This window comes from Molothrus aeneus, chromosome 6 (assembly GCF_037042795.1).
Source record: "Molothrus aeneus isolate 106 chromosome 6, BPBGC_Maene_1.0, whole genome shotgun sequence".
In the NCBI taxonomy this organism is placed as follows: domain Eukaryota; kingdom Metazoa; phylum Chordata; class Aves; order Passeriformes; family Icteridae; genus Molothrus; species Molothrus aeneus.
In genome coordinates, this window is record NC_089651.1 from 45,428,464 (window position 1) to 45,533,263 (window position 104,800).

A 104,800-nucleotide genomic window follows, 5' to 3' on the forward strand; every position below is an offset into this window, starting at 1 on the left:
CTTCTGAGCATACTGTGGTTTTCTCCTTCTAGAAAAATAATGCACACACATGCCCATAAATACAGTTCAGTGATATTAAAATGATAGAAAGTGTTGAACAGTAACATAAATGCACTTTTTTATTAAATCGTTTTTTATATTTTGGGGAACTACATTTTCACAAAAATATACAAAAGAATTTCTTTTTACAAATATTTACATTCAATATCAGAAAACAATGATAGCTACATATTTTAAACTTAAATTTGACAAATATAGTCTTGAATTCCGAAACTTAACACTCCAGGAAAAGTATTTTTAATTTTTTTTAAATAAAGTACTCAAAGTTCATATTCAAATTTTAAAAAATCTTAATTAATGCAAAAATCTGACATTTAATTTATATATATATATATATATATATATATATATACTTTAAATAAACATACAACATTGTTACAGGAATTAGATGTTCATGGTGGAAACCAAAATGGAGTACACTTAAACCCATGATCCATATAATATATGACCTAGTTTAAAATACCTTTTTTTAATTTTTTTTTTCTTGTTAAAGCAAGAGGGATTATCTGACACACTCCATAATGAAACAACAAATCTGAACAGACAACTGCATTTTAAGCTTAAAGAACTACAGTAAAATATTTTTGTAAGGTGACCTGACAGGGGGCTGGAGAGGAGAGGAGAGGATGTGCTCTGGTGTTGCACAGAGCACTGCTGGAATGGGTTTCCAGATGAAAGACTGCAAAGAACATTATTTTTCTACAGAACTTCCCAATGCCTTCATTGGCTGTCCCTTGCAGAAATAGCTGCCACCATGAAGTTATTTTCCATGTGAGATGAGGAGACAAGAATTTGTAAGGGCAGCAGAAGACCAGGACCATCTCCATTGCTGCATTTCCACTGCTGTGCTGGGCTGTCACCAACCCACAGTGTTCAGTGTGAGAAAAGCTTTTCCTCTGCTAAAAACAGTGAACAAACCAAGCTACAAAGCTAAACCTGCATTTTGAAAAAAATTAAATAGTTCTAATGCATTTACTTAGTTTGTTACATTTTCAAGTTAGTTATCATTTTGGGCTGGAGTGTATTCTAATATGGAATTTTACATTAAAAATGCTTTAACTTGCTTCACAAATCAGTAATGCAGCTTTTCCATTACTTTATTCTGTATACCTATAACTGAACTAAAAAGCAGAAATTAAGCTAATTACCAAATACTGCTTAAAAAAATAATCAAGCTATTTTGCACCTGAAATCACAACACCAGGGTACATAGTAGCAAGAAAAGGAAAAACAGACCAGAAATGTGTGAAGTACTACCCAACAGCACCAACGTTTCACAAAAGTACAGGAAACCATTTTTATTTCATGCAATGTGTGTCTGTGTTCATGCCTGGAGTTCCTTTAGAAAGGATATTTACTGGATTCCAAAAGAATGCAGTGTCACACATGTCCTGGGTGCAACTGGTGGTTGAAAAAATCATGGTGTTATGGCAGTACCACTTCCAGCTCCATTGCATGGAGAGATCCATGGAATGGATCTAATGGATCCCCCCTTCTCCCCCATCTCAAGAATTTGCAATTAAGTTAATAGAAAATTAATTTTCAGCAACAGAATGCTTAGGATTGGCTTTAGTCATTACAAACAACCACCAGCAAATCTGTGGTTAAAGTTGGCCTTCTCAGCCACTACATTGGAAAAATAAACTTATTTGGTGGCTGGGAGGAGGGAGCTGGGACAGGGGCTTCTGTGGGAAGGAGGCAGAGTAGTAAGAGCCAAAGCTAATGAAGGAATAATGGAGAATATTACATAAACATGTCCTTTTTTACCCTAAAGGCTTACAATCCTGCAGAGGACTGAAACTAAAATACCCCTCTACTACAGCCCTTTTTCAGAACCCACCAATGCAACGCTTAGTTACAATAATTTACATTTTATTCTTATGGCCTCATCTTCTTCCTCAGCCCCATTGAGAGCAGCTGAAGGCAGCACCAGCTTTATGAGCACCACACACAGTGGGACAGTGGCAATTGTCCCTTCAGCTTAGAAAACTGCTAAAGCACAACTGGCCTTAATCCTCTGGTTTCACACACCCATTATGTGGGTGCCACTTAGTAGTTAAGTGGATACAACCTGCTTTCCTTTACAAACAGTGTGAGTCATACAGATCACATCACTGGAACATGACAATACTTTGGGGGATAGCATTAAAAAACAAACAACATTTGAAGTTTTGGTTTCTTTCTGTTTTTCAATAAGCTCTCACATGACATCAGTGCCCAAACTAAGCAAGATATGTGCTGCAAAGGGCAAAATCACTTTGTAGGGTCTTGAAGGTATCCCACAAACAGCAATAGAAACTAAGGAAATACCTATGATGGCTTCTGGAAGAGAAACCCAAACATACCAAGCAATAGGAACATCCTGCCTCTCATGTCCCAAACACAACTGCCCTCTTGCAAGCGGAGAAGGATCAGTCCTGCTATTCATGCACAAATTTTGTGTTTCTTACAAAGAGTTGCTACAAGTCCCGTTGTCTAACCAGCACCTATAGTGGGCTTGGATTGTTTTTTACATGAAGCTTACCATAATTATTTCCTTTTTTAGTAATGGTTTACTATGGGATAAAATAAAATTTTATGCTGATTTATTTCTCTGATAGATACCAATTTATATACTCAGATGTATTTGTTGGCTCTAATTACATTCACCGGACTAACTCTATATTTGAATGCCCATGGCATGGAACCACTGAAGGAAAATTTGGCTCAGGTAGGATCTGAACCACCCTCTGCAGATTCCTCTGGCTGTCACACCTTGAGTTAAATGTAGAGCCCACAGCCTTCATGTCTGTCATCTTAACTGTTGTGAATGCCTGGGAACTGAATCTAGAACTGCTGAACAGGAAAGAAATGAGAGGCAGTAATTGCAACAGCTTGGTTAAGAAGAGTTTTCTGAAGTATAATGTTTCTTTGGTTTAATATTTTTTTGTTTGAATAACGTTTCCAGAAGAGGCCTATTAAAACAATCCAGGTTTGGTTTAGGTAGAAAGATAAGTAGCCTTTTAAAACACATCCTTCAACTCTTTTGCCTGAGCTCTCAGTACTACAGAGCACTTCTGTCTTTATAGCACTTTCTTTGTTCCACTGTATCCACTGCAGCTGTGGGTAACCTGTGCTTTGCTTCTTCACCTCAGCTCTGAACAGGTGTCCCACAGGTATGGGAGTGGGAGTAGCTGCATCTTTCCCAAAAACAGAGCAACCAAAATTCCCTGCAGCCTTTCCCTGAGCACTCTGCTGCTCTCCAGTCCTTACACTTCCCAAGCAGCCACTGAATGCTTCCCACTTGAAACAAGATGTTTGCCACTCACCACCACCCATGTCACTTCTTTCATCTTTTGCCTTTGCCTATTTTTGAGTGCTCCTTTCTCTGCTTTCCTTTCTTCTGCCTTTTCTCCATGTTTGTTTACTGGTTTCCTGTTACTGCTTCTTCCACCCTATGTTCCATAATTCCAAAAAGCAGAGGAAATTAAAAGCATTATGGAAATTAGAAGAATTGCCTACCGTTGTCATGCTAAGACCTTATGCCTTTTGTTGTTTTGTTTTAAACAGAAGGGTGGAGAAGAGAACACACATTCCGTGCTTTTTTTCCACTTCCTTTCCAAAGAAGTAGTGAATGAGTTGGATTGCTGATTTCACACTTAACAAAAAAAACAGATCAAGGTATCAAGGTTGTGACGGGTTTACTGATAGTAAATTGAGAAAAGTATGATGAGTGTTCACCTGTTCTAGCATCAAATAGACTGAGAAAACCAACTAATACTTCTTAGATGCAAATGATTTTGGCAAGGAAGCCTATTGTGGCTTTTATGCATGTTAGACAATAATATGCATAATACAAACTAATACAAACTATTCTGTTTGTATTTCTAAAAGGAGATATATAGAGTTTAACTCTGAAGTCAAAGCTAAGTGAAGAGCAGAAGGCAGGACCAACAAAATAAATGGGCTTGGTGTAATCACCCAACAGTGAATGGCATGAAGAATGACAGCAGGCTTTGGCAAGCACATGGATCTATCCACATGAGGAGAAATCAAATGCTGCTAAAAATTTTAGAAAAACAGATCCGGTTGCAAGGAAGCATAAAAAACCACTCAGAACAAAAAAGCACACAAATGCAATGCAACTAGGGGTGTTTACATCACTGATGTGGCAATTCATTTTGTGATTTGCAGTCCTACTTCCCTTTCTTTAGGGTCTACAGGATGCTAGTCTTTGTCCAAAACATTGACAAGATGACATCTCTATAGCTTATGTTAACAGAATTATTTAAAAAAAACACTTTCAAGATTAAGGCTGGTCACTGACACTGATAATGAAACAGGGAACATGCCACGTTGCCCAATTAAATGCTGTAATTTGAAGCCAAGATCCTTTGCTGGTGACACTCTTACACCTTGCCCAGCACATCCAGCCCAGGCTGGGTGGGATCCTGAGGCAGGGGAGGTGCTGCATGGCCGTGCTCAGGGTGGCTCAGGGGCACTGGGTCTCTTGGCAAACTTTCCCTCAGCCCAAACAGTGGGGTCAGGTGCTTCAGGCAGCAGCTGAGAGAACTGGATCATGGTTTTAAACTAAGCCACTCCTGAATGCTATCAAAGTCCTGCTCTTGGTACTGAAGTCCTTTCTTTTGGCCTTGTTTTAGACTGAGGAGATGCCTCACCTGCTGGACCTGCTTTCTGATGGCACAAGTGCAGGTTAGCATTAACCTGACTGCACTATGGCAACTTTCAGTTCTAAATGTGTTTATTTTTTATATTTCCTTGCTCCTAGGAGCTGGATTTTCCTTATTCTCTTTTTTTTTTCTAATTATGTTTATTAGCTTTCAAGTGCATATTTATTTTATTAACTGAAATGTTATTTTTATTCAGTTCTCCAGTTAATTTCTTTTATTACCAAAAATATTGCTGACTAAAGATCCCAAAGATACATGTTTGCTGCTAACCAAAAAGACAAGCTACAGTAAAGAATCATCCACTGTAAGTTATTAAATTATACAAAGACCTTTTGCTTCCCCTTCCCTGGTGCAGAAGAGGTTTTCTCCAGCTTCAGGCAAAGCCCTCCTGCTCTCCATTCTCTCTGATGCTTCCAGATGAAAGGCTGTCACTGGTCCCTCCACATTCCAGCTTCTTCCCTGACCTATCCTACAGGGTTCTGTCCTCCTCTGACTTCTCTGTGGAGCATCCAGCCTCGAGCTCCAGTGCCTATCAGAACAGGCAGCCTGTTCCCATGTACACATGCTTCAAGCATGGGTGGCAACAATTAGCAAGTTACTACAGTAGCATTTAATGTAAACAGCAAATGAGGCACAGTAGCAAGCACCATCACAGGCAAAAAGACCAAAAACACCATAAAGCTGCCAGCTTGGGCCATGCTGCAGCCAGCTCTTCCCTTCAGCAGAGAATCACAGCTACATTATGCTCCAAACTGCGACTGAGCCTCTGCTCACTCTTCTCCTCACCATTTGTGATCATTCCCAGCTGGCTGCTCCCATTTTTACTTGGCAAACCACAGAGCAGTTTCACCAGGGAAAACACTGGCTACCAATACAGGCTGCAGGAGGAGGAGGAACAATGCTGGCAGTTTAGTTTTTAAAGAGCTCCCCAGCTTCCAGCTCCATGCCAGCCCTTTACAGCAGCAGTGAGGTTTGGAAGAGAGTGAAGAAGCAGGGAGACCTGGAGGCTGCAGCCCTCAGCCCCTTCCACCCCTTTCTGCTCATCCTTCAGCTCTGGTGTGGCTTTTGGGATTCCTCAGGGGAAAAGCACCAATGGACAAATTATCAGTGGAGAGGCACAGCATTCATGAAGGACATAGGGGGAGGGAGGAGAAGAGGATCAGTGACAGGGATTGGAGGAACAAACCCTCTTGATCCACATAGCTCCTTCACTGGGGGAAGGCCTACAGAAGAGCTCCCAGAGCCTAGGGTTTTGTGGGGAAAACTCAGAGACAGAAAAATCTGGACTTTGATCTGGCAGTCTGAGTAGGACAGACTATGAGTGAGCTCTTAAAAGTCATCCATCTTGATCCAACAAAAGGCAACTTTAAAGTAGAGGCAGGACAAATCTTACTTCAAGTCTGAAAGTCCTGCACAGATGTGTTTAATAAGGGATAGAATCACAGCCATAAAAGAGCACGCTGCAAAGAATTTCTCTAGTAAAGAGAAGACATAAACACCAGAGACTAATTTTCACATACAACAGACAGACAGGAAACAAGGTTATGAGATACATCAGGTCGAATCACAATTCTCATATGCAATTCCCCTAAACTCAAAAACATTACTGCCAAAATCTCCTTGTACACTCATGACCAAACCCTCAGAGTTTTTGCTCCTGTAGAATAGCAGCTGCATGACTGGCAAGACTTTGCTAAGAACCAGCATGCTGAGAAACCTGATAACTGTTTAGTTCATCAACTTCTTTAAAATAAATATTCACTATAGATTGATATATAAAATATATTAGCTAAGACAGTTGGGTAACTAGTTTTGTATAGCACATAACAAGGAGAGCACAAAAGTTTGGCTCTGTAACTTTTCTCCTCCTTCTCTTCTACCTGAAATCCCTCCCATTCCTTCTGTAACCAACATGCATACAAGATGATTACAAGAAGAAATGAGGTTTAATTCTTTTTCATCTGGCATAAGAAAATGCAAGAGATGAAAAAGACCAAACCCTCTTGACTGACCTAAACAAGTGCCACTGTCAAAGCAATGCTGGCTTACACAGAAAGAGAGCTTTCTGTGCACAGCAGAATGCCACAATGGAAGCAGTGCTGACAATTAGTGATTTTTGATCCCTGCTATATTGCATGAAAATTAACTATCTGTAATGTTTCTCTATGGCATGATTTAGACAAACAGCTGATGAAACCTTCCTCACTTGTACCCAAAACACAGCTTTGTTCAGGATTTTATTATCACTGAAATGTTTTTCCAACTCAGAATCTCAGTTACATTGCAGGATAGAATAAATGCTCGAGGTGACAGCAGGTCCATTCAAAGAAGCAGATGATTGGACATTTTTACAGTCAGAAGAGAAATCTGAATAGAGACATCTCCCAGCTAGTCCTAACTCTATTAAAAGTTCAAATGTATAAAATATAATGCTCAGAAAGTTCTCTCTGAATCTCCCCTATGATGCTGAGAAAATAAAATCAATTCATATTGCTCTGAAATTCTATTTTTGCCACTGCTGACATCCCAAACTTTATCGACAAAAAGACTACAAAATCCTCACCCTGGTCCTCATTTCCAGCAGAGAGGCTCACAGCCCAGTCAAGTAACACAGCAATAATCTCTCTTCCACTGAGAATACTTTTATTCACAAGGCAAAAATTGGAGTTAGACTTTTAGGTAGTGGGCAAGGCACTCGCAAAGTGAGCAAATCTATTTTTGCTCATAGAACTAATTTAATGTTTAAGTGCAACAAAAACACTAAATTAGCCATGAAGATCATGCATATCCAACGGCTTTCACCAGACATGACTGTGACCCAGGCCTCTAAATACAGAAATATTTCAGTCACAAGGAATCAACTCTATTATTTTCTGCTTCATCAGATATGATGTTTCCTTTTGACCAGCCATAGAAATATAATTTCTATTATAATAATTAAACATTTATTAAAATACTATATATTTAAGAGTTAATATATGGTCTCTCTCAGTAATAAAATATGGAATACTCTTTTTATCTATGCTATTTAGATCTCAAAACTTAAAGGAAAAACATTCATGCTGAAAATAGATCAATGTACAGCACTAGGTCAGAAATAGCATCTCTTGATTAAAACCCCAAGAACTTGCTGTGAAACTGTACATTGATTAACAATTCACTTTTTCCTTTCATCCACATATTTTGTTTTCAACATCTGGCAGTGAGTGGAATACAAACCCAGATTATCTGACACTGAAGCAAAACTAGCAGCCTCAGTGTGTCCATCCTTCTGGCAGACTCCAGGTCCTGTCTGTCAGAGACAGACTGCTCTGTGTCTTGGGTCATTTCTTACGCATGCAGGGCACAGCAGAATGTCACATTGCAATCCTGGGTGTTTCATGCCTGGTACTTCATGCAGTTTCCTCTTTGCAAGTCTCCATGTCTCTCTCAATGAGGCATATGCACACACTTCCAAACAAATAAGCTGTGTTTTCAAAAAGATATTAAATATGAGATATAGAAAACTACAGTGTTGTTAAAAGAAATGGCTGACACAGCTAAAATAAATTCCTATCAAAAGTATGATGTTCTGAATATTCACGTGAACATTTGAACTTATTAAATATTAGCTGTTCATATTAACATTTGGGATATTATTTTGTCACAAATACGTTTTTCTCTATGTATGAACAGGAAAGCAAGCACATGGACAAAAGGCTGAAGGCTGAACTTAGCCTTGCACTGCTGTGGACTGGCCATGTGCAGTGCTGTGCAGATTGTGGCAGCCACGGCAGGAACACCTACCTGCAGTCGTCCCCTCCAGCACTGACCACGTATCTGTCTCCACTTGTGAATCGAATATTCGTTAAGTGGGCAGAGTGACCTAAAAATCGTTTGTGTTTTGCCTGGAAAAAACCCCAAACAACAACAGAATGAGAGAGTCTAAATACTCTGTACCCTCCTAAATCAGAACAGGCATGAAGTTTTCATCTACCTTTTTATTGCACCACATACTTATAATGTTCAAAAGTTTTACAGTTTATCATATGTGAAAGATCTCCTGAAGGAGAACTACTATTGAGCTGCAATGCAGATTAAGTTGTCAGCCAATAAGAGAGCAATTGCAAATTGGAAAGAATGCTCAAGCTAACAAAAAAATATTAAATACATCTTGTCACATGACTAACTTCCAAGGTTTGTGTAAAATTCCTGACACTGAACACCAATTATTTTCATTGCAATTGTGTGAGCAGTGTACCCTGGGCAGTCTCAAATCCTGAAAATTAACAGTGAAAACAAATTTAAAAACCATTATAAATTAAAATTATAAAAAGCAGTGAAACAATTTAACAGCGTTAGTGAAAAATCTGTAAACTCTTCATCCATGAAGATCCACAGATGGGACTAAAATCACCCTCTATCTTCCTCATCTATCAAATGGATCAGAGATGTGGAAATTACTACGGGCTTTGAGATTTTTCATTAGGCAGGCACTATGCTAAAGCAGACTGGCAGACAATATCAACACCTTCAAGAGGTTATAGCAAGAGCTTCTGCACAAAATGGTGGGGAAACTCTGATGTGGAGCATGCCATGAGACTATGGAGATAAGGAGGTACTAAAAAGCTACAAATTTAGAGAAGAAAATATTTCCATCATATGTCTTCTAGAGAAACAAGACAAGATCCTAATATCAACAGTACTTGTTGTAACCATGCAAAAACAAGTTCTTACAAATTTTTCAGGACATGGAAAGTCAAACAGTTTGACCATGCCAAAATCATCGCCTGTTACGAGATTGATTCCCGAGTGAGAGACACAAGCACAGTTCACATCAGCTTTTTCAGCATGCCTGGACCAGATTCCAATTACTTCATCCCCAAGGACACTGAAATAGAAGACCAAGAAATTACTTTGAAAACCACTGCAAAAACAAGAGTCTGGTATAGAAATCAGATCTCATATTCTAGCTGGTTCTATAAAAATGCAATGTTTACATTTTATTTTCACACATGCATACCTTACATAGCTTTTATTCTGTAATTAATTTTGGAATCATTCCATAATTGCCCCCAGTGTACTGAAGGAATCTGCTCTGTGCTGCCTTTTGCTGTGCTGCATTTAGGGGAAGCTGCTGCCAGAGCAGATCGGTGTGTTAAAAGAAAATATCTGACTGAAGGGATTAAATAGACTTTTAAATAGTAGGTGCTTCTCCTGGAAGTTCCAGGTGTTCTAACAGGTGTGAATACATGAATCATTTACCTTGTCCAAGTAGCCCATGTTATTCTGTCAATCACAGCCTGGTCCACAAGCTGCTTTCCTGAAGGCACTTCATACACTTGCCTTTTGTAAGACCCCGTAGAGACCTTTGAGTTGACCACAGAAAATTTACAATACATTAACTTGCTTCAAAAGATGAAAATATAATTCCAGAGGGCTTTGAAAAGCATTTTTGTGACAGTTACTTTTTACTCCATAGAGTAACAGCTATCAAGAAAACTTAGTCAATGAGTTGAAAATTCTCAAAAATCTATACAAGCATAAAGCAATAGTGAGAAAGCATGAGAGGTCTTAACATTTAAATGTCTAATTAGTAAAAAATAACTGAAACAACTCACATTCTGCGTGTATGTGTTAGTGCATTAGTATATACAAATAAAGCAAAATAAATTTCTATCATTAAAACTGACACAAAGGTGTTCCTCTTGGGCTAATATTGATTTGATAATGAGAGTAAATATTGATTTGCTAATGAAAGAAGCTTATTTCTCCTTTCAGATGCAAATAAAATATAGAAAGCATATTATATTTACTTTATGTTTATTTTAAGAAATGTCTTCAGCCCTCCTATAGTTGGCAGTTTCAACACCATGACTTTGGTGCTGCTCCACAAAGTCTAGCACTAAAAAGACCTATAATGCCATCATGCTGGTCAGAGAGACAAAGAATTTATAGATCCCCAGGCCCTGCAGAATGACAGACTGTAGTCCTTTCTCTTGTAAGATAGCCCATCAGCATCAGAGGTAAAAAAGCAGGGAGGCACATCACAGGAGGTCTGAAATCTCTCTCTCATTTCTTTGCTTATTTTCTGTATTTGATCTCCTGGAAAACTGTTCAAAACTAAAGGCATCCACTTACCACTACAACAAGTAAGTCTGATGTCAGCAATATACTCCAACACTTAGCTACAAAACTTAGAAGCTGTCAAAGGAGAATACTTGCAGAGTATCTGTCACAGGTATGTTTCCCATTCAGTACCTTGAACCATTAATGACTGATACCTGGAGATAAGAGCTATCAGCAGAGAAGTCCATCTGGATCACAAAACTTGGGATATCCTTGCAATAGCTGATTCGATTTAGTGTGGGACCCAGAGTCAGATCATAAAAATCCACTGCATTCTCACTGGAGCCAACTGCCAGGTAACGAGAATCTGGGCTAAACCTGTACAGATAAAAGGGTTTCATGAGAACAGGCTGGCACTTACAACAGATTATAATATTTGAGAAGTGCAGAAATTTGCATTTCAAGTGTCTGCTATCCAGAACTAGAGGGATGCAGAGTATTCAGTCTGCTAAGCAAAATAACTTTTGAAATTAAAGTTTTCGGGAATGCATATCCAGCAGAAAGTAGCAATAATTTTGGTACAGATTACACATATAAGTGAACTGGTAACATCTCTTGAATAACTCTGTTCATGATCTGATTTCATGACCCCCTCATGGTCTAACAACTTGTGGCATCCCCCCTGATGACACTCTGACTCCCTTATGCTATACTTACAAGGTTAAAAAATGGAAAACTGAAGTGCTCCAACTGAAGCGAAGCCAGAACTTCTAGATGAAATGTACTGCATAAAAAGATGTAAATCCAACCTTTTGTTTCCCCAATGTATCTTTGCACACTGGTTTCTTTCTTCCAGTTTTTTTTCTAGTCTTGAAACTCAGTAGCTTCCTGAGCTGAACAAATCCCTCACAGCCACTTCTGTGTTACTGGGGAAGTCTCTTTATTTCTCTTCTCTCTGAAACATACCTTGGGACAGCTTTCCAACTCCAGCAAACCCCTGACTCCTAGCAGAGCTCTTCTGCAAGGTCTCTCTTTGCTTATATTTGCTCTCCAAAACCTTCCTTAGCTGATTATAACCAATTTATCTCATACAAGAACCAGCCTGTTCCTCCACGCAGGAAACAGAAGCAGAATTTTACTTCTAACTCCTGTCTAACAAACACAACAAGGTGCAAACTGACAGACTGGCATTTCCATCATCTCCACAATCCAGTCTTTATCTCTAAGTGTCTGATCTCATTTTACCTCCTAGGAGTCCCTTCCCTCAAGCATGTGGATCCCACCACACCCTCACAGTGTCACTGGCAAACCTGCTGAGGGACTCCATCCCCCTGTCCCTGCTGCCACCAAGATGTCCAACAGTGCCCACCACCCCTGGGGAACACCACTCCTCACTGGGGTCCACACCCCTTGTTGTTTTGACTGATGCTATCTCTTATCTCCATGTACCTCCTCCTCTTTCTTTTTTATTCCTGGTATAATCCCACAAACTCCACAATTCACTCATTGATTCCAGCTCTCTGAAATATCATTGCAATGTTTCCCAGAACACAGAGTTGTATTTTTAAAAAGCAAAATATTAGAGATTTCTAGCATACTACAATAGACCAGCAATAACATTTTCTGACCTGATATCTTGAATTGCTGATCTTCTGTCCCTTTTCTTCCCCCAAATTTTTAGAGAGGTGACAAGCAGGATAATAAATTCTCCATTTTTCATGCCAATAGCTACCATATCACCTTCTGGGCTGTAACAAACAGTACGAGCTGCATGTCCTAAGCTGACTTTGTTCAGCATCTTCTGTGAAGAAATAAAAACCCAGAATAGTAACTGTTACTATTTGTCCATATTTTAAAAGCATCTTATGCTAATAGCTTGTTAACATGCTAACAGCATTACATGGGTTATTTTCAGAGTACAATAAAAAACAAGTTTCAAGTCTGCAACACCATCACAAGCCTATTTTTTTTTCTCTAAACAAGTATTCTCTAACACCTACCTTTTCAGCAATATCCCAGAGTCTTACTGTGCCATCTTCTGCAGCAGAAAGGAAAAAGTCTCTGGATGGATGTGTTGCTAGGCCCCAGATGGGTCCATCCATATGACCATTAATTAGAATGTTACATGCAGCATTTTTCTCTCCAACTTCAATTATTTCAGCATTTCTTGTCCCAACAAGAATTTTGCCCTTAAACAATAGTGAAAGAATTATCTCTGATAAAATACATTAACCTCTCATGATGAACAGTAATTAAAATATCATGAAGAGCTACAGTCCTGTCAAGAAAGTTTGCTTAAGTCATATTATCAAATAATCAAAGAAAATTTATTTTTTAAACTCCTCTGAGTTATTAAAGTACAAAGCTCTGTAGATAGCATGATGCTGGCTGAGTTACTGCTTGTCATTTGATATTTGATATCAAAGTGTGAAAGAAAATAGAAAATTAATCCTTAATTAGTCTTCAATAAAAATATATATGTAATATTATCCTAAGAAAGACTGAGGTCTCACAAAGTAGATGTTTTTCTGCCACAATACCAGTTGTAGACACCTTCTAGCTTAGCCTTTCATTTCAAATACTAGCTAGAAGAGAAAGCAGAACTAATCTATGTGATATTCAGAAATCAACCCCAAATGATGAGCTGTATTTTCTAGCCAGGCAGCTTTGTTTACCTTGCCCCTGCAAACAGAGCGAACGCAGTCTGTCATTTGTCCTGTCTCTAGTCTGAAGGCACGACATCGTTTCAGCTCCTGGTCCCACAGCTTGACTGCTCCTCCTTCCTTTGAACTGTGAAGACATCAGGAAGAACCATGAGTACAACAGCTGCCACAAAAAGGACAATTCATGGATGAAAGAACAATATTATTTAATGTACTGCACTACAAATGAGGCATTTTAGTATGTTTTAAATTGTTAAAAGATTCTGTTTGCCTGAGCAGTTGATATTAACATGCTGAGCTTCACAGCCCAGCAAGACAAACTGATTCCAAGTCCTCCCTGTTCTACTTTACAGAACAAGTTGAAAGATGGGTGCTGCTGAGCTTAGTCTGAATGAGCAGCTCTGAGGGAATCTGTCTTGTCAGAAGAACAGTTAAGCAGGCAAACCACCATCTTAATAGTCAGACAGGCAGAGATTTTCAAATTAGAGTTGAGAGAAACAGAAAAGGTATGTATTTTACTTCTGTGAAATAAATGACAGATTATTTTCATTTCTGTGAAAATGTCACTATTTTCACTGCTGTAAAATAACTTACACAGATACAGCAGAAAAACCACACAACTAATAGTTATTAATTATGCAAACACTAAGTATTTCCCTCCCACTTGCAAAAAAATCCCCTGGTATTTCAGAATAGAACACATTGAAAAAAATGTTTCTAAAAAACAGATAATGTTTATTGAAACAGGGATAAATCTGGCATCTCTAGTTGAGCTGGGACATGTCTGATCTGTCTTCAATCTCCCCTAACAGCAACAAAAAAACAATGTTCCACAATATCGAGCTGCCTGTGTTACAGCTTTGATTACTGAATAATCTTACAGAGAACTTCAGAATGTTTAATCACAATTACTGATTTGTACTATTATTATTATTATTATTATTATTAATAATAATAATAATAATAATAATAATAATAATAATAATAATAATAATAATAATAATAATGATAATAATAACGATAATTAATTATAAATTGATACTCCTTGCAATAATATATTCTTTGCTTCCCACTAGCACTGTTTTGACATATGATTGATCATTATACTCAGCAAGAAGATTTTACCAAAACAAGGCTGGTGAGCTGCAACTAAGGCAGAAAAAAGCATACAGTCTTCCTAAATGAAAATTTGTTTTTCATACTGTCAATACTGCATTTTCCCACAGGAGATGAATTCTGGGTTCTTATTGTTATTCAATACTATTTGTTTCAGGTCAAATACCAATGATTAAAAGCCTCTGAAGCTAAGTGGTGGAGAGAACACCCTCCAAATAAAATCACGACAACATTAATAAATAGTAGAAGGAAATATTTCAGGCACAGAAGTAAATAAGTTTTCAGTTCGGTCTGAAAATATAAGTGGCCTGTGTCCTGCCAAATGTGGCACTATCATGTCATCAGATGGACTGTATTACAGCTGAAGCATTTTCTGATCACTAGGAAGGCATCAAAAAAATTAAAATGCTTAAGGAGACATTTTGCTTGCAACCCCAGGATCTTGCAGTACAGCAACAAAGAATCTTGCAGTACCTTAGATTTGAGAGAAGACAGCTTGCCTCTGCCGTCATAACTAAGCAGTTCTTTCCTTTGAAAGAAGTTATGCATCATATTGCTATAAAAATTATGATTCATATATTCAATCCCAACTGTGCAAATCCCTTGGCTTAACAACCTCAGGACATCTTCAGTGAAAGAAATAACCCACAAGGACTAGGTAACTTTTTGGTGCTTAAAGCTAAATGGGTGTTGGAGCTAGAAAATCAATAAGAAAATCTAGAAAATCTAACCATTCTATGATTCTAAATTTCAGACTAAATGCTTTCTCTTATAATAAATGGGGGAAATAGCTAGTTGAAGCTCATATGGGATTACCTCCACTTTGGATGTGGGTGACTGCTGTTTTCTTAATACTTACCAGGAATCTGAAAGGGACTACTCTTCTACCTTTAATGTCCCAAACAGTGTCGATGGGATGAATCCAAACCACTTTTAAAGAGAAAACATGCATGCAGAAAAAAAAGAAAAAAGAAGACTCACGGCCTTTCTTTGCCTCCTGTAACAATCAAGCCATCCCTTAGTGTGGTGTACATGGTGAACACAGGTCCATTGTGAGCCTTGGCCACAATTCGTATCAACACATGATCCTTCCAAACACAAACATCTCCACTGATAGTACCTGTAAATGTCAAGTTGTTCTGAAAAGGGGAAAAACATACTCATCATCTGATTCTGAGTAAGGTAGGAAGAAAAACATTCAGAAATAAACACCATTTGCATTTAGAGGCTAAATTGCTTTTGTTTGCTGCTGCAGAAGAGGAAACTGTGGAGCTGAACAAGCTTCTTCTGAGACAAAATCAAGAAGAGAACTCCCAGAGCTGCTCCCTACAGAAATATGGAAAACACCCAAGGTTTGGCTTTATTCACTTTGCACAGCTTTTCACAAAACCCCTGGAAGCTCTGCATCCTCAAGCCTCACACCAAACTTCAGGCCACACAGCATACAGCCTGATTCTCACACTAAGAACCTGTCTCTTCCTAAGAAAGTTTACAGAGGTTTCCCAAACCTCTGACTAATGCCTGGGTTGGGCACCAATAACAGTTAGCATTTGGAAAATATCTTAGTGTTTTGTAAGACCTTCATATAAATCAGAGAGACACCACTGTGTAAAAGAGATACTGTAGCAAAAAAAAGGCAACCACAGCCCAGTTAGAGTTTCAAAAATCAAAATTAGCGTAACTTGACTCTGGACCAAACAGTCAGATGGTCAAACAGGACAGAAATACAGACAATCAAAGCAGAGGACCAGTTCACAAAAGGAATCTGTGCCTTTCTGCCCAGCTGAAGATATGAGTACTGCTCATGCAGAGCAACTCCAGACCCAGCAGTGCTGTGGAACTTAGCAAGATGGCCTGCACATGTCCAAAAACCCCCAAAGCAAAAGAAACCCCTAATGCAGTTGCCTTACAGCATCTGACATTAATGAATGCCCCAGGACAGAGCGCTGCTCTCTGATCACCCATGAGCAGTACCACAATACAAATGACAAAACCATCACTTTCAGGTGGGCATAAAATCAGCCTCATTTCTACTGTTTGGTTCTTGCACTCTAGACTCAGTTTTGTTTTGGATTAAGTAACAGTTAAAGTAGTTTGTTATCAGTTCAAGGCATCTGTGTTTTTTTTCCAGAAAACATACAAACCCATAGTCTTTTCTACTATAAAGAAAGCTGATACTAGTTCTAACTAGCAGGTAAGTATTAGTAATGTTAAACTGAGTTTAGTAAAATAATTTATACACTCATTAACCAGGTTATAAAAGTCTCACTGAACTGAATAAAGGCAGAAGGGTAAAAAAAGTTTGGTTTCATGCATTCTCAGGTGGTTTGTTGAAGTACGTACCGCTCCAAAAGCTACAGACAGCATCGTCTGCATGCGGGCATCTTCTATGGAGCTCAGCAGCCCTTTTTTACTGAGGAGAGCTCTTCCAGCCAGTGTCCAGAACCTTACATGTTTTACTCCCACAGAAACAAACTGTGTATCTGAATCTGGCCTGAATTCTGCTACAAATATACGCTGGTTATGACCAGCTCGGCTGGCAATTTTGGCACCTGGCAGAAAGAAAATGGACATTTTGACTTTGCTGAGAAAAAGACATATTTCTGGTTAAAAATATTAAAATAATTTTGACCCATATGAAGATTCCTCAGTTGGGATCCTTAGCTGCCATTCTGAATGTGCATCAACCCTTAAGATGAACACAGGCATGTTCTGACCACACATCCTTCATCCTAGCTAAGATTGTATAAGATGGACACTGCATCCATCCCCACAGGATCTCAGACAAGCTATGAAAGATCATTTGTTATTAACTTAATAGCTGATATTTAAAATTCTGAGAGTCACTAGTTATCAACAGCAATCCCCAAAGAGAGAGGAGAGACTCAGAGAATCAGATCCATAATCTGGGCATGCCTTTGTCAGGCAGAAAGGAGACAAGGAAAGGAGCTCAAATCTCTTTAGCCTAAATCAGAAATACAGATCAAAGCTGATCTGAAAACATGTAGCATAGCTTAGGGCAACAATTATATAAGATGCATAGAGGAGTTATCCTGGCACCCTATTTCTGCAATTTGCAACTTTTGGGAATAATTTCAGGAGTATGACAACCTAGTCAGTAATCAGACTTTAGAGAAGAATAAAATAGTAATAATAATAATAATAATAATAATAATAATAATAATAATAATAATAATAATAATAATAATAATAATAATAATGATGATGATGACAGTTTTTAAGAAAAGAAATCCCTACATTATTCTTACTGGAAATCAGTGAACTAGCTTGACCTTTACACAATAGTTTCAAAGGAGATATATTCAGCAGTCACTAGAATGGGTAAACAAATCTATTTTAGATCTCGTTGTACAGAGCATAGTGCACAGCATTTATTTAATAATTTTTAATCAGCTGATGCTTTAAAGTTACACTTGCTCTTGACTCGAGCCAACATATCTCTAACAATGTAAACACCCTCTGCAAAACCAGTCTCTTTCCTACCTTCCTGCCACTTCCAAATGGTAATGGTGTGTTCAGGATCCAGCCCTACGGACAGCAGCAGTTTGCCAGTGGCACTGAAACTGACGGAGCAAACGCCCTTGGAATGGTAGCACCGCAGCACCGACAGCGTCTGCTTGTTCATTGCATCCCACACGTGAATAGAAGGAGCTGTAGCTACACAAATAGAAAAACATACCATTAGTAGTCATTTTGAAAATGTGTAATGATTTCCTTATTGAAGCAGTTAATGCTTTTTTATAAGACCAAATTGCTGTGATCAGATGGGGGAAAATAAAGGAAAGAAAAGAGATTTTGGCCTCCATTTGGAAAACAATTTATGACAAACAGGATCATTAGGTAGGATGAACAAGCTGGCCACATTACATTACCGGAGGTGTTAATTTGTTACTTAACTTGCTATGGGACCTGTGTAGCACAGCAGAAGTTTTAAAAGCAAGAGCTGTCGTCTCCTGTTTTGCTCTTATTAAAACATAGACCAGCATGCTAACTCAAAAACCTTCATAAATAAAGCTGCTCATCAAGAATGTAACCTCTCCATGGGGCTTTTGGACAACTGATGGCTACAGAGAAATCAGTTTACAGTGCAGGGCCAAAATCTCCTTTCTACAAAATGGCCACCTGTCTGAAAGGCTTGTCCTCTTAGGAGAGCATGAGCCAAATTGTCAGCTCGCTTACCGACATAGAACTACGGTATTGCATGTGCATTGTTTAGACTGCAAGCTCTCTGCAGGAAAAAATGTCTTTCCATGCTACTAACGTATGTGATTATCTCTAACATGATGACAGCTGTTTTTTCCCCAAATGCAATGCCTGCTCAAAAGATCTTGCCATCCATATATAGTTTACAATCTCTGAGCAGCATCTAAGGCATTTCCAGCACAGTAAGATTCTCAAAATTCTTCACTTCTGATCTCTAATAAATTTGACTGCAGAGTCCTAAGGTTACTGGCTTTTGTCACAGATCCAGACTCACACAAACTAAATTCTCTTTCAGGTTCATGCTTCATGTTTCTAATAGATAAATCTAGGCCCTCAAAGGCATGCATGTGATGGGAAACAGTAGGCACAGGGACTTAGGCAAAATTTCAGCCACATGAAACTCAGTTTTTGAGCACAATTCCACAGCTGTTCTGAAACAGTCTTTAGAACATACTTCCTCATTTCTTTTATTTCCCAATTGAATTTCCTCTCATGTCAGCAACAAGATGTTAGCATTACCTTTTGAGAGGTACCACAGCAGGATCATTTAATGGCTATGCCATTAAAACAGAAAGGGCAGGAGTTGAAGCAACTAGCACTTCCCAAGAATTGTCAGCAAACTCTTTGCTGTTCTTATGGGAAACTGAGGGAAGGGAAAGTTTTATTATGGCTCTGAACTGTTTTTCACTCTTCAGCCCTCCTCTTGGTAAAGTTCTGCATTACCCTTGAATAGTGCACATGCTCTATAACCTTGGCCAAAAGTTTTCTTTTGGGTGGCAAACAGAATCTCTCCCCTAGTTTTCCTGAATAAGAACTGACAAAATCATTCAGAGCAAGATCTGCAAGACAGAGAACATGAACTCTGAGGTCCTTCCATGTGATGGAGTCCTTCTGAAAGTCTCTGTCCTGAAACTGAATCCTGCCTGTATACTCAACGCTTTCACAAGAGAGATGTTCTAAGCCATCATCTCCTTCTGGGAGCAGTTAGATAAAGCTAGCGTGGGCTGGCAGGACAGAAAAAATCTTTAGTAAGGTGGACCAAATCTACACCAAATCATTAGGAAACTTTAATTGCCATTCCAGCCTAGTACAAACATTACTGCTACAAGAACACCTGCGTCACTGTAGAAGACTGAAAATCTGAAACAGAAAAGCAAAAATTGTTGGCAAGGATGCCAAAAGCCATCAATAAATTTTAAGTAAAACTATTCAACTTTCTAATGAAAGCAGGCAGCAGCTTGGATTCCAGACTAATGGTTCCAGAAAGAAGAAAAAATTCAAGAGTGCTCGTTTCAGGCAGCATCAACAGAATTTGGTAATATACACAAGCTCAAACTGAAGTTGCAGTAGGAGGAAGGCACGTGAGACAGGGAAAGTGTCCAGCCACTCTATACAGTACTATAGATGTTCTTCCATATAAATATCCATATCATCATTGCTTTTTTATAATACAGGCTAGAAGTGTGGGAAAAGGTACCTATACTCTTCCTGCCATCCTTAGAGCAAGCACCATTTGCCATATTTAAGAGAAGTCAACACACATTAAAGATGTCAATGTACATTTGTTCTTACAGAACAAGCTTTAGATCCACATGAAGATTATTACACTTTCTATTACACATGACCACATTTATGCATCTCTGAAGATTCTTCACAAGACAATTATGGCTACTCAACAATGAACTCATTCGCACATGATGGTGATGAGTTTTTGCAATTACAGTTGAAAAAAAAATATTAATAAAAAATATCTCAGTCAAGACCGTCAAAATGTCAAAGACCCAAAATGATAGAGGAAAAATTAAACTGACATCATAAAAAGCATTTTGGATCAATGGTAATAAACTGCATGACAATTGTACATAAATGTGAAAGGTGATTTGTTTTTTCACTCAGTCACCTAGGCCTCCTCAGTAGAATTTACTTTAGAAATGCATGTTTAAAATTACATTCAATTGAAGGACTAAACCAAATGTTGTCAGCCCCAATATGCCTACAAAACTGGCAAGCATACCCAGGAACGCTACAGCAGCAGTATGTATTAGAACTCACTAATCACTAAGCAGCACAAAGGGAATATGCTTCAACAAGAGTAGTTTTTAAGTGTGTTCTAGCATTTGTAATTTTTCTATATTTACAGTATGCTGAGCTGTTTTGACTTCTATTCAGTGCTGACAGTAATATGACTGATACACGGGGTTTAATAAACTAAAAATGAATTCACATCACTTATGCCTCTATAAAGCTGCAGATGGCTACCAGATAGACTAACTATACCTGAAGATGTTAAAATTTTGTTTCCCTTACCTGACATATCTGCTGAGTCTCCTGTAATGGAAAAGCAGCAGAAAAATAATTAGATCAGAAATAAGATAAGTGCTAAAGAAAATATATGCCACATTCAGTGTAATTTCTTAACACACACCTTGATGTCATCTTTTTGCATTGCAGCAGCACCAGTACTGCTGTTAAAGATGAGTAATTACTGATAAAAGGAGGTCACATCAGAAATAAATCATAGATTGAATATATTGAATATCTTTTGATTTCTATTTCAAACTACAACACAAAAATCTAGTTTTGGTGTATGTTAGGTCGCTCTCAGCCAAAATAAATGAAAAACATATTTTTTCATGTCATTGATATTTTTAAAAAATAAGTGAGAAAAAATGTTAAGAAGTAGTATGTGAGTACCTGAAGATTCAATAAATCTTTTTAAATCATGATGGTGACACAATTTGTGCCAACCATATGAGTAGGAAAAGTAGCAGCAGTTCTTTATAGAGTATATACACTCCTCAACATCCCTTCAAAATCAGAAAATAAGTGCTGTTTTAAGATATCTCACTTCCAGCTTATTTTTAATTTTTGGCTTAAAAGTATATGTCATTTCTAAGTGTCACCTGCCTCTGATTGGTATGCCTTAATCCACATTACAAAACAGTTAATAATTGTCCTACTGCTAATTGATGTAGAAATGATTATGAAAATTAAAAAAGGATTAAGTCCTGTATTTTGTCTCAGGTAAGATGAACACTGTAGAAGAAAAATTTTCACATTCCTCCACTACAGAAAGGCAAACAGGGACAGATTAAGAAATATGATGAAAAAGCAAATTCTTAAAGGCAATAAAAGGTTTGTAATTCTGTAAATGTTCAAACCATAGACAAATATCTGATGATGATTTTTTCCATTTAAATAATCTCCATTAAAAATTTGTTTTAAATGATGTGAGGCAAGAAACTCACCAGGAAAGAAAGCTATTTTAGCTAAGAGGCTACTACTATCAATGAGTCAATTTTAATGAGACAGGCATCTAAAAATCCAAAAGACACAGGAAAGCAAGTAATAAACTCTGCAGAACTGATTTTATTTATATAAAACTTCTAAAACAAACCTAAAGGAAATAAAAAGTTATTTTGGCTGAAATCAAATAAGGGGTTTTTTTTTGTATTCTATGCCCTGAAGAAAATAATGTGGGTTTGAATCTGCTGAGAACCAATGGAAGATACGAAAACTACAACCAGATTGTAGGGCTACAAAAATCACTTCTACAAAATCTAGAAACAGCAATTTCTACCAGCTATGCCAATGCAAAATGTGGGGGGCTTTTTTCTTTTTTTTTTTTTAACCTGATTAGTTCATAGACCTTTATGCCACTATGAAATATATATACATTTTCCCCCTATATCTTAGTTTATCTGTAGGGAACCCCATTAGGGTTTTGGTTCTGCCTTTAAGATTACAACTATAACATAACAAGTAGGTATTATAAAACTATCTGATGAGGTAAAACCTAATAAGACTGACATGTATTTTAAGAAATGAAGGTTAGCTCTATTCAGCTTCTTTGGAAGGGCAGTGACTCTTCAGAAGGTCTAACACAATAGTTCAATATCAGTCTAACACTGATAGTTCAATACAACCAGACTAATTTAATGGGGCTTAAGATTTCTGAAAAAATAGTTTTGATAATACTCCAAGCAAAAGATAAGTTTAATCTTTCATGCCTCAATATTTTTTGTCAACTTTATTCAATTACACTCAAAGGAACATATAAAGAGGACAGGTAACTGAGTAACACTCATACAAACGGAGATAGCATAATCAAATATTTTATGATTTATCATGAATTTACAAGGTCCTGATTGCATGCTGTTAATTCTTTTTACAAAAATACAAACATACCTACTTGGCCAGTTGCCACTATGTTGGTAAACTTGGGGTGCTGATTCACAGTGAGGCACAAAATATCATCATTGTGTTCCTGGTAAAATGACTGAGAGCCTAAAAGTAAGAAAAAAAATAAATCAAACCCTAGTTCAACTTTAATTAAAACATTTATACACACATAGACGTCGCCAATGTTTGAAAATTTCATAGTATTTGTTAGAAAACATCATTATGGTCATGTTGCATTTTGAAGCTTAAGACCAGAAAAAAGAAACTCCACATTATTTATCTGAACTTCAACACACAGCCCTCAGTAACTCCAGACATTTTCCTCAAGTTTTGCACATGAAGTTGCTTAAATATCTCCAAATGGCATTGTGTACTTTTTTAAAGGTCCAAGTTATCTAAACTAACTGGGTTATTGTGAAAGAATATACATGATACAGATGACTGAAAAGTAAACCAAATCAAAATGTTAACTTGTTCTTAGAAAAAAAAAAATTACAATTATTCATTACATTACAGAATTAATTACAATTCTGTAATGTAAATAACAATTACATTGTTATTTAATTACATTGTTATTTAATTGTAATTACAATTCTGTAATGTAAATAACAATTACATTGTTCAGCTCTTTTCGTTTCCGTGATCATTTCAACGCACAAATTTCAGAAAGCTAATACCAAAAAAACCAAATCTTTCCTTCCTTAAAGCTCAGCCTCCAGGAGCATTTCAGTACACTCGTTTGTTTATATAGCTATTATGAATATTCTCTACAGACTGAAATTTTAGGAACAAATAATATTTTTTTCACATACTTTTACAATACTTAAAGGATATTAATTACTTTATAAACTGTAACTCCATGAGTGTGAAGAAACCTTTTCCCTCCAGTGGGTTTTCTCCTACCTGTTGCCACATTATACAAGATGCCAACAGATGCAGTGTGATAAATTACATCAGCACCATCATTCAAATAGTGCACGTTGTTTCTGCAGTCCTTGCCTCGGTACCCAAATACCAGCTCCAAAATTAGGTCCTAAAAGAGATATTCACATCAGTAGATTTACCAAACCTTAAAGCAGTTATGAATTTCTTAAAGCAGTTATGAATTTCACATTCTTCGGTAGGATTTAATTTTTTTAATTATCTCCTTATGAAGTAAGTGACATTCAAAGCAACAGAAACTGGGCTGGTGCCTTCCCTGTCAGTTTACAGAGCTGCTCATTCTTGTCACACACAGCTGTGTCACCCTTTTCACCTCTCAGGGGGATGCTGCAGAATGTGCATAGAGTACACACAGACATATATATAGATACACTGAAAGAGATACTCATACACATGAACATAAATAAATAAAATGCAGTGAAAAATAAAGTTCTTTTAATGCAGAAGACACTAAGAAACAAATAATGACAAACACTGGTCCACAATTTAATTGCAGCCAGCATCTAGAAACCCAAATTACAGCTTAAAACTTCTAGAGTGCTGATGTCTAAAAGCTGTTTACTATGCTACAATATTTTGCAGAATCAACAATACTTGGGTTGGTAAAGAATGGTAAATTTTCCAAGGTTAGATGAAATTTTCACTTCAGATTAATCAAAAATTGGTATGTTTATTTGCAATTGCCATGTAATGAAAAAACAGGTGCTGAAGCCAAACTCATCATTAATAGAATTTTTTAAATTATTCTTAAAACTCTTATAATGATGAATTTAAATGGAAGTTTTAAAATAAATTCTAAGAAGATTGGAATTAAAAAAATAGTTAGTTTTATTAGCAACAATATTTATTTAATAATATTTATTACTTAGTTTTATTAGCAACAATACACCCTTTAACAATCCAGTTATCTATACAAAGCATCCTGCTTTCTACAGCCAGTTCTAAGGTTTCATGATTACTAAGAATTGAGTTATACTCCATTTCATTAGCAAGAAAAAGAAAAATAGTCTTGTTTTTATTCACAAGAAAAAAATTTCTCCCACTTTTTCTACTCTTTACCTACTATTCAGTATTTCCACCTTTGCTATATTTAGAATAAAACAATCATTTAACATGTTCATAGGTGTGTTAGTTTCTGGCTAAACAAAATCCTAAAGGAAGAAAAGCCGCATTGTTCTTACCTCTATGGGTCTCTTTTTTTTCCCCACATTATTTGTCTGCAGTTTCTCCGGCTGTGGCAATGCCCTACTAACTGGAGGTCTGAAACAAAGAACTGTGAATAAGAGAAGGCTGTCCGTCACCCATTCCATGCTAACAGTAACCTTCCAACCTGCCAAGGCTTGGGAAACCTTACAGCCTGTCCTACTCAACTCATGCTCATCTTCAAAATAAATACCTCTGTCAAAGGAGAGGGACAAAACCTAAAAATCCTTTGTTGAACATGCTAAGTTCTCTAATTCTTCAACAATCCATGGGGTTAATGCAAAATCTTGTTTTAAAATGACTGAGCACTTTTAAAATCTTCTTTGCTTTTTCAAGCTATGTTTTTAAGGTACTTTCATTTTCTCTGCAGCAATTTTACTGAAGAGAGGCTTACCTGATTAATCTAATAATGCCTGTTCCCACATGCCTTCAGCAGACCCCTCAGTTTTCCTGTTTTTGTAATAGTTTGTAAAGAACTCCAGATACACCTGCCCATCCACTCCTACATCAACTGAAATGTGATATTGATCAAAGCTTATGTGAAAGAAAACCAAGACCATGCAAACGCAGGAGTAACAGCCACAACCTATGTTCCACTGTTCTGAATAGCCCAGATTTAATTAGGAACTCTCAATTAGATATGTTGAACAAATATCCATAACATCTCTCACATTGCATTCAACTGTACCTATACAAAGAAATACAAACAAATAAGCTTTATTTATTGAATATTCACAATTATTCCTAGAAATTTGCAGGAGCATTGATTATTGATTCCATAGATACAGCATTTGTGGCTGTCGTAACAGTCCTTTAAGCTTGATCTTTAAGAGGAACAATTCATTTTACAATAAATTCTATGTATAAATTCAGTGATATCCAGATTATTTATCCAGTAGGCAGTGTGATATACTAATATCAAACATGAAGCAACAGGTTGCTTTCATATTCCTTTTTAGTGTGAAGTACTTCTAATTTCATCTCTGCTCTTGAGTGATGACTTTGATTCAAAATAATGACTGTATTTTCTCAGAATGATAGAACATGATTTGTTTGTACACTGTGTAGTTTGAAGGACAGGTGAAAAGCATTTTTTCAGTTATTCAAATAAAATATGATTTTCTTGGATTTATTTTTTCATTGTTCCTGCCTAACTTTAGAACAAAAGAGATCACTCCAGGATGCTTCAAAAGACTTTATGTTTTCAATATCTCATTTGTCATGGACAATTCTGCAACAGTCTAATTACTATTCCTCTAGAAATTACCAAAACACATCATACAAAGCCCTTCTTTCACTTGTCAGCCTCATATTTGACACAGAGGACTCAAACCTCATCTCTCTCCTCTTCTCCTATCCTGGCCCTAATTAACTTCTGTCCCTGAAACACAGAGGGAAAAGTGAGTTGTAGGTGGAAAAATGGAGAAAAATTAAATATAGCAGAAGAATATATTTGAAGTTTGGTGAAAGCAGTAAAAACTGAAAGGACATGATTCTTACAGAGGTTTACTTTACTGGAACTGAATATTTCTCTGCTGCTTGGTTCTAAAATGTGGCATTTTTTAAACATTTGCTGTCTGTAAATCCCTTGTGTTAGAAAGGGAGAAGAGATAAAACAATCTCACATTTTACAACTGCTTGAGAAGACCATCTATACTTAAAGGCTCTACAAATACAAATAAACACAGGTTGATGTCATCCTTAAGTAAATAAAGTGAAGGTACATTGGTCAGGAAAACCTGAGAACTTTCACTCAGCTGCATTGTCTCACAAGTCACCTAAACAATTTCTCCAAGTATCTGTCCAGGAAAGGCTAATTCTGTATTGATCCAGAGCAGTGGAACTCTAATGCAAATTACAAGCACGTATGGACTCTCTTCCCAATTAAGTTTCAAGATAACAACTTCAGGATTTAAAAATTTCAGGAATGCTGAAGGATATGAGAATACATTTTCCAAGTCATTTTTTGAATGTGTGAGAGCTGAAAATATTTTTAATTTGCTGTGTAATGTGCAGCAAAGTGACTAATGGCATATACAACACAGAGTGGTCATATACCTGTATGCATAACTTGCTGCATGCTCAAAAACTGCGTGGAAAAGATGGAAAAGAGAGCATGTTCACACATGTTGGGGTGAATTCATATATGGATAGGGTCAGTTTTAGCATGGGGAAAGAGAATTCCAGCCATCTATCATAAGGGAAATAAATACCTCAATATTGCCACTTTATTTTCAAAAATTAAAGCTATTTGGTATATGTATTTTAATGTTTCTTGTTATGAAAACATAAATATCAAGTACAAGCATTTTGAAGTAGTTTCTGAAACAAAAATTTACCTTGTTCACAGTTTTAGACATAGCTTAAATATTACTACCCATTTTTGCAGGATGTATTTCATTCCATATTTTCCTCATTGTTACTGAGTATCTAAAGTTACTAACAGAACAAGGAATGATTTTCTGTTATATAGCATATGTAAATTACCACCAATTCTTTTAGTTCTGTGGTAATTTATAACAGTGTGATTTACAATATTTATTTCTGTTTTAAAAATACAAGTATTATTTTGGGCACTATTTGATAGAGCAAATTACAGTAGTTGGTACAAAAGAAAAAAAGTCCCTTCCTGTGTGGAGCACCAAAATTGCACTTCATACTTAGGGGGACTTGCAGAGAACTTAGCAATTGATTTTGCACTACTCTTCAGCATGAAGCATCTTGCTCTGCCCTCCCCAAAAGGTGTTGGGAAGCATAAAGTACACAGTGAATTTTAAGAGTAAGGAGGACTTCCTTCCATTTACTCTTGGCAAGTTCTTCAAAGTCATTTGTGAAACTTCACACAGGTCTGGTTTCCATTAGAAGATAATGAAGGCTGGTAGTTTTTAAGTACTGCTTCTGGACAAAAAATTACTTATAATTATTTCATGTGCTCTGTGAGCAGTAAGAGCCATTTTAAACTCACTAATGCAGATACAGGGAATCTGATGCTCAAATAATTCAGTAACATATAAACCTTGGCACATCAGGTGAGACTGTCAAATCATCACATACAAAACAACTGTCCACTAGGGGGCTGGAAAAAGTGCTAATCTTTGTATTTATTACTGAAGAATACTACTTGTGAAACACTGGAAAGTGATAGTTCATGGAGTTGGGAGTTTTCATATTGTAAAACAGCATCTAGCTCATTGTACGAAACAGAACTACAATGCATATATATAAATTTCAGATTTTTCATACAGCAATATTCTGAGGAGTGACAGGTGCATGATATGGCACCCAACATGACAGATGGCTTTTTAAGGAGAATGGGAGGTGGCAGTAAAAGATGGATTAGATAGGAAAATAAAAGCATTACCTGGAACCTCTTTTCAGCAGCAGACGGGAAAGAGAAAAGGATTACTTATACAAGTTTGGCTAAAAGTTAGGTGCCAGTGAATTATTCGTATAGATAATTATTGCTGACTTCCTGGTTTGTATACTCCTTTTTACAAGGGGATGAGTCACTTCATAGACTATATAAATCTATTATTTTTATAAAACTCCCATTCACTTAAATGGGAATTATGAACGTGTGTTGGCATGAGAATATAATTCTTTGGGAGAACTCTGCTGTAAATAGAGAAAAAAAGCAGAAGCAGAAAAAAAAAACCCCTCTGAACTATACCAAGTGCTCAGAGTCAGCAAACACAACACCTGAATAACTCAAAGAAAGGCTGTGCAGGTTTAACTTCCTGAAATAAGCTGATGGATGGAACAGTCAACTCGTTATTAAAGACAGATGTCCAAGTTTAGTCACAAAAATACATTAATTTATACTAAAGTAAAATTATCTCAGCTAACCAGAATGTGTGGGGTTCTGAGCACTACTATATGTAGTATTTTTTCATGACTATTTAATTCAGTTTATGTTAATTGAAGATACTTTGCACTGGATAGGTTTCCTCAGTCATGTATGATGGAATACTCCTATTATTTGGCTAGCCAAAACCCCTCATTAATAATTAAAGCATGTGGGCATGCACAGATTATTTCCTAATACCTGTAGGGTATACATGGGCGCTTTACATGAGTTTGATTAGCTAGTACACTTCCACTGGTTTGAGAAGCTCTTTTTTTAAGAGCCACTAAACAACTTCACTAGGTGAACACTAGGTAGTTTTTCTCACTTATAAGTTAAGCAAAATAATTTAAGGAATAATTTAGGAAAAAAAAAATATTGAAAATTAAGAACACAACGTTAACAACTCATCAGTTTACAGACTGATTTTTTCCCATACAGAAAACAATGGATTTTACTGGATGTCTTCTACTTACTTTTAACTTTATTTTTCAGTACAAGACTGATGCACTAGTTATTCACATAGGAAACAGCTAAACCTTTCCCACAATAAAATCCAAATGTAGCTTGAACAGGCTTTGCAGTCAATAGCATGCAATTCTTCAAATTAAAATACCTCCAGATATTTTTCACAGTAAAACAGTGAAAAATTGTAACTGAAATTCCTGGTTATTTAATTTTGAGATCTCTTGGTACAGCCATTTGTCTGTAAGGTACATTAATCACAGCACTGCCCCTCTCACAACCACAAATAGCCAGCTTCAGGCAGTATAAGAACAGAGTAAGAATGGAGCATTATTCTCCAGAGGCATCTCCCAACCTTCAGTGCTGTGCAATTCAGGGAGTAGCAGAGTCAGAAGCATTTTCAAAATCAACCACGATAGACTTTTTTCTGAGTAATTTACCTAGCACAAAAACATACTAGGAAAGAACTCTTAGTAAAGGATAGAAACAGTTTTCAAATGTGTTTTGTGCTGCTGAGTATCCATAATGTTATTTCACAACCAAATTAGACACACAGCACACATCTTTTCACATAAAAATATTACCTATAAACATTATTATTCAGAAATGATAAATAATTCAAATTACCAACCTAAGTGCTGCCTCACAGCAGTGCCATTTTGTATTTCCAGCAGAAGTTGAAATAAGTACTGCAATTTCAATGATATAGCATGGTAATTTCCCTGCTAGAGAATACTATATCATTAGCAGAGCTGGCATTTAACACTGCAAGCAAACCTTAGACCAACTGAATCTGAAAGAAATCTGGAGTTCCAGTCATGGAGGCAGCTCAGTCTGCAAGTCTGAAGGGTGGAAGGCTACAAGTCTGAAGGATTTGTTGTGCTGCCATAATTTAACAGCATGTTTTTGCATGTGCACATACTGTAAACAGAGCAGGTGCAGAAGTTCATAGCCTATGCAGGCACCTACACCAGAGACTGCTGCATGAGCAGGAGGTGGACCCAGCAGCTCAGACCCTCAAGCAGCACAGGTGCATTGGCAAAATGCTGCAGCCAAGGCAGCAGTGGTCCCTGCCCCCCTGAAGCTCCATCAGCTCCAGCAGGGTGCTGCTCACAGAGTGCAATGTGCTCACTGCACTGCTCCAGCCTGACCTCTACGTGTGTACTGCAGACACCCACAAACACCTGGGCAAGATCTCTGGCTCAGACAGGGAAGTCAAGCTGTTCCTTAGCCCCCCCAAAGTATTGAGGAAAGGAGGATGAGCTTTGATCACCTCCTCCCAGAACACTCCAGTGTTCACTCACGTCAGCTCAGAGTGAGAGCTGCACTTGTGTTTTGTCCCTTAACCCTTTTGTACCTATTAACATGCTACTATTTAATAGTAAAGAGGTAAATCCCTCACTTCTGTTGCAAATTGTAACTACTTTTCCAAGCAGCTGAAGTTATTAAAATCCATTTAGTCCTGGACTTCATGTACATGAACTTACCTTACTACCCCCTGCCTTCATAGGAAGCAAAAATAGAGAGTAATAAAAATAAAATAAAAATTAGTATCTATGACAGTAGACTAAAACATTTCTAAAACATTTACCAATCTTATACAATATTAACATCAGAACAGAAGTCAAAATACATACAGTAACCACAGTCTGGTTTTATTCTTCCCAAAAAATGTCTTAGAAGCTTTAGGGCCCCAAACTTTTCAACAGTGCAGGTAATGGAATTTTTTCGTTATCTTTTTTTATTCTGAATCACAATTTAATTACCTTACTACAGAATTAATTCTCTTAGTAATTTATCTGAAACTGAAAAACACAATTCACTCAGCTTCCAGAAACAGCTTTTGAAAGGAACACAAGAGTCTTACAGTTCCATTAAAAAGAAAAAAAATCTTTAATCAAAGCTTTCATGCCATGCACATTATTTCTTTTTGATTTCCACATCAAGTACAGCTAATTAAAAAAGAGAAAGACCATTTCTCATAAATTGAAGACAGGGAACCACAGCTTTATACACTCTCTCTTACAGCAACACAACTTAAAAACAAAAGATGATATGAAACTCCCACCAAAGTCACAATGCATTTCTCAACAAGGGTATCACAGACCTGCCCAGCTTCACTGTGGAAAGAGGCTTGAGCATTACCACAGAACTCCTCACATTCCTATATGTATTGGAATTCCTTGCCTATATGTATTATGCAAAACTTCCTACCCTTCCATTTCCCCAGATCCTCACAGCCCTGTTGTACCCCACTGTTTTCCCCACTTCCCCATTCTGTATTAGGGGAAGTGGGGAAATATATATATATAAATATATCTTCCCCAAATGCTGTATTAGGAATTCCTCCTTCCTTTTCCCTCACATAGACTGTCCACATCAACTTAGTGGACAACAAACAACTTTCAGCTCAGCTGCAGATTCTAGAACAGATCATGTTCTAGATGTTATAAATCGTTTCTGTTATTTTGCATCTACTTTATTTTCGGGGTTTATTTTAATCTACTCCCCATCCTATTCTCTTCTAAAGCATATAACAGTGAACCAAGATCTAAAACTAACGCTGCCAAGCAACCAACTCTATTTTCCAAGATGCATCAACAAAAACTGCAGAACCACTGTGGACAGAATTTTTCAAAGAAAACTAGAAATTATGTAGAGACTGAAGCAATGCAAGGAGCAATTAGAGCTGAATTCATCAGAGCAGTTTGTTGGCAGAACCAAAAACCTGAGAGCTGTCCTTCACAAAAACAATTGTACAGGCTCATGCCTATAATGCCATCACTAACTACCAGTCAGTATTTCAGTTTCAGAAAAAACATATTATTAAACACCAGCAAATAACTCAATCATCTCAAGGAACTCCCCAAACATAAAAATATGCATACATAGTTTTTAGTTTTTTGTGCTCTCTGAAAATAAGTACAGCCTAGTCCTTTGGGTCACCTTTTTTTCTTTAAAGAGGTATTTAGATTCTTTTTATACATATCCTTTTAAGTTAAGAATCATATATTTCAATATAATTTTGTTCTACTATTGTCTTTTCAAGTTGATTTCTTGGCTAGAATTGTAATTTAGTAATTACCTTTCATCTAAAGTTGGCTCCTTTTGTTGCAGATGAGGCTTAATTCCAAACATTGGTCTAATGTTTGTTGATAAGGCTTTGATGGTGTAATTAATTTCATTTTCCCTTGTCACATCACTGTCATAACCTAACAAAACCAGAGGGAAGAATATCAAACCAAAATAAGGTACAAGAACAACCATTTAATCTTAATTTGTGCAGATTTCAACAATGTATTAGATTACAAAAACAATTATAGCATGGATTATTAGTAACATAAATACACAGTAGAAAGAAAGTCGCTGGGAATCATGAACATTGTTAATAAAACAAATTCAAAGAAAAAGAATTCCCTACAACATCTTTGTGGAAAAAAAATTATTAATGAGTCAAGGGACTTTAAAAGCTCCATTTCTGCTTGGTTGGCCTTAACTACAACCACTAACAAAGAACCTCACTACCTGGCATCTGCTCTTAAAACCTGTAAGATTCAGTGCCTGGTTGTTCTCAATTTCAGGATCCATCCACTACCATGAAATCTACAGGTCTGCCCAAGGTTCCTACACAATGCTTAGGGCCAGCAAGGCACATCAAGATGTTGTTTACTATAGTAAAATAAACATGTTGGAAAAGCTAAGCTGTGACAGGGCTGTTACTTACTCTCTATTATTTTGTTTTTTCAAAGATCAAAACTACCAATGCCAACAATGTGATGGTGAATACTTCTTAACTCTAACTGAAATGAATAGGACCTGACCTAGAGAAACTTCTGTGGATAAAGATGTCAATGTCTTTTCTTGTAAATCTTCACACACCTCGCTCTCTTTTAGAGTACTTTTGAACCCACAGCTTAAGAGGGTTCTGTGTAAAGCAGCAGAGCCTTGGGGAGATTATAGGGCTAAGATATTCTAACAAGTCTCAAGCAGAGGCTGAACAGAAAGTCTGAAGATTGCAATTTTTGACTAAGAAAGTTAAAGGCTGACATCCTCCCATGGGCAATTAAATTACTTTGTGTATTCTTCAGTACTTTTAAGAAGAAATACAGTGATTAAAATTCTTTTCCAATGAATGTTTAATATGTCTTTAATATTTAATGTATTTCTTTGGTCATTTAGCATGTTTTAGTGACAGCTGAAGTTAATTCATTACACAGAACTATTTAACGAGTAGCAGTGATAGTTTAAAAATTCCTGAACACTGAGGAATTGACAAGGAGGAGAAAATACACTTGGGAGAAAACAAGTCTGGAGGCCATAAACCCTTGGAATTATAACATGAAAAAGAAAACATAAGTATGGAAAGACCAGCAGAAGTTAATGCTAGAAAATAGAATTAACACTTTATAACTACTGATATTGTGACCTTGAAATAGGTACATAAACATCAGTCTACTTCAGTGTCCTATGCTTCCATGTTATGGAAGCAGATGCTACAACATCAAGATAACTATGATCTCACATCATACAGATTTCAAGAATTAGTGACCAAATTCCAACCGTGATGATTTTAAACATAGATTTTTGGGTAGCTATGTATAATTGATACTTAATATTTTTCATTTAGAAGATATCAAGAGTCTCTTTATGTACTCAGACTCAAAGCAGTAACTCAAACTCTTCATTATCATTTTCTCCACAGCAGTTTATCAGTCCTTTCCCCAAAACCAAATTTCATTTAACATTTTTGAAGAGTATTTGCTACTTAAGATAGAAACAATCCATAAATTATTTCTAAATTTTCAGTTTTCCATTAATAAAGTCTTCTTGAAATAGCATAATCCAGTTACTTGTATGAATTCTTACTGACCTCCATCTTCTTCAGAATCTAGATCAGACTCCTCACTGTCACACTGCCTGCTGTCCCGATGTCCTTCCACCTCATAAGTCCACAGCATCAGGGAGGTGTCAGCTCCCCCAACAGTGACCAACAAACTGTCATCGTAGGTCCAACGCACATTTGTCACATGGGTGCTGTGAGCAACATACCTCTTAAATTTTCCAAACTTTCCCTGACAAGGAGAAAAAGAAGGCAAAGATCAAATTTACCCAGTCTGCTAGAAAAAACTGAAATTGCCAGCACAATGACATCACCTAACTTCTTTACAGTTCATGCTTCAGCTGTTATGTATTTCATATGATTTTAACACACAATTTGCCACGTGTGCCTCCTATAGCAACTTCATTACATGTTAACTTTATCTTCATATCAAGCATGAAAGAGTTAGTCTATAAACAGATTCCAGCAATAAACACTGGATCATTTTTTCTAAGAAAGACAATAATCTAACTGAGTTGGAATAAAATTCACATAGAATATTTTGAGTCAGTACTTGTGCACTGTTACCATCCTCAGCATGGTAACGTCAAAATTGAAGACATGTTTACCACCAAACATATAGGAAAACTAGAGGTACTTGAAGAGCAGTAAAAATACAGTGTGCTTCTGGAATGGCTTTTCTATGATGTGTGATTAAATACTATTAAAGGTCTTCATCTTAGAAAAAAAATACTAATATTGGACAGAGTCAAGGTCCTTAAAATCAAGAATGCAATGTAGGTGAAAAATACAAGTTCCTTGTCTTCCAAAGCATTCTCATTCTTAAAGTTGTTCCTATTCATTTGCCACAGTCAGCAGCAGGACACTGCATGAGATGGCTCTACAGTCTGACCTGGAATGATCATTCTTACACATTGGAAGTTTAATGCACTGCAAACTGCAATGTAATACTAAATGCTTTCTTTGATCAAAATGAGAACAATATAAAAGCATTACTTTCTTCTGAGTGACGAATTTTCACAGTTTTGAAAAGGCAGATTTGTTAATAAATACTTTCCATAAACAGCTGAAAAATACTTACTTTAGCAGGGTATCGAAACAGTTTCACAAATCCAAAATCATCTCCTGTGGCTAATACTTTACTATCACTAGTGAGGCATGAAGCAGTTACATCTGTGACTTCACCAATTATTGGCCAGATCCCTTCACAGCAAGAGCCCAAAACACTTGTCCATGATGCCCAGCCAATCTTTTCCACCTACAAAACCAACACATTTGAGACAGAGAATATTTCTTTGGCATTTTTCTTCCATATCCAATTTCAAGAACAATTCCTTGCACTGAAAGATATTTCACATCTAAAAGGTATATTTTAATATATTAATCATTTATCTTATTACCATCCAGAATTTCATTTGAGACCTGTAATTTTACCTCTATGAACTTTCAATTCCAAAACTTAAAGTAGTATTTTGAAAATTTTTACCTTAGCTGCCCTTTCAGGCTAAAGGAAACAAATTATGTTTTCCAACACTGCCTTTCAATACCATGGAAAATATAATTTGGAAATTATACATTTTTGCTCTCTGCCCTATGACAATGCTCTCTATCTGAGAAAACAAAAGAAGTACAGTATACTACTCTTGCCTATATGTATTATGTAAACTGTATTTCATTGTTCTATAAAGACAAGCATGAGGTTTTCCACAGCAAGGTTAGGGTTAAGTAATCTGCAATAGGTTTTCATAGGTGTTCAGGCACCAGAAGAGGCACACAGAAGACTAGTGAGATTTTCATTACTAAATCAGCCAAATGTCTGTTTCTTAATAGAAGAGAAAAATGTGAAATCCTCTACATTTTATATTACTTTAAAAGTTTAAAATTACAGTTTTATACATCATTCCCTCTTATGGCTGCATTATAACTCTAATTTGAAAACAAGTGAAGAAGGCAGTACAGTTCCTCACCTCCAAACTTGGGATAGTCTGTTTTTTCCCCCGAGGGGCTTCAAAAAACAGCTGCTCTTTAGCACCAGTGTTGACTTGCAAAAGTTTTCCTATAAAACATATGATATAGATATTGTATGTTAACATAGAAGATTCCATTTTACAGAAGGAAAAAAGAGAGGTTGGTTTGAATTTTTTATTGCTAACAGCATTGCATCAATTATTTGTTTCTATGGGAAAAAACTGCATACATAAATAATGGATCTGGAAGTATGGTCTTCTAAAGAAATCTAAGTCCTTTGACCCCTTAAATTCACAACCCTTTCTCCTTTCTTTGAAAATTGTACTAATGCATCACTTTTCTCTCCTTATTATGGCTGTCCCATCAGATGGTAGACAAAAAGTACTGGGTGTAATTCAAAGCTTGCTTATGATTACTGGCTGTTGATGCTGTTGGGATGGAGAAGCACAGATGTTGCCTGGCCAGCAGCTGATCCCAAGCAGCTGACTTCTTTACACCTTTATACAACTTCATTTCTGAGGGGAATTCTCACCAATGTTTCTGTCCTCTTCCTTTTCAAAGTCCTCAAAGGAAGCTAACTTACAACACTCTTTCAAAATCAATCAGACTGTTTCAGAAGTTATTATGTAGAGGAATAAGAACATGAACAAATAGATCACCCAATTGCACAGCCTTGCTTTTTAATGAAGCAGGACTAAATTTAGTATTTTCATTAATCATATATTAATAACCTGGAACACAGGAAATCCAGTTTTTCTGCTATGTGTGACAAGGATGTGTATTCCTGAGCTGCACATACAACCCCATTGTACAGTATATTATTAAAGGAGTAGAAACATAGAATCATAGAATGTTTGGGGTTGGACGGGACCTTAGAGACCATCTAGTTCCACCCCCTGCCACTAGACCAGGTTGCTCAGAGACCCATCCAGCCTGGCCTTGACTACCTTCAGGGGTGGGGCATCCACAACCTCTCTGAGCAGCCATTTCCAGTGCCTCAGCACACTTACAGTAACGAATTTCTTCCTAATATCTAGTCTAAACATACCCTCCTTCAGCTTAAGGCCCTTCTCCCTTGTTCTAAGTGCCCTTGTGAAGTCAAATGATAAACAGGAAAGATTTTTAAAAAATCCAAACAAACCAATCTATAGAGACAAACCATTTTACTTCAAATTGCACAACTTCTAAATATGTATGTGGCAGTAAAAATCATGGGTTTAATATTTATTCAGATGCTGTGAGAGCATACTCATAAGCTGAAAAATCAAATCTGCCAGTGATACCACAAATCCATACTATACATGTACTTAATTAGTCTATAATGTAATCAGTCTTCCAGTACATGTTTACAATGAATGATTCTTACCTCTTATGTCCCAGTCCATGTGTGTGATATAGCTGGAGGCTCCCTTGCAGATTCCTACTCTTTTACTGCTCATTACATTGTAAATATCTACAAAGTTGTCACAGGATGCCACAGCTAAGTACTTTCCAGCCCCTAAAACACATCAGTAAACACAAAATATTTTCAAAAAATTTTAGTGCTCTTCATATTAAACACAAGTAAAATCTGGAATTTAGCCATATGCAACTTTGAAGTCTTCGACATCAGCTTACTAATCTACACATATTCTCTGACAAACTGATTTCATATCACATAATCAGCATGAAACATAAAACTATGTATCATTACATTTTCAAACAGTAAAAACCATTTGCTGAAATTTTAAGTATTTATGGTTCAGACAATTTAATTCAGACAATGATAAGCCTTAGGGAACCAGAAAGTAATGTTGTAGGGGAATTGGTATCAGTATTTGCATCAAATTTCTCCAACAGATGAGAATTTTAATTAAAGTAGGCTATGCATTTTGAGTCCCTAAAATATGAGCTATAATGTTGGGAAAAATACCTAGTCTCACTGAGAGTGCTAAAGGGGGAAAAATAAGAAAAAAAAAGTTGCAAGATGTTTTTGACACATCAGTTTCAAGTATTCTTATTAGATAAGACTAACATCAGTGATGTGCCAAACTTATGCAGGTCATAAAGAGTAATCCTAGGGAGCTGCTGAATATTCACAATTTCAAACTGGCTGTTGTACTCAGGAGGTTACTATAGGTAAATCTATTCCAATAATCTCATCCTTAAACAAGCAACACAGGACTTCACATCGTGGTCTTATTTTTTAAAATGTTAGTATTAGTTTTACTGACCTATTTTTTACATCAAAAAATACTACAAATCTTCACTACTTTTATCTCTTAAATGTGATAAATCTTACTTGAACAACCTTGGTAATAAAATTTTCATTTAAAAAAGAAATCACTCACCAGGAGAAAATCTGATTTCTGAAATAACATCTTTCCTGTGCTGGAAAGAGACCAAATCCTCCAGGGTATCTGCATTAACTATCAAAAAACTTCCATCATTGAGACCAACAGCTAATGCTTTTCCATCAGGAGAAAAGCAGCAACATCTGCCTCCTATGAGAAATAAAGAAATTGCATTCAGATACATTTACAGTGCATTATCCTTCTTTCAGATCTATCTTTCCATTAGTAAAGGAAAGCTATTCTTATCCTAGAAAACTTCCAAGGAAGTTTTCCAGATGCTGCCAACATAATTTCCAAGCTGTGACAGCATACGAACAGGTACACAGGCCCAGAATGTTAGAATTTGCATATTAATTGATATCTGTTCTACATTAGTAATACAGATTAATCACTGTTGTCTGTATATTTCTAACTTGATCTCCTTCCTTGTATCTGGTGCTGCTGTTTGTTACGATTTGCTCTGATAAGGAGCTGGAAAAGACCCTCTGGATTCACAGAACTCAGTCATTTGCCCTCACAAACAATAAGACACTAAGTCACAGAATCCCTCCAAGAAACATGCCAGTGTTGTTTGAAAAACAGTTTCATTTCCAATTTAGGTTTATGTATGGTCAACCTATATAGATTTATTTTCATGCCAGAATTTTCTGTTAACATACATATTTTCCCCTACTACTTGTTCACCTGAATAAACTGTAGACAGCAATGTTTTACTTAGATGGCTTCATTACAAGGTTTTGCATTCATTATCCTGTGGTTCCTTCCTCCATTCTCAACTTTTAGTTTAATTGTATTCAGCTGAACACAGATGAGAAATGCACATCAAAAATATCCTGATTTTTGTCTTGTAATTTACATGAATACTGCTTTATATCTTGGGGAAAATACCTCACTATCACATGTCATTGTCACCCTGCATTCAACAACATCCTGAGCCTTCTGCTCTTTGAGTTACTCCTGACCTACACAGACATTTTTCTTACAGTCACTGGATCTGCCTTTTATCATTAACAAGTTTTATTTCAATTCCATTACTCAGTCTGCAGAAGCATAGATCTTTTTCTGTACAGTACACAGGAACTTTTTAAGATTGCCAAAATATCTCAAAATGTGTCTCATCAGCAAATACTCATCAGAGACTTTTTTTTGCCAAAAGTACTCTTAAACATATTAAGAAATAGCAGCTTTAAGACTTGAGCAGAGCTCACCCACTAGAAACTTTCTTGTTTAATCCCTGCTTATGTGAGCTTGTAACTCTTCTACATTTACTTTGTCAATCTAAATAATCTTCAATTAAGCTTCCCATTATGTTTGAATCAAACTGCATTGCTGAATGCCAAACAGATAAAGCCCACTGTATTCTTTTATCTAGCAAAGCATAAATAGAGTTACAAGCTTGTCAGGGCCAGTCTCATCTAATCCTGAAAAAAATCACCTTATATGATGTCACTTAAAACAGATTTTCCATCTGTCAAAATAGAATTTATTTATAACCTAAACAACAAGTAAAAATTTTATGATTTCTCTTTTCTTGACATTCCAGATCCTTCAAACATTCACAAAGAAAATTACAAACATTTATTCCAAACATTTCTTCCAAAAAATTCTAGATTCAAAGTCTCAAAAAAAGCCTTGGAATATTATAAGCAACATAGCAACATAGCATTTATGTAATTGACTCAATTTTGTTGTTAATTCACTGACTTAAATAATTGCAATTGCAAATAATCTTCAGAACAGCACTACACAGAATTTTTTGTGCAGATTCATTAGCTTAAGGGCTACATAACTAGTGAACATAGCATTAATAAAATAATTTGAGCAAAGAAAGGAATTTATTCTGCTCTCAAGTCCTGCTTTCAAAACATTGATAATGCTTGTAAATTTCAATTGCATCAGTAAATATTTTTTCATACTAAGCATCTTACCCTTTTTCAATTTGCGAACAGCTAACATACAATGGCTAGGAGATAAATCCCATATTCTTAAGGTTTTGTCATCACTTACAGTGGCACAAATAGGTAAATGAGGATGAGTAGCTAGACCCCAAACTTCCCCCTCCATGTGACCCTGAAAAAACACAATGAATTGGATTTCTTTTTAATTTAAATTGAAATATGAAAGTTAAAAAAAAAAGAGAGAAAGAATATGCATTATTTAGAGGATAATAAATATCTGAATAAAACCATAGAATGCCTGAAAAAATTCACTCTGCTACTTGTGCAAAACTATAGTAATTTGTATTACAGAAGGCTTCTGCAAAATAATCCTCACACACATGTCAATGTCACGGACAGTGGGACTGAGTGCACCCTCAGCAGGTGTGCAGATGGCACTATGTGGGTGTTGTGGGGTGAGTGAGTGGGGTGCCCAGCAGGCTGCAGGGAGGGCATCCCATCCAGGGGGGCCTGGGCAGGCTGGCAGGGGGACCCGTGCCATGGAGCCCAACAGGGCCAAGTGCAAGGTCCTGCATGCGGGTCAGGGCAATCCCAAGCACAAACACAGGCTGGGCAGAGAATGGACTTAGAGCAGCCCTGACGAGAACTTTGAGGTTTTGGTGGGCAACAAACAGGACATGAGCTGACACTGTGCACTTGCAACCCAGAAAGCAAACTGTATCCCAGGCTGCATTAAAAGAAACTGAGCAGCAGCTCAAGGGAGGTGATTCTGCCCTTCTAACCCACTCTGGTCAGACTCCAGTACTGTGTCTGTCTCTGGAGTCCTCAGCACAGGAGAACATGGACCTGTTGGAATGGCTCCAGAAGAGGGCCACAGAAAGGGTGGAAGGGCTGGAGCACCTCTCTTATGAAGTCAGGCTGAGAGAGGAGGGGGTGCTCAGTCTAGAGAAGAGAAGGGAGGTCTTGTTGCAGCCTCTTAAAGGGGGCTTATGAGAAATAATACTAAACCACTTTTTAGTGGTTTAGTAAGGTGACAGGACAAGAGGTAATGGGTTTAAAGTAGAAGAGGTTAGATTCAGACTAGATAGAAGAAAGAAATTTTTTATAACGAGGGCAGTAAAACTGGAAGTGCTTGCCCAGAGATGTTGCAGATGCCCCATCCCCAGAAACACCCAAGGTCAGATTGGATGGGGCTCTGAACAATCTGATCTATTTGAAAATGTCCTTGCTTACTGCAGGGGGCTTGGACAAGATGATCTTTAAAGGTCCCTTCCAACCCAAACTATTCTGTGAACAAGTTTTTTTCTTTATCTTAGGTTCTAACATTTTCTTTTAAAAAATACAGTTCTTCATGTATTGCACTGGCCACTCAGAAAGGAGAGAGTCCAGAGATTTTTACTTAACTATGAAATAAAAAAATACATTGATGCAATGTAAAAATCTGTTTAGTAGTCAATCTTTTAAAAATGCAGTTGTTTGGTATGACAAGTTATTTTTACATAATTACAAGTAAAATCTCAAAACAAATGACAAGGAGACAACTTTTATTTAGCACTCAAGAGAAGTTAATAAGGAATTTGGAGGAAGATCTACCATTTCAGACACTTTTCTTATTTTTCCAAAACAGATCTATGATCTTGGTCTGTTTGGAAGGATAAACCCATTGAACAAACTATTAATGAAATTCTATGTTCTATCTTGCTCATTAAGGAGTCATACTGGTCTAGTCTAACTAAAAGTGATAGGAACTCACTAACTTCATTAGTAAAGTGCTTCTTATTGCACAAGTCTTTACTTGAGAAATAAAATCATGCTAGTGGTATGACATATTTGACTGCTATTTAACACATACCTGAACCAGCAGAGTTATTGGTCCACTCTTATCCACCTCCAATATTTCACCATTCTTTGTGCCCACTAGAATATGACCATGTCCTAATGATATGGCACGTATAGAAGGATTATCTTCTAAGAGGAGACCTAGAACATTAAAATGTTAGAAGATAGGATTCTTAATTATACCTTAAAGAGGATTTTTCACACTTATGCACATTACATTCTCACTGTAGAAAAATCTACTCTCTTACTGTAGAAAATGTTCTTGCACAAAACAATGTCTGGATTAATTTGTGAGGGATCAGCAATACATCAAGAAGTTTAATAGGCCTGACTCTGTGCATGTTAGTTATCAATTATAACACTATTTGCCTCCAATTATGGTACCTCCAATTCTAGCTTCTTGTAAACAAGGTATGAGAATGAGACACAAATCCTCAAATCATCTACTTTAGAACCTAGCGAACATAATTTTAAGGAAAAGAGATGGAAGAGAAAAAACTATCCAGAATGAAAACACAGGGAACTGTAAATTAGTATTAAGATCAAGAATAAGTGGTAGAAATGGGAAAAATAGGAATGAAAATGTTCTTTAATTATTTCAAAAGACATATGCATTTACAGAAAATTAGCTACTAATACCTTGCAAAACTAAGCATAATTCTGAATTCCTTCCTTTCTCGGAAACAAAAAAGATAAGGTAAGATCAGAATGATCAGGAATATAAGAGGGTTTTTGCTTCCCACTTTAATAAAAACAAAACAAAGCAAGAAACACCTGGATGATAAGAAACTTACAGCTAGACCAATTAATTTAGGCTAATAGTAAACTAAATATTATGACCTGCACCCACCAAATGTGCAAACTGACCCTACAACACACAACTCTACTCCCAACAGAAAAATTACTTACTTAGAATCAATGAAGCTTTAAAAAATTTATTTTAGTATTCATAACGTCAAATGTGGATTGCCTCTTACCTGGAAAGCAATTTTGCAAAGATTTCTGAAGAAAGTACTTTAAAAATAGAACAAAACATAGGATAAGGTCTGTGTTACCTTTGGATCCAGGAGCCAGAGCAGCCCTTTTGATGGCATAGGTTTTGAGACAGCGTTCAAAGGTATCATCCCAGAGAGCCACTACCCCATCCTTTCCTCCAGTGACAAACCCCTGGGGAAAAGAAATAAAGATCACTGGTTATATTTGATTATTATATTTCCTTACTTTTTCAGTGATTTCTGCCAATACTGAAATGGACTATACAACACTTTAATGCACAGAGCTACAGATGTTAGAGATGAAAGGAACAGGAGCAACAGAATGAGTGATTTCTCTTCCTGATGAAGGCAGCACAGTTCTGTACAGTGCATGTACACCAGACTGGACTTAGAAGTTCTAACCTGTATGCTTCTACCATTCTAGAAAAATAAGAACCAACATATTATAGTGTTTTTCCCTGATATTAGCCTCCATATCCCTTTGGCATTTCTTCTTATTACTCGAAACAAGACTTAGTACTGCAAAAATTTGATTAATGCTTATATTTTTAAAATATATGCACATTTGTGCCATCCTGTCTTTAAAAACTATATACAGGTATTTAATAAAGCAACAGGTATGGTTAATACTGAAATCATTAGTTCTTTCCCTTGGAGCACTCAGCTCTTGTAGTATGAATAACATGTGTTGTCCAATGCTACTTTTCTGAAATGCAAATATTGGGAGGTGGAGTGACGTGGTCTAACACAGCAAAACACCAACATAACATTAAAGACACATAACATTAAAGACAAAAAATAATCTAACTGGAACACTCATCCATATTTAAGTACATGCTTAAAGGCTTTCCTGGGCTAAAAAGAAGCCAAGAATCTGGAGAAAGTACTTAATGATTTACAGACTGAATTTATCTATTGGTAGACAGTAATTACACTACAAAATAGTACAAGCATAATCTCTCTCACAAGCTCACATATTCCATCGAACATACTGATGCTTAAATCAATTCCTGCTATTTCTTTAGTAAGAGCTTATGAAAATTACTAAGATGTCACTGGCCACAAGGGCTTGAGAAACAGCATGCTACATAATAAGAAACTGCATAAACACTATTTTGCACTACTGCATAAAACACTACTTTGAATCTGGACCATGCAAGGCTTTTCTGTAATGAAAATAAGGACATGGATTCCTGGGTGTGGGAAAGGTTTGGCTTTATCATAGACTCTTTGTCCAGACATAAAAAAAAGCAATGAGCAGTTTATTTACTTTTTCCAATGCGTGCATGCTGAACACAGGACCATCATGTGCTTTGACAGTTTTTATGAGAAACACATCTCTCCAAATACACACATCCCCCGTGGAGGTTCCCGAGAACGCCATCTCTTCTGTCCAGCCATACACTGCACACATCATTGTGTCAGTTCTTCCCAATGCACCTATGCAGCCCTTTCTCCCAATTAGTCCTCCTCCTGGTTCAGACCAAAAACAAGTCATTAGACATCTGATTGGAACTATAGTACAAGAACTATATAACCATACCCACAGCAACAAGTCCTTTTCTTTTAGTGCAACCATGCTCCCCAAAAAAATGAGATTTAATACTATAGTAAATAGTTATACTGTTGGTAACAGAATATGTTCTAATTCTGAAAAGTGTTCTTACCTGCTCTCCGCCAGAATTTCATGTGTTTAATTCCAACTGTAATCAATTTATCAGGCATGTAAGGATTAATCTTAACAACAAAAATCTTATCTTTGCTTCCCCTGAAATGCAAAGCAAAATCATTTAAACATAAGTGTAACTCATAAACGTTATTGCCTGCATCACGTATGTAATAGAAAGTGCTAATTTATTAGAGAATTCTTATTTTTTAATGAATATATTTTTCTTACTGACATTTGATAGTAAATCTAGGTACAGAGTTTAAAACATAGTTAAATTCCTACCTTACTGCTGAAAGCTTTTCTCCTTTTTTCCAGTCCCAGAGTACAATAGTGTGATTATCATCTATGCCAACAGAAGCCAATCGTTTCCCATCCGCTAGAATAATACATTTATTATTAAGAGAGTAGATAGATAACTATGTTGCAATAATAAGAAACCATATTAAAAATATTATAACTTCACAAATATAATAAGAATTTACAAACAAGTAAATAAGCAGATGATGTTTTTAGAGGCATGTTTTTTTATCCATTTGCTTTTAAACTTGGATGAAGCGTAGCACTTTAAATTATCCTGTCTCAAATCAGAACTTAGAAGCTCTCTGTTGATATTAAATCCCTTGTTCTGTTAGCTGTTGACATAGTTGCACAAAAACATTCACTACAGGTTGTTCTTGTGAAAATTTCATGTTCACTCTGAAAATCTCTGTTCATTTCTGAACAGGAAAGCACTGAAGCCATACCATCAAATTTGTGAAATGCCCTTAAACTTAGTAGTACTATGAAGTCTTGGAAAAGTTTTGACACATATTCCACGTAAACTTTCAATAAACAAGCTGTTTGTGCTCACTCTAGATCAATGACTTTCTGACAGGTATCCATTTTTGGAATTGCTATATGTCCATGCCAGAAATGAGATTCATATCTCGAAAAAGGATAAACCAAAGTAAGAAGCATCAAAAACCTCAAACCATTCATCTTTGTGATCACACATTGTTGCTGTGAGTTCAGAGATTTTATCCAAGAAATCCAAACAATTAAAGAATGAATAGAAGCTAGTGGAGCAGAGGAAATTGAATATTGGTACAGGAATTCAATGTAGGGGGTGTAAAAATCTCAAGGGATTTAACTGATATTCTTCTGTTAGTTTCAAGTGGAGACAGAGCCTGTGTTTCTGTACAGAACTCCCTGACTGGACTTCCTGAATGTATCAGTGTGCTTTCCACATGGCTTTCAGGATTTCATTTAAAGAAGAAAAAATTGCACACCTGATCAATTTGCTCAAAAAAGCTTCTTACACAGCTGTAAAGCAGACACAACACTCCAGATCTGTACACCTGCCTCATACAACCAAAAGAAATTCTGAAGTGCTCAGCTCAGCTGTTAAACAGGACAGTAGCTGTTCTTGCATTTCCTATGTGCAAGACTCCAAAGGAGGTTTTCCTAATGAATGTTCATTATAACACAGCAACTCTCATTTGACATTGAACACTTGAGAACATTTTCAATACAAAATTTGCAATGTAAAGGAACCACCAGTTTCTCAGTAGAACTGATTATCTTGTATCTTCACACAGAAAAGGGAAAGTGTAAATAAATAAATAAATAAATAAATACTTATTACCTGAAAAATCAACAGCACAAACACCATACTGGTGATAGCCCTTTAATACTGAGAGTGGCTTTATTGTTTCTGTATCCCAAATGTGTATTGAGGAATCTCGACCAACCTGAAAGTATACATATTCATAGCCATTTTTTTCATTTCTCAGTTATTTCACACAGTTGTTTAAAAAGTATTTGAAAAAAAAATTACAGTGATAGAATTTGCCTAGTATTACTGTTGTCTGGCTAGTAGAATATTATTCCTTTTGCTGCTTCCCAAAGACTATTTCCCAGCTGACTTAGGCACATTATTCACAATTAACTAAAGTCCTCCTATGGGGGGGAGAAAAAAAGCTCTTCATTGATTGCACTGTAGCATATTTACTCCATCAATTTTTCATCAATCATTCCCTGTCTAAAAATAAAAGGCTATTTTTATTGCTAGTATGTCAGCTTCTCTACGTTTCAGAAATCAAGGTGACTTCTGCTGCTCCCTGCTGTCATTACAAGGCAGATTCTAATACACTGACACCTGTGGCACAGAAATGCAGTAGTGTAGGCAACAAACCTGGTAAGAAATGCAATATAACTCATAATTTTCAACTATGCACAAAAGCACTATTGGCCAGCACTTTAAAGATTATTTGCAATACCAAGGGTTTTGCACCACACTGCACAAATAAAAGGGCTGCAAAAGCAGAACAAAACTCTCTTTCATTTAAGTCTCAGAAAAAACTAGGATCTATTTCTGGTTTTTTCACAAACTTAACTTGAAATATTCGTAAAGCTTTTCAGAACATCCACTATCAGGAAGCTCTGAACCAGGGTGTTATGAGGAATTTGATTACTGCATTACCTCATGTAATTTTAATAGTTTCCTCGTGTAACATAGTATACAACAATATGCAATGTGTATGTATAAAGTAGTATATAATGGAGTGTATCTTTCTGCTGACAGCAGAAGTTATTGTAAATTCAGGGACATTTTTATTCACAGCCTTTATTACTCCAAAATTAAATCAACTCAATTCTTATATTTAGGGCTAATTTCTTAACTGACCCACAGAGTTACGTTAATCTCAACATTTTTATAGAAATCAGGAGCATAATAAACAAAAGTTTATTTTTAGTAAAAAATTTAGTTCATATATTTTCCAATTTATTATACAATAACAAGAGCAACAATGATAAAAATGATAAGCATAAATAAAAAACCATGAAATATCAGCTCAAACCTTCAAATCCTAGTGTATAAATATTTACCAGAAGAATTGTTTGTTTGAAAACATGAGTGAAAATAATTTATCCAAAATATCTAGCAAAAGATAAAATTAACTATTATTAGTATTATAAAATGAATTCAAGCAACATACACTCCTTTGTGGTATGCACAATCAGTACACAGTTTGTGTATAGGTGATGATGAAAAACATAATGCATTAAATGGAATGCCAGACTGTAACAACAACTGCTCACTTCATACTGTAAAATAGTAAATGAATGCAATGCTAATATAGATAACTTCACAAAGCAGATGTTAAAAAAATATATTTTATCTGCACATTTCCTCTACCTTTTGTCAAGAAGCTGCAACATAATGCCAAATAAAAAATATTAATCTATTCTTAGTTTTAAATGATATTCAGAAAAACTATGGAGACTATACCCTTACCATGATACAAATAAATGTAAAAAACACTTCTGTGTCAATTTTTTACCACTATTCCATCTGCAACAGAAATGCAGTCCTTCATCTGAATAAATGTACACTGGATGCTCTTTCCCCAAGACCTTTCTAAATTCAGTAGTAACAACTCCAGATTGTTATTGCGGACAAACACGAATCCCACCTGGCCTGTTGCCACGTAGTCCTTGAGGGGATGGATGGCAAGGCAGAGGATGTCGTCGTCGTGGCCCAGGTAGAAGCGCTGCGTGTTCTGCTGCCGGTTGTACACCACCCCCACTGCCGCCACGTGGTACACGATCTCACCCGTCTGCGTGTAGAACAGATTGCTCCGGCAGTCATAACCCCTGTAACTGAGGCAACAAAAAAGGTTTGTCCACCAAAGCCATAAACATCTATACTGAAACTGACATCAAGTCATGCTGGCGAATTTTGTGCGTGTAAAACTCACCGTTACTTACCAATTCCTGTTTTGGGGTTTCAAAATTATGAATATACTTCCCATTCTTAAAGGAACATCAATTTATCAATCTAATTTACTATTCAGACATCAGTACTAGAAGCACTAGTTTAAAAGTGGCACTTGATTGTTACTTTCCACAGCTAGTTTACAAGAGAAAGTAATAGCTAACAATTTTTTCAAACCACATGGAGAAGTTGGGCGTGCAACATGTAGTTAAGTAAAGAATGTCCAAAGTATTAGTTTTGGCTATTTTCTACTGCTCATAAATCAGGCAGCAAAACACGACCATTTCTGGAAACTTGATAAGAGAAAAAAATGCCTTTTTTTATAGAACAGTTTCTTTTTCTGAACTTTGTGCTCTCGTAGTGATACAGGAACTGGCATGAGTAGGCCAATTCCCAGCTAAGGTCTGTATACACTATCTCTGTACACTCATTTCTTCCTAGGTGTGACTAAGACCATGAAGTTACATCCATCCTTCCTTATGTACACAGTGCAACCATATGCACTGGGGAAGTAATGAATCTGTAAGGCAGCTGACCAACTTCAGTTTAATGAATATTCCAAACACCCCAAATCCATGTTTGTAAACATTAGATCTGTGCATCACTGGAAAACAGCAGAGCACATACTTGGAACAGATTTGAATATAATGCATTTGCGTTGGCTCACCCACAATACACAAAACGGTATTTATGTCATTGTACGTGATTAGAGAAAAAATTACTAAGATCACCACACAAAGTTTTTAAACAGACCAGCAGACAATCCAGGCCAACTGCTCCCCAGAAGAAGAATATTGTGTTTCATGAACTTGCATTTCATTTTGGAATGAGAATTCCAAAATAGGATGCAAGTTCCTGAAATACAATATTCATCATGAAATTCCTCCCTGCCCAGTTCTAACCTGCCCAGGTCCCTCCAGATGGCAGCACAGCCATTGGGTCTGTCAGCCTCTCCTCCCAGCTTTGTACTGTCTGCCATACTGTGTAGCCCAAAGCTGGGTCTCATTAGATCACAAAAAAAGAGAAGTGAACTTCTTAAACCGGTGAAAACTGTGATAGCAGAGAAATAAAGCATTTAAATAGGGCTCCCTTCAACTCACTGTTTAGACCGGTATTCACAAGCAGACTCTTAACTTCTGATTTGGTCCTAGTCCAGCAACTTTTCAGTGGCTGCTGAGTTACTGTCCCTTCAAGGTCTCTAGCAGAATTTCTCCTCACATTTGATCTGAGGCTCAGCTATGTCTCCCTGCTCTTCTCAAAGTGACCAACCACCTAGACTCAGAATACAACTGCAGGCTCTTCAGTCCTGTTTTGTTCTCCCTCCACCCTCATCCTTCACTAACAGCCTCCTCCCACAGCAGCACATGCAGATGTTGGGAAGCTGATTTCTGCCTAACCCAGAGTGCTGTCTGCTTGCAGCCTTCTTAGATATACAGCCACTAGGTTTCTAAGGAACAGAATATACAATGACCTACAGTAACTATGAAAAAAGGAAACAAAAAAACCTATCACAGTATGCAACATCACCATTTTAAGTACATGACAACACTCAGTGAGGGGCAGGGATTATAAAGGTAGGCACAGTGCCAAAAAAGATACCCGAACCTATTATTGCTCAGACATCATTTTCCTGTGCTTCACTCTGCACTGTGCACTGCTAAACATACTAGATTTTCTTTGTGAGCACAAAGTAATAAAAAAAAAAAAGCCAAATATTCATCCTAAAGGAAAATATTAAAAACACAAACAAACAACAAAAACCAACATCTATGAAAATATGCATGCTGAAAGAAATACTGGACATTGAGGAATTTCTTACAAGCTTAGCAGTCACCTATAAAAGATGTGAAGACAGCAAAAGGGTTTCAGGTCCTCCTACACGCAACCCAGAAACTCAGAATTTTCCCAGCTCATCAGAACAATTGCCTATATACCCTAAATTAAACCTAATGGAACTGAGTACGTTACTGCCATGTATCACAGGACTACTCAAAATATCCAAAATGTATCTAGGATGCAGGAAAATAGTTCTTATTTTTCATAACTTCTTGTGATAGAAGTTAATCTTAGTTAAATTCCTCTAGTTATTACAAAAATTAGTACAATCCTTTACAATTAAAATACAACATATTTTGCCAAAATTTAACTAGTGCCAACAAAGACTCTTTGTCACTATATTAAATACATTTGGGTCAGTTTACTAACTCCTTGAAAATAAAGATATTTTTACCAGAGGGAAAGTGATGGGACTAGGTTAAACAGCAATGAAAAGCATACTGCAATGTAGAAGATCATTCCCTAAGAATATTCTACACTGTTCCAAAATACTTACATCTCCATATTATTAACCCAATTTAGAATTGAGATTACTAGCTAATCTCTGAAAAAGCATTAAGAGAAATAATTTATTCACATGCAGAAAACAAACCAAAGAAATTTACAAGGCATCTTTATTAGCAACGATAAATTAAATAATAATGAAAGCAAGCTCTGTATTGTTGTTACTGAATAATATATAACAGGGCACAATAAAAATAAGAATGCCATAGTTAATTATCCAGGATTGATTCAAGTTAATGATACAGTAACTATCAGAAGATGTAGCTTCCTAAGTGCTACACAGGGAAAAGAAATTGCTATTACCAAAGTCATGAATAGCAGGGGCTGCATTCAATTTGAGATTCAGACATGTAAACATAGGTGCTCACAGGTTTGTTAGATACATTAACTCCTACATTTTAATCAACACTGTTGTAGTCAAGAGTCAGTTGGACCTGCAGGGCTGCTCAGCTGGCCAACCACCAGTATTGCATTTTACCTGAGCCAAATCACTCCTTGTGCTCCACTGATTACTGACTGAATCTCCAATGACTGTGATGGAAGTTTAGATATACACATAAAACCATTTCCTTTTGGGAACATCACTGTGAATTCTGTAACCTGAAGCTGAACCCTACCCACATCTGAAAGTTGTACACATCTATATCCAGCTAACAGGCAACTTCACAAGTACTGTCCTCTCTGGGAAAAGAGTCAAGGTCCATTGCTTGTCTAATGCTGTAAGAGTTTCAAAATTTGCATGTTACTCCTCAAAATATCTGTGGGAAGCTTCCACATGTAGTCCAATCCTCCCTCAAAATCTCTAGAAGAATCAAATATCAAAATGAACATGACTGAGAACAGAGTCTTTAGTACAAAGGTGGAGACCTAATTTTTTAAAAAAAATATTCTGCCTAGCAGTAGTTTTCTCAAGAGGACCCACTCACAGGCTATTCCCTTCAGATGCTATTTGCAGGTATTTGTAGGAATCCATGCAAGATGTTATAAGGCTCTCCTTACAGAGCATTCCCATGTCATCTTGAAACTGCTACCAAATTTGATCTTATGGTAAGGTTAGTTTATCGAATATCCTGAAATTTAAACTAGATTGTGCTTAAATACTTTGAATATTGAAAAATAATTCTATGATTCTATGAATATTCAAAAATATAAAAAAATCATTCTTGTGAAATCAACAGCATAGCTCTGAGAGAATACAGGACAAGAGTATTACATGTGCATCTTTATTTCCTGCCAGCAAAAAGAAAGCATAATAAGCATTGAGTCCAAGAAAAAGGTTCTTCTGAATAGTTCATGTTTCTGAGCCACCATACAGGAATAATCAAAAAGAGGCCAAATTTGTACACCAATTTAACAAAGTGTTTCTGATCATGACTGAATCAGATCTCTTAGAGAAAGACACAACTGAACCTCTTAATAGAAGTCCTTTCCTCATCCATGTTAGTCAGAATGTGGCTCACATACTCTGAATTTTATTACCTTCCAAAACAGGAAGTAACCAGAGGTTTAAGAGGTTTCTTACAAGTTATCAAGAGATTTTTAAAAGTTTGTCATTCACGGCAGTTGACAAATTCAAAACACAACACCAACAAGCTCAAAAACAAAGAAAGGAAACAGCGCTTCTGATTCCCCTAATTAAAAAAAAAAAGCACCACTTCTTACATTTTCAAGGAACATCCAAGACATTTCCATTGCAGCTAAAGAAAGATGAAGCAAAGCAGACTTCCTGAATCAGAGAATATGCCTATTACTCACTTGGATGTGGGTCACTTTAAAGTTAACAGCCTGGACATTGAGAAAAATCTGTTGTTCAGCATGGATTCTTCATTAGTTTTCTTGATGCCCATAGGGTAACCAGACAGAACTCAACAGGACATTCTACTTCTGGTCATTCCTGGATATTCTGGTCAAGCTTCACTTCTGTTGTGAAGGAAATAACAATAATACCAAAGATCCAGGGCCCTTGCTTGTGCTACATCTTCTTCAGGATCATTTGGTTTTATCCTTAGACCAACTTTTAGAGACTACATACAGCAGCTACCCACCTTAATGCATTCTCTATACAGATATAAAAATCTTCAACTGAGAATTTGGGAGCACCAAAAAGAGAAATAAAAAACCCCAGCTCTGTACCAAGCTTCCCAGCTGTCATAATTTTCAAAGCTACTATATGTCTTCTGCAGACAAAGTTTCTGATTTGAATATTAACTATTCTTAGCCAATTAATTTATTAAGCATTGCATGTGGAACCTACTACAATTGTTTAAGTGCCATTATAAAAGCAGTATCAGTAACTTCTCCCTGCATTTAGTTAGATCTGAAAAGAAGCTGTTTTCCTGCAAAGAGTTATCTTTCGAAAGGAAAACTTGACTTGCAACGTCTTACTTGAATAAAGGTTTTGGTTTTGCTTTATATCAAGAGAATTTATATTTCTGATCATTATTCTAATGTAGTAACATCTAGTAACAGTTTGCTTAAAACACCACTTCTTTTTTCTGATAAAAAATTCTTCACTTATGAAGAATTATGAAAAACTACTAATACTAAAGATGAAATTGTAAGATTTCAAGGATGCATCCAAAAGTCATTCTGCATCTCAAAATAGCACCAAAAAAAGAATAAACTCATTTTTAACAAACTTACAAGACCTATTAAGAATTACATTTAATTCCTAAATTAAGAAAGGAACATGTAAGTTGTTTCAAACTAGGTACAAACAGTTTATACTTTTTTTTTAAATAAATCACTGCTAGAAACAGCACTGTCCAGAACCCAGTCATCTTCAACTACACGAAGTTTCTGTTCTAGCTATCAAAATCATACATCAAAGAGAACTACTGCTTTCCAGATAGTGAAAAGTATGGGTGAGATTACTGAATACTTTATTTAGTCACTTGTATTCAAGCAACAAGTACCAGCTAAAGTTTGAGTTCAAATTCACTTCAGAATTCATGTGTAGAATTAGTATGCTGGCATCAAAGCTTTCTATTTATTTTGTGTAAATTCATTTCTATAGATATAAATAAAAATAGTAAATCATAAAGCAACAGGCATAAAAGTCTTTAATCAGATTATTAAATTATAAACACCAGTCTATAAAATCAAACAGTCTGCTTGTATATTTTAAAGAATGCTAGTTTGCATACCCATGAACAAAATGTAGTCTTATACTGTTCCCTGGGGCTCGCTCACGTCTCTTAGAAGCTGCACTTTTTCTTTTTTCTTTGCATTGCTCTTTAAGTTGAGGTAGATCTTCTTTGTAAACCTTTAAGAAAAAGCATATATAACTGAAAAAAACCCTCCAATACCTATAGCTGGTGACTCTATAGTGCAACTTGGTTGTAAATTGCATTCTAGGATTACAAGTAATAATTTTTCTCTCTGTTACAATTAATATCTTAGTTGTAATTATTAATTAATCATTCTATTTTAATAAGCTTGTTCTTTTGAATGCATGAGGTAAGAAAACTTCTAAAGGTTTTGGTCAGTTCTCGTGCCATCTCCTCAGTCCTGAGATTTCAACAGTCTTCATAAATGACCAACACAAACACTAGGAAGCTTCCAACTGCCATGAAAACTAAAATCTTTACCTGTCGACGATAGGTGATCTGTGTCTCTTGCTCAATTTCAGAGTCCAGCTCTGGAACATCAGACTGATCTGAATCTGATTCATCACTATTAGAATCAACCAGACTCTCTGTCACCAAGAAAACAGAAATAAAAAATTAAGTAACCTAAACTACAAGCCAGAAAGTTTAAGCTAACAGCCTAAAGTTTCTGATTGGATTATCAATGCTTATCAGCTACAACATAACATGCTAATAATTGACCAGAACAATTCTGCTGCTACATAGGAAATAAGCCATAAATACAATAATTTTGGGTGCTGGAGTGAGTTAGCTTTCATTAACTAAAATAATTTCATGAGCTTTAATGTAGGAGGAAAGGAAAAAGAAGATAATTAAATAATCAGTATAAAGCAGAAACTAAGACTTGCACAAAATTAACAAAGGGTTCAAGGAGAAACTTATGTTAAAGTGAGCCACTGATGCTCACTTTAGGTTAGGGGGAGGGAAAAAATTATAGATAGGAAGAAAGAGGAAAGATTTATTGTGACTGCAGAGAAAAAGGGTAGACACAAAGTTTGACATGTAGGAAGAGCCTATTATTGTTTCCTTGTGCATTTTTCACTGAGAAGTTCAGAACTGCATCTGTATGTATTTACCTGTATGCTAAATATACACTGATACATATTCATCTGATCTGAGCAATTAAATGGTGAAACAGCCTATTTTATTGTAACTATAGTCTCATTTCCCCAGATGATTCTCTAAATTCCTTTAGGAATTTCCAAGGGAGGCACTCAACTGTTTTGATTTTAGGAACCTCATGAGAATAACTGTTTAATTAGTCACTAGTGGAAACATGATCTTCATTTTTTCCCAAACACTAAACATCTATATTCTGCTTTAAAAAAAAAAATCAGCTATAATACTTACACTATCATCTAAATACTTCAAAATTTTAAACAATTAGTATAAAACCGTATTTTTCCAGTGACACCTGAGCATGCAGTTGTTGCCAATTTAGTAAAGGGTGATATATATATACAGAATTCAGAAAATCCTATCTATGTTTGAACTTCTAAAATTTTTCTTTGTAAGAGTCACAGCAGTGAAGGTTTTTCCTACCCTTGCTAGCCTGAACACACAGGTGTGATGCTTTGACCATTGGCCAAATGCCAGTGCACAGATTTTTTAAATCCTCACCAAAGATCAGTTAATGCCAAACCAGGACCACAGGGTACTGGCAAATATTAGACAACTCTATCAGGTGCTTCAGGCACCTCCAAAGTTTAAAGAACAACAACTGTTGTAATTGAGCAGACTCTCAATTTTGAATATTTATTTCAATACCATCACCAAAGAATTTTATTTCTCTTTTAGCCTCCCTGCCTTCCACCCTTTTACGGTGTTTCTTTCAGTTATTTCCTTACCTTGGGGTGCTATATGAAGAGTGTCCTTCAGCTTGCGGTCGGGAACAAACTTCCACTGAAAGACAGAGTGATCAGCTCCCCCGATGGAGACAACCCACTGGTGATCATGAGACCATCTGACGTTTGTGACATGAGCAGAATGACCAAGATATTTTTTAAACTTTGCTCCTAGAACAAGAATAAAAATATCCCTCAATATTTGTGAAATAAATGTTTCAGAATCACCCCATAAAATCATATTAAAGAACCCATAGAAAAAGTAGTGTTTAATAAACACTGGTATTTTAATCAATAGCAACATTTTTTTGCAGTTTTCACAAATTTTAATGTGTATATAAGATACATTTTTTAGTTTAGGTTCCAAAATATAATAACTTAATCAAGTCAAACACAAGAACTGAAGACATATGATAATGCCGTATGAGGTGTACCAGAGATTTAAAAAATTTCACTGTAATAATTTTATTTTACTTTTTACAAAGTAAAATTATTACTTCTACTTTGAAAAAAATACAGTTATTTAAATCATGTATATTTAAGTCTATGAAAACACCCCCATATACATGCTTGTAGCACAAGTTCCCAATGTACAATGTCAGTGCTAAGCATTTCTGACAATTCATCTCCTCCCACGTTTAGCAGTAGAACTGGTAGTAGTAGTACAGCGACATCCAGTCAACGTTTTCATGGCTACATAACCACAACACAGTCATTGGATGAGTTACTGAAATTAAGTTCCTAACAGCACTCCATTATAAGCAATCTTTTTAGATCAGGAAGGCTTCGTTGTTTCAGAGCTGTTTGAAGAACTTCATTCTCCACACCATTCAATTTTAATGCTGGCTACAACTGCATGGATAGGTCTTAGGATATGTCTTCAACCTTTATGTATTTAAATTAATGTTTTGGGTATTGTTTTTAAAGACTGGTATTCCCACATTTTGTTGAACTCTTTTTGAAAAAAGTGATATTGAAAAACCATTTCATTTTCCAGTCTTCTAGTACATTTTTCTTGAATAGTCACAATTTTAAAATATGCATATAATTGAATTTAAAAGGCACTACCTTTTCTTAGACATGGGTACCGAAAGAGCTTTACTATTCCGTAATCATCAGCTGTAACCATAACTTGACCAATAAAATTCGCATCCACAGAATTTATATCATTTATATCAGAATATTTGGGCCAGATTCCATTAACTTCAAGGCCAGAAACACAGGTCCATGATGCCCACTGAATGCCTTTCAATTCCTCCTTGTTTGTTACTTCTTTCCCACCTAAGCAAAAAATAAAGAGCCATTTCTCAATATTAGCTCACGCAATTTTAAAGAATGCAACATTTTTAAAAACTCTCTAAAAATTGAAACCAAGTACAACAGAATTAAAAACTGACTTCTGAAATGGCCCTGATCTAGTATTGCCTATTATGACCAACAGTATCAGTAAGAAGACTTCTCAAGACTATTTAACAGAAGATCACAGGTTTGGTACTTTATAGTTTTTATTATTTCTTGGTATCTGCTTGAGGCTGTCTTATTTTTTAAGTGTTTATACATGCAATAATTCTAAGATAAAGTTCATAAAAAATTCTGTTGCTGAATGATTGTAGAAACTTGGATTATTTAGAGCAAGAACTGAAAAACTCACATCTGGCCACTGCAAATTACTAAAACCACCTATTTTGTGCTTAGATCCTTGTTCCATTATTTCACACCAGCTCTATATGTAGTGAAATTGATCCAATCTCACAAGGTAAGAGGTAAGGAACTGAGTCAGACCAAAGGCCCATTAAATAGTGTGTTCTGTGTGTTCTGGAAAGGCCAGAAGCCAAGGGCTGGAGCAATGCAGGAACAGTGAAAGCAAAGGTGAAAGCTGTGTGTCAGACTGAACACACCTGCAGAAGGTGAGCAGGACAGCAATCCACTTGTCAGCCTTTCAATCACTAACCCATGTAAACTATGATCAACAATACTGTTTATATCCATAACTAAGTCCTGCAGGTCTTGTGCCAGACAACTCTGAGTTCCTTAATTCATTGTGGAATTTCAAGTGTTACACAATTTGATCATTACTTTGAAATGTATGGGAGATTCCTCTAACTCCACTGACTTTGATAAACTTTTTTTCATAAACAAGGTTTCACAATCCCACATTCTAACACATGAAGAAACTCCAGGTTGAAAGCTGTCTTACAACTTCAAATTGCTCATTCTGTGTCTATTTGTTACTGTTTAATTAAATTCTCACAATCTTTTCTTACACATCTTTTGCTGCATTCAATGCACAGAATCAAAGTTGGGCATAGAATGAATGGAATGTTTCAGCAGAGAATCATAAAAAGCTCCAAGAATCTGCGAATAATGTACAGAGCAAAGCATAAATCTTTATAAATCTGTATAAGAATGAAGGGACAAGATAAAAAGTGGTGATAATACACAGTTACTACAAATAAAAATACTACAAAGATGAGTGGAAAGAATACAGAATATTATGTAAAGAGTGTATGCAACAGACAGAAGTAAAAGGTTGTGATAAATACTGCCACTGGCATATTCTAAAAAGGACTACTTCAATTTCAAGCTTTAAGGTAGCACTATGTGCATGTCCTCTACAGAGGGAACTACCTTAACAGAAATTATTTCAAGACTGTGGGACGCTTCAGTCAAGTTTTCAAGAAAACTGTTTTGAAAACACTTGCAATAATAGGGTTATCACAAAGTTCCTCACTGTAAAAGCTCTTTTAAGTTGAATTCCTCAGTCTGCTGCATAGTTTTAGACAACCAAATGCCTCTTCTGAGCTGCAACATACCTATTAGTCCACACACTTTAAAAACCATTCAGTGCAATAAAATAATAATTTATTTATTATCCAAGCTCTATAAGAACAAAGCTATTAAACTATTGCAAAATTTAATTTAAATGCTGCATTTTAATTCTTCTAAAAAAGTGGGAGCAAAAATTTATTTTCGAGAAATAAAATAAATTATAAGGTAGCATCTCTAGTATAAAAATATACATTGGAAAAAAGACTAAACACATAAGGATAAAAGTATTTCAGGAACTTTGACAGAAAAATGCTGCACTTACTCAAATGTGGCAAATAATCTTATGAACATACAAAATCTTTCATCTATACCCCCGTGCTTTGAACCAGGATTTACATTTGTTTTTTTTTGTTTTTTTTTACAAAACGACTATATGTTATTTCTGTTATAAGTAACAAATAGCATGAAGGCAACCCAGAACCTTACCTGGCATTCTGTAAAAAAGTCTCTTTCCATTGCCATCATTGGTCTGTAAGTATTTACTGTCTGAAGACCAATCCATATGTGTGATGAAGCTTAAGGATCCAATACATTCCCCAACTTTCTTGTATCGCTGAACAACACCATATATATCCACAGAGCTGTCATTGGAGCCAACAGCTAAGAAATTCCCATCTGGAGAATATTTGAGTTCATGAATAGCTTCTTTCCTGTCTTTGATATGAACAACCTCAGTCATATCTCTGTAGTATGAAAGAAAGCATGTCATAAGTAGAGAAGAGCCTCATCATACTGTCAAGTTCCCAGTCTAAAAAACGAACAAGATTGTGAAATTATATATTGAACCTAACTGTCCTGTGTGCAACCACAACACTGCTGTTTTTAGAGTTGGTTAGGGCTTCATGGGGAAAAAAAAAGAAGGAAACAGTGACACAAGAAGGTGCTTCACTGGGCTGAAGGACAGGGAACAAAAGGAACTGTTCGAGCTGGGTTCACAAGAAAATTTCATCAAGTAAATTATGAGATCTTTATTGACCCATGGAAGAAAACTTCACTGACATGAGACACAAATCTCATTTTCCCTTTAAAACTGTGGGATCAGAGCAGCACAAGGCAGTACTTGTTTTGTATGCATGATGTGCTGACAGCAGAATTCCAACACGTAGAAACAATTTACAAAGTAATGAAAATTTATGTCTTAGTAGTTCAAGGATAATTCATAAATATAAAACCTAAAGTAAAACATTTCCTAGAACACTGCCATTCCCTGCAAATAGACCAGTATACTTTTTCAAAGGGGTTGTTATAGAACAACATGAACATACGTCGCACACATTTAAAAAATCTGAATACTCTCAACAATTTAAAACAAAAACACAAGTGACCACGTGCATGGCCACAAGAGATCAAAACATTAATAACATATCTATATTTAAGTTTTGTACCATACCTGACTCTAAGCACGGTGAAAGAGCCATCCTTCATGCCAAGAGCAAGATGGATTCCGTCGGTGCTGACGGCGGCACAGCGAATGGGCTCCTCCATGTTGCACCGGGCAATCAGAGCATGGTCTATTAAACTCCAGATTCTAAAACAAAGTCATTATTTCTCATGTAAAATGGGTGTGCAGCTTTGTCAGAGAGAAGATGAAGCCCTCCATTTCTGCACAATGCTGGACATGGCAGTGTCCCTATTTTAAAATAATTTTCCACAAGGAAAATCTAAAACCTAAGTGTGAATTATGCATACAGTAAGAAATATTCTTATATTTTAAAAGGCAGGAATATCTCTAATATGAAAATGTGGGGATAGATTAATTTTGATTTTCTGAATATAAAAAAATTATAGCATATGACAATACATGCTTTTAGACCACTCCTACAAAAATTCCATTATTTTGCTAATCATTTTTGTCAGAAATATTAAATAACAATTAGAGACTTTGATGAGTATAAACAACTTTTCCTATTATGAATTCATTATTGATAACTCCTTATAACCAATAATATTCAAATATGTGAGTTTTTATAACAAGGTAGATTACATCTATTATTTACAATCATATCTGGAATTTGAGAGTAATAATAATATTAATAATTGAATTACTGATTTGTTTAACTGTGTTGCACTCAAGATATTCAGAAAAAATGCCAACACATTTAACTTATAAGAAACAAAAGGCAGTTTTGAGCAAAAAAAAAATAGAGATGAACATGTAGGAGGGAGTAATTTGGTGCACTTTTTGAGCATTTATATTCTGTTTACAATGCATGGACTGGGTTTGATGAAATTCACACATTAAAAGTTAATTTGCAGCATTTGGAAAAGTAAATATGGTAAGAGTTAAATGTGTAAGTTTTTATCCCATATTTTTTTCATTGCAAGCTGTGCATGCTTAACATAACTCCTGAAAAGGAAAGACTTAAAGGATTCTTGTCTCTGAGTGCTCAGTGTTAGCTCAAACAAAATGTTTTCAAATTTCATATATGGGGGGTTTTGGGAAATACATACTTCCACTGTATTTTATTACTGAAGATCACTCATTTCCTGGGCAACTTAACTGTAGGAGTACATCAATGCCACATTTTACTAACTTTAAAATGGATACATTTCAATTAGGCTACCAACAAAATGTGTTGATTGCCTAAAACTGTATGCAGTTTAAATAAGAAAAAAAATTAACCTGACAGATCGATCATCACTTCCAGTCATGGCCAGGGGTTTTGTAGGGTGGACAGCCAGAGCCCAGAGCTCTCCTTCACAATGCCCCTGCATTAGCAGGAAAGGCTTGTTGCGCTCATGCACCACAATTTCAAAAATTTCACTGTCTTGTGTCCCAACGAGTATATGGTCTCCTCTCCAGCAAACACTTCTTACAGAGAGACCTGTAGAAGAGATTGTTACTGAGAAATACATCCTCAGAACTTGTAAAATGAGTAAAGTAGCAAAAGACAAAGCACAAAAGCAAGAAAATGTCAAGAAATGTCCATATCCCTTCTCTTATTCCTGGATTTACTTCTTTTACTCTTTTTATCTGTTTCATAGATAGTGGCATACTTGCCCTTGGAACATAAACTTTTTCATGACAACTTGGAGGATATATATCAGCTATACCAAGATGTAAGACAGTGAAGTAGTAGAAAATACAATTAAGAAAGTGAGCAAGAGGACAGGTCATAGAGACAATCCTCAGAAGTATATATTAAAAAAAAAAAAGAGTGAAGGGAAAAGAGTCAGAAAACTCATTTTATTCAATGTAAGATTTTTTTAAAACTGCTTGCTCTGCCATGGGCATTTGACAAGCCAAAAGTTTATGGTAAGAGTCTGTTACCTCAGAAGTAAAGGAGGCAACTGGAGGTGAGAACAAGTCTGAAAGCATGAAAATGAATGAAACAGCTTTCAGCTACATGCATCAAAATTGCGAAGCAGCAGCTGAGTAAATTTAAATTTAAAACAGATCCACTCAACTGCAGGGCATATTTAAAATTAAATGTGTTCCATCTTGTTGCAATACTTCACAGTCTTGGTGGGAATGCCATGTCAAATATACCATACAAAGACTTCACTTGTAATCAGATATGTATTGACCTGAGTATCTCATTGCTATCAGACATTCTAACACATTTTCAAATTCTTGGCAAGATATTAGAAAATAACAAAAGTGACTGGGGGTGAAGAAAACCAAATGCCAACAAAAGCAATATTGTAAGTGACACTAGCGCTTCAGTACATGTTTGTATTCTTATCCTAAATCATTACAGCAACTGAGCAACTGTATCTGAAACACTCTATGTAAAGTTTTAGCATGACATGAACTGAAACTGAAGTCATATTTACAAGTAAGCAGTGTTCTAAGTTTCACAAAACTGTAGATAACATCCAAATAGTTTTAAAGGATATTTGGATAACTAGCAAATGAAATTGTTGTACTCCATTGTTTTGCACTGTAGATCTCACTGTCTCAAGTTCTCTTAAAGCATTACTGTTCCTTGTTAAAAACTGCCGTGCTCTAGAAACAATATGCATTAAAAATTAAATCTGTGTCTACATCATTATCATATGTACTGTTTGTAAAAGTAACTGTGGCCTTCATACTAGTGGGCACGATCTATTCTATTTCTAGCAAATAGTTCATTGTAACGTACATAAAACAACACTTTGGGTTTTAAAGTCTTTTCTTGTTCAAAACACTGATAAATTTCCTATCTTATTGGTATATTGACAGCAACAAACTTCTCTTTACCTTTATACCCCTGGTCTGTTTCCCTGAGATCAATCACAGTTATTGGTTTAAAATTTAAGTCCCACAAGCGAACACAGCCATCCCTGCCACCAGTGGCAAACCCCTCTTCACACGCATTCATGCTGAAAATTCCTGCCTAAAGAGAGAAGAAAGTTACTTTTAACAACATACACAGATTGGAGAAAACCAGTGTGCAACTAAGACAAGCTTCAAATATGAGAAAGTCAGAAACGGAAAGAAACTCAAAACAAGCAGAATTAACCACAAGTGATAAACAGAAAGTGAATTGCTGCAGGAATGTTTTCCTTCTGATGATCATGGTGATGCTGCTTCTCATCCCTAGGAAGAGCTTAGTTTCATATTCTCTTGCCTTAGGACCTGGTCCAACTCTGATAAATGTCAGCATGAAGATTTCCCATGATCTCTATTAGGATTGCTTTAGGGCCTTTGTTGCTAGTAGTCAGCTGCTATACAACAATGCAAAAAAAAATCTGGGATTTTTTTATTTTTTAAACCAAGGATGATTGATTTAAAATTTAAGTTTAGAAATAAAACTTAAGAAAAACAATGATCATGCTACATCGTTGAAAACTTAATATAAATTCTTATTTTAAAGGCAAACATCAGGAAACCAAACCTAACCCATTTTCTTCAATTCACTTGACACATTTTCTTCAGGATAACAAAGAGGCAAAGATGATGCATGCAGTATTAAAATAAAGATACTATAGCCACATAGCCACTATATTTGATTTAACATGATACATACCTAAATGGCATACACACTATTGGGTTTTTTTTAATTACCTACACATCTCACTAGCCTTATTTTCAGAAATAAGTCATACATTTCAGTAAGCAAAGCTACTGAAAGGGCAACTTTATCTGATAAGCCTATGAGAATTTTAAAAATTGCTTTATATTTATTTTAAGTATGTAATATTCAGCTACGACAAAAGTAAACAAGACAGCATTAGAAACAATGGAAAAGAAAATCTGTTTCAATTCCTGTCCAAAAGGAAGTAGACCAGCCAATAATATAAACATATCTTCTAAAATATTGGTCTGAAATTTCAGTTTTGTAAAGAAGTAAAGTTCCAACAGTTCTTAAGAGAGAGTCCAGATTTTATAGTAATGAAGCCCATTAACTGCAAAGATCAAAGCAGTCTGCAAAGGAGAGATTGACTTTTGGGGGAAAAAAGAGCTGTACACTCACAGAACAAATTGGATACAATGTGACTTGTAAGAATTCTGGGGTAGTCATGACTATTATCTCCTACAAACACGCTTTTTCTTCTTAAATTACAACTAAGAAAAATATCACAATGGACTTATAGTGAAATATGGATTCTGTTTGCTTCTCTAGCATCAGGTAACAAGGATAAAATTTTTCATGTTACAAAAAAAGAAATCTTTCAGCTTTCACCAAAAAAAGAAGCCTACTCTGATATCAAATGACAATGAAATCTGAAAGACTTGGATGACAGAACTTCAAATTTTTTGGCATGTCATGTCCATTCTCAAGAAAGAGACTTTTATGACAAACCACAAGTTCAGGAGCAGTACGTGTATAAACAGAAATGTAGTGGAATTTTTAAGTCATAAGCAGATTAGAAGTCTAACTCTCATTATCTCTAACATCTTGAAAGTCATCTGTTTCTTTAGGAGCCTAGAGATTTTTGAAAATACAGCACAAAGTGTATTTCTCCATGTGTGCCTATCTGTTTTACTGCATTAACCTTTACTATTGTGAGCAGAAGGGTCATGAGGAGCAGCTGAGGGAGCTGGGGGTGTTTAGCCTGGAGAAAAGGAGGCTCAGGGGAGACCTTATCACTCCCTACAACTGCCTGATAGGAGGCTGTAGCCAGGTGTGGTTTGGTCTCTTCTTCCAGGTAACAAGTGACAGGATGAGTGAAATGGCCTCAAGTTGCACCAGAGAAGGCTTAGATCAGATACTAGTAAGCATTTTGTCACTAAAAGGTTGCCAGGTATTGGAAAAGGCTGCCCAGGGAAGTCCTAGAGGGATAATCCCTAGAAGTGTTCAAAAACAGGTGGAATGTGGCACTTGTGGGTAGGGTTTAGGGTTGAACATAGCAGTGCCAGGTTAAGAATTGGACTCTAATCTTGGAGGCCTTTTCCAGCCTTAGTGATTCTATGATTCTAGGTGCCATGGAATAAATATAAGTCTAGAGGAATTTCATCTCATTTTGTACCTTATGCTGAATTCTGTCCAAGTCTTTTAAAGCTCTTTTTGGAATGCAATCTTGATAATAGAATTATTTTCTTTTCTCTAATTAACTCTTTCCAAAATCCATTATTTAATTAGTCAGTATTAAAAAAAACAATCAGACATCTGGCAATGTGGGAGCTGGCGGAATGCTCTGAAGATAAGATCAAGTGGATCCGGCATTAATCTGTTTTCCATTCCACAGAATATCCTTATCTTGAAAAGGACATAGTGGTTGTCAAGGAGATTTGGCAGATGTGCTTGCTCAATCTCTTGAAATGCAATAGGACACTCTCATTGCAGTCTTTGTGCCACTGGAATAAGAGAACGAGATGAAAACTATAAAAATGCCCCTCATTAATGGGGACTGTAAGCATCTAATGGAAAAAGCTGAGCTTTGCTACATTTCATATAATTGTTAGGCTCACACTTAAAGGGGAAAAGACAGATTCTTTACTGGAGTAGCTGGCCAGTAAACCCTCCACTAAATCCTTCCTTTTAAAAACTGACAAGATTGTTAATGCAAATCAACTTTGGAGTCTTCGTGCTCCTTTAATCCTTCAGCCTGAAATTGTAATCAACATAATTTGATTCTTGATGTTTAAAAATCCTCTAGCAGTAATGAAAGGCAAACAATTGCACTGACTTTGTTAGATCCAATTGAATGTGAGCCACAAAGACTGTGCTTCTGAATGAAAATAAAAGGTGTAAATCAAAGACTTTCATTTTGAAACTTATGAAGCTTGGCATACAGACTGCATTCTTCTTTTACAAATTCTTCATTACACTTCCTAATGAATGTGAAAATTCTGGAAATAATATCTCAAATCCAGCAACATTTTCTCAGAATGCTATTTACTGTTTTTCCAACATAACCAGCTGGTATCACACCTGTGTTCCCTCAAATTTAAGAAAAAAAATTAGTTGAATGAAAGCAAATAAAAAAATAAATGCCCAGATCTACCAGAAATTATAGTTGAAAGCTGGAGAAGTACAAGAAGAATTTGACAAAGATGATTCCTCCTGCAAGAATACTTAGCCACTACTTGAATCCAAGAAGTTTCCAATACTGAAGCAGTTTATGGTTTTTTACTGCTGCTGGACCTATCTTGCAAAAATCAAGTGTCAGTTTATCTAAAGGCGATTGTTTGTATAAAATCCACCATTCTGACTATGCAATTCCTAAAACACATGATGACTGCAGCTAGCTATAACTAGGACCAAGCTTGGAAGATCATACGGAAACTTAGGAGCAACTGACTTCAATTGAGCAACATGGAGAACAGAGACACCACACCAACACAGAAACAACTCCAGTGCCTCCTTTTTACTCCCAGGTACACTGCAGGACACAGAAATGTAAAGCAACACCCATGTTGGGCACTCACCCTGAGTCTCTCCCAGTAAGGAAACAGATTGCAAACATTTAAGATAGGTGTCAGTGAATTTACAGAGGAGAGACACTGCTGTGAAATGTGATCTTCCTGTCTAACAAATCATCCAGAAAAGAGCTCAAAAATGTGCATATTACTATAAAAAAATAAAATAGTGGTCCATATACCTCCCATTAAGATATATATAAGATATATATCCCATTGGCTAAAAGAAGTGGACAGTTTCCTTTGAAACCAATGACTAGTCTAAGCAGCAGAAGAAAATACTGCATGACTTAATGGTCATGATGTTGGTACATGATACCAGTTTAAAACCATTCATTTAAGTTCATTATATTGTTTCCATTTATATTTAATTAGTATCCAGCACACTGACATAGGCGTGCAATGGTTTTAACAGAGTGCCTGTTATTTAACCTCAAGCTTGTTATTTAACCTCAGTTTCTGACATCAATCCGCACAACTTTAATGTGTACCTCTGAAAGACTATCTCAAAATTAATTATTCATCTCCTGAGAAAGCATCTTATGCACATTTACTATGCAAGGCAAAAGCATAGCACACAAGAATCTTTAAAACATAGAGCGTTTTAACTAAGCATACAATTTTAATATCCAAGTAACATCTTGTATATATCTTAATAGCTATGGACTACCTTGAATTTAGAACATATAAGGTGGTAAGTGGAAGATTCTATAATTTGTTTTTACACTGGTACACAAATGAGACAACTATTAATTTTTTTTTTAGTAGTCAAGGTATTTATTAACTTTCCAGAGCCAGATCCATCACCTAGAAATAACCTCATGGAGTATTACCATTGCCAGTGAATTTACACATGCTTTCATGTTATTGTTTCCTTTCTCTCCTTTAAAATTTTCATTAATAAGATTATTATTTAGGAGGCAAATCTAGAATTGAAGTTTCCCATTGTTATCCATTTTTCCCTGCACATGAATTCTGTGTCTTTACTCCTAAATCCTGCTCATTTACATATTTTCCAGCTTTTCATTCCTATTTCTATTTTAAGTGAACTCCCTAATCCCCTTTCAACTCTTAACTTATGTGCTTTCAACATTTTGTTTCTACTCAAATTCAGATGGAACTCTTCAGGAAACTCTACTTTCCTCTCTGTTAGTATTGCTATGACAGAAAACAGATAATCTGTCTGAATTAAGAATTCTTATTTTGCTTGTTAGTTTTAAAAGTTGCTGTTTCCTTGGTTGCTCATACTGGGAGACCATGCCTTATTTTTCACATTGAATTATTCTTAAAGTGAAAAATGTTCTTTCAGCTAAGGCAACCACAACAAAGAGAACCAACCTTTGAAAAGAACAGGTTTTCTGTATTAATGCAGACAATGTCTTAATAATAAATAATAAATCTGGGGCTGGACTATTTCTCCACATCACTAACATGCTTTAGAAACTGTTTTCCAATTTCTCAGATATCTGCTGGTGACGCTGCAAGAAAAGAATGGTATTTATGCAAATAATGAGACATCTTCTTCAATAAGATTACAGTTTATGTCACATCTGTTGAGGAGTCATGATGCAGGATGATGAACAGGTATGCAGGGATAACAATTCCAACACTAGCACACTGAAGAGAAATTTGTATCAATTCCCTACTACAGTGCACACTGTCCCTTCAACAATAGACATATACCATAAATCTTGTAGTTTGCACTTGCATTTCCTTTGGGCAAGAAGGACATAATTTATAATTTATAAAATTAAGTATATTAATTTATTAAATTAAGTAGCCACAAAATATCATTATAATATTTTAGTATGGTTGAAGAGATACTGTCATTCCAAGTTTCCATATGTTGGGCTTAGAGTAGTCAATATTATCCTTTAAGGTAATTTTTAATTGAAAAACAAGGCTTCATTTTGTTGGAAAGAAGTTTCCATATTTTATTGGGTTTTTTTTCCCCTGAAATCAGTGAAATTTGTAGTGATTCTAAACTCTTGTAAAAATGAATTTCAAAGACATGAACTAGTATTCCTATTTAATTTTCAGTACTGCAAAGTACAATTCCATTGAGCCTAGATGACAGAGCCAAAAATAGAAGGCTAGATGAGACCTGCTCCAAGGTCACCTGAGCTCTGCCCATTGATGTTACTGAAGATAAGGATGTCACTGCACTTCAAATTTGATCTTATGGTCAAGTCAGAATTGACACAGCACATAATGGAATGGAGCAACAAGCTCTCATCATCTTATGTTTATCAGTTGTCATTTCATACTTAAACAATTGAAAAGCAATGCATTATTCTGTGAAATAAACTGTTGCAAGTCTAAATAGTCCAAGTAACAAGTATGTTAATATGCAGGACAGCTGTCTCCTACAGCACCAACAGGATGGGAGAATATTTTGGCATCAGTTTTCAACAGGAGACTAAGTACACTTTTTCCTCTGGGAATTGAGATCTGCATACGCAATGGCCAATCATCTCAGGAAAACACAGAAGAGAACAGAACACTATTGAACACCTACTATGAAGACTGAAACCAGATCTGAAGCTATAGAGCAAGAATAACTCCACACTGTAAATACTCCCTCATACTTCCTGATTCATAATTTGGTCCCCCTTGAATACATTTTATATTTCTACAGATGCATACAGGACAGTATGCTTGTGTATGTTGATCTGTATTTTTTTTTTATTTATATATACATACACGTCTATGTATATAAATAAATCTCAAATGCAAAATATAGTCTGGGATATGTTTCACACACAGATGTTCTTCATAATTTATCTTTGCTCATAACCAGAGACAGTGTCATTATACAACTGACAGAATAAGTATTCCAATCACTTTTGAATTATTAGTTCGTTCAACAAGCTGCAGTCATCCTCAATGTGTATTTTAAAATCTTTGGTAAACCAAGAGTCTGCTTACCACAACTGACTGTGACCCCTCCCACACACATAACATTCATCCCTTCATCCCCTCCACCCCACCTGATTAAATCAAAGAGTGACTCTTCTACTTCAGTTACAAACATCAGGCCACCCAGCCCAACAGGCCAGTTAAAACAAACACATTCTTACAAGCAAGAATCATTGACTGTTAATAATTTTTATCTAGAATTTTGAAGCTGCAATATCAGAACTCATATGCTTGTTTTTTCACACCATGTTAAATTGCTAAGATTGGAACTTCAAATATTATCAAGAAGGTACAATGCTTTTCAAAACAAAAATTAACATTCAACCAGCAAATCACATAGCTTCACAAAGTGACCTTAGCAGTTCCATGCTTCATAGGTTAAACCAAACAGAACCTGGTTGGCTTTGTTTTTAAGTGATACTTGCACAATTAGAATTCAAATACTGCCTATTACCAAATGAGAGGTAACGAGGATTTTCACAGTTTAGTATGTACAAATCAGACAGCAAACCAAAAAGTGGGTTTTTTGCTGCCTATTTTAATCACAAACCCATATGCTTTAAAATAACATGGAAAATGTAATTAAAACCTACATAGCAAAATTATAATCACTTTATATTCATATTAAACATTTCAATTAAAAGAAGATATTACCAAGCACTTTGGAAAATTTTTGTTAAACTTTCACTGACATGTCTTCACTTTCCAAATCTGTATACTGTTCTAAAAAAATATTCCAGTATGACATCCTGAGTATCACTGAAACCATTTAGGAACACAGACAAGGTGACTTCACATTGCTTTTTCTGGCTTTCCAGAAATCTATTTAACATTCAGCATTAATTTAGAAAGGGACACTTACAGCATGGGCTCCCTGTATTGTCCTGACGAGGTTGATTCCCTTCCACACATAAATATCTCCATTCAGGGCCCCCGAATACGTCACCTCGTCCCTTGCACAGGCCAGGCACAGGATAGTCTGGAGATCACCAGTCTTGCCAAAGACACCACGTTTTGGTGTCAAGGAATTGCCACACAAGCTCCAGAACTGCAACATGAAGTGATTTAGAAATGGCTATTTTGCTAACACCTTATAATTTCATATGCAGATCTGAAAGAGAAGCACCTTGCCTGCAAAAGACATCACCATTTTCCATGCCTTAGTTCTCCAGGTTAACAGTGTTTTATGTTATTAACCAACTTTATCTTTCCATAACATAAATCATCATAACAGAGTAGTTGGGAAGGAATTTTGGGATATCAGTATGCTATTAAACTAAAATTCTTTCAAATAATAATTTGTGAGTCAGTTGTATTTTCAGTTATTTTTGAAAAGTATTTCATAATAGAATTATCTTTCTTTGATGTAAGACTTTTACACTGAAAATGGTGTATTTGTAGTTTATGTTACTTTATACATTTAAAGATAACATCTAAGCATGCAGAATTCTGATGAAACTCTATTTGCTCTGTTTGAAGGCAGTTGGTTTTTTTGCAGATGTATTTCTCACAAGAACCATGGAGTACGGAGTAGCCATCTGAGGCAGAGATTTTTAAGAACTTTCTAATAAATCATTTGTGTTTAATTGCAGCAATCACACAAGGGTGAATTCCCTCCTATGTCACCCAACATGTACCAATGGATCCTGAACTAAAGACATGCAAAGTCTCTTGTGAGAGCACAATACTTGTCAACTAAGTCTCCAGATAAACACTGTAGTTTCTGAGATCTCTGCAAACAAGAAGCACTTGCTTTCAAACCCTCCTGTCCACACATGTAAATGTGCACTGGAAAGTGAAGCTGCTGAAGTAATCCAATGTAAAACATGAAAGCATCACTGCTGGCAGGTTATTCTTCCATTGTCTCAGCGTATAGAGTTTCTTGCATATGTGCTTAGGGAACTGTATTTCACAGCAAGACACTCTGTTACCAATAATCAATTCAAAAATCTAAGCAGACTTCAATAATTATGGGATAATGTAAGAAGTTACCATGAATAGATTTTTGTATCTGCAATACTGTAATTCAGAAATAAGCAGAAATTACCAGTACTGATTAGACAAATCCCAGTATCTTAACTAGTTGTGCTGGTTTGGGCTGGGATAGTTAATTTTTTTCACAATGGCTGATATGGAGCTGTCTCTTGGATTTGGCTGAACAGAGTGTTGATAAGACAGAGATGGTTTTGTTATTGCTCAGCAGGGCTTGCACAGCCAGGGCTCTTTTGCTCACCTACTGCAACACTGGTGAGGAAGCTGGGGATGCATGGGAGGTTGGGAAGAGACACAGCTGGGAGAGGTGACCCAAACTGACCAAAGGGATATTCCAGATCAAATGGCATCATGCTTAGAAGAAAGTGAGAGGAAGAAGTGGGGGGAGTATTTGAGGGGATGGAGTTTATCTTCCCAAGTTACTTATGTGTGCTCTTGTGGAGATGGCTGAACACCTGCCTGTCCCTGGGAAGCAGTGAATTAAGTCCTTCATGAGTTTTGCTTGCATGTGCAGGTTTTGCTCTCTCTATTAAACTGTCTTTACCTCAACCCATGAGTTTTCCAGCTTTTACTCTTCAATTCTCTCCCTAGTCCTGCTAGTGGTGGAGTAAGTGAGCAGCTGGTTGGGGCTTAGCTGCTGGCTGGGGTGAAACCATGACAGTATATTTTTTAACTTAAGTACAGATTTCAAGGCATAGACCATGTTGTTGCTTGAGAAGGCTGCAACTACACAGTCACTGCATAAATCAAACACCTAGCTCCAATGTGAAAGTGGATGATGGATCTAACAAAAGTAATTCCTCAACATCAGCTCACATGGAATTATCTACATAATTTGATCAAGTACTATTACAAGTTGCATAAAATATCATCTGAGAACAAATACAATTGTATTAAAAACTTGAAAGTAATTCTTGATATCTGAAAGAGCAAGAAGGTGTGGTTTAAAAAAAACACACATCAACAACAATCTCTTGCCTGATCCAAATGCCTAAATACCTCTAGAATTCTGATTTTCCATACTGGTTTCCCAGAGGAAACAGTAGTTATTTTTAAAATAATGTTTCTATTTAGAAAGGCTTTGTAGAGCTTTAAAATTTGCTCAAACTTTTGCTTATCTAAATAGATATGTTTTGACATCATAAAGCCATCCTAAATATACTAAATCACTGCTGACAAATATTAGCTTACTATTGGCAGACAGGTCCTTTAAGAGAAGTAGAAAAAAAAGATCATTTTTAAACAAGTTAATGGAATTCTCTAACTGACATGCTAAACACCTGCATGCCAAATCAGACTTATGCAATCCAGCCAACAGATTTAAGACTTTTTCCAGTAGGCCACTAATACATATTACTCTACAAGTTCATTGTATAAAAAGCAACACATTTTCCCCACCATGGGAACCTCCACACAGCAGCAATACAGAACTTTCAAGCTGCCATCTACTGCTGTGATGTGGTAACACAGAAAATCATGCATGGGAGAAGACAGTGACTTTTGACCAAAGTGAAACACAGTTCCTAATCATTGATAACCCTGCTGAAAAAAAAAAGTTCTTTCTGCACAAAATTTGCTACAGGATCAAACAGAGCATGCTTGAAAAATACATCAATTGTTCAAATTATGAATCCTGTAACAGATACAGAATGCTCCAAATGACAAAGGTATGAATACAAGCAGGGAAAAGAATTAAAAGAAAGGAAAATGCTGCTTCTCTTCCTTTCTCTTTCACTGTTTCCCCTGAATGTTTTTTTTTCACTGAATGGTTTTTCAATTAATTTCACCTCTGTAGTGCAGCAATTCATTCATTGTCCAAGATCCAGAAACGTGAGTACCTGGAGTCACCTTAAACGTGTGCATCCTGTCTTACACTACTCTGGATTTCAAACAGCATGTTTTAGAGAACCTAAATTTTAAATTATATTACAGGCATTACATACAATGCTACTGACAACTGTTTCATTCCTACTACACTGCTTCTGCCAGGGCATGAAGTCTTTGAGCAGGGAGGGTCTGTTTTTCACTAGACAGATCTTTTAACATATCTAGTGTAGTCAGGTGTGATTCATGATTGCAGTTCTAAGAACTAATATTGTTCTTACACAACACCCTCCATATTATCATTCTATATTCCTTTTAGATTCTATTTTTATGCATTTTATAGAGCATATATTACTGCAGCTTAAATATTTTATAAATGAAGAGTTATTTCATTACCTTGATGTGTTTTACACCACAGCTGACGAGCTTGTTTGGCTGGTATAAATCCCAAGAAATATCAAATATCTGCACAAAAAAACCAAAGGATGTCAGCAGAGATGGTCTTTCTAGCACAGTTAAAACAGTAAAACTTCTAGCAAATTAACAGGGAGTCTGAAATGCTTTAAATGGATCTATTGGAAAGACTTTTTTATCCTCTCATTCCATACTGAAATTTCAATATATACCAAATATAGTTCTGGCTTTTTTTCCCCTAGAGTAATTAAAACACATGATAAAACAACATTAAGGTTCATTTATAGACTAGAAAAAATTAAGCAATTATTTGCATTTTGATTTCCCATATGGGGATTAGGGTCTAAGAAGTACATTAATTATGCACTTCTCCTACATGTTTTCAGTCTCAACAAACCATATACAAATAAATATTGAGTTATTCCAGAAATAAATGCACACATCTTAAATATCTTCACATCTTTATGCATATCAACCTTTTAGGCAAATTCAGTTTCTAAAACAAAATGGGTTTTGCTCAGACATAGGTCTAGTACCTACATACAGACATGGTTTAAAAGCTGAAATGACACTGATGCCCAGACTATTTAGTTGTACTTACTCTGTCTGTATGACCAGGAGCCATTGATAACAATTTTCCTTTTCTCCAGTCCCATACACAAACTGTGTTTTTCGAATCCAAACCAACTGAGACCAAACGCTAGAAGTGTCCAAATCAAACAAATAAAAATAACTCAATATATTAATGAAATATAAAGTCATTCTTTTGAATGAGTTGCACAAAATGTGTAACATATTTGAGATAGAAGCAATAGCTCCATTTTGATATAGAAGAAAATATAAGCTGTATCTTACACCAAAACTTACACAGATACATCTTTTCAGGTACAAGATCATGACCATAAAGATCTTCTTAGATAACAACATATTTCTGATCTATAAAGTTTAATACCTATCTATATAATTATATATAGCACACAGGGCAAGCTGTGGTCAGGAGACATTTGCAAAAAAGAAATAATCACCGACCTTAATGAAACTGTATGTGTTTACCTTAAATTACATGTAACTTGCAGAATTTAGGATTTATAAGTCAAGAAATACAAAGAAAAAATATTTTCTTCAATCTTCTTGAAAACAAACAAAAGATCACAAACAATTAAACGCTTTAAGTCTTTTGCTTGATTCTTCAAAACACATATAAGTAAATATTTCTTTCCAAATCCTTTCTCAAATCAGAATTAAAAAGGCCCCAAATATAATTTCATGAAGTCTTTATTATTCAGAAAGAGCTTGAAGCCATTTACACTGTAAAACTAGGATGAACAAAAAGATTATTCCAAAAAAATAAATAAAAATAAAATTTTGAGATCTTCCTGTGCTTTGCAGCCTGGCTTGTCCTGACTGTGAAGACATCTTGTACAGATTTCTTGACACAAATGATTGACTAAATTAGTCACTTTTATGGTATTTGTTAACCAGTCAAAATGCTATTTATCCTACAGAAATTCTCAACAGAAAGACTAACAGGATTGAATTATTAAAAAAAAAAAGCGCTGAGTGATTTGGCTCAATTTTTAAAGAAAATGCATATTTTTGTACCATTTTTGCATGAATTGTGCCATCTTGATGTTGATAAATGAATTTTTTTCAAATCTTTAGGGCAAAGCTTTTTTCACTGTTTAGCAGTTAATACTTACATTCATTAAAGACAAATTTAGCTTCAATTTCTACATAGATTATCTAAGTGAGTTTATAAAAGCAAAACCAAACTCCAACCTTCAATTGTAATCTTTGTTCCCAAAGATTACAAAGAAACCTATTCTAAATAACATAATTCCTTTACTGTCTGAAAAACGCCAAGATTATCAGAAGAAAAAATTAACAAGTTAAATACAATTTCTACACATGCTTCCTGTAGCATGAGTAACAAAATCTAACCTTTCTATTCCATCTTCAAAAAATCAGGGTATTTCAATCCTAATCTGATGTATCTTGACCTTAAATTAAGAAGGCCATTCAAGTGAGGGAGTAACACAAGTTTACACAACAAGAACAATGTAGAGAAAATATATTGCTTTGAAGTAGAAATGATGTTCTAGAAAAAAGCTGACTGCCTAAAGTGAGAGGTCATTTCAACAGATTCAGAACTTTTCTACAATAATTACAACATGTTGTAACAGAAACAAGTCACAGGTGGGCTTTCCTCTTGTGTTCAACGCAACTGCATTTGATATTCTCTTCAGGACAGCAACTAGTCTGTCTCTACAGTACATCCTCACTTGAGGGAACAGCAGTAACTAACAGACACTGACCTTTTTAGCAAGCAAAAGGAGCTGAGGATACAGCTAAATCTGAGTATCACATTGCAAGGCTGAGTGGGAAGGAAAAAAGTGTTTCATAGACCAGGAAAGCACACCTCCAGAAAGGATTTTCTCAGCTAATACCTTTTCATCTGCTACCTAACATGTAAATATAACCATTAAATTTTCCATTTCCAATACATCAGTCAAGAAAGCCTCTTTACTCAGAGGAGCTAGTGTCTGGTAGAAACAATCTCCATTATAGGTATCAGCTCTGAGAACCAATTTACTACTCAGAAAATGTTTAAAAGCAAAAAAATTCTAATCCAATGAAACCTTTTTCTTGACTCTCAGATACAGGATACATGAGTCTGAACAAACAATCAAAACATGGAGAGCCACCAGTGAATGCAAAATGCATGAAAGAGAAGGGGACACTGCCTGAAGGAGTCCAAGGTGAGACACACAACAGGGCTACCATCGCCCTGGGCACAAGCCATGTCCCTGCACAGGGGAGGGCCACTGTCTCCAGTTATTTGGTCTAACTCTGAACTGTGGCCCACAGACCACAAGAACCTCCCTACCACCTCATCTCCATTCAAAAAGCTTTTGAAGTTATAATTTTCTTGCCAAATATAAATATTTGGCATTCATTAGTAATACAAATTGATCTTCCTCAACTTGAGAATAAGGAGATAGAACCTGAGACAATACACTGTCTTTTTTAAAGAAAAACTATGCAACAAGATTTCTAATAGATAAACAATTTATTCAAGTGTTGAAAAAAGAATGTTAATGACATACCTGACCATCTAAATCAAAGGCCAAGCAAGCTATGCCATGTGTGTGAACGTCTTTCAGGACAGATACAGTTTGCACAGTGTATGAATCCCACACACAGATGTATGGTTCCTTCCCAACTTGACCTGTTGCCACCAACACACGTTCGGGGTGCAAAGCAAGGCTGCCAAAAAAAAGAGATAAAAATATTTCTGCATGAAACTTTGGTATTTGCCTAGTTAGTTGCATTATTTTTTTTTCCTTAAAAGTTCTTTTACAATATTTTCCTATGGATACTAGATAATAAAAAGTCATTTTGTATCACAGATTCCACAGTAGCTGTGAAATTCTAAGTATAGTACATTCCAACATCTTTCTTGAATTTAGCCTTCAAAAGCCTTCTACATTTAAATTAGTTGCAAAATAGTCAATAATCCTCTGTTCCAAAAGTGTTTCCTAAGTTTGGTCAGATTTTCATGCACTGAGAGAAATACCTCTTTTCCTTTCTCTATATTTCTTAAAATTCAAAAACACAAACAATGGAAAACAGAAGTTGGTGTTTAACTATCTACACATCAATCATCAATGGAGAGAGATGCACATCTCCAGAAGTTCTTTATTCCACACAGTTTTTGATGTCCTTTTTATGAGAGGACAGCTTCCTGAAGCTGTCTCTCTGCTGATTGTACAGCAACCCAAAGCACTAGGGTTTGGACTAGCTTGGACTAGAGGCAATGACTACACTTCAGATGACTGAACTTAAGAGCAATAGAGATTATCTTAAATGTCTGAAATTTAATATAGAACAATTGGAAATAGCTGGGTTTGAATCATTATTAATGCTCCACATTTCTAATATTGTAGAGAATTTTCTTATAGCTTGTATTTCAGTCTTTCAGAGTGCACTTGAGGTTCATCAGAACTGTTTTGCTAAATCTGGGACCAAGCTAGAAAACATTCTAGTCAGCAAGATATTTCTTTGTTTTGTTTATGCCAGCAAGCTGTATGGGAGAACACGAGGTCTGAGGACTCAGATTTCATAATACAGAAAAGTAATAATATATTCTAACAGAAACCCAAACAAACTACTTGATCACACTCCAAATATACTAGGTACAGCAGTCCAGAATGATGTAGAAACACCACACAGAAGTCAGGAAGACATAATTTCCAAAGCTGGCTGTTTAATTTGGCTAAAAAATTTCCTAGCCTGATGAATGCCAGGGTAATGAATGATCTTGAGAAACTGGTGGACAGAATCACTAACAACACATGTAAGTATATTTATCTTCTCAAAATTATTTGGGAAGGAGAAAGGTTGAGCACTTTGCAAATGTAAGATGATCTTTAACTTGAACACACGTTTTGATAAATAAAGTTCAAAGGGTGGAGACAAGGGAAGTTATAAATATAAACAAAAACAGCAAGGTTAAAGCTAACCAGGCAATTACCAGAAAAATCTTCTGATTCAAAAGATGTACACATTTTCTATATACAGAAAGAGCAAGAGGAAATCACATTAGAAGATGCTTAATATTTAATGAAGTTAAACTACAGTACACAATACACTTCCATATTTTTTCTGTTTTAAAATAGCAGGTCAGTTTGTTGATACTGCTTGATGAATTCCACGTGCAAAACTGAGCAGAATGCCTAACTTCAAAGGTGAAAAGGTAAAAAGCCCTGAACCTTTCCATTTTGCTATGGGAATTTCTACTCTTGGCTACTCTGTTACCCTCAGCACCAGGATAAAGTAACCAATATTTCCCCACTTTGCTTTACAACACTTCCAGAGTTGTTTATTTGACAGAGCAACTTCACAATTAAAAACGTTGCAGAAAGGAGCTGGCAGCAAAACTTAATCACATTTCAATTCAGTTCTGCCACCTAATCCTGCCTAACACCTGCACATCTCCCAGAGCACACAAAGGCAGATGGTGAACTCACAGGACAAAGGATAAACATCTGGAGGGAGAAAAAAATGCTGCATCCAAAATATCTATTTTTTTAGAATGGCACCACAGAAAGGGGGCAATTAGACCAAATGGACAATAAAGAAATTTGGAAAAGGAAGTGAAAAGAATAAGCAAGAAAAAAGAGACAGAAACTAAGAGGAAAATAGGAAAAACCCCGGAGTCTCATGTCTGATTCCCCACCTCTTCAATCCTGTGCTGATCTGTGCTACAAGTGCATAGTGCATTTTCAGACAAGCAAAAACCACACCACAATACAACAAAACACTCACTGTATGTGTATGGACACACATACATGCAAAAGCACCCCCACATCACACCTTGCAAAACAATTTACAGGAACCAAAAATCAGCTCTGTATGTTTTAACTGAAACTCAAGAGTCTTTAGAGAAACGCAATGCATCAGAGAGGGAAGGGACAACACTAAAGGCACTACCAAGGGAAAGGAGAACATTGTCCTCAGCCCAAGCATTCCAACTAATTTAATTCAAAGAATATTAGGTGAATACAGAGATGGTTTCCTCTATTTCTAATTAACAAATGGCAAATAACAACTAATAGCAGTATCACAATATTTGTTCTTTCTACATCACAATACAAAATACTGGCTTAAACAACTGAGCTCAAATTCTGCCTTGATATGGGATATAGTAAACTGCTAATAACTTTTCTAGACATTCATTGAAAGAAGAGGAAAATAAGTGTACAATAAATATTTTGAGACAGCAAGCTCTTAAAAAAATGCAAATATGGTGAGTTTCAGGGAAACTATTTAGGAAAGCTGTTAGAAGTGGCTGAAGAAACACCTATTTAAAAATACCTTTCCATGTCTTTTCTTAGAGACCAAGGAGTGAAGGAAAACTTAAAGTATTACCTGTAGGTATTCTATCTCACAGGCTGTCAGAGCAGATCAAAAAGAGAAGCATGGAAAAAGTCAAGGGACTATTTCTGTAATGAACACTAAACATATATTTACATTTTGATATGAGACATGAATGATAAGACAATGTTTTTCCTTAATAATCAAGTCTTGGCTATTATTAATCCCATGGGGAACCATGCAGAATTATGAATTTGAAAATTTCGGGTCCTTATGAAAAGTCAAGGATTAGACTCCAATTTTACACAATATGGTGACTCTTTTCAGTTCTTTCATTGGACTGTGAGTGATCAAGCAATCCCTATAAGCATAGTAAACAATACAAAAATACAGTATCTTGTTCTAACCTCTAGAGTAGAAGCATCAATACCAGTCACATACTTGAGAACGTTCACTGCTAGAACTGCCCTGAGCCAAACACTTTAAATGGCTTCCTAGTGCAGACAGAAAGAGCTTAACTGGAATGGATGCCCAGAAACAAATCACAATAAATACTTTCCATACACAGACCAGAGGAACTTGTGGTGTGATGCAGTTAACAGGATCAAACAATGAGTTTGAGCTCTCTCTGGGTACTCTGGGTATGACCTTCAGCACACCTCTACTGAGGTGTCAAAATCATACAACTGTTGGGATGGTATCTGCAATAGCTGCTTGCCAGTCATCCATTCAGTTCCTGAGATGAGACAGAAAAGTATGGGTGTGGTTCAGCTCCAAAGGCAGCTTTCAAATCTCTTAGTGTGGGACTTGCGGGCTTAGGTACCCTCCCCCACAAATATTCTCTTGCATTTTCTTTCTTAGGGAGAAGGAAGAGATTGCTTAGTGGCATAAGAAAGTCTGCACTCAGAAGAAAAGCTCACATATTCCCTTTACAGCAGTCAGAAGGAGAGAATTCCCTTTACTATCCTGGTGATGAGAGCTGGTATGACCTCTCCAGGTTAGACTGCTGGAACTGTGCTTGCCTCTAGCCCACACTGCTAGACTGTAAACTGGAGCTTGATTTCTTTCCTTGTCCTTGAAGGATGACTAAGCTGATGAACAAGATACTGCTGCTTGTCCAGAAAAGGAAACAGATATTCCTAATGAGAAATTCCTCAGGCCTTCTTGTTTGCCTCTGGCCTTTCTGACCTGGGCTCTTCCACAACAGATGTTAGATCTAATGTAGTAACATGTAACATATGTAAGAACACATCCAAAAGGCAAACTTTATAACGAAAAAAGCAGGTATTAAGCTAACAAACTGCTAAGTCAAGTGAATTTTTAAATTGACTCTAGAACTTGGCACTTCTCAGAAGAGTTCAGAAATAGAAAATGAAAAAAATCTTGTCTGTCACTATTGCAACAAACCAAGTAGTGGTTTGTTGGACTTGTAGTGAGCTGAGGTTTCCACCACTGTGTCTGAATGACAGGTCTTTTCCTAGCCAGATACTCAAACTGAGCTGAAATGCAGTAGTAGAGTTTTAACAGCCTACTGAAAGGGATGTGTTTCTCACTTTAGTACATTCAAGCTCCTCTTTTTAATGCATTCAGGAAAGGTTCTTTCTCCCTTTCAGAGCAATATGTAATCATTCCCCAACATTTTGACCAGATCCATGCACTGTGCAAGACCAATGTTAGATTATTATATTAAATACTAATGGCAGCCAATGAAAAAAAATAAAACCTGTCCATGTTGTGTCTGCATGGAATGAGACTAGAGACATGGACAAGACCCTCCAATTTGTGTAGGTTTGAAGGGGCAGGGGATCCTGAAGGAGAATAGTCAATAATAAATTACTTGATAATAAAAGAAATTAAGATTCTTTTTCATCTTTCCTTGGTTTGTGCTGAGCATTAGCAGGCATTGATTAATACAGACAAGCTGCAGACAAGGATACAGTATTAAAGATGATGTTTCCTTAGCAACAATATTGGATGAAAATCCAAGAATATATTCATGTGACTACTCCTGAGCTTCATAAAACTAGGGCACCAGTAAAAATGCACAAAAGAATACTGCAGTAAAATAACAGCATCTCAGACATCTCTTAATTAAGAGTTAATTTCAAGTGTGAAATTGTTTCTACACTTAAATAAAGCCAAATATATTCATGGTATGTTTACAGACATTTTACATACACTTGAGAATATTTTCTTATTTGCTGTACTTTACCCATATTTTCCAGAAAGAATAAAAGGGGAAGCTACAAACCATTTCTGTCATACTATTTAAAATCTTAAAGCAGAAAGAGCTGCAATCAGCAAACATCTCTCATCAAAGTTTAAACAGATCAAATCAGAACACACTTATTTTCCATAGACCAAACAAAGCAGTGCTCATCATGGAGCACCACTACCAGCCTTCCATACAGTTATTGCCCCAGAGCCAATAATGTCAAATAGAGCTTTCTGAATCTTCCTTAAATTGCACAAGCATCCAACTTCTAAGTAAGAGAGGCTGAAGTGGAGACAGGGACAGTGAACTCAAACTGTACATTGGTCATTCCCAGCTCCAGTTTATCTCACTACAATCCATATTTTTCTCCTATTGGATCAGAGTGGTTTTAGATTAACAAGAAACATTTAAACCCAGAGACTCCTAAAGATTGCATTGGGCTTCTATTTGTTGCTGAACTCCAAGGAGGGGGCAAAAATAAAAAACGAGATGTACTTCAAAGAGAAGGAAAAAGTCAGAGAGTGACTAAAGCAACACTGATGCAAAGTTCCCAAATCATCAAATATGAGAACTGAGTAAAATATTCTGGGAACTACATGCTATATGAAAATGTCCATTTTTGTCTTGCATTGTCATATCCTCCACTGCTGAAGAAGGGATTGGCTTCAGCTTTCTAGTAAGTCATCATCTCTAGAAAACTGATAAAAATAAAGATACTCCCCTTCTTTTCAAATATGAATGATTTTGCCAATGCCAATAGGAGAACTCATGCTTTGACTGAGTGGGGTTGCTGGATTTTTACAAATTCTACATGATTGTGACAATTTAATCACCAGGTTTTCATAATCTGAGGAAGAAAATTCTTTTCTAATATGCCTCTTGAAAAAGAAGATAGCAAAATTACTTACATGTTCCTAGCTAAAAAATCTTCTCACATGAAAGTTAGAAATATCATCTACTCCAGATTCATTTGGAGATAAATTTGTTGAGATAATGTCCTGCTATTCTTTAATAGCCATTCATATTAAAGAACTGGTGGTACAATAATGGGACATACTGGACCCTGACGATAAGTAAGAATCCCACCTAAAAAAAAAAATCCAACTGCCTTCTTTCCTAACATAACAATGCACAGACTTGACCAATTATTTAAACCATTATTACAAATGAAGTGTCAAACATGACTCCCCTGGAACTAGCAGCAAGGGAAAAAAAAATAAAAAAGAGAGAGAGAGGAAAAAAAAGGAAATAGGAAACCAGAAGTGCAAGATCTGTGGAGAGAAGACAGAGCAATCAGCTGTCAGGAGCTTAGGAGGCAGTGCAGCTGTTCAGCTCCTTTGGGTCACCAGATTTGAGGACCCAAAAGAGACCCCTTAACAAATCAGGAAGTACTAGTAAATGGTTTGGTTAGAATTTGTCAGCCACAAAGTTAGAAAGCAGTCCTTTGCTCCTGAACACATGTAGTGAAAAGCATACAAAGCTACTAAATAATCACAGATTTAAAAAAAAAAAAAAACAAAAAAAAAACAGTTTAAAATTAAAGTGGAAACCTCTATTTCTCATTCTACCCAGCTGATAACAAACTACTAAAAATTATCATGCCATACCCACTTAATAATGGGGAAACTGAGACAAACATGTCTATAAAATATAAACAGAATTAATTTCAAATAAATTTAGTAATGAAATACAGTCTAGAAACTGAAACTACATGGCAAAAGTTCTTAACATAATCAAAATTACTCATTTTTCAGTGCACAAAGACATTCCATTGCTGAGTTAGAAATCTAAAGACTAAATTATTTAAGGTCAAAGAAGCATTTACTCCAAATTTTTTAGCCAAGACTATTTCAAAAGTTACTTTTTAAAGGAAGGTTATTTTGGATGCTTCTGACCATCATTTAACTAAATAAACTTGCTTGACATATAAATTTTTCTACTAAAACCCTTTGAGCACCCCTTTACCCAGTCATTACAATTTGTTTCTTCTCTACAAGATTTAGAACAGTTTTTAACCACTAGATTAACCTTCCATCTATTACTTTTAAAACTTATACTAGATCTTCTAGTATCACACAGAAAAAAATATCACAGAATGTACCATTTTCTTTCATATTTCTGAAGAAGTATATTAAAGAGCAATTCAGTCTTTTCTCCTATGGGAGAAAACGAAATATTGATGAAAATTTCCCAATGTGCAAGAAGTTACCATCTGAATATTTGAGTGGAGTCACAGAACAACTAGTGACAATTTTTGAAAAGTTCTTCTTTAATACAGAAAGATTATCCTGACAGAATTAGCAGTTGGCTTAATGTAAGAACTGGTGGGAAGAAAGCAGTGGCAGAGCTGCTATTGAAAAAAGCTGAGATAAGCACAACATTCATTCTGTGCTTCATTACCAACCAAAGAAGCTTTAGAGCAGAAGAAAACACTGTCTTGCCAGCCCTGGACACTGCAGATACACCAGATTTCTCCAGTTCTTGAGTATATCAGGCCTACAGGTGTCCTGCAGGTGTTTGACAGAGGTGTTTTCCTACAGAAAAAAGTCAAGGATATCTCTAACACTCGTCACAAATTGACATCCCAGCATCTAACTTTGCACCAGAAAAGTGAAAGGAACCAGGATACCACTTAAAATTGGGATAACATCTGATCTCTTGTTTAGGAAAAAAAACCTATAAATATGCTATAGAGGCCACAAAAGTATTTACACAGAAGACCATCTCCTAAAACAAACAAAATCCCCACAGGTACCAGAACCATAAATAAAACAGGAAAGATGCATAGGAAAACTAGAGATTATTAAAGGGACTCAGAAGTCAATGTGTAGTTGGTAGGCAATGAAAGATGTCACCCATGTAGTGTCACAAACCTAATTACTGAAAACCAATAAAAAGGAGAAGATGGATAAAGAGCATTCAGGTGCAACACTCTCAAGAAAATACAAATCTTCTGCTAAAAATGATGTTTATCTCAAGAATACTGATCCATTGACTAATCCTAATGAGGAATGCAACATAATGTAATACTCATAAACATGTTGTAACCTGCAAAAGACAAAATCATGATTATTTACAAATTAATACTGAATAATGTTTCAAGGGCAATTCATTTTTGTGGTATTAATTTCTATGGCAGAAGTAACAGCAACTGAAAAAAGAGTAAACAAAAGAGTAACCTGTAACAAAAAAACACAAATATCATCTAATGTGCAACCTTGATCTAAAAAAAAAACCCAAACCAAACATTTACCGGTTCTTCAAATATTTCTTTTATTTCCTTAAGTACTCCAGAAGGCTTTTTCCCTTAAAATGTCACACTCACCACAATAAATCTTCAGGCAATTTCCAAATGCTGTCAGATGCCTTGTCTTGATCTAAGATAAAGCATCATTCACCTTGCTTGCTCTTGTAGAGGGATTATAAACAGGGAACAGGGATTAGCACAGTTCTAAAAGTCAGGAGAAGGTTTATACTGCTGTCAGCTAACCAAAACATAGAATTAATCCACTCATTCGGCATGCAGGCTGTCTTGATAAAATAGAGACATCTCACCACCACAACTAAAATGCATAGTTCCTTTAAAGTGATTTTTATATTTTAATACATTTTGGGGTTTTTCCCCCAGTGGCATGTATATATAATATTTGTGTGCACCTTTATCATAGTCTGACATTTACAGGAGCTTTGTTCTTGAAGTTACCCTATGGTTCAGAAAATTGAAGGGTCACTGTTATTTTTAAAATATCCAACTAGATTTAGTCACAAGAAACGTACCACATAAATAGAAAGAATCAAAGCAGAAAAACACTCTTTGAGAACATTGTTTTAAAAATATGTCATATCTACAAATTTCATTCTCAGTTGGGATAAAGTAAAAAATACATTAAATAATCAGGAGTGAAATGTATGAACATTGTGAGAACACAATGACTTTAATGTAACTATGAGCAATTTCTAAACATAATTTTCAGCTTTTGGACACATTTTCTTTATTATTAGGTCTGGTCCTTTGCCTCAGTTTAGTTTCTTTTCTTTCACTTGAATTTTTCCCCTGAATCAAGCATTTATTTGCATGTAATTTCATGCCAAATATCTTATCAATATACTTCATATAAAGCTAAATGAAGTTTAAGGTGTAATACTTTCTATAGTCAACACACGGCAAATGCAAGAGTTCCCTAAATGTAACCTGTCACCAAGGTGGCTAAACCATCAGTGGCAGCACTACTGCAGGCACCTCTAGAGCTGATCATTTTGTTCACACTCATGTTATTCTCTCCATTTACTCACTCTGGACACATTTCTTCCAATTCTTGAATTCAAATCCCAAAAAAGGAGCCTCTAAAAATATTTATCAAAGATGACCCCATGAATATCTGAGCAATTAGAAGTTGGACGTTGCTGTTAGACTAGAAGATTTAGTTTTGAATGACTTTTTGGTGATTTTTGTGGAATTTTTGAGGCTTTTTGCTAAAATGACATGTGCTTTTAAGGCAAAGTAATCAAACTGACCTTTGCATACAGTTATGAGTCTTGATCCATCCTGTCTGCAGCCCAAAGCAATAGGCACTACAAAGGAATTCCTCTGAAAAAGCTTGGAAGATCAAGCAGTGAAATTAAATTAGAAACCTATGAAAAATGGTTGGAAGGATTGTTCACTGTATTTTCTGAAGTAATATCTGAATACCCAGGGCTTTCATAGAAAAATAAGCATCAGGCACCATCTTAAGGAACTTATTCAAAAGAAGTCCAGCAGGAAGCCTCCCAACAGTGATGAGAATTCCCAGTTAAAGGAAAGTCTTTGACAACTAGGCTGAGGACAGCTACTCTGAAGAAAAGCTATAGTATTTCTTTGGAGATTTAATGATGCAGGTATCCTCTAGCAGCTAGGTAAAATAACAAGGAACACTGCTTTTCTAACTGAAGTGGTCTCACAAAGACATCCTGCTTTAAATGCAGAGTAGCAGTGGTGTTATCAGATGGTGCACACACAAGAATCCTTTGTGGATTCTATCTTTTGCAATATAAAAGATAGGCTTAAAAATTCAATCATAGGTTTTGCTACCTAGAGTTAAGGCAATCTTGGCTGATTTTGACCTTTTTTGTGCAAACCAAGCACTGCATTTTCAAAGCCTATTACTATAGTAATAGCTACCAGCTATTACTCTTACTATGTAATAGCAAACAGCAATGCAAATAGTGATACTGGGTATTTCTTGTAGAAGTGGAAGTCTTTTGTAGCCAGTGGAGTAATCAGAGCAATCTGTGCCCTAATGAAGGTGATTTGTATGTATCTATAACATTCTGGAAGGTGCTTCACTGTTACACCAGGGGAAATTCATACCACACCAGATGAGACACCAGAATCTCATTGGGCAAAGTAGCTTCACTACATGTATTTTGAAGAGAACATTCAACACCATCTAGGTCAAACATTCAACAAAATTATTAAGATGGTTATGGCAGCTTTCACACTCTGCTACCTAAGTTCAAGGAAAATTACAGCTTTGTTTTTCTTTTCAAGGTATTTCAAGTGCCCAGTAGCTTTGCTTACCATGTGAATGTAGCAAAACCAATAGTTTATGTCAAGTCTAAAAAATATATTGTGAATAAACCAATTTCCTTGATCATAACATAACAGCATTATAATTTAAGTGTATCTTAACAAATCTAAATTGTAATGTGAGCATATGCCTAAACTTTATCAGTACAGATTAGATACCTTTGCCACTTTTATGAATAATACACTATTTTTCCTTTAAAGTCATTGATGCTAAACAAAAGTGCTGTCCTAAATCACAAATACAATTCTGCAAGTTGTGTAATAGTATTTTGAAAAACCAGGTAAACTACATCTTGAAGTAAAAAAAAACCCTTGATATATTATAAAAGGTACAACTAAATTCTATGGATATTTTAGCTTAATGTCAGTGTCAGCTTAAACTTCAAAAACCCCAAAATGTAGATGACATAAAACTAGAAACATCTTTTTGCAATTATTTCAGGTTCTGTTTCAAGCACATCTTTTTTTAAAAGCCTACAATGTTTGTGTTATTAATTACAGTAAAGTCTAAACCAATTTTTGATATGTCATACAGAACATGTACACTATGGTTTTCAATCTAAAAAAAATTAAAGAGGGATAAAAAAATCAACAGCTCAAAATTATTGAAACATGCTAAGTTACTGCCCTAAAAGATTAGGGCAAACCTCAACATTTCTGCAGAAATACTCCAAAATTTTTAGGAATCAAACATTATTAAGCTTTTGGGTACATTTCCTGTTCTTCTCAGACATTGTCCTAGAGCCTCATGTTGTTGCAATAGTTCTGAGGAAAAGACCCAAGTACCAAATCCAGAGAAGCATTTTCTACAGCACCAAGACATTTCCCCATTTGAGTATTGACCTGACCTGACCTTGCCTGTGAGCGCTGACAGAATCAGATCAGAAGGTGATGTGACTGCTGGCTATGAAAAGCACAATGCATGAAAGCAAGCTCCTAAGCCTAGCTCCTTGCTGTGTTGATCTACTTTAATCAACTTCTAGTATGTTTTAAATGTCCAGTTCTGGCTGGATATTTTTGGTATTTCTATTACTGTAGTTTTAATTAGGAAAAGTAAAGTTTTCAATGGTATGCAAGTGTATTAAACAACAGGCTTATTCTAGCCTCACTTCAAATTGAATCCAGGAATGTTTTTATTCTGTATTCCTAAAATATTTTCATTTTATCAAACTAAATCCAAGAAAAATATTTTTAAAGAAAAAAAAATTAATGAAGTTTCAATACTAAATACCTCAAAAAACATCTTTCAGACAGTATAACATGTTCCAGAACAGGTCTAGAACTACTGAGAAAACTTGGTTTTCCAGAGGCAGAAGGCACATAATTTTGTCTTTCATTTCTCCCCCTGATCTGTTTAAGATATGCACCCAAATCTTCCCTTCAGACTTTTAAATATTTGACCATTTGAGACCACTTAGCAAGAAAAGCTGGAAAGAGCTTAACTGGGACTTTGGCTTTGTGAACCACAGTATAAAACAGTGAGCAGGGTAATCATCTCACCTTGTCCTAGCAATTGCTTCTGCTGTAAGAAATACCATTTTGACTGATAGACAAAAGATACTGAAGCTAGAGGCTTATAGGGGGACTGGTTAGTTTAATTATGACACAATTTAGGTTTTAAGTCATGACTTCTTTCATGGAGGGAAATAAACTGAGTATGCTCACAAAGATATCTGGAGATGGTAAAGTGAGTTAATTTTTTGAGTTATCTTTAGTATAAACAAAATAAAAGACAATACATAGGTCCAAAGAATAAGCTAAGGAGAATATATGATTTTCAGCTGGAAATATAAACTTTCTGGGAAAAAGAGAAATCATCCTCAAAATATATTCAGAAAAGAAAAATGCCTTAATGGCTTATTAACAAAGTACAATAGCTTGGTGATTTAACCTGCTCAAGTGATTTGGGTGCCTGTATTTGACCTCTCAGAATGGTACATCACATGACTTCAGCATTACATTGCTTTCATCCTTTGAAGCAAGAACGTGGTTTCCTCATCATGTGCAAATGGAGAATGAAGCCCAGGTGCCACATTTCAGCAGGAACCTACCAGCACACACCCCAAAGCCCGCCCATTTTACAGAAAATACTGTTAAAGTATTTCGTTCCACAGTAAGCATTCTATTGCATACCAATACATGATCTATAGTTCATATCTAATTTTCTTCAAGAAAAAAATAATCTGAAAAATTATTTCCTTAACTAGATTTACATAAAATTATTTTTATGTAAAAAGAAGAAAGTAATAAATCATGTTTGTAGTAAAAACACTGAAGCTTTCAAACTGAACTGCCAATTCTGGAAACTCCTACTGTTCAGCATGGGCCTATAGGATTTATTTTTGGTTGGAAAGTCACTTGACTTGTCACTGAGCACCAGTGAAAAGAGCTTGGATCCACCTATCTTCTTCACACTTTCACTTCAGCTATTTATTATATGCATGGATCAGATGCACTCTGAGCCTTCCCCTCCTTGCGCCAAATGGTCCCAGCTCTCTCAGCCTCTCATCAGGAGGGATGGCCAAGATTCTTAATCATCTTTGTGGCCCTTCAGTGGAGCCTCTTTACTAGTTCCTCATGTCTCTTGTCCTGAGGAGCCCAGAATGGCACCCAGTAGTTATGTTTTAAGTTATGTTTGCAATACTCCAGGGGCAGCCTCACCAGCACTGAGTCAAGGGAAATACTCCTACCAAGGACCTTCCTTGGGACTTGGGAACAAAGACTGGCTTCCCAACACCATACCTAATAATCCAGGTGGTATGCACCTTGTATGTTTCCTAAGTATTAGACAGGCTACATTTTGAGGTGTTTCTATGCATGATCCATTTCACATTTGAAGCATAACTATAAAATGGATTTTATTCCTGTTTTTCTCCAGTTATTAGAGGCTACAATGGGGGATGACTGGCCTCCTTTGATGGCTATGATGATATTTAGATATTTTATGATAATTAGAAATGATAATTAGAAATTTTTCCTTATGTGGCAACCTAGTATTCATTCTGTTACTAATCATGAAATTCCTAGTGAAAATTCACAGATCTGCTGCCAAACCAATTAATACAATTTCACCTGACAAAATTCTATAGCTGTGCTTAGTATCCATTCCTTAACATTTGTGCTTGACTGTCATCTGGAGTTAGGTCAGAAACATACACCATTTATTCCAGACAAGAACAAGACAATAAACCTGACAGCAGATACCCCAACATTCAATTGCTCCAACTGTTTGTTGAGGTTTTTTGAGAACTCTTAAGGTGTCAGACTATTGGGGGAACACAAAATATGGAAAGAAAATAACTTCCCTCTATGCTCTTGAGAAATCTGTTTGGCTCTTTTTCTATGAAAATTGTCTGTTTTGGTTTTTTTTTTTTTGTTTGTTTTGGGGTGGTTTTTTTTGTTTTTTTGTTGTTTTTTTTTTTTATTACTAGCATCTAATGAAAAGGGATCAAAGAGAGGCAGAATGATACAATGAGGTGGTAGAAATACTGAGTATCTTTACTAAGAAGTCCAACAGCAGGTCATCCAAAGTCATAACATTGCATAGTTAATGAAAAGAGAGGGGGAAGAACAGATCTGTTGCCATTCAAAACTAGGATGTGACTAATCACTGCACTGCTAGAATTTCTGCTTGCAAAGCACAGCTGACAGGCACACAGAGGAAGGCTGGACCTGCCTTCCAGAGACCATTATCTAGGAGCAGTCTTAGAAAGCAGCTCACAGAGTCCAACAATTCCTTAGATGCTGATGGTTGGAATAACACTCAGAGTGTGGCAATAAATAGATAAATCAGAGTTGGCAGACAGCACTAACACCAGAGAGAAGAGATGATTTTAGTGGGTTTGATTCTCACTAGAAGCTAAGAAATGTTGTTGACACTAAAATAAATGGTTTATTTTGCCTTGGAATACAAAAACAAAATCATAGTATCTCAGGAAGGAGATTAAGTTGAAATTTGAAATATAAAAAGATGACAGTCTCAAATCAAGTGCCTGAAAAGATATCAGTTTAGTGGCCAGAGGTTTGGCTGCTTATTTTTATTCCTTGGGAAACAAAGTTCAGGTAATCCCTAGAGTTCACAGCAACAAGAAAAATTGTCCTAAGAAAAGCCATGATTTAGACAAGCAAATTAATTTGTTGGAATCAGCTAAAGCCTGTCTCTGTGAGAACAGAGACAAATGCTTTGCCATTCTTTCCACCTGTCTTGCATATAGCTCTGCTCTCTGTAAACATGCAATTTACCTCTCTACAGTCTTGGATACAGAGGGCACAAAGGGGAAAATGACCAAGTTTTAACTAAACAGAAAGTACAAGCATTTATTTCTCCTCTGCCTTTGTAGCATGGTATTGGTTAGTTTCTGGTACTAGAACTCCTAATAGTAAAGAATTTCAATGTTTTCTGAATAATATTTTAAGTTATGTTTGCCCTAAAAGCAGAACATAGCATGTGTCCTGGGGCAAATGATGGATGATTTCTTTCCCCCAACTTAGTCCAAGACAAGGAAAAATATACAGACTTCAGACAAGAAGGGAAATTGACTTCTTAGACACAGCCTAGAGTTGCTCAACAGCAGAGCCATAAATGCCATTATCAGCAGAGATTCAAGAGTTCTTACTAGCATAAAATGTGCCAGCAACTACCTTAAGCAATAAAACCTAAATGTATCACAAACATCTTAATCAAGCAGTCACAGTGATTAAGTTCTAGGAAGAATATACAAAAGCACTATTATTTGCCAGCCAGCTCACATAATGGATATTAAAAAAGTAGGACAGATAACAACTCTTCCTCATTTGTTTCTTTCTGACAGAGAAACATAATTCTTCTTTCTGTGACTGGCACAGTTGTGTGGTTTTGTGTCAGCATAAAGGTAATGGTGCAAAAGGAGAATTACAAATAAGTGCTAAAGTTTGAAATCAAGAATCATGGAAAGCAGAATATAAAATTTTCCCAAGTCTACTAAAGCTCTCAAAAAGATGCACTGGTTTAACCTTATGTTTTGGTTTTATTTTTCAATTATTTGGTTTATTATTTCAATTATTTTTCATCAATGTCACATGAAAAGTTAATTCCCAGTAAAATTCCAGTAATTTGAAGAAAAAAAAAAAAAAAGATGGTCACAGGAAAAAGGAAGGGAAGGAAGGGAAGGAGCAAAAAAATACACCAAAAGGAAAAATTATTCTACAAGTCACCTTGGATCATGTCAGTGGTCTCCTTGGAGCACATCAGCATAGACAATTGTCCTAGTGACATCAAAGGCTTTTGCCAGTAGATTGCCATTTAAAAAGGTGGATAAATTCAGGATTTTCAATCTTCTCATATAAAAAAAAATAAAATTCATAAATATGTTTTGGCTAGCCCAGACAAATAAGGATCCTCAACGTGAGCATGAGTTTTACAGTCTGACAAGTTAAAACTCTGAGGGGGCATCTTTTGAAATCTTGATTCAGGTCAGATTTAAATACAATCCCGCTAAGGTGTCTCTGAAATGGGAAGATCAGCCAACATTAAAAACCCTATGATCCTCTAAACTAATAAAATTCTGGAGAGAACAAAGTTAAGATCTAACCTGAACAACAAGACACAGTTTCTTCCTCAGCTACCAGAAAGCAAACCATTCTACAGATCACAAGCTTGGCTGGTGATGCATGAAATCCTAAAAACACACACTTGAAACCAGTAGCTTTGTAGGAATAGCTTGCATTTTCATTCAGTATTAGTATCTCCTACACATACACAGCCATGGTTGGACAGGGGAACTTTTCCACAAACACAGGAGACATCCAAGTTATGCTGCTGGCAACAGATCAAAGCCAGTCACCTGAGATTTCATGTACAAGATTTTTCTCCTTATTTATTCCTGAAAATATAAGAAACTCAGTTAACTGCACTCCTGAAAGAGGCAAATTTCCAAAGCATTTCTGCAGCTGATACTTTCCACAAGTCTTTGCATACATTCCTCGACCTCAACCATAAAAATATGCAAATGAATAAGTAATGGGAGACAAGTAAGATTGAAAACATGTAACTGTATCCTCCAGAATAGTGAGTTGATTTCTGGAAAATAATTCTCAGATGAGATAAAAAAAAAATTCATAAAAAGCAAAAGCTCACCAGCAAGCAAGAAAAGTACTTTTAAAAATGGACTACAACCGAGATTGTTCAAATTAAAAAAAAAAAAAAAAAACAAAACAAAAAAAAAAAAAAACCTAAACAAACCACCAAAACAGACTAATAAAAGATGTTTGAAATGATCCTCATTATCCTCTTTTAGTCCAAAAGAGTTTTCAATAGATCTGAGGGACAAAACACTGAAAGAGAGCTTTCTTACTTTTACTATACAGTTAACTGAGTCTGAGGAGTTTGGGGTGTGGACACCATGATTAAAATTAAGATTAGACACTCATACTGAAAACAAATCATGTTAAAACACCTAATCATATAAAAATATTACAGCAGGTTTACAGGGTTTCATTTAACAAAAGCAGGTAAAACCTCAAAGCAGAACAAAAACTAAATGCTAGTGTTAGAAATTTCCAATGGAAAATGTCCTATGACTGTCCATTACTCCAATATTGTTTTCTACTACTAAAGAAATGGTCTCTGACTTAAGAACTACAGTTCCTCTCTCCTGATCGATGTTTACAATTACAATGTCATCCAAAGAATGATAACAACATGAAAGTTCTCATAATGAAAAGTACTAATAATATCACCATGTAGTGAGCAATATTTATGCTTAGTCCCTGTAGCTATGGAGCTAGGCTCATGAAAGTTTGATTCTTTAAATACATAAGATTTTCAGACTCCAGAACTGCTTTCACAAATTAGATCCCATACTTGTAAAAAGACACTTAATCCTCCCATTGCTTTCACTAAAAAATCCCAAATATCTCAGCATGCACAGTTCTTGCTGAGACTGCTAAAGCACAAAATACATTCATTCTTTTCCAGTACAACAGTTGAGTTTATCTTCAGAGAGAAAATTTAGTAACACCGATTACTATATTACATAATCCAATTTTTGCACCTGCTTTTTGGGCTTTGGGTTTTGTTGTTGCTTTTTTTAATATTTGACCTTCCTATGTCTCCTTTAAATATTAAGAACTAACATGTTTAGATACTCAAGTTTAGTCAGCAAAAGTGTGAGATGGCATTTAAATGGTACCATTTTAGAGAAAGTTGCATTTAGAGAATGCATTTAGAGAATGGTTGCATTTTAGAGAAAGTACCAAGTAATCGTACTATTAGAAATAGCCACACTGCTTTTAAACCAAGCATTCCTCTTTATGCATACTAATATTTCTGTATAGCTTTTGCATTTAAGAACCATGCAAAATTCTAACTGCATACTTATCATACTTAGAATTATATTCTCACATCAATACAATTCAGAGCAGAAGAAGCTGCTATATTTGAATGGGCCATGGTATCATTCAAATCAAAGTACTTACACAAACCACACACACTTTCTCTCCAGTTAGCTGACTTACAGCAGATTTTTGTTTGTTTGTTGGGTTCTGTAGGTTTTTTTTGTTTAGTACTATTCTAAAGAATTCTGTCACATTTTAGCCAAATGTAGCACACTGTACCAAAACTGAGAGAGACTGAGCAAGAAACTGTTACCACATGCAAACAAAAAACTTGTCCGGTTGTAGCTCAAACCATTTAATTCTTCTGCTATAAGAAGTGCTACTGAAACAAACAGTGTCACTCGGAAGCACTGCTGAATAGATGGTATTAAATGTCGCGACCTCAGAACGAGCGGGAGCCACCGCTCCCCTAGCACAATAGCAAGGTGCAGATCTGGATTTCCTGCAGCACCTGACATCACAGGTGGCTAGCAGTTCTTAAGAAAACAGTTTTTCCTGGATTAAACTGAGAATGTTAAAATATTAAGCAATGCAAATAATAGTGATTCAAACTCCTGACTCAACACCCCTAGTATGACACTCTACTGTGGTACATTGACTACATTTTCTTCACATATTTAGTAGCAAGGAGAAATATACTATGGAAGTGACACCCTTCTCAGGAACATTCACAGCCATACTTCAGAGCTATTTAAATTCCTTCCAAAAGATTTAAACAAAGGAAAAAAGTGGCCATAGTGACCAAGTTTTATTGCGTGTCTAAAAGCTTAAATGAAAGACATAGCATCTATTCTGCTCTCTACAGGCAATACCTGTTACTCATGAGTAACACATACAGAGGTACGCCTGGGAGCACTAAGCATCATAAAAACAAATTTTGTGCTCTTAAACATACAAAAGACCTACAAAAGTATCTACTGCTAGCTCTTACCCCAATAGGAAGACCAAAGGAAATAAGAATTTAAAATCCATCTGCAATGACACCTACTGTAAGGGAAAAGATTGATGACTCAGGCTCACATCTGCCCTTCATACTCCTCAAATTCTCTTACTGATCTCACAACACCACTAGGCTTACAAAAGCATCCTTGGAGTGGAACGATATAAGAAATCATACCAGCACACTTCTTTTGCAACATCAGTTTGTAATTAATTTTTTTAATGGACTCAGCACCTGGTAACATTCCCTGCCAAATGGACTACTGAGCTACAGAAGAAGCCGCAACTTCTCCAGAAAGGCTGTTCTTTTTAGATTACCCTAAAAGTTGCGTGAGTTACAGGCAGGCCACTAATTCCCCATGTAATCGTCGCCTTTTAAACACCAGACAAAGGTCTACCTGCTACAGATTAACCTCCTCCGCAGCCCAAGCGCTCCGGGAACACACGCGATTAATGCTTCTCCTCCCGCCGGCCCTTTGACATTCAGGGGCGGCCGGGGACCGAGCGGCGACCCTCGGGCTGCCGCGCCGGGCACAGGCGCCCGTACGAGTTTCGGCACCGCACACCGGCGGCAGTGGGGGCCACACAACACGGCTGATTAAATCCGACAGCTAAAAGCCATTTCCAGGCTGTTTCTACCCACGGCGAAGCCCGGGCGGGGGGGGCGGTGAGGAAGCGCTGATTGTCCTTGATGTATTTCGCTCCGACCCCCGGATCCCCACAGCACCGGCGGGACGCGCACCACCGGCGCTGCCCGGGACGGCACCGGGGGACACTCGCGCCCCGCTCCCGGGGGAAGGGAGGAGCGAGCGGGGGACGAGCCGGGCTGTGGGGCCGGGACGGCCGGAGCGGGTCGGAGCCCGCGGCGGGATGCGGCCCGGGGGCGCGCGGCGCCAGCGGTACCTGATGATGTCGTCCTGGTGCCCCAGGTAGAATTTCTGCCGGTGCTCCCGGGGGCTGTAGACCACGCCGACCCCCGCCACGAAGTAGACGATCTCTTTGGCGGCCGTGTAGTAGAGGTTGTTGCGGCACTGATGACCCCGGTAGCCGTAGACCCACTCCAGCCGCAGGTGGCAGCTCGGCGCGCTCCGGTCAGCCATGTCCACCCGCCCCCGCCAGCCGGGTACGGCTCGCTCCCGCCGGAGACCCCGCGGGAAGGGGGCGACGGGCCGGCCGCCCCCTCCGCTCGGCTGGGTGCCCGCCGCGCTAATCCCTGCCCGCCGACATGGATGCCCGCCGCCGCCGCTCGTCCGCCGCCGCCGCCGCCGCCGCCTCACAGAGGGCGCCGCCGCCCGAGCGCGCCTCGCCGCCCCGCGCCGCCAGACATGGCTGCGCTGAGACACCGCCCGGGACGCGGAGCGAGGGCGCGGCGCCGCTCCGGCCCCCCCGCGCCCCGGATGCGCCTGCGCCGAGGGCGGCGCCGTCAGCGGCCGGGCGGGCCCGGCGGGCGGCGGGGGGCGCGGGGACCCAGCGGGGACCGAGCGGGGACAGAGCGGGGACCGGCCACCGAGCGATGGCAACGAGCGGGCGGACGGGAGCGCGCTTCACCACGACGCGCTGTGGCGTGTCGCGGGGCTTTTCTATATTTACCTTTTCTTTTTTTTTTTTTTTTCTTTTTTCCCTTCTCAAGCGCGGCTCTGTCTTCTCCCCTTTCCCCAAGCTGAGGGGTTTTTTTATTTTTACTGCCCCTCCGAGGAACATGTCCGTCCCTTGTCTTTCCCCCGGCGCACCGCCGCCGGCTCTCGGCAGCCCCTGGGGCTGGAAGAGTCCCAGCCCCTTGTCGGCCGTGCGTGCAAGCCACCCCCCGCTCTCACTGGGGACCGGCGGCACGCCAGCTCCCTGCCATCCGAGAAGAAAATGTCAACTGTAATTTTTAATGACGATTAGTTAACCCTTGCAGCCCACCGCCTGAGTCATGCACCGCACAAAAATGACTTCCCCTTCAAGCCCTAATTTCCCCATACAGAACTTTTCAGCCTCAGTTCTCAAAGCGTTTGACATGACAAAGTCACCACTTTCCGACCTTACGGACGTGGAAGCGACTTCTCCGTGCCGCATGAGGCAGCAGCGCCGGGGAACCCCCTCGCCACGTCCAGAGTTTTGGTCAGGAAAACGTGCTCCCCCAGCTTTGTCACTCTATAGAGTACCGTGCTGGCTAAATAAATGTACAGTACACGATCATGCGAACAGCTTTGTGCTATAGAGTTGTATTCTGTTCTAAAAGCTCCTGAGTAACTGTCTGGTTTGACAATTTAAAATAAACCAGGTCTTTTCCCTATTACTTTCAGCACAGGTTTGGCTTAGCAAATGTATTTAGTTTATTAGGATTTATTTCTAAATCTACGTTTCTTTATCTTCTTCTGCTCTTCTACAATATTATTGCTCATATTGACTGTTCTCCCACAAAACATTTACTCTTAACTAGTCAGTTTGCACTGGAGACATTTTTCTGTGCTGCCTTATTTTCATTTTAATTAGAGGGAGTTTTTTCTCTTAAATCTTTCTTGCACAAACTTAATAGTTTATTAGTCCTTTCATTGTTTTAGAAAAAAATAATTCCTTTGTAAAAATGCATACATTTAAGCATTCCAGTCAATTTCCTTCATATTAACATATTTTCACTGAGAGACAACATTTTTCTCAAGCTCTTACAGAGACAGTGTTTGTGACGTCAGGCTCAGATGCAGCTTTCAGTCCCACATGTTTAATGAAAACAACACAGCGTGGAAGAGAAATTTGCAGAGAAATTCATGTAGCCTGAAACTTACACCCAAGGAAACTTACCCTTCCACAAAACATACAATTTTACAAATTAAAGAAAATTACTTTAATCCCTAACCAGGACAAAAATATATATTAACTAAAGCAAATCTTATTTGCAGAAAACCATAAGCAGTTTTTTCTCCTTCTATTTGCTTCCTAAACAGCTGGAGCACCTTGGAACTTGGGGAGTCATAGTTTCTCTGGAAGTTTCAGGAGGGGTAAGTAGCCAGAGAAATGGACTGGACAATTCCCAACTAGCTTGTCTTAGAACAGGAAAATGTATTATTCTTTCTAATCAGATGTTAACTCTGCATGGCTGCTCTGTGTTGCTATCCCATGGGAAAGGTGCTTAGAGGAAAAGTCTATAATGATGCCTAATCTCATTCTGGAAATTGGATTGATTATCAGCAGACATAGGCATCTGATATATTTTCCTTCTGATGTTGCAAAAGCTCATTTGAAAGTGGGAGTATTTTTATGGTATAAATTAAGAATATATTCCTTTTCTATTTACTGCCTATATAACAAATATTTAAACATGAATGTACAAAACCCGTAATTACAGTTATGGTCTTTACTTTCTTCTAATCTATAAATACATATTTTTCTTAGAGTATTACTTCAAGTGAAATTCTGAATTTCCTGAGATTCCTAAGTACTAATGTGCAGTATTAGCTTCAGTGAAACTAAATTTGTTAATCTTATTATCTTACTTGCAACTCAGAAATTAGAACAAGAGAGTATTTGGTAGGGGAAAATAAATAGGCTGTTTTCAGTCACCTGTTCCAAAACTAAAACTGAAGAGAGAGGGAAAAAAACAGCAATCAGGAAGAAAATTTAATATGTAACAACATTATCTCTAACTGGAAGCTGCAGATCATATTTTGTGTAGTGAACAGAAGAACCCACATCAGTACTCAGAAAAACTACATACACACAGTGTGAGGAGGGTAACAGCTGCACATCACATGCTTCACACTAACAGCCAGCATTTTCTTTAGATTTTTCAGGAATTTACTACCATCTCTAAAATGGGACAATGCCTGAGAGAAAATTACAAGAGGAAAACTATTGATTGTCGTAGGTTATTAACCTTATGCTGATGCACAAGGGGTGCAAGTGGAATTTTACACACTTGGCATCTATTCTTGACAGGAATGGGAAGCAGCGTAGTGTAATAACCTCTTCCTCTCTCTTTGCTCTGTCCAGCATTCCCGCTCGGATACACATCATTCCCTTGGCCTCTGGATGTCTCCACCCATATCACTCACTCACAGTGGTTACTCAATGCTTTGGAAGCCACAAGGCCCCACAGCATCCCTCCATAAGTGTGGCATTCTTGTATGCGTTGCACATTTACCCCAGCACTCAGACACCAAGCCCTGCCGTTCCTCCTTCTCGGCAGATGCAGAAACTGAGCACGGCCAGACCTTTCCGAGCTGTTCCGGGGCAGGGAGCATCCCCCGCTCGCTCCACGCAGCCCGGGACGCGCGGCCGAGCCGGCGGGACGGGCACGGCGCTGTCCGAGGTGCTGATCGTGGCTGGCAGAACAAACGCGCCGGGCCGGGCGGGGCTCGCGGGGAAAGCAAATGTCACAGGTCGCACAGAGTATTCTGCGTTGGAAGGCACCCACAAGGGTCACCGAGTCCAGCTCTTATATGGATGGCTCATACAAGGTTTAAGCCCACGACCTGGGTGTTATCAACACCATGGTCTGACGGCTGAACCAATGGCAGGGTCAGGTATGCCTTATTGCCACTATTGCTGTACTGGGAAACAAATGACCTTTTAGATAAATAAGACATTTTTTATTCTTCTTCACAAGAGTTAGACTGTTTTGCCTTATCTGCCTGTGGTGGGGTTTATATCTTTCCTATTATGCTCTATATATTCCTACATATACATCACTGCAAATGATGTTTCATTAGTATACGGTGACACAGGTACACCACCTTCCTAAATGAAATCCCATAAGTAGCATTTTTATGTCTCACAGTGCATACTTATAAGAAAACATACTTCTTAGCATATTGCAAATATATTTACAAGGTATCTCATGTTCTGCTAAATGTAACAAGGCTTAGAGAAGTGATTTCTTAAACAAATGCTCTTGGAACAGCTAATTCCAGAGCACACAAGATGAGGGATTATTCTCTGTTAAGTCCTAAGTAATACAGAGTAGCTGGTTCAAGTAGTAATTATAGAATATGAAAGCGATGAACAACAGTGACAACATTAATTTCAACATTCTTGGGGATTAAAAGGTCCCAGTCTATTATGGGAACACAATGTCTGAAAACAATATTCTGCAAAACTAAGAAACCTGCTTAAGAGAGAGTAATAAGAATTACCTGCTACCATTTAACAGCACTAAAGCAAACACGTAGGATCACAAAGGCCTGTTTACTGTTGGATAAGAAAAAGAAGTTGACGAAAAAAGACAGCATCACATACTCAAACACTAGATGAGTTAATTCCCCTTCAGAAAAATGAAAGTTCAATGAGGTATTTTATAGCATGTCAGCAACATACTAGATGTAAATGATTAAAACTTTTTAAAGAACTAAGATATTTTATTAAATTAACAACAGAGATTTTTTTGTAAGAATAACATTAGAAACAAGAAGGCTTGACATAATCAGTAGGTCTACTGCATCACTAAAAAGCAAGGGAATGAAAAAAGGATAAGAAAATGGCACAGAAAAAGTTACTAATTTCTTCACATCTCGTCTCAACATAAAAGAGTCTGGGAAAAACAGGATGGCAGCATGTACAGGGTGTGATCACATAAGGAGGATTCTTTATAACAAGGTGTTGGAAAATGATGAGCTAGAGAGCAATAAGCCATGAGTACATTATACTGTACTTCCAAAATTCTGACAATTTCAAAATGGTACAGCTAGTGTGCTTTGAAGAGAAAAATGCAACTGCTTTTTAAAATCATGTGCTATGTCGAAGCATCATCCAATTCTGTAACCATTTTAAAAACAAGTTCTGTTATAAACTTGTTAACTACAAATACATGTTTTCTTTTGGTACTGAATGATGAACTCTATATAATGGTCGACATTAAAATATAGTAATTATATGTGTATAAACTTAAATATTACAGACATTATTTTTTCTGTTTCTGCAAGTTTAATTACACCTTGATAATTATAATAATTGTATTAATTTGGAAAACATTCATGTTAGGCAACCTTTTGAAAATACAATGAACATGTCAGAATACAGACAGCAACCAAGGCCATAACACATTTATTCACAGAAAATTTATTTAGAAATGTCATCAGGTAATGGTTTCCCAACTTAGGTCTGGCAAAGGGATGAATAAGATAGATATTAAGAGAGATGATAAGATAGATAGATCTATTATTGAAATTAAATTAATCCACAATTAGAAAGCAATAATTGCTGGATATTTGGAAGTGATGCAAGTACATCAGTGAACAACATCAGCTGAAATTTCTTTTTAGTCTGCAGATAATGAAAAAACCACTGTGTTTCTGACTGCCAACAAACTGACACCAAGATGCATCCTGATGCCCCTCAGTGGAGCACTTAGTTTGTTTCAGAAATGACACTGTGTTTACACACCATGGGTCTAATCAACATACACACAGCTTGGGTCTAAACAGCTTTCTTCAGTGTGCATTTTAGGTAAAATCATGTGTGTACTGAAATTATTCATCTAGGTGATTAGAAGAACTCGTATCAAGATCAGCATTTTACATAACACAGGACAACCTCAACAAGGTTTAAAGGTTTACATGCAGCACAAGGTTTAAATGCAGCACATAAAGGGATGGTAGTTAAATCAATCCCATGGCATTTTCTATCAATAGACTTATGATAAAAATCTGATTCTGAACTCTTAAAATCAATTTCAACTGTTGACTAATGACTAAATATAGAATGCAATTTACTTTAAAGTAAGCTATCTTAGGTTCCATTTTATGATATGATCAAAACCAATGTGAAGCAACACCTTTGCCCACAATCGTAATTTTTATACCTGTTTTAAATCCTTTCTTTACAACTAGGATAGTGTAGGAAGATCAACCCCAAAACATGTTGTTAATATTGTTTGGAGAATTAACCAAAATTTCAGCTAGCTAATGATAATTATGAGAATAAAATTGTGGGGTCAAGCTGACCTCCTTTTACACAGTAGTTGACAAGGTTTTCAAAATACAGTGCACAGTACTGACTTTGCAAAAGGTCTCAAAAAGCTTAGCTGTCAAAAGAAATCATGAAACATCTTAACCATAAGGGTGTATAGCATCTACGTAGCATCAACATACAATACTGCAGGTTTATCAAATATGACATAATTTACTAGCAATGATACAAACTTTCAAAGAACTGAAGGAAATAAAATATTTAAACATTAAATAAAGTAACAGTGTTAACACTCATAATGGCAAGAAACTTAAAAAGTAACATAATACTATTAAGCAGTGGAATGCAGACCTTGAATTAATTAATTTCATTTTGTGACTTCATACTACCAGATTTAGCTAAGCTCTGGAACAGATCAGTTAAGGACTGGAATAGAGTCACTCTGCAATTCTGTCAGTCTGCCAACTGAAGTAAAGTAAACCTACTTTTAGGACAGCAAATAGTTCTTTTCAAGTGCTTCCAATTGTAAAAGAAAATAGGGGCCATAAACTGTTACATGATACAATTTTCTAGCATAACCCACTGTGCACAAGCCTATATAAAGGCTTTATAAACCAGTCACTCTTCATAAAACTCCACTCATCCTCAAAATAGATCTTTTCCCCACATTTTTGCTCTAAAAATGTTAAATAAATAATAAATCAGACTAAGACTCCTAAAAGGAAGAAAGTAGATTTGTAGGGCACCTAATTTTTTTCTCTCTCTCTTTTTTTTTTTTTCGTGGGAGCTAACAGGTATATAACAAATGATGATGCTGGAATGGCTTTGTAGTTAATACAGTAGGCTGAGCAACAGGAGATCCGTATTCTCTCCCCTCTGCATTTATATATACAGATATGTATAGCCAAAATATTTATATCAAGATTTCCAGGTATGACTCCTAAGTTGGTATTATTGCCAGGTTTCCTACTTCGATATTTGGGATCCACTGCAAATAAGTGTGTTAGTCTAGGTGCTCTAAACTTGAAGAGGGAGAAAAATAGTAAAGTCCAAGTATTTTTAATCTCAACATCCAGTTAATCAGTGGATCCTTTGCAATTTTTTGCAGCCTATCTTTCAATGAAAATAACAGGCCAGCCTTTTTCATAGGCCACTGTTTGGGTTTTTATAGCTGCATTGATTTCTTCCAGTGTTATGAACACCAATCTATATTCAGCACAGCATACAGAGCATCTGCATCAGACAAGAAATAGTGCCTCATATGAAGCACTACAGATAAAAAGAAAGGTAATAATCTCACTTGAAAAGCATCCCATTCATCCTGTACACTGAAGGAGGTGTAGGTGTGATTAAAAGACTGGGTTCAGTCAATGTATAAATAACAGAGGACAAACATAAAGTCCTGTGAAGGAAGGTTGATGTTTAGGACCTGAACATTCTTGCCACCTCATTTCTGTTATCAACTGCTGGATGGTCCTTTTTCAGCCAGACCATGGTAACCATGATTAGGTTATCATGTATGGTAAGAAAGAAACAGCAGAATTCTTATTTATGATTGCAATAATTGCTATTGATGCATGTCGTTCTCTTGGCTGGCCACAGAATGAAAACTGAAGCTGTTACTACAAATTACTTTCCCAGAGAGTGAATCCATGCATCAGAACAAAACTCTACTCTTAATGCAATTTCATTTGCATGACATCTCCTAATTTTCTACAGTCAGCAAGAAATGGGTTCTACAAGCAAATATGTGAACTCAGCTTCAGATGTCAAAGTCCTGGCTGAAAACAGCACATATAGAGGGAACTTCCTCTTTGTGCCCTTCTGCAACATCTGTGTGCCTTCCCCGGGCATGGCTTGATCTGTAGTCCTGTTTGGGGTCCTTCAAAGAACACAAAATAAAACCTGCTCTATGCTCTGTTGTTCTCAATTCCCCTGATACCAAAGGTATCTGATTCATCAGAATGAACCTTTTTTGCATGTCAACTTTCAATGTACCAACTCTTACTCAAAGGTGAGCAAGACATTTCCAGCTGAGGCAATCTGCAGGTAGATGTGTCACAACTTCAATATTTTTTTTCAAGCCCTTGTTAATTGTATTGAGCTGCAAACTACATCTTTGTTTTGT

At 36.5% G+C, this 104,800-nt stretch overlaps 1 protein-coding gene across 2 annotated transcripts; it reads right to left on the bottom strand.

Moving 5' to 3' along the window:
- Positions 1-6,589: 6,589 nt before the first annotated feature.
- Positions 6,590-96,912, bottom strand: EML5 (EMAP like 5). Of its 2 annotated transcripts, XM_066552442.1 has the most exons (44): positions 96,691-96,912; positions 76,924-77,083; positions 74,418-74,516; positions 73,799-73,867; positions 70,449-70,634; positions 63,062-63,197; positions 61,502-61,703; positions 60,269-60,406; positions 59,305-59,561; positions 57,118-57,330; positions 56,053-56,220; positions 54,647-54,753; positions 54,203-54,321; positions 48,415-48,601; positions 46,584-46,689; positions 45,242-45,335; positions 44,958-45,058; positions 44,561-44,763; positions 43,351-43,462; positions 42,309-42,436; positions 40,487-40,628; positions 38,556-38,708; positions 37,592-37,723; positions 36,225-36,313; positions 35,339-35,515; positions 34,288-34,489; positions 32,503-32,629; positions 30,905-30,919; positions 28,470-28,478; positions 25,087-25,165; positions 23,867-23,996; positions 22,970-23,068; positions 21,089-21,109; positions 18,062-18,235; positions 16,901-17,109; positions 15,539-15,696; positions 13,454-13,568; positions 12,779-12,967; positions 12,407-12,579; positions 10,994-11,156; positions 9,975-10,078; positions 9,447-9,600; positions 8,517-8,617; positions 6,590-8,196 (listed from the first exon to the last, which is right to left on the bottom strand). In XM_066552442.1, the coding sequence occupies exons 1-44, from the start codon at positions 96,885-96,887 to the stop codon at positions 8,160-8,162; spliced, it is 5,934 nt and encodes a 1,977-aa protein (XP_066408539.1). In that variant the 5' UTR covers positions 96,888-96,912; the 3' UTR covers positions 6,590-8,159. The 2 variants fall into 2 exon arrangements, with proteins under 2 accessions (XP_066408539.1, XP_066408540.1); XM_066552443.1 differs by lacking the exons at positions 21,089-21,109; positions 28,470-28,478; positions 30,905-30,919.
- Between the last annotated feature and the right edge of the window lie 7,888 nt (positions 96,913-104,800).

What these genes read in the sequence shown, in the direction of transcription:
- EML5 (XM_066552442.1), bottom strand. Translation starts at nt 96,887, where the DNA reads ATGGCTGACCGGAGCGCGCCGAGCTGCCACCTGCGGCTGGAGTGGGTC. An exon ending in AGACTATCCCAAGTTTGGAG is followed by an intron (nt 35,516 to 36,224) that starts GTGAGGAACTGT and finishes TTGGTTTTGTAG; the next exon opens with GTGGAAAAGATTGGCTGGGC. An exon ending in ACAGGAGGCAAAGAAAGGCC is followed by an intron (nt 13,569 to 15,538) that starts GTGAGTCTTCTT and finishes ATGTCTTCACAG; the next exon opens with TTCAAAGGAAGGAGGAGCAG.